This window comes from Neolamprologus multifasciatus, chromosome 23 (assembly GCF_963576455.1).
Source record: "Neolamprologus multifasciatus chromosome 23, fNeoMul1.2, whole genome shotgun sequence".
Lineage (NCBI taxonomy): Eukaryota > Metazoa > Chordata > Actinopteri > Cichliformes > Cichlidae > Neolamprologus > Neolamprologus multifasciatus.
In genome coordinates this window covers 692,463-794,157 of record NC_140460.1, presented here as the reverse complement: position 1 = coordinate 794,157, position 101,695 = coordinate 692,463, and the positions used below count along the sequence as shown (strand labels likewise).

At 44.8% G+C, this 101,695-nt stretch overlaps 1 protein-coding gene and 1 long non-coding RNA gene across 5 annotated transcripts; one reads left to right on the top strand and one right to left on the bottom strand.

Moving 5' to 3' along the window:
- Positions 1–2,433: 2,433 nt before the first annotated feature.
- Positions 2,434–15,849, bottom strand: LOC146490602 (uncharacterized). Its single transcript, XR_014872601.1, has 2 exons — positions 15,765–15,849; positions 2,434–3,564 (listed from the first exon to the last, which is right to left on the bottom strand). It is a non-coding gene; the product is annotated as an uncharacterized LOC146490602 (long non-coding RNA).
- Positions 15,850–19,421: 3,572 nt separating this feature from the next.
- Positions 19,422–96,844, top strand: fbn3 (fibrillin 3). 4 transcript variants are annotated; one of them, XM_085152889.1, is made up of 64 exons: positions 19,422–19,600; positions 33,436–33,518; positions 33,650–33,745; positions 42,500–42,595; positions 42,922–43,017; positions 51,256–51,453; positions 55,210–55,335; positions 60,161–60,286; positions 63,901–64,053; positions 66,310–66,528; positions 66,605–66,748; positions 66,919–67,038; positions 67,138–67,263; positions 67,341–67,463; positions 68,628–68,903; positions 69,011–69,064; positions 69,145–69,270; positions 70,676–70,801; positions 70,910–71,029; positions 72,517–72,654; positions 72,753–72,803; positions 72,892–73,017; positions 73,097–73,324; positions 73,396–73,521; positions 73,604–73,732; positions 73,837–73,962; positions 74,080–74,205; positions 75,153–75,275; positions 75,351–75,476; positions 75,689–75,814; positions 76,627–76,749; positions 76,866–76,988; positions 77,064–77,189; positions 77,266–77,388; positions 77,473–77,595; positions 77,712–77,873; positions 77,957–78,025; positions 78,108–78,233; positions 80,262–80,387; positions 80,477–80,626; positions 80,702–80,773; positions 80,859–80,984; positions 81,294–81,419; positions 81,946–82,071; positions 83,515–83,631; positions 83,966–84,094; positions 85,340–85,459; positions 85,550–85,672; positions 85,746–85,898; positions 85,987–86,052; positions 86,142–86,267; positions 87,516–87,635; positions 87,708–87,830; positions 88,674–88,805; positions 89,140–89,265; positions 89,347–89,553; positions 89,757–89,882; positions 89,954–90,076; positions 90,830–90,946; positions 91,051–91,179; positions 91,294–91,413; positions 93,737–93,968; positions 94,068–94,218; positions 94,308–96,844. In XM_085152889.1, the coding sequence occupies exons 1-64, from the start codon at positions 19,422–19,424 to the stop codon at positions 94,683–94,685; spliced, it is 8,631 nt and encodes a 2,876-aa protein (XP_085009015.1). In that variant the 3' UTR covers positions 94,686–96,844. The 4 variants fall into 4 exon arrangements, with proteins under 4 accessions (XP_085009015.1, XP_085009019.1, XP_085009018.1 ...); XM_085152892.1 differs by lacking the exon at positions 19,422–19,600 and adding an exon at positions 26,785–26,917; XM_085152893.1 differs by lacking the exons at positions 80,859–80,984; positions 81,294–81,419; positions 81,946–82,071; positions 83,515–83,631.
- Positions 96,845–101,695: the final 4,851 nt, after the last annotated feature.

Here is a 101,695-nt window from a genome sequence, read left to right as displayed (position 1 = left end):
TTAAAATGAAACCTAAAATTTACAGGTAACCAGTGAAGGGAGGCTAAAACTGGAGTGATATGTGATCTTCTCTTGGTGCCTGTTAAGAGATGTGCTGCAGCTTTCTGCACAGTCTGAAGACGATTTAAGGCTGATTTGTTAAAACAAGTAAAAAGGCCGTTGCAGTAGTCTAAACGAGAGGAAATAAAAGCATGAATAATCATCTCAAGTTCAAGCTTTGACACCATTAGTCTGAGTTTAGAAATATTCCGTAAATGATAAAAACAGTTTCGGATCAGCTGCTCGAGCGACATCGAGCTGTCAAATACGACACCGAGGTTTCTAAGGCTTGATTTTACAGAAGGGTCTAAGAAGCTGATATGCTGCCTGATTTCTGGGACGATGTGGTCTGGAGCAATAATTAGAGTTTCTGTTTTATCAGAGTTTAGTTGGAGAAAATTGTCATAAAGGTGCAGTTTAGACAAGCAAAAGTGGGTTTTACTCGTCTAAACTGCACCTTGCTGCGAGCTGTTCTGCTTCCAGCTCCTGTCCCTTTAAGGCCACCCCCTGGATGGATAAACAGCACTACAAGCTAACATGTTGATTTGATTTTGGGGTGAACTGTCCCTTTAAGCACATATGGCAAACCTGTCAGCAAGCAGGAAATTAGCATTCAGATGGTCACATAGTGAATGCCACTCCAGTGTTTGATCTCTCTGAGCTCTGTGGGGTTTGTTTGTTTTCACATCTCTGCTCCTGAATAATATTTAGCTGCTTAATGCTCCACTCTGGCACCGCTGTTTGCATGAGCTCTGCCATTTGATATGTCGTTATAATAAAAAAATATGAGCTAAAGTTGCTTAATCTCTCCTTTCCTTTTCTTTGTATGCACTAATTTTAGCTTCTTATCACCTCCCCACGGTCCTATCTTCATGCCTCCACTCTCCTGGGCTCCTGACCCCCGCTGGCTATGAAACTTGACTGATCCCACTCAGGAATTTGCCCTATATCACAAGAGCTGGGGCCCACTGGAGAAGTGAATCACATGAGCATTTTGTAGGTATAATGAAGATGGACGGGCTGCAGAGAGCGCTGACAGTACGAGTCACATTCCTCAGGCTGCTTCTCACTCACACATCCCCACATCACTGTGGTATGCTTTACTGGACTCTAACATTACTGAGCTTAATCCTGATTTATTCAGCGTATTCAAACTTTTCCTCTTCGATATGTAGAAAAAGACACAAACATACTTCAGTTATGCCATCTTTGCGTTATTAGCACGATCGTGCGTGGACCCTGATTGAGAGGCGACACTCTTTCCACACTGTTTGTTCATCTGTGAAGAGAAAACACGACCCTGCTTTTGACAAGTGCGCGCTTATGCTTGCTTTCTGTTAATTAGCTCTCGATGTCTGCCTGCATGTGGAGTTTTATTTGGTGACGCAGAGTAAAGTTTGCTAATCAAGTCGAACACTGTGCTGCTGTGGTGGAGGCTTTCGAAAATGTGCAGAACAATCAAACCACCAGCTTTCAAGCAGGATAATGGCGACCACGTTACAGTATAGTTTCCTCAGACCACACACAGCTTCAGTGTCATGTCTCTGCTTCTTTTCCTTCTGATTAACATTACAGGAAGCTTTGGGAAAATGTGATGCCAAGGTTCGCTGTTTATTCAGGATATATATTAAAAGTGTTTTTCACAGCTTTGAAATTCAAAGAACCACAAAAATGGTGAACTGGCAGCTGAGCAACATCTCTCAAGAGTTCAACAAGTCTATTACTGACATGAGCAGACACACAAAGCACCTAATATTGACTCTTTCTTTAGCGCTGGGCTGGCAGAGCAAACAGCTGGACTGCCACAGCACTGTCTTTCATCCTAACAACCCCTTGTGTCCCACCCCCGGGCCTCTGTCTGCTTGTACACCTACAGCACTGCTTTCTCCATGTGGGGGGCCTGCATCACTTCAAAGCGCCCTGTGTTGGAGCTCCAGTTGGGTGACAAACAGCTATAGCCCAGCTGAGCAGGATCACACTTGTCAGAGCAAAGGAAACACATGTTGGAGAGTGGCTATGGCTAGAGTGGCTACTTGTGGTTTGGACCAAGGGAGTCACTGAATACGATTGTATGTCCTTACACTCAAACATAAAGATAAAAGCAGAACGTCCATTTATGCTTACAGCCTTTGCCTTAAAAGAGAAACCATGTTTGGCAGATGTGCAAAGAAGGATTCTCAGATCTTTGTAAAAAGAAAAAAACTATAAGCAGCAAGCTCATGGAGCCAATAAATAATTTAATAAATATCATATTTTCCGCACTATAAGATGCACTTAAAATCCTTAAAATTTCTCAAAAATCGACAGTGCACCTTATGTATGAATTCTGGTTGTGCTTACTGACCTCGAACCGATTTTATGTGGTACACGGCGCTCAGACATCTGTCAAAAATGTTTTAGCACGACTTTGCTAAGCTACGAAGCCGCACGGCTGGATGGATTATTGGAGCATTACGGCTACCGTAGTCAGGAGCCTCGCGGAGGAATCTGGGTCCTAAACTCCGTCAGTTTCAGGTCACAAAGTCAAACGAACACTGCAGCATCACTGAGAGCTATAAACTGTTTAAATTCTTTCATCTTTAATAAAATAATCAGCGTTGTAACAAGTTTAACATCCAGGCATCCATGAAAACAGAATTTATTAAATTTAACAGTTAGAAGTTAGCAGGAAGTTAGCTCGCTAGCTTCCACCTAAACATGATATAGCATGTTCTGACTGAGAGATTTCTGAGAAAATTAAAACGTACAGCTCTGCTATCACTTCCAACATAAATGAAGACAGAAAACGAAACAGCAGTGACGTTTGTAGGGTTACTGAAGTTGGGCTAGCTGCTATATAATGATGTGCTACGTGATCGCTAGCAAAACAGCTATGTTAGCATAATATAAACAGTGAAGCTGGAGGATGAACGCTAACTTTTTCCCACTCGATAAAAGTTAACGTGAGGGTTCCTGATGGTTAGAGACAAATGCAATCGCATGGCAGGATGCTGTAAACGGACCAAACTTGTACTGCAACAACATGGGAATAGAGCAGCTGGAGAGAATTCAACATTCATAAATCAACGGTACGGAAGTGGAGGAAGCAAGAAAAATGAGTTGAGTAAAGTTTGACTTATCTGACTGTTTTGTTTCACTTAATGTGCCTTATAATCCGGTGCGCCTTATGGTCCGAAAAATACGGTAAGTATATAGGTCTGTCTTTCCTAGCGTCTTCCCAGCACGGGGTCCGCTGCGTGGCTCTTTCTTCTCCATTTGGATCGATCTTGGGTGTACTCTGGGGCAAGATCCACTCGGTGATTGCGTCCATCCATCTTCTGGATCTTAGCTTTGAGGTGTTCAGGCATCCTCTTATCACACAGGATGCTGGTGGATTCGTGCTATTTAGCCATGCTGCGTTGATTCGTGAGCGCACATCTGGAAGCGTCTCGCCATCCACCGAGACCAGGGACCGAGGTATTTGGGTGGTCTTCTTTAACTCCTGCCCGTCGATCTGGATCGATCCCAGAGTCTGAGGAGCACATGCTAAAATAAATAAATAGATAAATTACTTCATTATTAAATCCACGAAATGCCACCACAGAGTTGCAGTTCATTGAATGGCCACTTGAGGGTGTCTCCAAGAGCAACTCAACCTTTACAGCAGACGTATGTCATTATGTTTGTGTGTTAGTGTGGCAAAAGGAAATGATCGTCATAATAAATATTATTAAAAGCTGTTCTGCATAGCTCATTTTTGTTGTAGCTGCTAGGCTTCACCCTTACCTGGTTTAAGACACTAAACTGGACTTTGCACACACATGCAAATATTTATATTTCCAATGTTTTTGTACATAGTTCCTCAACATGAGGTCCAAAGAGATGTTGATGCTGATGTGAAGGTAAAAGACCAAAAATAGAGAGACAGCAATAACATGACAATCTTCAAAAGAAGAAACAAACTGACCAGCTTAGCCTCGGTGAAAGACCACAAAAAACAACTGGTGGATAAACAGAGCTCTTTCTTTGGTTTACTCTGTCACAACATCGAGTCATGAACACTCTTAATGATGTGGGTGTATTATTGTGGATTATGGTCCAAGCCTGCAGCGCTTTAATGTAACGTTTCCCCCCGTTATGTATTCAAAAGTGGGATTTCAAATGTAATGCATACTTGTGAATGTACATTTTAGCGTAACGCACAACATGTCAAACTGTACTTTGAGAACATCGTGGAGCACATACAGCCAGATAAGTGAAACTACTGTTAGAAGCCTCTGAAGTGTTTCTCAACTCGTTTAACTCCACATTTAATCCCTGAGATGTCCTTAGAAGATTAAATGTAATTTCAACAATATGTCTCAGTGTTTCCACATTATAAAGAAATGCTGTGGTGTCTGAAACCTTCAGCTTGGCTCTTTGGGCCTTGACTAAGAAATGGAAAAAAGAAAGTACAGAAAAGCACTGGCAGCTCATTATCTGCACTTTCCTTTGTTAATCTGAAGAAAATGTCCCGTTTTTCTTTTTAAAAAAGACAAAAATGCTAAAGTGCAGCAACTTTCTGGAGTAACCTTTTTAGTAAAACACTGACAGTAAGAACCTTGATCTCGCTCATCCAAAATTTCTCCTTCTTTGCAATTTTAACAACCTTCTCGTGAGCTCGACTGTTTCAGTTTCCACTGGTATCTATTCGGCTCAGCTCAGCTTGACTCTGTTTTTAGGGTTTACGGTAGTAGCTGGTAGCACATCAGCAGACAAAAAGCCATACACTGAGCAGCAGGTATTTGAATAAAGACGACAGTATGTGATCAAACTGACCAAAGAACAAAGTCCCCAAATGAAGGTGTAGAAATTAGAAAGTTAGCTAAGCTAACTAGCTTCCAAAACACTGTGTACATTAGCAAAGCATCGGCAGATGATGGGAAGTACTCTCAGATGTAGTAAACACAGCTGGTCACCTGATGCTTTAAGCCCAAGCTAAGCGACTTTGGGTCGCTCGCATATTCACAACGGGGTCATGACAGTGGGTCGCTCTGCATGTTGGATTTGGCAGATTTTTACGGCGGATGCTCTTCCTGAGGCAACACTGAAGGGATTTGTGCCTCCTCCTGGGATAACCCCCGGATCTTTTCCCTGTTAGGTGAACGTGTAAACCCTTACTAACATTTTGCCCATGTAGTCCTGTGTTCACACAAAGTTTCATGTGTCACAACCATTTGTCTAAATTAGATGTTTTTGAGTGTGAAAATCAACTCATCACCTCTTTAGATCTCACCCCCCCAACCCGACCCCTTTATTTGGTTTGTGCTTGGGTGGTCCATTGATACGCAGCTTTAGAGGGCCTCACATGTCTTACAGTAATGAAAGTTTGACCCTAAACAAATGTTTCGCAGACGGTCACAGGGTACAACAGGATTTGCTTGTGTCAATTTAGGGTCAGGCCTTCAGTTTCCCATAAAGAGGACAAGAGAGGCATTTTCTCGGATTGTTGTATCAGAACGTATACTGTATATGTTTTTCTTTCTCTTATTGTTAACATAGCCCTCGGTGCCCGTACCCACACCCCATCCTTTATTGTTTTTGTTCGTTTCTTTCAGGCGTACAATAAAGATTTGTCCCACTGCTCCTTTGTCTTCAGCTCTGTGACTCCCGTTAAAACATTTTCCAAAAACAAGACACAACCGCGAGATAACAGAAGCTCCCTGCCATGTAGGAGGCTGGTTCTTCCTGGACATCCTGTTCTCCCATTTGTCCAGTACACCTGCTCTCGGGAGTAAAGAGTTCACGGGGGTTTCACACTCATAAAAGGATTTTTGTGGCTTTTCCAACCCATAAATTGACCAGAACACACACTTAGCCTTCTAAGGTATGCATGTATATATGTGAGTGTGTTTGTGCACATATACTACGAGACAAACACATGTGTTTGGGGCGGCTGCAGCTCCGTTTGTCTGCTAATCAGCAGGCTCGGTTCTTCTGCAGGAGTGAAGCTAGCATGCTCGGCAGCCACTAAAACAACACAGGCTTCCTCTATGATCCTGAAGTGTTCAGCGCAGTAATGCATTGGTAGTCTGTAGGTATCTGCATGTTGTAGCTGTCTACTGTCACATGTGGGCTGCTTCTTCTTTGCTTTAGACCTTCAGCTGCCATCAATCTTCCTCCAAAAGCCAATACTTCTGTCTGTTTTGTTAATGCGAACAGTTTGGACGTCACAACAATCCACCACCGCTTTAGAGTAACAGCATGTTACAGCGGGGCATGACTCACTGTTTCGTAAATCTTTGCATAATTTGTTTCATTTTTTATTTTTCCTGCTATAGATTCTTGTCAGGAGCATTTAATGCAATCATGTTGTGTAAAATCGTTTTTGGGGGTGAAGACGTGAAGAAGGATGTAGAGCAAAGTTCACAGCAAAAAACAAAAAAAGCAGAATTACAACATCAGGGTTGGAAGAACCAGCACGTGTAAAACAATGTTGTCATAAAGTCATGTGAATTACAATGAGCACAGCTTTCTCTAAACTTCAACAGCTATTTAAGTCTTTTCTAATGTAAGACTTCAGTACATTTTTATCTGCATGTGCAAATTACTGCTCCGCCAACTGGAGATGACAAGTTTATGACATGCTAAAGTGCAAACATTTTAAGAAGCGGGGAGGATTACATATCAAATCTATTATACTGAGGTTCTACTCAACACATGCTTTCAGAACCCAGACTCCATTTCCTAGCACGCCGCTGCAGCCCTTCCCCCAATCCAACAGCCGGCGAGAGGGGGAGAAGAAGGGCGAACGTTCATTTTTCACCATTTTCCTTTTTAACTCTGTGGCATAAATCATCTGGGAGGACCACACCTCAATATGAAATGCTCTATACTGACCGCAGAGGCTGGGCTGGAGGAAAACTCTTGGAAGCTTTTATTAAAAAACTTTTCACTTTGAATAGTTTTACAGTAAAACTGGTTACATCAAGTCCTGAATCTGAGGCAGTAGATGTAGGAAACTTTCAACAGCAAATGCTCAAACACCAAAAAGAAAAACATGAATCTACACAGTAGTGTGGACAACATGTGGTTTGTATGAGAACACTGAAATGAGTATTTTCACATCTAAATATGAGAATCTCCATCCAGTGACTGGGATCTATGAATGTCTGTCTTACAGTAAGGTTGCGTCTGTTTGATGGAGGTTGAAGTTAGATGAGAGGATCAGTCAAATTCTCATGTATGAGATCAGCAAATGCAACAACCTCAGTCTCTGGGGTATCACATGCTTGCTGACTGCAAGGTGATTGGACGGGTTGCTTGATGAGAGGCAAACTGTCTCCAAACAACTGGGGTCCATCTTTGACAACAGCTGCAACTGGTCTCTTTGCAAATTTAACAAATGTGGACTTTATTAACATTACAGCAGCACAAGAGTCAGATAGAATTAGAATTAGAGATAAATTTAAAAAATAGAAAAAAGAAAAACTGCTAAAAATGGAGAATTAGGAAAGTACTTTACAAGAGTAATTTGTATCCGGTCGTTAAGTGATGACGTGACGAATCCTACTTCCGGGCCTAAAGTAGTCTGCGTTTAATATGCTTTTGTGTTGTTAACATGTTTAATGTTTTGTATTTTCTTCTATTTAATCTCAAAAAGCTCCTAAAACAGTCAGTGATCACTGTTGACCTCCCTCGGCTTTTATTACCGCTAATCATTTATTTAAGCTCAGTTTTTAAGACCTTAGGATGTAACCACAGCCCAGCCCATGCAGCAGTATATGAATGACTAACCTCGTATTGTGGATGGATTATCTCAGTTGTTCTCCTGGCTGAAGTTTGGTCCTTTTACAGCATCCTGCCATGTGATTACATTTGTTCCTGACCACCGAGAACACTCACGTTAACTTTTATCCAGTGGAAAAAAAGTTAGCTTGTTTATATTATGCTAACATAGCTGTGTCGCTAGCGGTCACGTAGCACATCATTATATACCAGCTAGCCAAACTTCAGTAACCCTGCAAACGTCACTGCTGTTTAGTTTTCTGTCTTCATTTATGTTGGAAGTGATAACAGAGCTGTAGGTTTTAATTTGTTTCCAAAACCCCGCAGTCAGGACATGCTATATTGTATTCAGATGGAAGCTAGCGAGCTAACTTCCTGCTAACTTCTAACTCCGTTAAATGTCATAAATTCCGTTTTCATGGATGCCTGGATGTTAAACTCAATTGTTACACCTGGTAGAGCAGAACGCTGATCATTTTATTAAAGATGAAAGTCTTTAGACAGTTTTTCAACTCTCAGTAATGCCATAGTGATCGTTTGATATATGGACCTGCAGCGGAGTTTAGGCCCAGACACGGCTAGTAACGTCAGACTTTACGACCGGATTATGTACAAATAGCACTGTATACAGTAAAATATACTACAAGAAATCTCCCGATCTGATTATACCCTTATATAAAAACAAGGTTGTCTGTGTCATTTTGCAATTAAATTGCCATCCTGCAGCAACTATTTGGCAATTTATGGAGGAATTTATGACTGGACTGTGACTATAAGAAATTTATGTGAAATTCAGTGAATTTCTTTGTATTTAGACGGCAACATTTCTGTGACTTTTATCACAGTTAACTGCTGCATTATTACAAACAGATTGCATTTTGCACAAACCACAGTCACTGAAGACAGTGATCATTGGTCTTTGAAGCAAGTGCAACAAGATCGCATGTTCATTGCAATAATTGCATTTGTCTCCAAACGGGTCATCTAACAAGTCTATGGTTGACTTCTTTTGTAGAGTAAAATTTGGCTTTTGTTTCTCTTTCAAAACTAATTAGCAGATGTATGACACTCCCAATCAGTCTATGGACGCAGCTTGCTAACCAAGCTAGCCAGTGTTAGCTGATAGCATAGCATCCACTGTCTTATTTCCACACGTGGTCAATGAAAGATCCAAAAAACAAAACTGCAGTGGTGCAAACGTCCAAGGCTTCAAAACATGAAGTCAGTGACAAGTTGTTCCCATATTTCCTTTTTTTTAGTTTGTCTTCTAAGCTAAGCTAGCATGTTGCTAACTGTAGCCTCATATTTAACAGCCAGCAGTGTCTAGCTTGTAACGTCTTGATGCATGCTCAATCATCCAGGTAAGTTCATCACTCATCCAAGTGACTTCTTGATGAACAGAATCAACTTTTGGAGATGTAGCTTGTAACTTAACTTGAAAGCAAATGTGCATATTTTCACAAAGTTTCCCAATTTGATTTTAACCTGAGTTAAGCTGCTTATGCTGCTTGTTCTTAGGAAGCTTGGTCTCTTTCATTTTTAAGGCTAAAATGCATATGCATCTCCATGAAGCCATAATGTGCACGAGGCTGGTCAGGGAAACGCTCGGCTGCCTCCCCCTTTTGCAGCCAACTTTACAGTTGGAACAAGAAATGACCTCACCTCATCCAAGTCTCGTTCCCCCAAGGTTTGAACAGGAAATAGGGAGAACGCTACCCACTCCCAGCTCCTCGCACCCATTACAGCGCTCTCAGAGAGAGAGAAACCCAACGTTACCGTACATGGCGAAACTCAAAAATGAAAGATGGTTTTTGAAGAATACAGGCCTGTCTGAGGCCGTGAGGCATATAATGCTTGAAACGTGAGCAAACATGAGATAAACATTTTGTTGTAACGGCTGTTGTGAGTTTTCAGTCAGTGGATTCCAGCCGTTGTTTGGATTCCTCTGAGAGGGAATGTTTTATGCTCCTTTGAAAATACAAAAGGAGTTTGTCACACATCTGAAAGCCATTAGCCCCTCAAACTGTTAGCGAGCAGTCTGAGGATTCTTTCCGCTCTCGTGGACTCTCGCTCCAGTTCTCTCTTTGCTTTGCTTCTCTTTACATTTCTTTCTTTCACGTTTGCAACCTCTGCCTTTTGCAGTTACAGGGATTGTGGAATTTCACTGCTCTTATCCAAAACGTTTTGCTCCGTGGACCCCTTGAAACCGAATTCTTCCTCGCTCCATCTGTCTCATACACAACAGCCTTTCTTCATTTCTAGCCCCGCTGTATTCTTGAAGAGTCATTTTACCACGGCCAAGCAGGCTTTGCAGGCTTGCAGTGCGCTCTGTCACTGGGGAGCAGCATCACGTGTATACCCGCCTCTTTCCGCTCCTGGTTCGCACACAAAGCAGGGTGGGGACATGTGAGGCAGGTCTTCCCTCCTCCTCCTCATCCTCTGTAGCCTAACCTTGTCTAAACGGACCAATGTGTTTCTGTGCTCTTTTATTAGATCACGTATTCGCATCCCCCCACCCAAACACTGACATCTTTTGTCTCTGCCCGTGTAATACTTTGAAGTTCGACATTCCTCTCCCACTGCATCACTGGGGCAACACAGCTGTGCGAGCCGAGGAAAGCAACGCTCCAGGTGAGACGAGGCGAGTGAGGCTCGATGAAGAGGTAAGAGGAAAAAAATGTGAGATGCAGTAAGACTGTGTGTCTGTCAAATTCTGAATGAGTTTGTGTGTCTTTCTGTGTGTGTCGTGCAATAATCATATTTTTACTCAGCCAGAGAAAAAACCACAAGTGGAACCGCAAGTTCCCCTGCTGGGAAACCACAAACCCCAAGATCATGATGACACCAACCTTTTAACCCAGACATCATCCTTAAAAACCCTCAGCCCCACCCTAACACACAGACACACACATCTCCCTGCTCTGCTGTGACCGCTGTGATGTCTCCGTATGAACATAAAGTGTGACAGTCAGCGATGCTCTCAAACAAGTTTGCACTCAAATTTCTGAAATTCTTTCTCTGTGAGGACTTTGACTTTCCGGTAATCGTGATTAAACTGAGCAATCAGAGCAGTCATGATCCTGCATCCTGTCTCGTTATTGAAGACACAGGATGCATAAACACTTATTCCTTCTCATCATGTATGGCACATGTGCAAACACTTTATTAAGGTTAGTATTCACTGTCCTAGTGTCGCCAGTGCTCTGAAAGTGGTCTGCTGGCAGCTTAGCTCTAACTCTCTGAGCTGAACATCGGCCTGAAGCATAACTCAACCGGGTCTCTAGGAGGTCTCTAACGTCCCTCCTCTCTCATTCCTTCTGTGACCCAGAAATCGCTCTCGGCACACAGTAGGCACCACAATAGGCTCAGACAGAGATGAGAACAGGCCTGTTGGTGGACAGGTCTCCTCACCTGTGACGTATATGCCTCAATTAATCTGAATACAAATGAACACCTTAAAGTTTAATTGATAGGAATCATAAAAAACTGCAGCAGCTCTGCCACGAACAACCTTTTAAACTGATGCTTTAAAATTACAGCTCTGTAGCAAGAGCATCTCCAAAACTTAAATACCTGTTGCCTTGAAGTCCCGCACTCATATCCAAGATAAGAGGACGAGGATGAGGTTGTGCCAACCGAGAGGTTAGAAGAGGAGCAAACAGCTCATAAAAGTCTGTTTTTCTTCTTTTCTTCCTATTCTGATGTTTCAAATCATCAGATGTTATTCTGAGCCATGCGTTTGTGTTCTGAAGAGCACTTGGGTTGTACAGGAGGACAGCGATGTGAAATACTAGTCAAAGTGCAGACTTCAGTGGGACCTCTAACAGGACCAGAGAGGCTGAACTAAAACAGCTCTGCAAAACCGAGTGGGGCCAAAATTCCTCCACAGTGATGTGAAAGACTCGCTGCCAGCAAACGCTTGATTGTAGTTCTTGCTGCCAAGAGTGGCACAACCAGTTATTAGGTTTGGGGGGGTCAATTACTTTTCCACACAGAGCCAGGTAGGTTTGGATCGTTTTGTTTCTCTTTAATAAATAAAGTCATAATTTAAAAATGCATTTTTGTATTTAATCGGGTTATTTATGTCAAATATTAATATTAGTTTGATGGTTTGAAACCTAGAAGTGTCACAAACATGCTTGTTCACTGTGTGTGCACTGTGCCTGCAGCAACCTCTGAACTAATGTGTTTTAGATGATAATGGGAATTTAAACTTTGTGAATGTTAACTGTTAGTTATCCAGTCGTAGCTTTGGTAAGATACTCGTCCTGCGTGTGCACCAGGTTACCTCGTTGGGCAGCAGTGCAGCAGGAAAGTGATTTGGCTCGGTAACGGCTCTCCTGGATTAAAGAGGATCTAAAAGCCTCCATCACACACTGGTGGTGTCTTGTGGTTCTTTCTTTTAGCACTGGGAGAGAATTCAGCTAGTACACGAGTGCAGGTGAAACACAGTCATAGAGACACTGCTGAGTCTGTGAGTGACGATCAAAGCCGACATAGACGTGGACTCTGTGAGGTGTGGGAACTGAAGCGTACGCGGCTTTATGTGTGCAGAGGGATGTTCATGTGAGGACAATCCAAACATCATCTGGTTCCTGTACTGGCTTCTCATCTCTCATATCGTGTCAGCTACAAGAGGAACCCCGAGCTCTACACCAGCGGCCGATCTCCCACATTCCTGCTGGTTCGGAGCCAGACGATGATGTAGTCTGGTCCGTGTGAAACAAATGGCTTTCTATTGTCAGCGTGAGCCCATGTAGTCACCACAACGCCGACCACGAGTCTCACAGGGACCATTTTTCAAGGAGTAATAATAAACCTGAAAGCTTCTTTTACCTTCTTATCTTGTAATGTTAGGCTTCAAACTTTCCTTTTTGCTAAAGCATATAGTTAGGGCTGGACCAGGTGACCCTGAATCCTCCCTTAGTTATGCTGCAATAGATGTAGGCTGCCGGGGGATTCCCATGATGCATTGAGTTTTTCCTTTCCAGTCACCTTTCTCCCTCACTATGTATTAACAGACCTCTCTGTATTGAATCATATCTGTTATTAATCTCTGTCTCTCTTCCACAGCATGTCTTTATCCTGTCTTCCTTCTCTCACCCCAACCAATCACAGCAGATGGCCCCGCCCCTCCCTGAGCCTGGTTCTGCTGGAGGTTTCTTCCTGTTAAAAGGGAGTTTTTCCTTCCCACTGTCGCCAAAGTGCTGCTCATAGGGGGTCATATGATTGTTGGGTTTTTCTCTGTATCTATGAAGCGCCTTGAGGCAGGCGCTGTTGTGATTTGGCGCTATATAAATAAAATTGAATTGAATTGAATTAATGTGCAAGTGTTGAGCTGAACATCGACCTCGACTGGAAACATCAGTGCACACCATTCGTTGGTCTTTCCATTCGACTGCTCCTGCAGCCGTGCATTGTTACCTTTGGTCCACACATGGTAGGCCTGTGTGAGGGCGTGTTTACACATGTGTACATATGTACATGTGGAAAGTGACAGAGAGCGAATGCAGAGGGGGGGCAGTAAAAGTATGTCCCTGCTCCAAAAGTACAATGCACTCCAGACAGTGGTGTGTTTTCACTATAGCCAGATCAATGCTGGGCAAAATGTGGTCCTGTTTAGAGGGTGGAGGGAGAGGGTGGAGGCACACACACACACACACACACACACACAATGAGCTTAATGCTCCTTGAGGGTCTTTGTTTCTAGTCGTCCCAGTCTTTCATTGTGTCAGTGTGAGACTGTGAGACTCCCCGAGAGCTCCTGCAGCACACTGCAAATCATCCTGGGTAACTCTGCTGCATGTCAAAAGCTGGTCCCACAGCATGCTGCATGTTCCCAACTAGAACGTCCTGCCATGTCCAACAGCATGAAGCAACTATGTGGAAGTTTGCGTGTCTATTTCAGCCTCCAAGGAGAGAAAACGGCAACGCTGAGATCCGATTTAAGGGAATATGGCTTAATACTTTCATTGCTGTTTGGCGTTTGGTGCCAAGAGCACACAAAGTCTACCAGTGAACACGATGTGGAAATAAGTAACAATAAAACTTAAATACATCCCGTGATAATCACAAGTGGTTTTACATCATCTCTTCTCCGGAAATCCTCACCGCCAGCATTCAGTTTGGCAAATTTAGATCATGCTGTGTCCTGCAGAGACAAAAAAAGGATCGCGCACATGGTCGTAATTATCCAGCTTTGTTAATGTTCTCCTCGAAAACGGGCCGAAGATGTAACCACAAAGCTCCTTTGTCAGGCTTCAAGTGGAGGATGTTTAGGGAAATAAAAAGCATTTCCAGGTACCAGGTGTTGTGTAAAAATACCATTTATGACGCATACCAAACCGATGTGCGAACAACCAGGAGACAAAGTGTCCCCTGTAAATACCCCATCGGCTCGTTCTCCTCCAAAGAGTTTGAGGTCTTTGGAGGGCTTAATGGTGCTGGTCACGTGGCAAAGGAGCATTTATACCAGTATTCAGAAACATTAGTGGTTCCATTAAACCACACGGTGCTTCTTTTAACTCTGATAGCTCTCCAAACAGGGTCAGGGTTGGGATATTCAGATGACTCGGAGGTGCCGTAATGCACCATGAAAGCCGTAACTCTTCGCTGCCGATGTTTTTATCTGCACGTCAAAAGTTTAAAAGTTGGTTAAAAGTTGGTTCTCAGTCTCGTCTCAGCTGCTTAAGAAGAAGGCAGCTGGTTCGTGACCACGTTTCTCATCCAAGACGAGAAACGTTTTCGAGGAACCTAAAGAAGATTTTTTTAAACTCAAGCACACCTCGCTTCCTTTATTATCTTTGCACATGCAGGCAAATTGGTCGGACACTGGCCTGAGCTCACTGACAGTGCAACTGCAACCCCACCTTTCTCCTTAGCAGTGAATTAGTTATGAAAATGCAACTGACTGCTGTGTTTAAGCCAAGCTGAATCTTCATTTTCATGAGACTTTGTTTTAAAAAAGTCTCCTTTGTAGAGCTGCCCTGAACCAGTTCAGCTCTGAGACCTGCTCAGCTGTCCTGACCAATATAACCAACCATGAATGCTAACTTCCTACCAACACTTGTGGCAATAAAGGATGTGTCAGCCACCGGCAGGCAGTAAACAGATAAATCTGTTTGAACAGCAAGTGCACACTTGAAACACTTGCTTTATACTTAGATGTAAATAAAAATTAATTGTCTGTGATCAGAGCCACGTTTTTAAAACTTTATATCTACAACAACCTAATCTCAGTATTTTAAGCTCTGATCACCAACATCATTAGAACCATTTGGCACTTTTGCCTCTGTCTCCACTGCCTGATGTTGTGATTCGTTCGGCATTCAAGAATATTTCCTTTGAGGAGCTCTTATCTCATCACTTTAGCCTGAAGGGGAGTTTTGTGCTCGGTGATGATAGTGGAGCTATGTCAGCCACAGTGTGGAGGTTTAGCTACTTGGCCCCTGTTATAACAACTCTAGGAGTCTTGAGGAATGTGGGTTTGTCCTGCAGTCCGTTACTACCCCCCTCTCGCCCAGTGTCTGCCTCACTCTGTGTCCCCTCCCCTCTCCCAAACAGGGCAATTCCCTAACTTTTCTCTTTTTCTCACAAGGCTATAGTTCAATATTCCATTCGGGGGCACATATCCTGTCTCGAATTCCGACGGGGCTCCTCGACGCCAAGGCACTCCGACTGCTGCAAGGTATTAGTACCTCTTGACAACACTAACGTTTGCTTATCAATGGCTCTGACCATTCTTCCAGCAGCCCGTTGTTATCTCTTTATATGCATGGCTGCCATCTGAAGATGCACAAAGGTAGATGGAAAAATCTAAGAACGCTAACGGCTGAAGCGCGGATGCTGCACTTTTCCCTCTAACCGGCTTTTTGGTGTTAAAATGGGCTCGTCGCGTTTTGCAGATAATGCATCGCTCGCCTTGTTTGAGTTTTAGTGTGGTTTCTTGGAGAGTATAGCGGAATGAAGAGCGCACTCACCTATTTTTCCATCTGTTGTGTTTCAACTAGTCGGAGTTGATGTTGCGTTTTTCTCCATTCATAAAGTCGTGGTGCAGATCTGTTTCCGCGCGTCACTATCGTGGAAACTCTTATGTGCTTTTCTTGGTCAGCTTGCAGCAGATGTCTTGAATGGCTGGTTTGCACTTTTTAAGAGTTGGACTGAACCAGACACACTTGTGCACAGCCTGCTCCAAATTCTCTGCGCTTCTGTGCGGTGGATTATCAGCAGGCTTAAATGTACTTGTAATGTTGCACCTTACGTAATTATTAACCGTTTAGGTGGAAAAGAGTGTAAACTGTGCTTGGTGTGATTTTATCTCTAAGCGAATAGGCTCGTTTTGTGTCGCGTTAAAGGGCATGTTTGGCACCAGCGGTCTGACGATTAAACGATAATCGTGACGGATGCTTTACCTGCTTTATTTTGACAGCACACTCGGAGAAGTGCTCGGCAGAGCTCGCTCTCCGTAATTGATCACGCATTTCTTTTGTTCGGCTCTGATCCCGCCTCCACACTCAGCTGCAGGGAGCGCAACATTCTGGTTTTCGAGGGATTTTTATTTGAATCGGTGTTTAGAACAAAAAGCGACGAGTAAAAAAGGACGTCGCGTAAAAGTTGCGCCAGATTCGTGTTTGGACGCGCTCCGTTTTTTTGCCTTAAAGAAACGGAAAATGTGAATTATAGTATAAAAGTGGAGAATTATATTCACATTTCTTTTTTCCTCAACATCCATCTCTTCCTGCCGGGTTTGCCAGCTTCCTCTCCCCGTGTCTGAGTTCACGGCTCATCCATCTCTCCGCTTCCATTAAGGATGTGGGGCCATATTTCTCCTGTATTCCGTGTCCAGCCCAGATATGTGATGCGGTTGGACACTGGGCTTGCTGAGGTTGTATATCACAGGGGGCCCAGAGTTCCCCGTTAAACCCGTAGTCTGTGAGGAGTAAAGAATGAGCCTCATGGCTGTCTAACGCCCTGAGGACTGAGCTGCACAGTTACAGTTAGAAACCAAGGCTCCATAAATCACTCGATGAACGCTGTATGAGTGAATAAATGGCTGATTGTTCTTTGTTAATGATCAGTTTTCTTTCTGGTTGTGAAATGATCATCTGACACTGTACAGACTATCTAACCCTCAACTCCTGCTTTTCTACCAGCAGCCACTCGTCCTGCTCTCTGGCTCCCTCTGGTCTGAAGGCAGCCATTTGGACCAGTAGGTGTGTGAATGAAATCACAGCAGAAATGTTCAGTAGCTGTTAGATTTATGTTCTCAACAATAAAGTTGAGCTAAAGTTAAAGATAATATGTGTAAACGACACACTATCCTTTAAGGGGCAGCAGTGTAAAAGCTTCTTTGTCCCAAAGGGCAAAAATAACCTCCCCCCTCACTTTGTTTTAATTTTAATAAGTAAAATCTTTATTATCTTTTTTAATGTCAGCAAACAACACTGAACGCTGTATGTTTGACACACAGCGTGTTTCTCTAATCGGTTTATGACCTCTTTCCCAGTTTTTGCAGTTTTCTGTGTCTGTTGAGTGATAAACTTGTTACGAGAAGGCTTTGAAGTGCAGAGTACTGAAAACAGATCAGAGTCAGAATTTAAGTCTCTCTTCTCTTTCCTTGCATGTCCTCAAATCACATGTTTTCTATTGTCTTACTGTAACCGCCCAGCATCTCAAAGGAAAGAAGAAAATCAAATGCAAAGTGTTTTGCATCGGAGTTTATCGTGCTCTCTCCACAGAGGTCAGAAATCTATGATGGCATCATTTATTTCATCTGCTCGTTACACAGGGTAGACGTGGAGTTTAACGACACATAAACTCAATTAATTAACTAGCAAAGTTATCATCATCAATAAGATACCATAAATAGTTTATTGTAACAACATTACAGAGTGTATGAAATTCAGATATCAAGCAGAGAAGTTGACGTGGTGTTAAACTCTCCTCATCCAAAGCTTTGCGAGGTGTAAATGTGAGGCTGTTAATACACCATCTACACCATCGCCACGCCCACCAGCACCTAACCTGACATGCACCTCCCCCCGAACTACACATGACGCACAGGTGTCAGTGCCACTGTTCAACCTGTCAGTTTATCCTCGAGGCATAAATCTACTGTCTTCCTTGAACCTCTTGGGATGTAACTTGGTGCTCTCAGAAGATCCAGACAGGGAAGCTTGTACCAGCAGCACTGTAAGATCAAGATGTCACCTGAAAGTTCAAACGAGGAACAGATAAAACAGCTTAAATGTAAAATAATTAAAACTGCTGCCTTCTTGAAACATTGAAGTAGTTTAACGAGCTAACACTGTAAAGAAACAGATATAATAGCCAAAATAATTGATAAAGGTTTGAAAAATGTAACATCTGCCACTTGAAGAATCAATGCTTAACCAAAACAACCCCCCCCCCCCCCCCCACCGGCTGCAGAAGATGGCTTCCTGTTTAAAGGGAGGTTTTCCTTCCCACTGCTGTCAGGTTGTAGCTCACAGGGGTGCGACTGTTCGTGGGGGTCTTTACCTTACAATATAAAGCACCTTGAGGCGACTGTTATCGTGATTTGGTGCTTTGAAAATAACATTGAATTGAACTAATTGAACTCCGGGTCGGGGATGACTTCCTGCCCCAAGTGGAGGAGTTCAAGTATCTCGGGGTCTTGTTCGCGAGTGATGGGAGAAGGGAGCCGGAGATCGACAGACGGATTGGTGCGGCGGCTGCAGTGGTGCGGCGGCTGCAGTGATGCGGACGCTGCACCGGTCCGTCGTGGTGAAGAGGGAGCTGAGTGTAAAAGCGAAGCTCTCAATTTACCGGTCGATCTACGTCCCTACCCTCACCTATGGCCACGAGCTGTGGGTAGTGACCGAAAGAACGAGATCGTGGATACAAGCGGCAGAAATGAGCTTCCTCCGAAGGGTGGCTGGCCTCTCCCTTAGAGATAGGGTGAGAAGTTCAGCCATCCGGGAGGGGCTCAGAGTAGAGCCGCTGCTGCTCCACATCGAAAGGAGCCAGCTGAGGTGGTTTGGGCATCTGACGAGGATGCCTCCTGGGCGCCTCCTGGGTGAGGTGTTCCAGGCATGTCCCACCGGGAGGAGGCCCCGGGGCAGACCCAGGACACGCTGGAGAGATTATATCTCTCGGCTGGCCTGGGAACGCCTTGGTGTTCCCCCGGATAAGCTGGAGGAGGTGGCTGGGGAGAGAGAGGTCTGGGCCTCTCTGCTTAGGCTGCTGCCCCCGCGACCCGGCCCCGGATAAAGCGGATGAAGATGGATGGATGAACTAAAACACTGATGATGTGATAGTCACAGAGCTGATGTGAAACATAGTTAAGATGAACTTTTCTGTAATTAGCTGTGTTAAAAACATCTAGTTTATTCAAATGAACTCAGGTCATGCTGTGAAACGAGCCTGCAGAGTAAATCTGATGGAAAGCTGCTTCCTGTTAGACCAACGTCTGTGTTTGACTTGTCTCCTAACTTTAATATCCTTTCTTCCTCTGTCTAGCTCTTACTGTGGAGTGCACGCCGTGATTTGGTCTGGATCCAGGTCCAGGTCCTGCTGCTCCGTCTGGGTCCGTGAAGTGAAGAGTCACGGAGTGAGCATCAGCACAGGAGGGACTCAGGTGGAGGTATAGCCGACCGATGGGATCTGGGAAGCTGACTCAGGCTCTGCTGGGATGGGTGGTGATGTGCCTCGGGGCGGTTCAGGTGGCTTGCAGTCAAACTGGGAATGGCCCGTACCAAGCTAGCCGCTTCACCGGCACCGTGGACCAGAGGGAGGCGCAGCGGGTTCGACGCCGCGGCCAAGAGACATTGAGAGGGTGAGAATCTGTGTTTTACTGTCAATGGCCAATCACAAACATAATACAGAGTCACATGGCACTGCAGGCTGAACCCAAAGTTCATGTAGAAACATTTGTCTCTGTATCTGAACAAGGATTGAAACCATGAATGTTTTCTCTGCTGAGCTGCTGAGCTTTCTGGGCTCAGGCCGAGCTCGCCTTACACCAGATCATGCTGCTGAATACTGCAGCGTTTCGTCAAAAACAGGACATTTGACATTAATAGACAGAATAAAATCTCCTGTGTTTTGTGGAACATATGTGAAAGCACAGCTTTCTATAAGTCATGACCCAAATACCCCGAAGTGTACTGGTTACGCTATACAAAGGTATTCAGGAATGTGAGGAGATTATAGGCCTCAGTGTTTAAAGTATTTAACAGAGAAATTCAGTGAGCTGCAGTGCTGTGCAATAACATCAACCACATTTTCCTTCCCAGGAGTCAAAGTTTTGAGCAGTAGTTCGTCTTTGTTGAAGGTCTTTCACAGTTTTTCTTTGGGCTTTGGCTGCTTTAGAGAGTTTTCTGAGGACTGTCGTTTTCACTGTTAAACTACTTCATGCTGACCTTTAAATCCTTCATGCATAAAAAGGCATCTAACATACGCGACGAGCCTGTGTCGTGCACCCAGACAAACATCTGCACCTATGAATGTTTTTAAAGTGCTGTTTATTTGTCTGTGTGTGGGGAACATCCAGAAACATCATCTCAGCAGCTGCAGCCGCTCACCTCCCTCCTGTTTCACGTCTCTTTCACTTTGTTACCTCAACATCATGAATCAGGAACATCAGAGTTTTCGTTGTATATTTCACCTCTTCTTGACAAACAAAGAGTGTTTTGTTGGAGCTTCAGTGTCTGCATCAGTTATTCCAATCAGTCTCCCATCTGTCCCAGCTTACGGTTCCCCCGGTGCCAAGTCACAGGAAATGAGGTATTTGTATCACCCACGGGGGGCATGAAAGGGCGTTTGTTTCACCGTTGCAGGTGACGGAGCAGCTGAAGGAGTAACGCGGGGCTGGAATGAAAGACAGCCGAGTACCAGAGAGGAAAACTATGAGCGCATAGCTGCAGGTTTTGAGTTGAGGCTTATTAGAAGTGCGGGCGGCGTCACCGAGCCGGTGTTTTCTCTCACAACATGTCCAGCGCTGCACCACAAATAGGCCGCTCAGGCTGACTCACATGCTTTTCCTTGACATGTTTAAAGGAGACCAAAGTGCACGACCCCTTTACCAACCCTACGACTTATCCTGCCTGACACAAATATAAGCACGAGCATGTGATCAGCAATACTTCACATTCACAGTTCGTGTGACAGGCAGGAGAGAGAGGAGACCGTTGCACAATAGCGCACTATTACCATCAATAGAGTGCGGTTTCATGAGAACAAGTAACAAAAGCCTGCAGACGTTTTCCATTACATTGCTGAGCTTTTGAAACCCCACAGCGTCAGGAATCAAATGCTCATGCAGCGATAGTTGCGCTGAAGTGAACTCACAGCATCTTTGCTTTGAAACTCGGGCGTGTTTATGCTAAAAAAGGTCCGCTCGCACGCTGGGGCCACGGCGAGGACCACAAACCAGAGTCGTTTAACAAAACGCTGGTTTCTGATTGTTTTGATTGGATTACTGCGTGTGCCTCGGTGTGCCTGGTAACCAGTGTTGGGGAGTAACGGAATACATGTACCGCCGTTACGTATTTAAAATACAAAATATGAGTAACTGTATTCCGTTACAGTTACAGTTTAAAAAGGTGGTATTTAGAATACAGTTACTTTGTTGAAATAAATGGATTACACGGCGGTACTTCCCTGTTTCATATTGTGGCGGGTCAGGACTGTTTGGGTTTTGTTTGACAGCTACGTTCTGTTGTTCCAGGCAGCGTTACGGTTGCCATGGTTACAGGGTGACCTCTCTCTCTGCGTGTTTCCTGGGTGAGAGAGGCCTTTTTGTTGCTGTTGTGCTAAGCTAACAGGCAGAATGCTACAGGTATAGCTCTAAAGAATGTAGCATCATGGGCAGTGTAGTCCGTGCTGCAGGGAGAATGGACTGCCATACACGTTATGTGTCTGTGAGCGAGGGAGGGAGAAAAAGGAAAAGTACGAGCTGTCATCGAGCAGAAACGGGAGCTGGAAGCATGTAAATATAATAATAACCACTGCAGCCAAGAAGAGAGCCTGACGAGCCCAGCTGTAAGTAAGCTATTAAGACTCGACTGTACACCGTGTTCGTGTTTTCCTCTGAAACAATAAGTTCTGTTGGAGCAGCCTTTCAACGCCTCTCTCTGTCTCTGCTAGCAAAGTTGACCCAGACAACAAAGTAAAGCTAGTTTTCAGCTACAAGCCGATACAGAACCCACCGTATTAGCCAGAGGTCCCTTTACTACGGTTCGGAGCCGCGGACCTTCAGTAACAGTAATAAATCACAGCAATAGTACATTCATGTAGTTGTAAACAGCATGATAATATATTAAGTAATCCAAAGTATTCAGAATACATTACTCTCATTGAGTAACGTAACGGAATACGTTACAGAATACATTTTGGGGCATGTAATCTGTAATCTGTAATGGAATACATGTTAAAAGTAACCTTCCCAACACTGCTGGTAGCTGTCACTGAAAGGATTCTTTTAAGGTGGCCAAAGCTCACGAGCCCAAGTATCGAATCGAGTTTCAGCTACACTCTGGGGGTCGTTGGCCCAAAGCGACGGCGGTTCATCTGACATCGGGTAAAATTAGTCATCTGCACATGAGCAGCTCTGGACGGAAGCCTCGAAAATGAAGAAATCTCATTTGTGACGAGTTTGGGCTGTTGGAGCGAGCTCAGTGTTTGTTGAGTTTCATGGCAATTCATTCACACTGGTATTCATGTGAGTGGTGCTAATCACAGCAGGCTGTCAGTAACTCGTGAGGCGTTCACAGATTCTCCGTGTGGGAGATGCAGGGACGATGGTCATTACGTTGGCCTTGGGCTGAGGTGCAGTGTTTATTTGCTGGCTACAGCTCCAGATCCCCTGGTCTGTCTCCGGCAGTGCTGGGTTTGACGTTGACTGACTGATTTATGGGCTCCCGCAGCGCACCGCACCCTGGCACCGCCTCATGTGAAGGCGGGATCGAATCCGAGCCGGCTGGCTCCGCGTCCCACGGCAAACCGCTGTCTGACCTGCTTTACTTAAATCTGTGATTGACTACCTGAAGAAGGAAAGTGTGAGACCAGCCAACTCAAACGAGGGTATCATTTCTCTATCATTTAGTAAGATCGTATGTTCGGGCTGAGAAGTCTTGCTTCATGCCCTGCTTGGCAGCTCCTCACCCGGCTGAGATGAGGCGCCTTCGATGCTGCCAAACTGGCAGCCAGTCGGCCTCAAACCAGAGGATTACATTTAGTTACTTTCCAGGATAATGTCAATACCACCCTGATGGCCTGGATGGGGTCCTCTATTCACAGACTGCCTTGGCTTGTGCCTGATTTGAAACAGAATAAAGAACGATTTTGGATATCAAAGCGGTTTCAGCTCAGACCTGCAGGAGAGCTTTCAGAGCACAGGAAAGAAAGTCCCTCTTAAAAATAAAGCCACAGAGTTTCTCTTTTCTGCACATTCGGATCCATTTTGGGATTTTATGCTGCTGTGAGTGAGCTGACAGGATTATCTGGGACAGCTGATTGGCGTGTGGCTCCTGCTTAATGTCAGACTGCGTGAAAAGACTTAGCCACAAGTTTCCTTCCTTCTTCTGATATGTACAAGAAAACACATTTGTGTAGCTGTGTTTGTTTTACAATTACCTTTGTTCAATTAGTCCATGTTTCTTCACAAGAAGCACTTTTCATGGCATGAATGATCTCTGCCCACAGAAAATAATCACTTCTTTTTATATCAAAGCAATAAGAACAAACACTCGCGCTACAAAACCACAAAACACAGACAGTTACTGTAAAACTTTATCTCCTCAGTCTTCTGACTGACGCCTGATAAAACAGATTTATTGTGGTTCCTGTTCTGGCTCCGCTTTGATCAGCGTTTAGCATCTTCACAGTTCCTCCTTTTTTATCCCAGTCTGTTCTTCAGTTTTTAATTTTCTCGCTTTAAACTTTTTTCTTCAGCTGCTTTGAAAGCATCAAACATTGAATCATTTTGCACATTTAAGGGCTTAAACGTGTCATTCGAGCTGGGCCAGAGTTTTCCTCATTCCTCAGAGCTCATTTTCTCTTTATCGTCACACTCATTGACTCGTTTGTAGAGAAACGGGCTGTTTGAGGCTTCAGGCGTTTGAACCTGTGACCAGTGCAATCACAAGCGTACGTGGGCAAAGACACCGTGAACTTTCAGTCTGTGTTTTTATGAGTCCGGCTACTCTGCACTGGCCAACGCAGGGTGACTCATTTTCTCAGCACACCAGGTTTCTGGGCCACTTCTGTAACTTTGCCTTCATTCTTCACTTTCCTTTGGATGAGCTGGCAGCTATTTCCCTTTTGTTATTATTAATGGCAGTTAATGAGCGATCCACGGGACGGGGGTTAGCTTCAAAGGCAGCAACATGGCCACAGAAGAGTTCATCTGTTGTAGCTTTAGCTGTGAGAACAGTAGGACTTTTCAATATTGGGGGGAACCCCCCGGGGCTTAAACTCCTTTTTATGGCAGTTTTTCATTTTGCTCTTGGTTCGCCCTGCAAAGCCTCCTCTGTGCAACGGGAGACAAGGCGCTGACCCAGAGGAAAGAGGTGAAAGAAAGAGGAAAGAAAACAAACCAGAGCTTCTGACCTCGGGGTCGCGCCCTCGTAATTCGTTGTATATTGACATCAGGTCAGCGGAAAAGCGTCAGTGCTGCGTGGAGGAATGGATCAGGAAATAATTTTGCTCGTTAGGCGTTGGCATTTAGATTCTTGCTGTATCCATTTCTGAACTTCGGTTTGTGTGTTTGCAGAAATGCAGCCCCCACTCAGGGTCCGGCCTCGTGCAGCTCACGCTGCTCTTTGCTTCGTTTTCATATCTCTGTTTTCCTTCTCCTGCTTCTTCTCAACACAAACTTGTTTGCTTTCTCTCCCACTGATCTCCTGTTCCTTTCCCACCAACCAGTCTTTCCTCTTCCTAATCACCGTTCCTTTCTCTCCAAAGGTCACAATTTGGTTTCTGCAAACACCTTTAAAGAAATTTTCCCTGTTGTTCTTTTACGTGTTTGTCTTTTTTCTTTGTCTGACCGTTTATTCTACCTTCATTAATACCTCTCGTCTGCCTGCCCACCTGTTTTTCTGTGCTGTTGTCCCCCAGTGCCATCTGGGAATGTGGTTGGAGGTGTGCTCTCCATATATCAGAGACTCAAACTCCAGCTGTCATCTTCCTGGTAAAAAACGAGGATTATTGCAGATGCTGCCCAGTGAGGCGGGGTAAGCACACAGGAGCAACTTAAGTTCATCAGCGTCAACGCCTTAAATTCCAGTTTTATTTGGGATTAATCAAGGAAAAGCTGCACTGTGTTGTTAGTGGGTTGGAACTACAAATACATCAACCTGACTGTTACTGGGTTGTCTTTTTTTTTTATTCACTAAAATCAACTAGTGTCCCCATAAAGTGTTTTAAAATCTATCTAAAATCTTTTCAGCTGTTCCGATTAAAAAACAAAAAGTCGGTCACATCGACTCCTTGCAAAGTGGAAAATTGTAATTTTTAAACATTTGGGCAACAATTTCTGCATAGTTAGCAAAAAGAAAAAAAATGTATTTAATTATTGAACTTTAAAGACACTAATGAGCCGTGAACCAAGAAAAACTAGCTGCTTTATTCATTTTGAGTCTTAATGCTAAGCTACGCTAGCAGGCCTCTGTTCCCACTGCATTAGTGATGGGTCGTTCGCGAACGAAATGGCTCTTAGAGCCGCCTCTTTGAAGTGAACGACGCGAGCCGGCTCCTTATTGGGAGCCGTGAGGTTTTTTTTTTTTTTTTTTTTCTTTCTCTCACCCTCTCTCTCGCCCTTTTTTCCGCTAAACTCCGCATGCGCGGCCTGTACTTTGCGCTGGGCAGAGGGGGGAGGGGCGTTAGTTGCACTCGCAGCAGCACAGGAACAGAGCCAGAAAGAAAGAGAGCGAGGGACAACAACATCACATTAGAAAGGTATAGTAATCATCCGCTATTTTCAGTTGCAGATGATAAAGGATTCAGAAATCATGCAGGCCCATATGACAGAGAATGTGCATCTTCTTTTTGTTTTAATATTTAAATTTATATTTAATTGTGTTGTGGTTTGCAGTGTTTTGTGTTGTTTCACGTTAAATTTGTTTAAAAGGAAAAAGCTGAAAATTTAAATAGTCAAAAGTTTAAAATGTAAATAGTTGTTTTTTGTATTATATGATTTATTTATTACATTTTATGTGGAGTGAATAAATAAAGTATATTTATGGTGGACCTTAGAGACAAAGCACGTACAAACTCCAAAACACGTACAAACTCCTAAGCATGTACAAACTCCAAAACGCGTAACAACTCCAAAACACGTAAAAACTCAGAAGCACGTACAAACTCCAAAGCACGTAAAAACTCAGAAGCACGTACAAACTCCAAAACACGTAAAAACTCAGAAGCACGTACAAACTCAGAATCACGTACAAAAGACAACAGAAGTGCTCCAGGTTTCTAGGACGAAGTGTTGAGCTTTTGTTACCTAGTGGCTACACAAGCCAGGAAGTATCAACAACTGGATTTGGTGTGTGGTAGTAACAGGTAAATGAACTTTTTTTTAAAATTATTTGAATAAATATGAGTGCTTGTCTATAAATACACAAACAATACACACATGCTTTCAATTGTGTAATTTAAGTGATCTGGGTAGCTCTGTTTTGGAAGTTCAGTAAAAGCTAGAAATGTGTTTTGGAGTTTGTATATGCTTTAGAGTTTGTACGTGCTTTGTTTCTAGGGGCCATATATAAACATATATAAATAAAACCACTTTTTTTTACATTAGTAATTCCTTTTCTGCATAATTTTATATTATTGTTAATGATTAAATAATTAAAGCAACAAAACAACCTGAAGAGCCGGGTCGGAGCCGAAAGAGCCGGCTCTTTTTAGTGAGCCGAGCCGAAAGAGCCGGATCTCTAAAAAGAGCCGGAAATCCCATCACTACACTGCATACGAGGGTGTTAGCATGTCTCATGAACTGTGTTGCCAACGCCTCAGTAAGGAAAATCGCTATTGGCTGTCCTAAAAGTCGCTAAATGACGTCATCGCCTAATTTGCATAATTGGTCAAGCTAATATAATTGTAACCTACGTTGTTGGAGAGAGAAATAACATCGTGGAAGACACATAAAGTGAGTAAAAAACATCCTAAATGCATTTAGAATTTATTTAGAACTACAAATTAAATTTCTTTTAGCAATTATTGTTTTTTTAATGTCACAATTCCAACCCTGCTCCTTTACCCGGGCCTGGACCGGTAAAAGTGACCCGGAGTGGCACTCTGGTGGAGTTACTTTGTGTGTGTGTTTATAAGTAGTTTTAAACCTGATCCACAAAACAGCATAAGAGTAAAAGAAGAACTGACTGCGTTACAGTCGGTGCGGGAGCAGCAGCTTCGCTCATGCGCGATTCATTTGCAGTTTGGACGCACAGGGGTGAACATCTCCTGCCCTGATAGCAGCTGGGGGAGGACTATCCTCCGTCTGGGAGCGCTTTGGCACGGGCGAGGTGCTCACGGCAGTACCGCTGCTTGTTGAGAGTAAAAGCGATACGCGCTTCACGTCAAAAAGTCGTATAACACCAGAAAACGTCGCCAGATTTGTCGCTAGTCGCTTTTTAGAAAAAAAGTCGCTAAGGGGGTCTGAAAACTCGCTAAATATAGCGACAAAGTCGCTAAGTTAGCAACACTGGTCATGAAGCCGAACTGGTCTGAAACCCGGACACGCACCCAGCTTTAACCCTCCTGTCATCCTTTAAAAAACTTACGTCCATCACCCTAGAGGCCGTTTTCTGCCACGCCCCATAAAGTGCTATAAAAATATTATATATTCATATTTTTTTCCACTTTAAATTAGCCAATCTTTTAAAACTACTTCTCCCTGAAATATTCATATAAAGTTTTAATTATATTTCGGGGGTTTTAACCCTTTAAATCGCAGTTTAATTACATGAGCGCACTGTTTTTATAGCCCCAAAAAACGAAAAAACTAAATATTTTCCATAAAAAACATTTGAAGTAATATTTGACTTTTATTATAATTAGGCCTTTGGATGGTCCAAAGATTCGCACCAACATTTGTTTTGATCCAGCATTATTTTTTTTACAGGGGCAAATTAAAAGAAAAACTTACGTCCATCACCCTAGAGGCCGTTTTCTGCCACGCCCCAAAAAGTGCTATAAAAATATTATATATTCATATTTTTTTCCACTTTAAATTAGCCAATCTTTTAAAACTACTTCTCCCTGAAATATTCATATAAAGTTTTAATTATATTTCGGGGGTTTTAACCCTTTAAATCGCAGTTTAATTACATGAGCGCACTGTTTTTATAGCCCCAAAAAACAAAAAAACTAAATATTTTCCATAAAAAACATTTGAAGTAATATTTGACTTTTATTATAATTAGGCCTTTGGATGGTCCAAAGATTCGCACCAACATTTGTTTTGATCCAGCATTATTTTTAATGCAGGGGCAAATTAAAAGAAAAACTTACGTCCATCGCCCTAGTGGCCGTTTTCTGCCACGCCCCAAAAAGTGCTATAAAAAGATTATATATTCATATTTTCTTCCACTTTAAATTAGCCAATCTTTTAAAACTACTTCTCCCTGAAATATTCATGTAAAGTTTTAATTATATTTCGGGGGTTTTAACCCTTTAAATCGCAGTTTAATTACATGAGCGCACCATTTTTATAGCCCCAAAAAACAAAAAAACTAAATATTTTCCATAAAAAACATTTGAAGTAATATTTGACTTTTATTATAATTAGGCCTTTGGATGGTCCAAAGATTCGCACCAACATTTGTTTTGATCCAGCATTATTTTTAATGCAGGGGCAAATTAAAAGAAAAACTTACGTCCATCGCCCTAGTGGCCGTTTTCTGCCACGCCCCAAAAAGTGCTATAAAAAGATTATATATTCATATTTTCTTCCACTTTAAATTAGCCAATCTTTTACAACTACTTCTCCCTGAAATATTCATGTAAAGTTTTAATTATATTTCGGGGGTTTTAACCCTTTAAATCGCAGTTTAATTACATGAGCGCACCATTTTTATAGCCCCAAAAAACAAAAAAACTAAATATTTTCCATAAAAAACATTTGAAGTAATATTTGACTTTTATTATAATTAGGCCTTTGGATGGTCCAAAGATTCGCACCAACATTTGTTTTGATCCAGCATTATTTTTTTTGCAGGGGCACAGGAAATTCAATATAATGGTATATTATGGTTTTTCACTTTTTCCCCACTAAATGCTTTTTTCCTTGTTGTGTTCTAAAATAAAATGAAAAAAAATATGTAAATGAAAATACAAGATCAGTTTGAACCAGAAAAAAACTTTTATTTTGAACAATGAACATGAACATTTATGTTTTTGGGAACGAGAAAGATATAAGTAAGAAAGAGCGAGGGAGAGGGGAAGAGCATATGTGGAGGTGTGTGGAGGTGTGGTGTGTATGTGGAGGTGTCAGAGTCCTCAGTTGACGCAGAGGCTGCAAATGACCAGAAGGTGGTCCTTACATGTGGACTTCCCGCATTTGCAGCAGGTGGTGACGACACGTTTCTTTTTCTCATGGCAGAAGTCGCACTGTCTCCTGCCCTTGGAATTGGGGATCAGGGCGGGGTCTGCAGCAGCACTCTGCACTCTCGTCACGATGTCTGCAGCACCTGATGAGCGGGGAAGGCGTGTTCGCTTCAGTATGTGTGGGTTTACTAAAGCTTCACCCACTTCTTCAGCATACAGCCTCCGTTTGTAATTTTTCTGCTGTTTCCAGGATGGGTCGATAGCTGTCCACAGCACGTAGGAGTTGTAGAGTGACACGTCCAGCAGGTTGTGGAAGAGTGCCACTGGCCAGCGATTAGTTATCCTCCTACAGGAATAGGTGCCGACAACCTAAAAAAAAAAAAAAAAAACCCCACACAAAAAACAGAAAATCAAACCTATGTATATTTTACAAAAGAATATATGAGCAAGAATGAATAAATCTGTGCGTAACTGATGCGTAATGACACCTACCTTGTCAAGGTTGTCGACACCACCTTTGCACCGATTGTAATCTTGTATGATTACTGGCTTTCGCTTCCCTTCCTCGCTCACATCCGGAGAGCGGTGTTTTGTGCTCATCAAGAGCACATTTTTGCCACGTCGGGGGATATAAGAGACAAGAGTGTGGGTGAGCGTGAAGGCGAAGGCGGACGACAAGACCGCTCTCCCTCTTGTCTGGAGCAATCGAGGTGGAAGCTCCGGCTTATTTCTCCTAATCGTGCCGACTAGGGCCAGTTTCCTCCTCAGCAGCTCTTCTGCCAGGGCAAAGGACGTGAAAAAATTGTCACATGTCACCACGTTTCCCTGGAGCCCCTCTGTTAGCTCCAGAGCAACCCGCATCCCCTGGTTCACCTCCGCGCGATCGCCAGTTTTGCCGGTGTATACCTGGAGTCTCCAGGCGTAGGAGGTTTCCACGTCGCATACAGCCCATATTTTTAGACCGTACCTTGCTGGCTTCGTTGGTATATATTGCTTGAACTTGCACCTTCCTCGGAACGGGACGAGCTGTTCATCAACACAAATGTCTCTCCCTGGGTTGAAGAGCAGCTCCAGGCGATTCGTCCACAAATCCCACACCTTGCGGAAGGCAGCCAGCTTGTCCTGACGGCGTCGGGGTCGGGAAAGCTTATCATCAAAACGAAGCGCCCCGCCGATTTGATGGAAACGCTTGTGGGACATGGTGGCTCGAAAAATATCCCGTCCGCATTTATCATCCCAGAGGCTGAGAGACGATTCGTGTCTTGACCGGTAAACACCGGCCAAGATGAGCAGCCCAACATAAGCACGCAATTCATCACAGTCCATGTCTCGCCAGCCGGCGACTGCGCGTCTCCCGTGCAGATTTGTCATGGCCACCGTGTGCTGCACAATTTCGTCTGTGAAGAGGAGTGCAAAGCTGGATGCCGGGTCCCTGATTCGGGCGGCGGCGTAGTGTGTCGGTCCTGGGGTGACATTTGTAGCTGCAGGAACATAGCGGAGGGTCTCCGTATGTGTGGGGGACCACACGATTTTGCCATTTTTTGCAGTCCATTCCGGAGCTGCTTCCTCCGTCTCCATCTCCCCTTCGCTCTCAGCGTCAGATATTTCTTCATGGGAACTGGACTCCAGCTGCTCTAGCTCCACAGAATTATCCGTTTCCTCTCCATCATCCTCGGAGGAGGATGAGCAGCTATCCTGGCACTCAGAGTCCAGGACCATTTCCAACACTTCATCTGTGCTATAATATCTTGCCATCCTGAAAATGACTACTCCCGCTCTACTGCTCATTCTTATAACCTCTGCTGCATTGCACCTGCATAAACAATTTGAGCCCGCAGACAAAATAAAGTCTAATTTGGTTTTGGCCCCTGCTTTTATGTTTATTTTGTTTATATCGCAGGGTGGCCTTCAAAGAGAGGAAAGACTTTTGAAGTTAGACACAGACACACTTATTTTTCTCTTTCTTTTTTAATTTTTTTAGGCATAAAGACCTTTATTTTACATTTTTTAAACTTACACACCATTGTCTAAGACTGTTAGTGACACAGAATTATCATTTATTTGAGCAGAAAGTCTATGGAATAAATACAGGATTTACTCCATTGCCGTCACTTGCCCAAAAGTGGGAAAATGGCGCCACCCAGTGGACAAATATAAAAATTACAATTTCAAGGCCCTGAGTCCTCATTGACATCCAAAGCAAAAAAAAAAAAAAAAATCATATAATAATAATTTTGGGATGAAAAATAGCGTTTATAATGGTTGTCAATGGGACACAAAACGGCACAAGGAAGTTGGGTGTGGGGATTTTTGCTGCTCAGCCATTTTAGGCTGATTTAATAAATTCACACCGAAATTAAAAAAAAAAATTAAAAAAAAAATCCTTTGGCAAGTTTGGTTATATTCCACTGAACACAGTGGAAATGGCTTGAATTTAAAACCAGAAAGGAGCACAAAAAGGTGCCAGGATGACAGGAGGGTTAACATCGCTCTGTGTTTTTGGCTAGCTTGGTGTTAGCATGCTGTCTGTGCAGATACTTACAAAGAGCTTAAGCTGTGTTTGCAGCATAATGCGGATGTTTCTGTCCCTGTTGCAGTTTCCACTCTACCATTGCGCCGTTGTCAGTTTTTGCAATAAAAATAACGTCCATATTTCCACCCTCGAGACCTGTATCGATGGACCTTCTCTCACAGAAACCGAAATAAGCCGACTGTAACAAACACACGTAAACAAAAACGCACTTTTGTTTGATTTTTTTCTTTCTATCCACCTGGTACGCAGGTAACTGCAGCGCCTCCCCAGCACAAGTAACGACATACAGTAACTGTAAAGTAAGCAGTGAGTTTAGTGCAATGATGCGTCACATTATTAAGTTATTGAGACAGGTAATGTGATTACAGTATCTCGTTACTTTGTAATGCATCACAGCCAACACTGCTGGTGTGTGAGTGTTATAGTTATGAATATGAACGTGTGTTATGGAAAGTGAGAGTAGTGTAGAGTGCTGGGTGACCGGAGTCCATTCAGCATTTCTGCCTTTGAGCTGATGTTCTTAGAAAGAAACGGGGCAAAGATATTTCTGTAAGCTCTGGTGTTGAGCTGCATCATGGGAAATGTAGTATCCAGCAGTCACTTAGGGAGCAGAACTCAGAACATCTCAGCTCGGCCAACTTATTTTATGAGTCTGGTTTGTACTGCTTCATGTTCGGTGTTAAAAAAACTTTGAGTTTCTGTTTTCACAACACGATAAATTAAATCCTGGGGGTAGAAAATTGTCCCTGTGGCAAATTATTTTACTATGAGCATCTGGATCAGGCTTCATCCAAACTCACCACACTGCGGTCCGTCGCTACTTAGTCATGCAATCGCCAAATGACCAACTGGGATGACTGCAAACGCTCGTCATTATATGCTCTGGACGGTCACTGAGGATAACAGTAGTTTAGTCACACAGCTGGCCTGAGTGTCTCGTGCTTGCACGAGTCTTTGACGACCGTTTGGCTCCTCCTCTAAATATACAAAGAGGTGTTTTTATTCACCGATGACTGAGATTGTAGAGCTCCTCTCATTAGCTTGTAAAACAGACCTCAGTCCTGACGGCATGTTTATGTGTGTGCTTGAGTGTGTGAGCAGACCCAGTCGGTTCTAGATGTGGTTTAGCCATTTCCTCTGAGGAAAACTCTGTGGCTAACCTTTAAGGCCAGACAAGCAGCCGTGAGCTGTGATGAGTGTTACATCTGTCAGACAGGGTCAAAGTTTGCTCTCTACCGCTAAGGATCAGAGCCGACTACCAGCAGGTCTGTGCCAGAAATCAGGGCGGCCGGGCATATCTTTGAGAGAGAGGAGGACTCTACACATCCTGTCTCTCCAAGCTTAGAAATGAGCATTGAAGGAAAACAAAACACTGAGCCGAAGGCCTCTTGCATTTCCCTCCTACCAAGCCTGAGAATACCTCAATCCATCACTTTACAGTGCTTTCATATCAAAGTTTGTTTTTTCTGAAAGCAGAGACCGAGCAGGTTCTGGGCTCCTCAGAAATGATGTGTGTGTGTTTAATGATGTACTGAAGTGTGCTGGCAGCAGTAAGTAGTGTGTTTCTTTGTTCTTTTCTCTATCAGACCCAACGTGTGCGGCTCTCGCTTCCATTCATATTGCTGTCCAGGCTGGAAGACTCTGCCGGGAGGAAACCAGTGCATTGTTCGTAAGTTCCCCACATCGCAAAACTCAGCGGAGAAGAAGCAAATAGGCATAGCACGATTTGGTTTGTGTGATTATGTATGGTCACTAGAAGATCTACTCTCCTTTCCGCTCTGTCTTGGTCTTTGTCTCCAGCGATCTGCAGGAATTCTTGTGGTGATGGCTTCTGTTCCAGACCCAACATGTGTACCTGCTCGAATGGCCAGCTTTCCCCGAGCTGTGGAGCAGGAGGTCAGTATCTACACACACACACACATTTGATATGTATCAAACAGTATCGCCGTCACTGTTACACCACAACCAAAGCAGGATCCTTTCATGCTGCTTAAACCAAACTCTGCCACCTTGATGCCAAAGCAGAGACTGAGACCAGGAAACCTTTGCTTAATCTTCTGTTGTCCAGCTTTGGTGAGCCTCAGTGTTGTTAGCTGACAGGAGTGACGTCCTGTCCAGCGTTACCTTCCTATCAGCTCCAAACAGGCTGGTCATTCTTCTCTGTCCTCTGGCATCAACACAGCATTTCCCAGAGTTCTGCGTCTCACATGACGTTCCTTGTTTTTCAGACCATTCCTGGTAAACCGTGACTGTGTGGAAAATCCCAGCAGTTTCTGAAATACTCAGTGTGGCACCAACAAACATGACACATTCAAAGTCACCTTTCCTCCCCATTCGGAAGCTCAGTCTGAACTTCAGCAGATCATCACCACGTCTGCATACTTAAATAAACTGCTGCCATGTGATTGGCTGATTTGGCATTTGTATTAGGCAGCAGTAGATTAAGTAAATCAAACAAAGTCGTTTTCTCTCTTTGCCCAAAGATTAAAACCTCTGAAAACTCAATACACAGAATATCTAAGCAGGACGTAGAAAGCAGCGTCTTAGCATAAATATGAGAAAACCTGTCGAGTTATCAGAAGCAGAAAACCTTTAGCTGCTTCTGCAAATAGTCGAGTACCAGATTCATGTAAAATGACATCATGTAAGAGTCATTACTAGGGATGGGTATCGTTTAGGTTTTATCCGATACTGGTGCCAAACCGGTACTTTTGAAACGGTGCCGGTGCTTAAAGAATGGAGAACACAAAATTGGTCCAAAAACCTCTCATGTTCAGCTGTTTTTTTGTAAAAAGATAACAATGTTAGCCTTTTCTGCAGCTATGGGGCATATATGGTATCACTCTTGGCTGGAAGCAGCTTAAACAATGGAAAAAACACAAACTTTGTCCAAAAACCTCTCATGTTTAACTGTTTCCCACTTTTTCTTTGGTCATTTTAGCCTTTTTGTCCAGGGTGAAGGGAGTATCTGCCATCAAACAAGAAGACAGCCGCATGTAGCTATGATGGTGTTTGCTAGTTCACCTTACATGCATTAATGTAATAACGTGGTTAGCCTACTCAACGTAAATTACACACGAACAACATTAAGCTACTCACGCAGAGAAGAACGGCTGCTGCTGCATCATCATCCTCATCATTTCTGCTACACTGGCAGGGCTAGGGGCCAGGACTCTCCTCTTCGGGTTTTTGGGGGATGTTGCTAACTCCGGGTCGATAACAGGCACCACACCCGCAGTAGATGTGCTCGGTGTGAGGTCTCGCAGCAAGCTATCAAATACGGCGCATTTCTCGGCTTTTAAAAAAAACACTGTGCGTCGCCAGGTGTTTCATCAGATTTGAGGTGTTACCTCCTTTGACAGTATCACAGTATCAGCTTAAAGCACTTGTTGCAGCTGCTGAGTTTGCATCTTTTGCTGTGAAGTACAGCCAGACTTTGACCGCTTCGCCTTGGGCATTTTTAATCTGTAGCTCTGCTCTAAAAGAACGTACGTACCTGGACCCGCCTACTATTCTCGGAAACATAAAATGATTGGCTAGAATCTAAAGTGTGTCACAGCTCAGGAAAAAAAAGCACCGAAATGTGGCTGCTTTTCGGTCTGGTTACTACCGTTTATGTCAGAACATACCGGTACCATCATGGCACCGGATACCGGTACCCATCCCTAGTCATATGTATCTTGTATCAAGTCCTAAACATGAGGTGGTTTCTTTTTCTTCAAATTCAAGCCTTTTGCCTGAGAGCGTGACGTCCACTTGCATGTTTTCTTACTAGCACAAGCAAAACAATCAGCTGTCACTGTTATAATGGAAAGTGCAGAGATGGTGTATTTCCTCTGAATGGTTTCAGGCCTCACTTCACTCTTCTGTTCAAAGCTGTGAAGTGTTTCTTTTCCTTTGCCACACGTCTCTATCCCACCTTACTCTCACAGTCACACTCAGGCCCGTGTAATAGCAGCGTGTGGAGCCTGAGACTGCTCAGGTCACGGGGTTTGTCAGGATTACAGTGGAGAGTCTGGCTGCCCGGCTCAGTCGGCTGGATTAGTTACAGACCACTCAGGATGTGTGTTTGGAGCAAAGTGTTGTACTTCGCATACAGAGTGTGTGAAATCATGTTTGTCTTTATGAGATTACTGCACAGTGTGCGGCTTTTCAGTATAAAGTTAATACGTGCAAGACACACTGCAAACATTGTTGTTAAGCACCACTGTGGGAGCAAAAAAGTTGTGTCAGTGCGTGTTAAGTAGCACGCGGTGCGTTCAGCCTCATTGCTTTAGTGGGCCAAAGTCAGCTCATCAGTCACGCCCGGCCCTGCCAAAGTCTTTGCACATACTCACATTCCTGCAAGCCCACGAACACACGCTTAACGGTGCACACAGCGAGGCAGAGACACAAGAAGCTAATAGACAGAAAAATTAGTCTCACACACACAGTGGTCATCATTTGGCTCAGAGCTGTAAAACAGGATCTCTTCCCGCCATAAGTAACGATTAGGAGAAGGCTGGAGGGCGGGGCGAGGAAAACGTGCCTTTGACCCGTCTGGCAGAAGCACAGATGTGCAGTAAAATCTGTGCGTTGGCTATGAAGTCATGCTCCTCAGGGGCGTGGAAGTGAAGTGACTTCCTGTCACACTTCCCGAGCCGGGGTTACCCACGGCAACGGCCACAGGACCAGTTTACTGACAACTTTACAGCTCAGTGATTGGTTGATGGAAAAGGTGCTAAAACGGCGGAGCGTGTGACCGTGCAAGAACGTCCGCTGGCCTCTGTGGCTGCAGTAATCAGGGTCAAAGGTCAAACAACTTTATGGGCAGAGATGAGTCAGTTTGCCAAAGCGATCGAGGGTCATGTTGTAACTTGAGATCAAACATGAAGTTATAATCCTGCCAAAGCTTTCCTGACAGCTTCTCCTCCAGAAAGAAATGAACGAGTGATGAAGAAGAGCGTGCACAGAGGTCTGAATCAACTGGTAGGAGTTTGCATGTTCTTGTTGCTCCTCTTTGGAGAATCCAGCTTTGCCCCACAGTCATGAATCATTTGTGAACCAGCTGTAGGTGTAAGCGTGTCTCTGTCCACAGTGGATCCTGCTTTCACAGTCAGTGGTTGAACTGCTGCTTTCTGAGCGAGCAGACGAGAAAGCAGAGCCTGTGTGATTCCAAAATAAAGGCTGCTGCAGGAATCAGGCCTGCGTGGAATGAAAGCAGGAATTATTTTAAGTCAGCAGATAAGAAACGTTCTTAATCTTCAAAAAAGCTCTCAGCTGGAAGAAACTGGCTTTGTTTAGAAAATGTCACCTGAGCTGTAAAAAGGCTGTAACTTTGTTGACGTGTGATTTAAAAGAAACCGTCTTCATATGAGCTGTGGGGTCGCTGTTCCTCTGACAAGCTTCCAGCTGGTGACCCAATCAAAGAGAGGTCTGGTGTTGTATCTCTGTCCATAGTCGGTTATTAGGTTTGACTTGTTGAGCAAATTCTGCAGTTTAAAACGCTTTTTAACCCCAGCAGTCTCACAGGGCTCATCTACTCTGTGTGGCTGTCGTCCCAAATATGCAAACTCCCAAATTCAGCTTTGGCCAGAGTCCATCAGTTAACAGGATAATTCAGTGCAGTTGGAAACAAATTGCAGCTCTATGGAATTCCATTTTTAAATGCCAATTTCTCCGCCTTAATTATACGGCCCACTTCTAGCACCCCGGTCTCCAGAGTTATAGATAGTGTTTTTATGTTTCACGTCTTGCCTGTGGAACGCAGAGGTTTACACGAATTAGCAGCACAGTTGTGACTTCCTTCACGTGACGTGTCTGTGATGACTGTCCACACAGATGGCCGTGATATTTTTTAAATTCCTGGAATCTTGTGTTTGCCAGGAAACGAGGCCAGGCAGGATTTGGGAAACGTACACATGTCCAGAAGAAGGAATGTTGAATGTGTGTGAAAGCAGGCTGATCGAATAAATGAGTCACATTTATCGATAACCAGAAAGTACGTGTCACTTCCAGACAAGTCGCCCTTGTTAGCAGCCGAGCTCTGGCAGAGCAGCTGTGCTGGGTGTCTTTAATTAACCGTAATTACAGAATCGTTACCAGAGCTGATGCTGAGAAACAGCTGTCTCTGAGCTCTGGGGCTGGAGAGACGCAGATTTGATCAAGTCTCAGTCAGACATGGGTCATGTTTACATGATTATGTTTACATGGCTTAAAGAGCCACTATAGTCACATCTTTGTCTGACCTTTAAACTGCTCTCAGGTGACTGCCATGCTTTAACCAGCATTACAGTTTTTCTGGCTCATTTCTTTCAGCTTTGTTGAAGTTCACAGCTCCTGCATACAAAACATGCAAACCATGAAATCATTTGTTAAAATTACGGGTGGGCGATATAAACGATATACGATAGAAACGATATAAATTTGGCCAACGACAGATTTTGACTATATCGCTCTATCGCGATAGCGCATGTTGATGATGTCATCAAGCTGCGCCTGTTTTGGTCGAAAGCATCGCAGCGGCTAAAATCATTATCATCTGCAGATTATGGCGGGCGACAGTCACAGCAAAGAGATGAAGCACTTTTGAAATACGGAGAAAGCCAAAAACTGCGCTTTATCGAGTGGAAAAAAAGTTAGCGTTCATCCTCCAGCTTCACTGTGCTAATGCTATGCTAACATAGCTGTGTCGCTAGCAATCACGTGGCACAACATTATATACCAGGTAGTCCAACTTCAGTAACCCTGCAAACGTCACTGCTGTTTAGTTTTCTGTCTTCATTTATGTTGGAAGTGACAGCAGAGCTGTACGTTTGAATTAGTTTCAAAAATCTCTCAGAACATGGTATGAAATGTGTAGGTGTAAACTAGCGAGCTAACTTCCTGTTAACTAACTCCGTTAAATTTAATAAATTCTGTTTTCATGGATGTTAAACTTAATTGTTACACCTGGTAAAGCAGCAACGCTGATGATTTTATTAAAGATGAAAGAATTTAGACCGTTTTTAGCTCTCAGTGTTCGTTTGACTTTGGGACCTGAATCTGACGGAGTTTTGGACCCAGATTACTCCGTGAAGCTCCTCACTACGGCAGCCGTAATGCTCTGACAATCCATCAAGCAGTGCAGCTTACCAAAGTTAGACTAAAACATTTTTTAACAGATTTCTGCAGCCAAAATCGGTTCGAGGTCAGTAAGCACAACCAGAATTCATACATAAGGCACTCTCTCGATTTTTGAGAAAATTTAAGGATTTTAAGTCCTTATAGTGTGGAAAATACGTTATACAGAAGAAAAGAATATATCACGATATATATCGTTACCGCACGTGCTTCAAATTATATCGTGATATGAATTTTAGGCCATATTGCCCAGCCCTAGTTAAAATGACGTTTTTGCTTCAATGAATAAGTCAGTGCCACTAAAATGACAAATTCCTTTGACACTGTGCAAACGTAGGTAACCCAAATATTTAGATATTTTCTCTGAATGATCGAAGCTTTTACAGGATTTCCTGCATAATTACTTTTTTGATGATTTTTATGAGGAGAAATGACGACTATATATTAGCAAAAGTGACTCACTTTTCGATGCTGATGTCAAGAGTGCAGGTTTTCTTAGAGAACGAGCAGCCTATACCAGCTGCCCCAGGGCAACAGGTGGGGTACACCTGCCTGTTTCAGGGATAACACAGAGAGACAGACAACGAGTTAACCAAACCCCACTAACTGCATGTCCTTGGACTTTGGGAGGAACCCGGAAAGCATGAGGGGAGAAGATGGAAACGTCCCACAGAAAGATCCTCCCAAAGGTGGTTGCAACAAGCGCTAACCACCACGTGTCCGCGCTAACCACCACGTGTCCACGCTGCCCCGAAACTATCAACAGGAACAATGAAAAATTTACACGCTTATGTTTATTTTATTTATATAGCACATTTCATTACAACAGTAGCATTGGCCAGAGTGCTGCACACAGATACAAATTACACAGTAAAAGGACTTAAAACATTGATACAAAGTAACAACAAGAGTTGTTACTGATTCGAAGGATTTCAAACAGCTCAACTGCGTCTCAGGAGTTTTGTGCCAAAGCAACTGAGAAAAACTGTAACAGCTCCAGATTGTGGCACTGGTGTTGCAACCAGTGTGTGCTGTCTTTAATAAGAAGCAAAGCTGGAACCCACACAGGCAGATTTAGAGACTTATTGAGTAAATGATCCTGTAGTTATTCTGTCATGGAGGATATGTCTGAGTGTGTTTCATGGGAAACTGAGGTTGACTCGGCAGTAAAAACAGAAAAAGCATCCAAAGACAGTGATTTACGATACAGCTTGTCCCTGGTCAGTCACGTCTGTGCTAAAGAACCAGCACGATCATTCAGGCTTGAAACCAACATCATCCATGAAAGGAAAGAGTGCAGGCTTTGAAACCAGCCGCTCCTCTGCAGTTTCATCTTGCACAGAAGTGAGTCTCTGTGCTGTTTGGTGTAAAGTTTAAAAGTGCAAATAAAACAAAAGAGCTGTTCTTATTAACCCAACAACTGATTGATGACTCGAGGTACAGAACTAAACAAAAGTTGAGGAGGGTTATTTCCTGGAGCTCAAAGACTCCTTTGTGGTCGGAGCTGCTTTGAGAGCATCTTGTGCAACCTTTGTTTTCACTGCATCACGGGGACTTGTCACAGGTCTCTGGGGTGTTTGTAAATCAGGACACAACATAGCTATAAAGCACCTCAGTTTTCCATCACACTCCCGCTCAGCTCCAACACACACTCACACGCGAGCCTCGACTTCCTGTGTTTCTCAGATTCTCGTAAAAAACACCCAGATGTGCGCAGCTTACCGACGATACAACCAGAACACAGAAGCGCATTGTGCTGCCACAACCCTGCACCCCTGCTTCTTTGACACACACAGCCTCCCAATCATGTTGCTCTGCACGTGCAGCTTCCCATGCACGGGTCATTGGAGCAGACCATCTCTTTCCACCTGCAGGAGATGGAGTGTCATGAGGAGAAGCTATCCAATGAGATCATCTTCTGTGTCCAAATGTGGTCGTTCCTCTCCTCCTGCTCCTTCAGATGAGCTCCTGCAACAGAGAAAGCTCGTGACATGAAAGCGTACCTCCAGTGTCTCTCTGTTATCCTCCTGAGGATGATGAGCAGACAGAGAGCCTCACACTCCTGTTAGCCAAAGTCTTCCTGCTCTTCTTGGACCTATTTAAAAACATGTTTTTGTGAGGACCCTGAGTTCAGGGGGTTTTCTTCACGGTTTGTTTCATGGTGGGGAAAATTGTAATCACTGACTGCAGTCATTATTTATGATTCACATGACTGCTTGTATTGCTGGCCTTGCAGACAGTTGCTGTAATCTTCCATCTTGAAGGAAGGCGAGGTTGAAAGCTGGGAGCAAAGCCGTACCCGACTCCCTAAAGGATGAACAAGAAGAACGTTGATAGACAGAGGCAGCCCACTAGTACACTGACCTGTAAACGCAGGCTCCTCCAGAGTCCAAACTATTTGCTTTAATTTATCACCGTGTGTTGCTACGAGGAGCCGTCCAGACAGAACGAGCTTCTGCCAGGTCTGTGCACGGAGCCTGCCAGGAGCTGCACGTGAGAAAGCGAACTGGGACTTCTAGATGCATTCAATCTATGGAACAAATGAGAGCTTTGTGAACCATTCCCGTGAAAAATACCTCGCCTTTTTCCAAAACGGCACAGGATCCAAGGATTCGTGCCGTTGTGCTTTGACTCATGTACACTAAACTTGTTGCTGCGCGAGTTTCCAGTAAGGCAGAAATCTCAAAATGAAAAGCCACCTCACAGCGTATTCCTTCATTATGATTCACACAAGGCATAGTTAGTGTGTTTGGGTACAGTCAGAGTAAGTGGGTGGATTATAGTGGCTGAAATACCTCCTGTTGGCAAGTGTGCAAACTCAGAAAGTCTCATTAGACAAAGTCAGCTCTGGGGAAGCTCAGTCATTTCCCCTCTGCTGCAGAGCGCTGCATGCCAGAAATGTTAAAGAGAGACAGACGCGCACAGACAGATGGAGGGAAGAGAGAGGAAATTAATGTTGAACTTAAGGTTTAGATAAAAACAGAAGAGCATGAAAGGCTCAGAGTTTATAGGGGAAGGAGGACTAGAGGACAATAAAATCAACTTTCGAGGCCCAATGAAGACGGTCAGGCTCTCTGCACGTCGGTGTCTCTGCTTTGCTACGTTCAGGCAGAAGCTGCCAGGAACGCCAATTAGCTGCTCTTAAGGAAGTGAGATTGTCACATTGAGCCTCTCAACCAAAGCAGTCTGACAGCCTGGAAGCTTTTTACAGAGACGCCACTTATGGCTCTTTTTTCGCACTCTTCTTCACACCCGGTTGGCTTTTGTTCTTCTTCTTTGCTTCCTGTGCGCTCTTCTCTTTGCTCCCTTCCCTCAGTTTTCTTTTCAGTAAATTCCTGACTGGCTGTAGCCTTCAGCTGGCCTGACATATCGCCTAACCCCAGCCCGTATGATTAGCTCCGGATTTGTAGCTTGGGGTGTTTTTGAACAGTGCATGTTAATCTGAACCCTCCACACATGTGTAAACTACCGACACGTGTAAAATCCATATTTAATTAAAATGCAGATGTTGAGACGGAGCTGCTGACGGGCCTTTCCTCTCTCTTACAGTTCAGTCCTGTAATGTCAGGTGTATGAACGGAGGCAGCTGCACCGAGGACTCCTGCTCGTGCACGAAAGGATACACCGGCAACCACTGTGGACAACGTGAGTGCAAAACTGCTGAGTCGGCGCGCCTGGGCGCGGGGCGGGGCGCTGTGCATGCACATATGTGTAACTTGCATTAGTGTCTTGTGTGTTTAGAAGAATGTTTGATATTCTTCAAGTCTGCAGAACTTTGGTTTTACACTCGAACCTCATAAGAACAGAAGCGAGGACGTTTGACGTTCACGCCAACAGGCCTGTTGCTGCTGAGCGTACAAGCAGAAGCATTCATTACAAACACAATATGTGGTCGTGACATTTCTATAAGAAACAAAGAATTAAAGCGAGTCTGTATTTCTCACTGGATCCATTTTTCCTGTCTCGGGCAGCTGTGTGTGAGAACGGCTGCCAGAACGGTGGGCGCTGCATCGGGCCCAACAGATGTGCCTGCGTCTACGGTTTCACTGGCCCGCAGTGCGAGAGAGGTGAGCACTCATTCTTACTGCTGTGTTTATGCTGTGTGAACTGATTCTCTTCCTTTGAGGAGGCCTTCAGATATGAATCCCTGCTCGGACTTTGGTGGGAAAACCACGAGGAACAAAGACAGTACCTCCTCTCGTCATGCTTGCTGTGGTTGAACGTGTTGTATGATATGATAATCTGTGTGCCTGCTTTTTGTTTCACGCCCAAAGACGCTGTTGAGATGATATGGGTAAATTAAGGTATTGTTTGTACACCTGCATTGATTCTCAGCAGCTACTTTAACACTGTAACAGAGTAAAATGGCTAAAAACTGAAAACAAGAGCTTTGTGTGTATTTGGCGTTTTATAATTCGAGCGGACCTCTTGGATTGGAGGAGCGATCTGTGTTTCGTCAATGCCCTTCATACCCACGCACATGCACTAATGTTAGGGAAGATATCAAACCAGGAAAGCTTTGATGTTGTGACTGAGTGTTGCTATCAGCAGAGCTGGTGAGACCTCAGGCTCTTCTGAGGTGACTTCATAGCTCAGACAGACAGCGGGTGTTTGTCCTGTGAACCGTATCCTGTGGTATGTGTGCTGTGGGGAGTGATGGCAGGGAAGTAAGTCCCACGGGCCACAGAAAGCTCGCCGTGGTCGATTTCTTAATTCCCAGTCGTGTCGTTACAGATGCTTTCTGTCACGTTACCTTTTGTTGACCTTCATCATCCACTTTTGTCTTTCTTCCTCCCATCTGCTGTTGGCCAGGATAACTTCTCATCCTTCTTGTGTGTGTGTGTGTGTGTGTGTGTGTGTGTGGGTATTAACATCTTCATGGGGACCAAAAATTGGTAGTTTACTATACTTGTGGGGACAAACTGCCAAAATCCTGGGTCCCCACAAGTTTGAAGCATTTTTGAGACTCAAAACGTGGTTTTGGTGTCAGGGTTACAATTAGGTTATGGTTAGGTTTAGGGCAGGGGTCAGGGTTAGGCATTCATTTTTGATGGTTGGGGTAAGCGGCTAGGGAAAGCATTATGTCAATGAGATGTCCCTACAAGGATATAAATACAAACGTGTGTGTGTGTGTGGCTTCTTTTGGACGACCCGTCAACTTGATCAGATCCTTTAAACACTTTTCCGACCGTGTTGAAAGTCTTGGTTCCTGTTTTCTTAGAGACTACAACACCGTCAGTGCTGAGTTTGTCAGCACAACATCTGGTCATAAAGACCCCCCCACACCAAAACAACCCCACAGCACTAAGAAAGGAAAGTTTCCTTATGGACTCGTCATGTTTCCTGATGAGAAGTGGGACACGGTAGGAAATCAGAGCAGGAGAAAGAGGGGCGATGGAGGAGAAGAGGATGGGTGGGCCGGGGTGAGAAGATGGACTCCCCAGCTGTGTACACACAGGCTGTTGGGGGTGGGGGGTAAATGTTTTCCTTGTTAAAGGAGTCGGGGGACCGACGCACTTTAAGGAAATCACAAGAGAAAAGCTTACAAGTGTTTTGGTGCCTTGTAGCTGCTTCAGATTGAAAGTAATAGTAATAGTAAAAGTAATAGAGTAACAGGGAATCTTATTAGTACGAGACATGAAGAGTGAAGCTGGGATGAAGGTTGAAGTTCAGGTATTAGAGTTTACATTAATTTTTAACTTCCTTTGTAAACCCTTAAAGCAAAATGACTTCATATATATATATATGTGTGTATTTGTGTGTATTTGTGTGAGTCCATGCATCCATGAGCTGTCGAGTGGCGATGGCAGCAGGATAAACATCTCATGTTGTTGACCCCAGCAACACGTTCCAGCACCTCCTGGGGGGAGCCTGAGGCGTTCCCACGCCAGACGAATAAATAATCGCTCCACAGGGTTGTGGATCTACCCCAGGGTCTCCTCCCAGTTGGGCGTGTCCGGAAAACTTCCAAAGGGATGCGCCTAAGATGCATCCTAACTACTAAAACTAAAACTACCTCCTTTGATACTGAGCAGCAGCGGTTGTCCTCCATGACACCAGGTTGATGATGGATGGGGCAGTGTTGTCACACTGACCGTAACAATAATTTAAAGTCCGAAAACTTTCCTGCAAGTCTGAGCAGTAATTTTTTAATTGAGTTTGGCCTGAAAAGGCCACAGTGTCCCTGGTGTGCGCTCGCCATGAGGCTGCATGCGGTTTTAGAGTTTGTGTAACTGAGGCCATGAGTCAGTAGATTTACTGTGTGATGCAGTGAGACTGCTGATGAGCTGTGATTATGAAGGGAGTGAAAGTCAACCAGTATGGGTGAACGCCGTGTGTGACGGGCTCATGGGAAGCCCCGGCGGGCGTGGGAGCGTGAGCTCGTGCAGCTATGTGCGAACAGCCTACGCTCGAGGTCTGGGGATCATCTGCACAGTCGCCTGTGTACCCATATATCTGTCCGAGCAGGGAAACCTGCAGCGTCATGTGAGTTAATGTTTGGCTATAACGTCGATGAGCTTGACATGAACACACAACGTTAACCGTGTGGTCATCCTTTGTGTTCACACATGATGCACAGTAAGAACGAGCTGAGTCTGAAACTTTGTGCCTCCTCTGTTCCAGGTCTGGTCCAGTCTGTCGGTCTCTGCAGACCTATAAAGGCTCAAACGCCAGTTTGTCTCCAGCCCAAATATAATAAGAATCACAGAGGAGCAATTTTGTACATCAGCGAGTGTTGACGTCATTTGAGGTGCTGGAATTGTAGGAAGTTGTGCTATTTCTGTTCTATTGATTCTGGATAAGAGCGGACAGAACATGGCTGGACAGGATGGCTGCACCGCTGGGCGTGTGGGGGCGCTGGAGCAGGCACGGGGGGAAAATATCCCCCGGTGACAGTTTAGCGAGAGTCAGCCACTTTGGAGCCCGGCTAAGTTTGACCTGCAGAAAGCCTTTTAATGGTGCATTTTTACTTCTGCAGTAAAAGATAAAATAAATCGAACCACTAAGGAGCAAATATCAGCCAAGAGGCCAGAAAACTGCTAAAAATGTGCAAACTCTGTGAACTCTGGCGTAACCAATCCTGTCCTTCATCCAGATACTTTTTATGGTTACATGTTCTGAGTGAACTCATCCTGTATTTATTAAACATAATTAGGACTGTCACGTTTCACTAGCTGTTTTAGTGTCTGCTTTCATGGGGGCGCTAGATGTAACGATCCATCTCATTCATATCAGCATTTAAGTATCGCTGCTCCGTAGTGGTGGGCGGGGGCCGCCTCTGATTGGCTAGTTGAAAAATGGACCGATTTAGTTTTGCTCCAGACTCTACAAAGACTCTTCCACTGCTGAGGAAGGAGAGCGGCTCATGAATGGCAGCTGTTGATGCAGATTAGAGCCCACTTGACTGACTCTGGCAGCAGCTCTGTTTGCATTCATGAGACTGAGGATTATTGTTCCACTGTTAGACAAGTTTCCTAAAGCAGACTCAAATACTGTAGCTGCAGAAGTCCAAACACATTGTACAGTACAATGGGCGCGATATAGAAACAATAACAGGAAGTGCAGCATCCACAGCCTCTCCTGGATACTGGCTGTGTGAGCTGTGCCTTTACACACTTGAGGCAAAAGGCTATCAGATCTTGAACGCTGAGGGCTTATCTCTCCCTCTGCCATTCTCCCACAGTTGTTGGCCTTTCTTGTGTGTGTTCAACATTTAGTCACGTTTGAGCGGCTGCTTCTTCAGTGTGGAAGAAATGAAAGGAGCAGGCTCCTTAAAGAATCATTACGGCTAAAGGAAAAGAGCGATTTCAGGCCTGTTGATAATGGCACTGATAAGACTAACAGAGACTGCTATGGTTGGCCGGGAGACACGGACAGACATGCTCACAATCACACGCATGCAAACAAACAAGCCCACACATTTGAATCATTTATTTACATCCACATCAGCAGAAGGACACACAAACAAAACGCTGCAATCAGAAATTCCACAAGACCCGCCAGACGTGTGCTCCACACACACACACACACACACACACACACACACACACACACACACACACACACACACACACACACACACACACAGCTGGTTTTCATATCTCTGTGGGGACATCTAATTGGCATAAGGCTTTCCCTAGCCGCTTACCCTAACCATCAAAAATGAACGCCTAACCATAACCATAACCTAATTGTAACCCTGACACTACAACCTCATTTTGAGTCCCAAAAATGTCTTCAGACTCGTGGGGACGGGCACTTTGGTCCCTACCAGTATCCGGTCGTTCACTCTGACGTCACTAGCCGTGTCTGGGCCTAAACTCCGCTGCAGGTCCATATATCAAACGATCACTATGGCATTACTGAGAGTTAAAAACTGTCCAAAGTCTTTCATCTTTAATAAAATGATCAGCGTTCTGCTCTACCAGGTGTAACAATTGAGTTTAACATCCGGGCATCCGTGAAAACGGAAGTTATGACATTTAACGGAGTTAGAAGTTAGCAGGAAGTTAGCTCGCTAGCTTAAATACAATATAGCATGTCCTGACTGCGGGGTTTTGGAAACAAATTCAAACGTACAGCTCTGTTATCACTTCCAACATAAATGAAGACAGAAAACTAAACAGCAGTGACGTTTGCAGGGTTACTTAGGTTTGGCTAGCTGGTATATAATGATGTGCTACGTGACCGCTAGCGACACAGCTATGTTAGCATAGCATAAACAAGCTAACTTTTTTTCACTCGATAAAAGTTAACGTGAGTGTTCTCGGTGGTCAGGAACAAATGTAATCGCATGGCAGGATGCTGTAAAAGGACCAAACTTCAGCCAGGAGAACAACTGAGATAATCCATCCACAATACGAGGTTAGTCATTCATATACTGCTGCATGGGCTGGGCTGTAGTTACATCATAAGGTTTTAAAAACTGAGCTTAAATATATGATTAGCGGTAATAAAAGCCGAGGGAGGTCAACAGTGATCACTGACTGTTTTAGGAGCTTTTTGAGATTAAATAGAAGAAAATACAAAACATTAAACATGTTAACAACACAAAAGCATATTAAACGCAGACTACTTTAGGAAGTAGGATTCGTCACGTCATCACTTAACGACTGGATAGTAAACATCCAAAGTTTGGTCCCCACAAAGATATGTAAACACGCGCACATACACATTCAAAGGCTTTTGTATACACGCTTTATTCATTTGACTTGTTGAACTCCTGTCATAGGCAAGTATGTATAAATAATAATAGCCTGATTTCCATGAAAAAAAACCTACTGGGTTTCTTATTTTCCCAGACTTTGCCTCCTGGGAGTTTTATAAATACTTCAGCGATTATTAATGAGTCTGAAATGAGATTTTTTTTCTTCCCTTGTGCCATTTCTCTTCCCCTCTCTTTCCCCCCAGTGCTCAGGCCTGTGCCCTCTTCATCTCTGTGATCCTATAGTTGGAGACAGTTGGTGGGAAAATGTTTGCCTAGAGTGCTTTAAGTCCCAGACAGGATTTACTAATAAAACAAGATCATATGTGAAAGCTTGCACTCTGTTAACAGTGTTTGATGGCTGACTGTATAAGCCAACAGAGGTGGAAGTGCAACAGTCACATTAAGCAGACTCTGAGCTAATAGACGGACACACTGCTGGTGACAAACTGAAGCAAGTTCACGAGCCGTCCTAACAGGAGAGTAAAGTAAAGTGAGTGAACGTAGCATCCGTAGCATGTGTGGATGAAACAGGAGATTTCAGAGTCCCTTGGTACTGGATTTAGGAGTAAGGAGTGAGGACAGCAGGATGTTTTTATCTGTTCATCTTTCTGAGCTTTAATTAGATGAAATTGCTTCCAAATGTTGTCAGCCAGACATGTTCAGGATTTTCTCTCCCGTCCAAACCAGTGCTCATGCTTTCATGTGTCTACTAAACGTACATGTATACACCGATGACATCACGCTCTGACACACATGTTGGACTCTCGGCTGAATGCTTGAGGCTATTTTTTTGTTTCCAAATTCGACAAACAAAACCCTGAACACATGGCTCGCACACACACACACACACACACACACACACACACACACACACACACACACACACAGGAGAGCTCTATTCACCGGTACTCTTTCCAGCTAAGCTGTGATTGCTGCTCCAGTCTTGGCTAAACGCTGCAGCTCGTGCAGATGTTGTGTTTTCCATCATGTACACAGACAAGCAGACACATTCTTGTGCGTTAATGTGTGTCAGAGACAGACAACAGTGGGGCATTGCTTGAGAAAGAATGTGCATGCATAGATATTTAATTTAGCACACACGAATACGCTGATGAACTTGGCCACTGCGTTTGGCTATGCAGTGTTGTTCGATGATTCGAGCGTGAGAGAGTCGATTTAGTTTTGATGCAGGGACAAAATTAAACACAGGAGGCTGGAAGACTTTTATTTTTTATTTGGATTTTCTTCCTTTTGTTTCTTTTTTAATGTCAATTTAAACAGTTTGGTTTTAACGGGTAAAGCAGTCGGAATATGTTTGCTTTTCTTATCTGTCTTTCAACTCGCTGTGTGTGTGTGTGTGTGTGTGTGAAGCTATTCTTCTATGTCACAGTTGTTCAGAAACCAGTATTTTTGACAAAGTGTTATTAGTTAGACCTTTATCATTGATTGCACTGGATTTATTGACAAAAATGTAAATGATAAATTCCCAGCAGCTTTATTCTTTTTCTGTTTTATTCATTTTTAATCTGGAATTAAATGTGCATTTTCTGTTGTGCACAGAGGCGTTTGCACGCATCGTGTTGCTTTAGAGCTAACCATGAGAAAAATGCATCACATACAGTCGGCCATGTGACACCAGGTCACGTGAAGATGAAAGCTCAAAGAGCAGATGAGGGAGGCGAGCAGGAAGCCGACTAGAGTGAAAGACAAACAGAGCTAAAGTAGACAAAGAGAAACGAAGACAGATGGGTGAGAGTTGCAAACTGCTGCGTGCTCAGTTTGACCTACTTTCTGCTCTTTTTTTTTTGCCTCTCCTACTTTTTGGCCCATTCTCTGTCATCCCCTTTCATACGGCACAAGGAACGAATAAGGGCAATAAGACTGGAGAATGACAGCCACCACTTCTCCAATCCTCCAATCTTTCATCTCGTTTTGTCCTTCAGAGCTGAGCGGGCAGCTCTCTGTCTCAACCATACAGTTAGCCTTTCATTTCATAGTTAGTCAATCTAACAATCTGCTTCTTTTTCTCTCGTACTTTTCTTTTAATGAAGGCTATATTAAGTTTGGCGCCACTGCAGAGAACTTAATAGGCTTTCTCCCACAAGAGAAGCAATCATTAGGCTGTGACTGAGGGGACGAACATCGTGTTGCTGAAATGGTTTCAGCGTGAGCTCACCGAGTCTGCGAAGTGCAGTTAACAAGATTATGCATTTAGACTGGCAGGCAGCAGTGCAGCACGAGAGTAATCATTGCTTTTCTGGTGCAATTATTTTTGCCGGTGTTACCATGTGTGTGTAGTCTAGAAAAATACATGCATGTCCAAAAACAAAGGCAAAAAGCTGCACGAGTCAGCCTGACGTCTGCGATGCTCGTGTTCATTTCAAACACAACATTAGTGTCGGTCATTAGCAGCAATGTGTTTTTGCACAGCCAAAATAAAAGGCATTGTCCCCACGATAGATTACAGAAGTGTTCAAAGGCCCTTTCATTTCTTCTGTGGTGGTTATTTAGCTGGTTGAGTCATAGCTGTGACGGAAATTATAAGCTGCACTGTTTAGCCTGCTGTCAGCTCCTGGTTAAAGAGCTGAAACGTGCTTCAGTTTGTCCGCTGAATGTGGTTCTAATAGAAGCAGAAGTTGTTCTTATCAGATTGCCAAATTCCTGCTGAGTGAAACCGCTTTTACAGCCTGATGTAAGCAAATTTAATAAGCTAATGTTTGAAATCTTGAAATCTGAACCTGTTTTAGTGGAACCAAGCCTCCTGTTGTTTATCGAAAGTCTTGGACTCCTAAACTTGTCTCCTCTTGTTTTTAAGCCAGTGCTCGATACGTTTAAAGAAACTAAACTGCAGGCGTGTGTTTGAAAGGCAAGTCATCAAAATGTTGCACCAAAATGTAGTAAACAAAGAGAAGCAGGAAGAAGTGAAAAGACTTGCAGGAAACATACCTCCTCCATTTAGAAATGTCTCATTAGTGTACTGTGTGGTTTCATTTAATCCTGCACCAGATGTGCTGCAGGAAATGAATCACTGCTTAATCAATGAAGTATTAGGTCAGCCACCAATTAACCAAGGATTGATCTCACTGTTGAACTGCAGACTACAGGACGGGGCCATGCTTCACCCAGGTGAACAACCAGATGTGTCAGGGCCAGCTCAGTGGAATCGTCTGCACCAAAACTCTGTGCTGCGCTACCATTGGCCGAGCGTGGGGCCACCCCTGCGAGCAGTGTCCTGCCCAGCCCCACCCCTGCAGACGAGGCTTCATACCCAACATCCGCACTGGAGCCTGCCAAGGTCAGCCCTCGCTCTCTCTCTTCTTGTATACACACCTGGCAGAACGTCTTCACCGCTTCATGTTAACAGAGATGAAAAAGGACGCACGTAATAACACACGCACGCACGCAGACGCACACACAGCACGATAAACATCCAAACCATCACTTTATCCATCATCGTCTCAGCTGTACAACATCCTCAGACTAGTGATAACAGCACACAGCGTGTTTACATGTACACAGGAGTCCGGATACGAGCTTAATTTAGCTGAAGCTGTCCGTGCGGTGACGCCGCACGTGTAACGGGCCACGAACGGTAAAGGACAGGAGTCGACCGACACGTCGTTTGGTTGTTTTGAACTATTTGCTCCAAATGTGTGACATGCTGAGGAAATAAAGCCTCAGCCTGTCAGTTTATTAGTTGCACAGTCCTAATGGGAAAAACTTTGAGGAAAGTTCAAACACCGTTTTGTTTTTTTCCAAATGAAAGCGATTTGTCCTGATAGTGAACCAGATTTGGTGCATCCACAACCTAATAAGCTACGACGGCTTCAGTGAAACAGGAAGTTTCATTTTATTAGAATATATGAAGGATCATTAACCACTTAGAGGCAGCTCCATTATGTAAAAGGAGGATCTTTTAAACATGATGGCTCAACAACACGTGAAGGTTTGTTTTCTAGTGAGGTACTAAATGCATGTAGTGAGAACAAAATGAATGAAATGAGGCTTTTATTTTGGCTAATGCACGAGCTGTATACAAGGAGGGACGCACAAAAGGGAACACAACCAAACAATTCAATTCAATTCAATTCAATTCAATTCAATTCAATTCAATTCAATTCAATTCAATTCAATTCAATTCAATTCAATTCAATTTTATTTATATAGCGCCAAATCACAACAAAAGTCGCCTCAAGGCGCTTCATAGATACAGAGAAAAACCCAACAATCATATGACCCCCTATGAGCAGCACTTTGGCGACAGTGGGAAGGAAAAACTCCCTTTTAACAGGAAGAAACCTCCAGCAGAACCAGGCTCAGGGAGGGGCGGGGCCATCTGCTGTGATTGGTTGGGGTGAGAGAAGGAAGACAGGATAAAGACATGCTGTGGAAGAGAGACAGAGGTTAATAACAGATATGATTCAATGCAGAGAGGTCTGTTAACACATAGTGAGTGAGAAAGGTGACTGGAAAGGAAAAACTCAATGCATCATGGGAATCCCCCGGCAGCCTACATCTATTGCAGCATAACTAAGGGAGGATTCAGGGTCACCTGGTCCAGCCCTAACTATATGCTTTAGCAAAAAGGAAAGTTTGAAGCCTAATCTTGAAAGTAGAGATAGTGTCTGTCTCCTGAATCCAAACTGGAAGCTGGTTCCACAGAAGAGGGGCCTGAAAACTGAAGGCTCTCCCTCCCATTCTACTTTTAAATACTCTAGGAACAACAAGTAGGCCTGCAGAGCGAGAGCGAAGTGCTCTAATAGGGTGACAGGGTGACAACCTGACAGCGACACACACGAGGGAGCAGAATACACGTGAAAACCATCAATGCAAGGTGACGCAGTTACAAACACAGAGGAACAACAGCAAACGAAGCTTCAAACAGGAAGTAGACCAGAAGTGAATACCAAACACAGAGATTCATGCTAAACATCATATAAAGACAGGAAAACACTGGAGAAGCTGGAATAACAAACAGAATCAAAACACAGACAGAAACAAACTCTGAGACATTTCAAACTAAAAGTCCAATTCACCAATCCCAGGGTTAGGATCCGCTCACAGCCACAGCGAGACAAAGAGCAAAGAATCTGCACAGAGGATGGAGCCTTATTTAGGGAACGGGAATGTCTTCAGCTTTCAATGAAAGCAAACTGCTTCCACCGAGAGCTGCACCCTCACAAAGCATCCACATGTATCCCTTTGACATTACTGCTCTTTAACACATGCAGTGTAGACACAACACAGAGATAAAATCAGGCGAGCAGAGCGACAGTAACATGAACGGAGAGTCCCCCTCTTTGATCGACACCCCCTCAGATAAAACCAGACTCCCTCTGCGTGCATGTCTTATAACCTGAGGCCTTCTCCATGTATGCCTCATGTGGAGGTCACTGCACAATGATCACAGTCAGGCCCTTTGTTGCTTCATCCTGCTGGGACAGTGTAGACTAGAATTTAAATATATATTTAAATTTAATATAATTTAGTGCTAAACTCAGCTAAAGCCTTAAACCTAATAACTGACAGGATGCATGTAGATGCTTGTTGTTTAGCTGCAGCTTTATTTCTTTACAGCTTCAACCAGCTGTGTGCAGATGCAGTTTTTGCTAGTTTCGCCTCTGTCAGGTGACGTAGTGCAGCGGTCTCCAACCTTTTTTATGCCACGGACCGGTTTATGCCCGACAATATTTTCATGGACCGGCCTTTAAGGTGTTGCGGATAAATACAACAGAATAAAACTAGTACCGGTACCGAAAAAAAGAAGATTTATTCATAACACACGTGAAAAGACCCAGGAAAACCGAGTAAATGATAAAAACGATAACAAAATAACACTGAAAACCGATAAAAAGCCTGAAAACTATACATTTCACACCTGAGCCTCAACTCTCACGGCCCGGTACCAAACGACTCACGGACCGGTACCGGTCCGAGGCCCGGGGGTTGGGGACCGCTGACATAGTGCATCGCTTGTAGAGCAGAGCAAGGCCCAGAAAGTCCAGAAGTGTCAGAGTGCAGGTAGATGCTTACGGTAAGTATTCAGCTTTATTTTAGATTTATAGGCCTAGTGTGTCTGATGAGATGGTAATTCCACAGTTCACTCATCTACACGTATAATTGTCTTATTTATGGGGTAACTGGCAAATGTAAAGGATGTGGAACCAGTCATTGATTTCCATCGAGCTCCTCAGCCTCCTTTCTTTTGTTGCCAGGTTGCTCATGTGTCACTGACTCCTCTCCAGGAGTCTGTCTGTGCTTCCATCTCTCTCAGAATATCTGTTTCTGTCTTTTTCTTGTCTTTGACTCACTCACACACTAAAGATACCTCATGGCCAGAGCGCCAGGAGCAGCGTCTGTCTGGCAGCAGCACAAAGCACACATGACTCTGAATCCAAATGTAAGGACTGAGCTCCAGGCTCCGCGTCAGGATGTTGGCCAGTAGCTTTCTTTCTCAGCCTGAGCCACGGAGAGCTCATTAACAGTAGATCTGAAACTGTTTCCCATTAAAGCAGCACTGTATGCAGATTTATTCATGTTGCTCAGTGTTTTTGAGGGGTTAGCCACTCACGGTGCTCTGACTCTACTTAGCGTCGGCCCCAGACAACATCAGAGGTATTCCCATTTGTATGTTTTTATGTTGAAAGGAGTACGCCCACTGACATGTTCCCAATACTGGTAAAAGTGACTCACATTGAATGCTGGGAAAATGTACATTTAAAAAGCCATTTCCTGTTCAGGCAGGAGCTGAAGCGGGTCTTTCTGGATGTGGTCTCAGACTCTGCAGCCGCTGCCAAGTCAGTGCCTGTTTTAACTCATTCGCTTAGCAGAAAGAAAAACCAGAGGAGAGTTACAGCGAGAGAGTATTTGAGACACAAAAAGATCCTTTGAGCCGTCATTCACTGATACCATGAACGCTGCATCTTGCAGATTTCATCTTTATAAGACGCTGTGCCTCCCAAACTTTGGGGACTCCAGTAATCACTACAACCTTTGTTCTCGTGTGCGTTTGCTTGTCGTTCATTTCAGTGTCTTTGCTTCCTTTTTGTAGATGTGGACGAGTGCCAGGCAGTGCCAGGGCTGTGCTCTGGGGGCAACTGCATCAATACCGTCGGCTCTTATGAATGTAAATGCCCTGCTGGCCACCGCCAGAGCGAAACCACCCACAAATGTGAAGGTAAGTAAGTAAGAGTTAAGAATATTTTAGAACGACTGTATGAAAAAATCTGCATAAATAAAGTGAGCAGCGAGTAAGTCGGATGAGTTCCCGTCTATCTTTCTTAAGCGTTCTTGAGCAAGGCATTGTTTTCCTCCTGAGTTCATGGTGCTAATCTGCATCTACTGGCTACAGATAATATAATACATTACAGATAATTTTACAGTGAGGCAGTCGAGACTTTACGATAACTCCGGGTTTGCTGGGACAAACCTCCACAGGCGCTTTAAAAGTGTGTCCAAAGTTAAAGTAGTCCTGACATGTGCACATAAAAACACACTGAAGCACGTGCACGCACACAAGCTCACATTACAGCGTGTTGATTGGAATTTAAACGATGCCCAGGCTAAACAGTCGGATCGTTAGCGAGGCGGGGGTTGTGTCTGTTGGACCGAAGCCGATTCGTAGTCGTCTGAGAGGATTACAGAAACAGTTTGAGCCAGATGATTTTACTCTGCTGAACAAGACCGCGGGTCAGCGTGTGAATCATTGTCCTGCTTTATGAGCAGCAGCAGATACCAGAAGAACACAACTGCTTATATTTGCCCACCTTCACATTCATGAGAGGCAGTTACCGTCACGCACAAAAAGTAATTTATGTCTCCGTGAACGGAGCGGGAAATGGGGCGGATGAGTCACAGACGTGATTTTAGCGAAGCGCCAGCTCAGCTCAGGATTTACAGTGAGAAGAGAAGGAGCTTGAATTTATTGAAGCAGGATGTATGAAACACCTGAGGCAGGGGTGGGAACTCCAGGCCTCGAGGGCCGGTGTCCTGCAGGGTTTAGATCTCACCCTGGATCAACACACCTGAATCACATGATCAGTTCATTCCCAGGCCTCTGGAGAACGTCAGGACATGTTGAGGAGGTTGTTTAAATCAGCTGTGTTGGATCAAGGACGCATCAAAAACCTGCAGGACACCGGCCCTCAAGGCCTGGAGTTGGACACCCCTGTTCAGGTTTATGAAGGTGGACACAAAAAACCCCATAATCTTAGATTTAGCAACTCTTTGTAACCTTTTTGTCACCAACTGTTGACAGTTATCATATCTCCCCATGGCCTGTTAGACTGGGATTTGGCCCGTGGGGAATATGTGGTGTAGCAGTGCAGCCTGGGTAAAATAATCACACAACTGAAAATGTGTCTAATGAACTCCAGTAGTTGTGACTTGTGACCTATAAGCAGATGATCATCTTAAATTTGAATTAACATCTACTACCCTTGATTTAGCCTGATACTGACCATGAACACCACAGCCTGCTCTGCACCCGTCCCAACAGGATGCATCACTGCAACCTTTCACCTCATTTTAGGGTTTATTCTACGGTTGTAGGGTTGGGTAACCCTAACCCCACGTATTTTATCTTTATTTATCTTATTCTTATTTCCTTTTGTTGCTCCCTGTCCGTCCGTGTCACACACTTACATTCTTGCTAGCTTCTGTACCTCTAGCTTGTGGACGTGTTGTGGGTCCAGCTGCACAGAAACTGTTTGTATGTTTTGTGATATTTGTTGAGCTGTTTGAAAAATGTGAAACTACCTGCTGGTTAGAAATACGCGCTTATCCTCTGTACTTCTGGCTGGAGCCTTGAACCAGATGCTAAAGTTTCACGACCACAACTTTATTGACATCTGCAGCATGAACGCAGCGATGAGAAGAGAAAAGGAGCCGAGTGTAAACTGTGGTACTGGTCAAAGCACCACAAGAGTTCCCACCAAATATTTCCCATTTTAAAATCAGATCATAGAAAGCATAGATGACCACCAAGACACAATGTAATCTGATTACTCAGACCTCTCATTGATGTGGCCTGGGAGACATTTGATCAGATATTTATTGTGAAAGCAGCCTGCTGCTTGTCTGGCAACAGCCTGCCTGAGACTTTGGGACTGAAGCAGTAACAGAATATGAGTAAGATCATAATAAAAGCAGGTGACAGAAATTAAATCGGTTTTATCCTCAGAAAAAAGCTGAAATAAGGCGTGTCGTGTGAAACAAACGACTACTTTTGGTCTTATTATGAAATTATTTTGAAATTTGGTTGAAAAACGAGCCCTCGTGTTGTTTTGTTGTTTTCATTATTTATATTGCCGTTCGTTTGTTTGACTCATGCAGAGTGAAGGAGTAAGAGTTTAGTGTTTGCAAAGCTTGTAAAAAACAAAAGGACAATTGTGGCGTAGAGCTGGGCGATATATCGAGTTTTTAAAAAATATCGATATATTTTTATACGAGATATAAGATGTGACAATATCCTTTATATCGATATAGTCTATGTTACGTTATAATTATACTTGTGGAGCCGCAAATTTGCCTCTCTTTCGTCCACTTTTCTCTTTACACAACGTTACTCGGCCTCGCCTCTCCTTCACTGAACACAACTCCCCCTCCTCCCCCATCGCTTCACCTGCAGGCAGAGACAAGATGGACACGGCAAATCTCCGTTAACGAGTTACTGCGCATCGCCCCGTGTGTGGGGCTGGACGCCATCAATGTGTTAGCTAGCTAACCACGCTAACGAGCTAACCACGCTAACGCCATGCAGCCCAGAGGCGCTGCACAGCCTAAAATCCTTTCATTTTCTCAAAAGCTGACAGCGCGCCTTATGTATGAATTCTGGTTGTGCTTGATGGCCGCGAACCGATTTTATGTGGTACACAGCGCTCAGCAATCTGTCAAAAAATGTTTTAGTACGACTTTGGTAAGCTACGGTGCTGCACCGGTTGATGGATTGTCAGAGCATTACGGCTACCGAGGAGCCTCGCGGAGTGATACGTACTGTGCTTCAACGTAATATTACCCTACTGTGTATAAGGACCATAAATGGCACCTGTTAAGAGACGTGGTTACGACGAGGATTTCAAACTCAAGGCTGTCAGTCACGCAGTAGAACTTGGGAACAGAGCAGCTGTGAAATCTGTCTTTGTTATTATGCTCATCGTCTGTTAGTTTACATTTTGACTGCACAATTGTGAGCTTTTTGTTATGCACAAAAACAACATTGTTTTCTTTTATTTATGGAGCATTATTATTTAATAAATGCTGATAATTTATTTTTGAGTAAATTTTTGTACATCTACGCTCTATGTTAATAAAAGTGCCTGTGTGACATCTGGGACACAGCTTTGACTAAGAACTCTCTTTTTGTTCTTACTTTATGGCTTTAAAAAAATATATCGAGATATATATCTTATATCGCCGTCCAGGTAAAAAATATCGAGATATGAATTTTGGGTCATATCGCCCAGCCCTATTGTGGCGTGTACGTCGCGGATTCGCAGGAAACCCGTGTTTAGTGAAATCTCCCTCACAATCAGACCAGATCCTGTGGGAGCGGCTTTTATCGAACAAGCGGCCACAATGAGAGCTTTCATTGTTAGAGGAGTCGTGTTTGGAGCGGTTAAGATGTCGTGGGTGCCACACAGTACCTGAACCCACCGGGACACCTGTTGTTGAGCTCGGTCGGCTCTTTACCCTCCGTACCCTGTTTCTGCCTCGCCTTTCATTTTTCTTCCATAAATACGGTGGAAAGGCTTTGGCTCAAAACCAGCTGTTAGTGCTGAACAAAGAAACGCTGAACAGTTGGGAGACATAATCACTGCACAGAGACTCACTGTTGCCCTCAGATTCACATGCATTTACTCTGGTTTTCACATATAAAAGTCGCGATTAGATTAAAAAATGAATATCACTCTCCAGCTTATCTACATGTCTGTGGGAGTTTTTCTCACGGACACACAGTCGTGCACACAGTCGTGCACACACAGTCGTGCACACAGTCGTGCACATGTCTCGATGGCTGTTCGCAGACATTTATTCAGGTGACACACGTTTCCTGTCACACACACAGGCAGTCCCTGAAGCGCTGTTTCTGCGTGGAGTCATGTCTGGCTTGCTGTTGCTGACGTAAGCTTTATTTGCCAGGGCTTTTACAGCCTCACCTCGGCCTCCTGCCTCTGCTGTCAGCGGGGGGAGGACGGCCTGTAGCTGCACACTGAGACGCAGGCACAGAGAGACAAAGGGGATTTAAGTTACACGCTTCACACCTGCAAAGACAAACACTTTTCTAGCTGATCGCATTCAGCACACTCACTTGTGCATTACTGCACGAGCTGATGCTGTAATTATAGCGAGCGTTGGCGCAGTGATTACATATATGGATAAATAAGCGTAACACACCATAAAACTTTGGGCTCCCTCATCATGGAGCAACAAGGACTCTCTCACAGAATAATACATGAATTTATTCTCTTTGCTTATTTCACACACTTACTGGCAGCCAGGCTGGAGGCTCGGGTGGCAGTGCAGGCTGTCCACCAACAGCTCTTTCTGCTTAACCATGGCCACGACACTGAATGTAAGAGCGAAGGAGACGTGCATGAAAAGGTTCTGTGTTCCCAGCCTGTGATTGTTGTTCTTAGTTTCTTCTGTTTGTTTGATATTTTGTAATCTGATTGGTTGTTTTGATGTTACCTTGACGCATTGGTCCTTCTCCGAGCCGTGTGGTTTACTGTGCGATTGCTCCTGCTATTTACACGTTTGGCTGATGAGCTCGAGTTTTAGCCAGAACAGAACAAACCAGAAGTGAAGTCATTCCACTTTGTCAGGCTGCAGATCCATTTGGTTTGCTTCAGTTTCCCCCGAGGGAGAAACTCTCGCTCCAGTGTAATAAACTTTTACTGCAGCGTGCTACTGCATCCTAACAAAGAACCGAACATGTGAACATCAGCAGATGTGCTGCACGATCAGATGAACCGAGGTATTTATGATGTAACGGCCTCTTTCAGACGTCGACGAATGCAGCACGGTTCCCGGCGTGTGTGACGGAGGAGAATGCACCAACACCGCCGGCAGCTACGTCTGCACCTGCCCGCGAGGCTACATCTCCAGCACAGATGGCTCCAGATGTGTGGGTGAGTCACACATAAACAGTTTCGACGTTTCTTTCTCTGACAGTTGTGCACTTCCTCGCCCCCTGGCTCGCTAAGAGCTCCACATCTGGCTGGTAACCTCCCTCCCTCCTTCGCCGCTTCCTGTGAGTGGAGTTCTGGTGAATCGAGCGGCCTGTGGTCGCCATGTGCGGGAAAACAAACTTACACACATTATTTGTCCTTGACAGCATTAGTCTGCTCTAATGTTAGCATCCCTGTGACTCACACACACAGTAACAAACTGACATGTCGAGTCAGACTCTGGAGTGTTAACGGAGACCGTCTGGACGAGGATGAGCAAAAATGCAAACAGTTGATATTTTATTCTCATAAGACTTATGAGCCTCGTAATATGATTTACCTGTGAAAGTGGCCTCTCTATGCAACATCATGTTAAGAATCAGTGTGTGATGATCAGAGTTGGGCAGTAACGCATAACTAATTAACGAGTAAAGTAAGGGATTACTATTGCAAAAACAGTAATTAGATTACCGTTACTTTCCCGTAGGAACGCTGCGTTACTGCGTTACTAAAACCGTGATTTTTTTGCGAGAATGTCTCATGACAGTGACGTAAGCGAGTGCGACGTTCGTGACAACAGCTGTGTGCAGATCAACAATGGATCATATATCGAGTGCAGAGAGAGTATGAGCGTGCAGCGTTTAAAGCGTGGAAGTACTGACCTTACTTTGAGTTTGATTCCATAAAAAGTGACAAAAACATTAGTGTCCGTTGTGCGTGGGAAGAAAACTTCTTTTTACAGCGAAAAAACCCCTAAACTTCCAAACAAGCACCGAGTAGCTACGACGTAATGGGAAACTCACAGAGAAACTCGCGGATTCTTCCACTGACCGCTGCACACCTGCACCAGGGTAACCCTCCGCCTACCCCACTCCTGCTTTACAGGTGAAAATAGAGCAACAGGACCGCTAGTCTTTGACTTTATTTATTTTCTGCTGTGTTTTACTTGCATCTATTTGAAAGACTGAGTGTAAACACAAAAAATATTTTATTTTATGTGCTGGAATGTGCAGAAAATAGGTTTAAATGTTAAACTAATTTCTTCCAGTCAGAGAATGTTGCAGATAATTAAATGTTTGCTTGATGCATAAAGTTAAAAGATTAAAACGAATAAAACAAGTTTTAAAAAGAGACTTTTCCATTTGATTACATTTTGTATGATGATTATGCAGAAAAAGTAGAATTGGGCTGAAAGATCTATCACTTTATCACCTATTCAGGCTGTAAATCGTGTTTTTAAAAAGTAACTAAGTAATTAATTACTTTTGAAAATAAGTAATCAGTAAAGTAATGGGATTACTTTTTTGGGGAAGTAATCAGTAATTAGTTACTGATTACTTTTTTCAAGTAACTTGACCAACACTGGTGATGATGTGACAAAACTGCAAACTGGGGCACTTTCATGATTAAATATGAGCGAGTACAAAGTTAATATAGTCACGTTTTCTGCTGCTTTCCCATATGCACTCCCCTACAACCCCCCCCCCCCCCCCCCCCATATGGAGCTACAGTGAAACGCAGCAGGCATTAATATGTCCTGTTGCTCCAAAGCGGACGACTCACCGTCAGCCTGTCTGACAATTTCAAACATCAGAGGGAAAAGCAGCCTCTTTGCTTCCATCGAGCTTTCTTAAATGTAACATTCCTATATTTAAGTTATTTCCTAGTTTCACATATGTCATCCATCATCCGTGGAAGGTATTTGGCTCGCTGACTTTGTTTTGGAAAAAGTGGAGCTTTGTGTGAAAATGTCAAGAAGAGCCTCGTGCAGATGTGTGCAGATGTGCAGATGTGTGCAGATGTGTGCAGATGTGTGCATCAGCGCATACACAGAGCGCGGGCTGATGTCACAGGTAGAGAGCTCGCAGTCATGTAGGGGATTGTTGAGCATCAAAGCTGTGGCCTCTAAAGTCAGGACTGAGAAGTGAAATGTGCGTCCTGCACGTTTCCAAAGCTAATCGATACGTGTGCTTCGGCCTCCATCACTCAGAGAGAAATGTGGTTTCTTTAGCTCGGTCAGCGTGTTCGTCGCTCCGGCAGGAGTGTGAGAGTACATGAAAAAGGGGTCGTGCACGTGTCTGTGGTATGTTTGCATTACACTGACTCAGTGCTCCAGTCACCCAATTCAGTCGTTCTCCATCTGTTTGTCTTCATACGAGGCCATTTCTCTCTCTTTCTCACTTTGAGCCCCGTTATTCTCCTTTCCCCTAAAGTAAGACATTACTCTCTCACCGTCCTTCTTCTGCCTGAAGCATGGCTCGCACCACAGCTCGCACCACAGCTCGCTCCCTCAGCTCCGTGATTTACTCTGGAGCGGTGCTCCTTTTATCTATAAGTGGAACAGTTACAGTGGAATATCCTCACACTCCCATCCTCCTCCCTCCATCCCTCTGACATCCACATCCTGAGCCTTACTTCTGTGGGTTGCGGTTTGATGTTGGTCTTGCTCCTGTGCATCCTTGGAAAGGCTCGATTGAGAGGAAACCAAGAGGAGATCAGTAAACTTCAACCAATCAAAACTGGGCTTAAAAACAAAAGACAAGCTTGTTGTGACTGCTGGACTCTCGGCTCCACACATGATCTCTTTGGTTTTTGTGGTTAGAGTAAACTCACAGGAGTGAATCCTTTTACAGAGCCTCCTGCTCGCTCGCGCTCGTGTTTTAGAAGCAGCACGTTTGTTCTCGTCTCTGTTGGATGCTCTGTGCTGTGATGCACCGCTGGGACCTGTTGGGGCCGCTGACAGTAATCAGAGCCTAATGCGCCGTCACACGGTGAGAGTTTGGACGAGAAAAGAAGACCTGTCCAGTCAGTCAGTCTGTAAAAACACCTCCCAAATGAAAGCACATGCTCGTGCACTGGAGCAACACTAGTGAGCAAACCAACATCTGGATCCAATCGAAGTCATCACCATCCTCATCAGCACCTCCCCGCTCCCTTTCTCCTCCACCGTGCCTGAAGCTCCGCCTTCTGGATCTTATAGTTTGTGGAGCTGGTTGCGTGCACTGTGTGGAAAAGCATATATAAGGTAAACGTCAGTGCTGCTGTAACCATGAGCCTGCGTGCTGTATGTGTGCTCGCAGACGCAGCACCGCATGTTCTTTCTAATTGGCAAGAACGGCGCCACATGGAACCGATTAATTGCAGACTGCTGGCTCATTAGTGAGTTAATCGACCTGCATCCTCCCTCACCCCCTGACCCCCACCCTGCTCCCTTTCCTTTTCTTAAACATCTCCTTAAAAATGACACTTTGCCCTGATTTTTTCCCGACCTTTGGTTTTTGTTTCCCCCTCAGTCACCTCCTTACATACGCTCATTGAAGCCCCGCCCCCATCCTGCCCCATTGACCTTGACCTGGCCGACTGTAACAAATAAGACCTCTTTTTTGGAGGCCCTTCAGATGCCTGCTGTTAGTTGAAAGCCCAGGCAACCTTTCCCACTGCTAACCTATAAAGAAACTTCCTCCCAGGCACCACACAGAGGGCAGCACAATCGTAACTCAGCGGCCAAAGCTTTGTTTTGCTGTCCTGTTTGCATGAAGTCTTTAAGTTGTTGCTGTTGTTGTCTCTTTCTGCAGATCAGCGAGCGGGAACTTGTTTCTCTGCTCTGGCAAACGGTCGCTGCGCTGCAGATCTGACCGGTCAGTACACCAAGATGCAGTGCTGCTGTGAGACGGGACGATGCTGGGCTCTAGGGCAGATCCCTGAGATGTGTCCCGTCAGAGGCTCTGGTGAGTATATGTGACAGCAAAGAGGACACGTCTCTCATGTTTTAGTTCAGCTCATTTGTATTCATATAGACACAACACAGTCACCTCGAGGTGCTTCGTGTTGTGAGGAAAAGGTTTTACAAGAATGGAGAGAATCACAATCAAATGACTACAAACAAGCACTTGTCAAGGGTGGGAAGGAAAACCTCCCTTTAAACAGGAAGAGACCCAGGCTCAGGGAGGGGCGGGGCCTGAGCTCCTTCCTGAGCCTGGTTCTACCAGAGGTTTCTTCCTCCCCACTGTCGCCAAAGCGCTTGCTCATATGGTTGTTGGGTTTTTCTCTGTATGTGTTGTTGTAGGGTCTACTTTACAATAGAAAGCGCCTTGAGGCGACTGTTGATGTGATTTGGTGCTGTATCAATAAAGTTGAATTGAAACAGAATCGCTGTGACTGGTTGGGTGTGAGGAGACAGGACAAAGGACACGCTGTGGATCCAGACAATAATAATAACTACTGATTAAATGCAGAGAGCTGCGTAAACACAAAGACTGATAAAGAAACACCCAGTGCATCATGGGAATCCCCCAGCAGCCGCCTGTTGCAGCATGACGGCTCCAGCTCTGACTAAGCTTTAAAAAAGCCTCATCTTAAAGGTAGAGATGGCGTCCTTCTCCCAAACTGGGAGCTGTGGTCTGGAAGCTGGAGGCTCTGGAAGCTGGAGGCTCTGTTAGCAACGCTTCTTAGAGAGTTTTTAGGAGAAGCTGATAATAACAAATACATGTTGGCTCATTCTGTGAGATACATGTGAGATTAAAATAAGGAGAAACCATCCAGCACCTGCAGCACAGTCACACTAAACAAGCGTGAGGCTGTTTTGAGTTTGTGTTGCAGCTCTGACACAAAGGTGAGGGCATCATCCACTGATGAGCATGATGTCATGAACAAAGAAGCATGGAAAGTACTTATGTGGAGATAATTACCCATCATCCCCTGCTCCAGCTGCATGAGATGAGACCCAGACTCTTTACAGAGTGCTCGCTCTCTTCCCCCGAAAACTTCGGCTCGTGTGTTTTGATTTATCGGGACTTCCCAAACTAAGAGGTTAACATTTGTCCACGTTAACTGCTAAAAAGCACGTGTGCATACACAGCTGCATGTCTATTATGTGCGTGTCGTTTTCATCATATTACTCGGTCAGGTTTTACTCGCTGGCCTCACTGCAGCTGAAGGAAGCGGATATTTCAGGTGGATCCACTCAGCAGCTTTAACCCTTTAAAGCCGGTCAGAGCAGCACGCTCTGTTTTGCGTAACTATTTTTAAATCCCGGTAGCTCTGCAACCACGTGAGCTAGCACAATAATTTTTTTGCATATGAAACCGGAGGAGTTGTACTTACATCTTATGCCATCAGCTTGTCCTCGGTCACAGTTTCCTTCCACATATAGTTGTGCAAAAACTGCATAAAAAGCACTTGAAGCAACAAAAACATAATATTCCAGAAACACGCTTTGCCGATCCGATCAGCTGTTCGTAACACTTCCTACGTCCATCAGCACGAACTTTTGCATGTCCGCCATGACCTGCCCGAAACCGGAAGTGACGTCATTTTGCGGAAATGTAGTTTTTTACCATCAGGACCTCATGAGCCTATACTGGTGTTTTTAAAAGTTATGTTTGACTTTCTGACTTTCTGTGTGGTTTCTGGGATGCTTAGGACTCATATTGCTGCTGGAAATAGTTTATTTTGATGCAGATGCTGCTTTTTTGCAGATTTGCATCATAATATTTATTTTCGTTTTTCCTGCAGTGTATAAAAATTGGTGTATTTCAAAAATAAAACTATGAAGGCACTCAAAATAAATTTCCTGTGGTGGGAAACTATTTTGTGCAACTTTTTTGTATTTACAGTTTTGAGGGATAAGCCTCTTAAATTTCTCTAACTAGAAATATATGTTAAAAAAACAAAAACCATTTTCAATTTTTTTGTAGTTTATTGCACTTTTTTGCAATTTATGTAATTACTATGCACTTAATGCAGACATATTATTAAAATTTAGGCTATAATGTTTGTATTGATGTATAGCAACTTGAAATGCTCCCAAAAATGGCTCCACAGCAGGTAAACATATAATATCAGCTCTGGCGGACTTGGTTCTATGGTCTTAAAGGGTTAAGCAGTCGAGGCCTTTCAGTCCACATCGCTGTAATAATCCACGTAAATGGTTTTTCTTGGCTCTCTGAATCAAACAGCTGATCTGTGCTCTGCTTCTCTGGTAGATGAGTTCAGGCGTCTGTGTATTGTGGGCGTCCCTCAAGTACACGGTTTCTCTCAACACCACAATGGACACTACCCCTATGGATTCAAGTTCCCCAACGGCAACGGTAACGGAGGGATCGGCAACGGAGGAGGAACGTTTGGGAACAACGGGGGAGGAACATTTGGGAACAACGGAGGAGGAACGTTTGGGAACAACGGAGGAAGCGTGCAGCACATAAGTCTGTCCCTCTGTGCATCTGATTCTTCTAACTGAGATGTAGATGATGTCTGCTTCACGGCTTTTTGTCTTCTCAGGCACCGTTACTGTGAATGAAACGGTGGACGTGTGCAAACACTTCACCAACCTGTGTCTGAACGGACGCTGCATCCCAACGCCGACCAGCTACCGCTGCGAGTGCAACATGGGCTATAAACAGGATGTTCGCGGGGAGTGCATTGGTAAGAAACACGCTGCATGCTGTGGAGGGTCCATGCAGCGCCGCAGTTAACTGCGTGCACTGCACTGCCATCTTCTGCCAGTCTAAGGAACTCGATTCAAACGTGGGTCTGAAATGTGAAGCGTGGTGTTCGTGTATTCTGACCTTTCTTATCTTATTTTCCCGCTCCAGATGTGGATGAATGTGTGAGTAATCCATGTGTCAATGGAGACTGTGTCAACACAGATGGATCGTACCACTGCAAGTGCCACGAGGGGTATCAGGGAACCCCCACCAAACAGGCCTGCATTGGTATGTCTGTGAAAACAGAGTCATATCAGAAAATCTGTGTTTTCCTTTCAGGTTTTTTACTTTCAGAGAGCATTGAAGGAGCCGTCTTTCTTTTTTAAGATATCGATGAGTGTATTGTGAACGGAGTGATGTGTCGCAATGGGCGCTGCGTCAACACTGAAGGAAGCTTTCAGTGCATCTGTAATGCTGGCTTTGAGCTCACGCCTGATGGAAAGAACTGCATTGGTAAGGAGCAAAAGCAGAGAAGGCTGAAGCTCACATAAGCCAGCAGCTCCATGAACGTTTCCTCTCGTCCGCTCTAGATCACGACGAATGCGCCACCACCAACATGTGTCTGAACGGCATGTGCATCAACGAGGACGGCAGCTTCAAGTGCATCTGCAAGCCAGGCTTTGCACTTGCACCCAGCGGGCGCTACTGCACCGGTATGTCGGTTTATTAAGTACAAACGCAGACTAACAGTCTGCCAAAGACGTTCTGCTTCGAAACGGCGATGACAGATTTGGTGTTGTTTGAAATTCTGCAGATTCTCCGTTGACCTTTTGAAGTTTTGCTTCAGTAGTCAGAGTATTTGAGGCTTCCCCCAAAATGCTTTCATGCAGAGCCCAGAAAAAGAAAGATTGATGAATTTCTGAATATCTGTCGAGAGATTTTGTCTTCAGCATTCAAGAGGAGCCGCCATTCCCGTGACGATTGTACCCAGTGTTGCCAACATTTAGCGAGTTTTCAGACCCCCTAGCGACTTTTTTACTAAAGTCGCTAAAAAAAGACGTGAAAGCGCATATCGCTTTTACTCCCAACAAGCAGCGGGTGCTGTAACGCAGTCAGTTCTTCTTTTACTCTTATGCTGTTTTTGTGGATCACAAGGTTTAAAACTACTTATAAACACACACACACAAAGTAACTCCACCAGAGTGCCTATTTCGGGTCACTTTTGCCGGTCCAAGCCCGGGTAAAGGAGCAGGGTTGGAATTGTGACATTAAAAAAACAATAATTGCTAAAAGAAATTTAATTTGTAGTTCTAAATAAATTCTAAATGCATTTAAGACGTTTTTTACTCACTTTATGTCTCGTCCACGATGTTATTTCTCTCTCCAGCAGCGTAGGTTACAATTACATTAGCATAACCAATTATGCAAATTAGGTGATGACGTCATTTAGCGACTTCTAGCGACTTTTAGGACAGCCAATAGCGATTTTCCTTACTGAGGAGTTGGCAACACTGATCGTACCGTAGCACAGCGAGCGCTCGCACGGCCAAAACACGGCTAAACCAGATCATCTAAACTCGTGTGGCCTCGTTCTGTCTTCATGTACCTGCAGACTCTGAGAGTTTATTACAAATTTATCACCAACAACAAGATTTTCATCTTCAGTCCCAAACATCAAACTAAACCAACACTTTTTATTCTTTTTTCATCGCCGTATACAGCAGGACAAAATAACTCTGCATGCACGAAAAGAACATTTGAAGTAGCTGTGAGAGAGTGATGCAAACAAATCATTCTGCAGGAAACCGGTTGTAATTCTGGTTGTTGTAGTCTTGTATGACAAACTGAGCCGATGTGATGCACCGTCTCTCTGCCAGATATCGATGAGTGTCAGACACCCGGCATTTGCATGAACGGCCGCTGCATCAACTCTGAGGGCTCCTTCCGCTGCGAGTGCCCGCCGGGCCTGGCTGTCGACGTGGATGGTCGAGTGTGCGTGGACACACACATGCGGACCACCTGCTACGGCGCCATCAAGATGGGCACGTGCTCGCGCCCGTTCCCAGGCGCAGTGACCAAGTCGGAGTGCTGCTGTGCCAATCCGGAACATGGCTTTGGGGAGCCTTGCCAGCCTTGCCCTGCCAGAAACTCAGGTTTGGTTCATCTTACGCTTGATTAGCAGTTATGGTCTAAATGATAACGTTGCTCGCAGCCGAACATTCAGCTCAAATCTAATTTTCATCACATCCTTTCTGCCCAGCTGAGTTCCAGGCCGTGTGCAGCAGTGGCATCGGCATCACAGCTGATGGCAGGGGTGAGCAGGACGTTTGAAAGTAACCACAGTGTTGTTAAAAAATCTTCAGCATCATCTGAATAAAATATGATGTTTCCCAGATATCAATGAGTGCGCCTTGGACCCGGACATCTGCCAGAACGGCATCTGTGAGAACCTGAGGGGAAGCTACCGTTGCATCTGCAACGCCGGCTACGAGTCTGACACCAGTGGCAAGAACTGTGTTGGTGAGTCGGTCTGTGCTGTGCTTTTCAAAGTTAGCTGTGCTTTCGGTGAGCCGAGAGGAGCAGCAGCGTATAGAAACTCATTTTTGAACACAACGTTTCTACTTTCGCAGTTTCAGCTGTTAGATACATGAAAATGTCAAAAAAGAAATAACTGAACAGCTTAAATCTCTGCACAAACATGAATGTGTCGGATATAAGCTGTTGTTCTCTACGACACTGACAGGCCAGAGCGAGAGCAGCTCACGTTAGCTCAGCTGGTACATGTCAGAGAGTAGGGATGGGTATCGTTTAGGTTTATCCGATACCGGTGCCAAACCGGTACTTTTGAAACGGTGCCGGTGCTTAAACGGTGCTCAAACCGGTGCTTAAAGAATGGAGAACACAAACTTTATCCAAAAACCTCTCATGTTCAGCTGTTTTTTTGTAAAAAGATAACAATGTTAGCCTTTTCTGCAGCTATGGGGCATATATGGTATCACTCTTGGCTGGAAGCAGCTTAAACAATGGAAAAAACACAAACTTTGTCCAAAAACCTCTCATGTTTAGCTGTTTTCCACTTTTTCTTTGGTCATTTTAGCCTTTTTGTCCAGGGTGAAGGGAGTATCTGCCATCAAACAAGAAGACAGCTGCATGTAGCTATGATGGTGTTTGCTAGTTCACCTTACATGCATTAATGTAATAACGTGGTTAGCCTACTCAACGTAAATTACACACGAACAACATTAAGCTACTCACGCAGAGAAGAACGGCTGCTGCTGCATCATCATCCTCATCATTTCTGCTACACTGGCAGGGCTAGGGGCCAGGACTCTCCTCTTCGGGTTTTTGGGGGATGTTGCTAACTCCGGGTCGATAACAGGCACCACACCCGCAGTAGATGTGCTCGGTGTGAGGTCTCGCAGCAAGCTATCAAATACGGCGCATTTCTCGTCTTTTAAAAAACGCTATGCGTCGCCAGGTGTTTCATCAGATTTGAGGTGTTACCTCCTTTGACAGTATCACAGTATCAGCTTAAAGCACTTGTTGCAGCTGCTGAGTTTGCATCTTTTGCTGTGAAGTACAGCCAGACTTTGACCGCTTCACCTTGGGCATTTTTAATCTGTAGCTCTGCTCTAAAAGAACGTACGTACCTGGACCCGCCTACTATCCTCGGAAACTTAAAATGATTGGCTAGAATCTAAAGTGTATCACAGCTCAGGAAAAAAAAAAGCACCGAAATGTGGCTGCTTTTCGGTCTGGTTACTACCGTTTATGTCAGAACTGGTGCCATCATTGCACCAGATACCGGTACCCATCCCTATCAGAGAGTAAACATTACAGGTTCTGATGGTTTGCATGTTTGTTTCTTTGCATTATTCCTGTTTTGACGCAGTGACCAAACAGCTCTGTTTCCTCTTTCTGGCAGACATCAACGAGTGTCTGGTGAACCGTCTGCTCTGTGACAACGGCCAGTGCAGAAACACTCCGGGCTCCTACACGTGCTTCTGTCCTAAAGGGTTTGTTTTCAAGCCGGAGTCAGAGACCTGTGAAGGTGAGCGCACACACACACACACACACACACGATAACAAAAGGTTGTGTGTGTCAAACAACGATGGTGAATCAGCTCTGACCTCAGCTGTGTGCTCGCCTGTGTTTCAGACATCAACGAGTGTGAGTCCAGCCCGTGCATCAACGGCGTGTGTCGTAACGTGGCCGGCTCTTTCCACTGCGAGTGCACCCACGGCAGCAAGCTGGACTCCACCAACACCATCTGCGTGGGTAAGATGCTGCTCCTCCTCAATGGTCAGTGCAAATTAAGGAAGCACTGCGGGGTCCAAGACACAGCTTGTGTGAGACAATTACACCAATAACATCTTTTCCTTCGAGTGATTTTAGTCCACGCCCGCTCTCCGCTTTTGTAAACAAACGCTGAGGTTTTCAGGAGCGATCCAGGAGGATTATCATCCTCAGATGGCCTCACAGACACAGCAACACACAAAAAGACTTTTCAGATAAATGCTTGCATGCTTGATTCTCTGCTTTACCTCAGAGAAACCTGCCACAGATTTAAAATGACGATTTTTAAGAGGTTTTATTTGTTTTGGAAATCTGTCTGAAGAAGCTACATCACTACAGCTGGGAGGGTGAATGAGTCATTGAATGAATACTCATGCATAGTACATGAGCCGGTTAGCTCGTCTCTGGTTCCTCTGGCTGAGGTCAACTTGCTATGTTGGGAGCCCGTCCCGTGGAGGATGAAAAGGTTTTATTATTCAGCCCAAACGGCTCAACAGACTCAGAGTAAAACTCCGAGCTGCAGACGCCTCACAACAAAACAACACAACACATGTAACTGGAAATCCAAACGAAAGAACTTTAGAGGCAAACACAACGACTCACACAGAGACGCAGACATGTGCACACAGAGGAAAATGAGGGAACACAGCTGTGACCTGTTCCCTCGTTTTGAGACAAGGAAAGCGAAACAAAACATAAAGCACACGAAGCAGGAGACTATCAAAATAAAACAGGAAACAACCGAGACACGAGCAGACAATAAAAATACTGGGACGAGACACAAAAACAGAGCGTGCAGGGAGGGGAGGGCGTGGTGACGGGAGGGACACACAAAGTGATGCAGGAACGAATAACAAGTTCATCTTCCGTCCCGTGGAGGATGAAAAGGTTTTATTATTCAGCTGTGAGGCAGGAAGGAAAAGGCCCAAACGGCTCGACAGACTCAGCTTTGCTGCAGACGCCTCACAACAAAACAACACAACACATGTAACTGGAAATCCAAACGAAAGAACTTTAGAGGCAAACACAACGACTCACACAGAGACGCAGACATGTGCACACAGAGGAAAACGAGGGAACACAGCTGTGACCTGTTCCCGAAACAAAACATAAAGCACACGAGGCAGGAGACTATCAAAATAAAACAGGAAACAACCGAGACACGAGCAGACAATAAAAATACTGGGACGAGACACAAAAACAGAGAGTGCAGGGAAGTTCATCTTTCAACTCATCGCAGGGCGTCTCACATTTATTAAAACGATTCCCAACATGGGAGCAGGCTGGACACCAAAGGGAACAGGAAGCAGGAAGTGGGAATAACAAAATCAGATGTACAAAATACTAAAAGTCTGAAACTAGAATATGAATCTGTCTCCTAAATCTGAAGTAATGAACTCAAAGCGTCACCGTGTGCTGTTAGAGCAAAGCTGTCACTTCACTCACGCTGTTGCTCTTTGGCTCTGCAGACAGCATGAAGAGCACCTGCTGGCTCACGATTCAGGACAACCGCTGCGAAGTCAACATCAACGGAGCCACGCTGAAGTCCGAGTGCTGCTCCACGCTGGGAGCTGCGTGGGGCAGCCCGTGTGAACCCTGCGAGATCGGTCCGTAGACTCATAGATGTGTTCATCACACACGTGTGGCAGTTTATTAAATCAAATATAAACCAAACTATTGCATCTTGATTTCTCGTGGTTCTCAGACACTGCTTGTTCCCGAGGATTTGCTCGTATGAAGGGCCTCGTCTGTGAAGGTGAGAACATCTGAGAACTTTGTGGAATAATCACTTCCTGTGTACCTGCAGATTGCTTCAAAATATTTCTCTGATTCTCCAAATGCAGACATTAACGAGTGCGAGGTGTTCCCCGGAGTATGCAAAAATGGCCGCTGCGTGAACACCCAGGGCTCGTTCCGCTGCGAGTGCGCCGAAGGCCTGACCTTGGACAGCTCCGGGCGCACCTGCGTGGGTAAGAGGCTGCAGTGAAAGCAGACGCCATCCTTTCTTCCAACGTTCGGGGACAAATGACTTTCATTTAAAATTTCTAGACATGCGCAGTGAGCAGTGCTACCTGAAGTGGCACGAGGATGAGTGTGGCGAGCCGGTGCCAGGGAGATACCGCCTGGACATGTGCTGCTGTTCGGTGGGGGCTGCCTGGGGTGTCGACTGCGAGGAGTGTCCCAAACAGGGCTCACCTGAGTACAGAGCCGTCTGTCCCCGAGGACACGGCTTTGCCAACAGAGGAGACATCCTGACGGGCAGACCCTTCTACAAAGGTCCTTCTCCACTTCCTGACCTTCACAGCTTCCATACGTTCTGTTGCTTCACGTCATCTGTTTGTTTTCAGATGTGAACGAGTGTAAGGTTTTCCGTGGTCTCTGCACCTACGGCACCTGCAGAAACACCATCGGCAGCTTCCGGTGTCGGTGCAACAACGGATTCGCTCTCACGTCCGACGAGAGGAACTGCACAGGTGTGAACGATGGGCGCAGCTAAGCGCGACGTCCTCCTGTAACGAGCACACAGCGAGCACTCGTTCTGTGTTTGTGTTTCAGATATCGACGAGTGCCGAATCTCTCCCGACCTGTGCGGTCACGGCGCATGTGTCAACACGCCCGGCAGCTTCGAGTGCGAATGCTTTGAGGGCTACGAGAGTGGCTTCATGATGATGAAGAACTGCATGGGTACGGATGAACCGCGCTCAGAGTTTTGAGACGCCGCACTGAAAGCGACGTCGATATTTAGCTTTTACATTTCTCTGTGTCCTGCTGTCTTTATCGCCTCACAGACGTCGATGAGTGTGAGAGAAACCCTCTGCTTTGTCAAGGAGGAACCTGCCTGAACACAGAAGGGAGCTACGAGTGTGAATGTCCCCCCGGACACACGCTCAGCGTGGATGGATCGGCCTGTGAAGGTGCACACGTCACGCCGCCAGTGCCGTGCATTCATGCATCCTCCTGAGACTCGTTAATAATTAACCAAAAACAGTTTTGTGTCATTTTAAAGTCTCTGCACTTTGTTGTTGGTTCAGATGTGAACGAGTGCCAGCTGAGCGACAACTTGTGCAAGAACGGCCAGTGCGTCAACATGATGGGAACGTACCAGTGCTCCTGTGACACCGGTTACCAGGCCACACCGGACCGACAGGGCTGCGTTGGTGAGTAGAGCTAAAGTCAGACTGGAGGGTGTGAAAGCAAAGCAGCAACGATGATGGGAGCTCAGGAGGTTGAGCAGGGCATCTACTGATCAGGAGGGTGGAGTTCGTTCCCCGGCTGATCCTCCCGTCTGTACACCAGAGAAGAAGAAGAAGTGCTGCGAGTCTTCAGCTAGAGTAGAGAAGTTCACATAAGAACCAGACTGTTTAAGGCTGTGCGATCATTTGGGTGCAGTTATCTGTGGCGCGGATGCAGCAGAGAAATAACCGAGACAAGCTTTAGTGATTATCCTGCAGGACAGAAACATGAGTAACATGAGTAATGAGGCAACAGGTGGGAACAGCTGCAGACAACAAACCAAACGACAGGAAGCGACACTCAGCTCACAACACACTTACCAAAATAAAACAGGAAGCTGAACAGGAGGACTTGCACAAAGATGGGACTGCTGGAAGAGAATGGGAATGCTAAAGCAGCAGCCCCCAACCCCCGGGCCTCGGACCGGTACCGGTCCGTGAGTCGTTTGGTCCCGGGCCGCGAGAGTTGAGGCTCAGGTGTGAAATGTATAGTTTTCAGGGTTTTTATCGGTTTTCAGCGTTATTTTGTTATCGTTTTTATCGTTTACTCAGTTTTCCTGGGTCTTTTCACGTGTGTTAGGAATAAATCTTCTTTTTTTCGGTACCGGTACTAGTTTTATTTTGTTGTATTTATCCGCGACACCTTAAAGGCCGGTCCGTGAAAATATTGTTGTCCGTGGCACAAAAAAGGTTGGAGACCGCTGTGCTAAAGGGAACGAAGAGAACTAGAGGAAGCAAAGCTCCACATCAGAAGATAACAGAACTGAAAACATAAAATAAAACTATGACAGAACATGAACTTTAATCACTTAGAAACGCCCGAATAACACAGACGATGTGTTTTCATTCATCGCTGCGACCTCTCATTGCAGATATCGACGAGTGCACCATCATGAACGGAGGCTGCGAGACCCACTGTACCAACTCAGAGGGCAGCTACGAGTGCAGCTGCAGCGAGGGGTATGCACTGATGCCTGACCTCAGGACCTGTGCAGGTAAGAAGACAGCATGAAGGAGAAATGTTACTGCGTCGCTGCGTGTGACGACTGAACGTCTGCCTGTGCTGTCAGATATCGACGAGTGTGAGGAGACTCCGGACATCTGCGACGGAGGCCAGTGCAGCAACATTCCCGGAGACTATCGCTGCTTGTGTTTCGATGGATTCATGGCCTCCATGGATATGAGGACCTGTATCGGTGAGTGCGAAGCCAACGCTGGCGTCTTCATCTCTTTTGTGATTTTGTCTTTTTCGTCTGCCGCCTTCATTTATTCATTCAGCCTCTGACGTGTTTATAAATATAGATGAGCTGCCCAGCGTCTGTGGGACTTCCACTGTCACTCTCGTTCTGTGTCACTCTAATCTCCACGGTGAGAACATTCATGTATAATCTTCATCTGTCCATCGCAGACGTGAACGAGTGCGATCTGAACCCAAACATCTGTCTCCATGGTGACTGTGAGAACACCAAAGGCTCCTTCATCTGTCACTGTCAGATGGGATACTTTGTCAAGAAGGGATCGACGGGCTGCACAGGTACACCAGAGGCCGAGCTGAGCGCTTCTGTCGGGACTCTCTGAGTCAGCTCGTTCATGCATACGAGAGTCCAGAGTTTAGAAATTATTCATTCAAAGTGAAGACCTGGTCAGAGCGGTCCTTTCCTTCAATAAAGGAGAATTTCACCCGAAGAAACCAACATTATTAGTAGGGATGCACCGATACTGGTATTGGGTATCGATACTGTAAAATGTGTGTGTACTCATACTCGTAAAAGTTAACCGATACCAACTTATTTCATTAATCAGAGGGTGGCTTGTCATTTCTGTTGTAGTTTTTTAGATTGGCCACTAGGGGGCCAATTATTATTTTATTTATTATTTATTTTATAATAATTATTTTGTTTGTTTGTTTACAATATGGACACTCTGCAACAATTTAAAAGTTTATTTTATTCCAAACAGAAGTGTTTATTTATTATTCTGAAAGCTCGAGACAGTGCCAATAGTTCAGTGATATTTTGTTAAATTACAATGTGGAGACTCTGCAATAATTTAACAGAAGTGCTTATTTTTCACTTGAAATTTTTTTGTGGTCATTTTTATTAAGATTTTATTTTTTATCGACAGGGAATAAAATAAAACCTGTCTTCCAATTCATTGCATTTGTGTGTGTGTGTGTGTGTGTGTGGTAGAAGTATCGTTTTTTGTACTCTGTATCGGCAAGTACTCAGATCCAAGTATCGGTATCGTATCGGTTTGAAAAAATTGGTATCGTTGCATCCCTAATTATTAGTGCTGCCTGCTTCTTCTTTCCTGTTCTTTGCTCAACTGAACTCTGAATGTTTCCAGATGTTGACGAGTGTGAAATCGGATCCCATAACTGTGACATGCACGCCGCCTGCGTCAACCTTCCCGGAAGCTTCAAATGCCGCTGCCGAGACGGCTGGGTGGGCGATGGCATCAAATGCGTGGGTGAGTGGGTATTGCTCGGCTGGGATGCGCTCGGGGAAGTTCATGTGGAGGCATCGGGTTCGAAAGAGCATAAAAGGAACACAATTACCTCGTTAAATCACTTCTGTCTCCTGCAGATGAAGACGAATGTGCTGCAGAAGACCACAACTGCAACCCCAACGCAGACTGCGTCAACACGCCGGGATCCTACAGGTGCGCCTGCAAAGAGGGCTTCAACGGAGATGGCTTTTCATGCTCCGGTAAGGCTGTCGGCGCCGTCCCGATTAAAGCGACCGCGTGTCCAGCACAGTAAGCTTTTAACATATCTCTCGCAGACATGGACGAGTGCGCAGACAACGTGAACCTGTGTGAGAACGGCCAGTGTCTGAACGCCCCGGGAGGCTACCGCTGCGAGTGCGAGATGGGCTTCACTCCTACAGAAGATAGCAAGGCCTGCCAAGGTGCTGCCTCGCTTTACTCGTTTCCCAACAGGTGTCGTCAAAAAGACAAAAACCCAAACTTCTCTCCTCCCCACAGACATCGACGAGTGCAACTTCCAGAACATCTGCGTGTTTGGAACGTGCCAGAACCTTCCCGGGATGTTCCGCTGCGTGTGTGATGATGGCTACGAGCTGGACCGCAGTGGAGGAAACTGCACTGGTTTGTGTCCCAGCTCTTTAATGGTTTCTTTCATCTGCTTTTTCCATTTATATGAACACGTTTTCTGATTGCATGTCGACGCAGACATCAACGAGTGTGCGGACCCTGTTAACTGCATCAATGGACTGTGCGTGAACACACCAGGAAGCTACCTGTGCAACTGTCCACCTGACTTTGAGCTGAACCCCACAGGAGTGGGCTGCGTGGGTGAGTCACGCTCATGCAGTTTGTTCTGTGGATGGGTCACACAGCATCATGAAGTTTAAGCCGCACAAAATGTTGCTCATTTCATTCTTGGACTCGCCGCCGCTCTGCCGTTTCAGACACCCGTGTTGGGAACTGCTTCCTGGATGTCCTCGCCCGCGGCGATGGAGGAATCTCCTGCAGCGCAGAGATCGGAGTGGGTGTGACCCGAGCTTCCTGCTGCTGCTCAGAGGGGGTCGCGTGGGGAAACCCCTGTGAACTTTGCCCCCTGCTCAACTCCAGTATGCACAGACCCACTCGCTTCATTTATTTACAGTCTTTATCTCCAAATGCAAACCTGCACGTGTCTCTGTCTCGTCTGCAGCCGACTATAAGACGCTGTGTCCGGGAGGAGAAGGTTTCCGACCCAACCCCATCACTGTCATCCTGGAGGGTAAAACGTTGTTTTCTGTCCCGTGTTTAAAGACGACGCGTTGGTGTCACTGACGGACGTAACAAAGCGAATTCCTCTCCAGATATTGACGAGTGCCAGGAGCTTCCAGGCCTCTGCCAGGGTGGAAACTGTGTCAACACATTTGGCAGTTTCCAGTGTGAGTGTCCACCAGGGTACTACCTCAACGAAGAGACTCGCATCTGTGAAGGTGAGAGCTGAACATCCTGTTTCGCTGCTCGTTACAGACACTTCCTGTCAGAGCTACACCAGGGTGTGCGTCTGCTGTAACCAAGGAAACATGCACAGATAACCTCAGCTGCTCTGAAAACAAACCAATGAGAAACTGCAGTTTAAGAATGGAAATAAGGCTACGTCCACACGTACCCGGGTATTTTTGAAAACGCAGATTTTTCTATGCGTTTGCACCTTTCGTCCACACGTAAACGGCGTTTTTGGTCACTGAAAACGGAGATTTCTAAAAACTCCGGCCAGGATGGATATTTTCTAAAACTCTGTTTTTGCGTTTACGTGTGGACGAGAAAAACGGAGAAAACGCAGAAAACGCAGCGTCAAAGGTGTGCGCCTTTTTTGACGTCACACTGTGCGCCACGTTATTGTTTCGGTGAAATGAATTTCTACAATACTGTTACTGTTAATTGTCTCTACAGCGTTTAAATGCTTACATATACACACACATTTACTGTCCCTCCACACAGACGACTCGGTTCTGCTTCTATGCCCCAGCTTTGTTTACTTTTTCCCACCGAGGCTTCTAGACTTCTGATTGGCCAACATTTCTGCACGGTTAGGAATATAGCGCCACCTGCTGCTTTGGCATGTTCCTAGCAGCGTTTTCCTTCATTTCTGTCTTTACGTGTTCAATTCAATTCAATTTTATTGAATTGAATCCCGTGTGGACGGGATTATTTTTTAAAACGAAAACGGAAAATCTCCGTTTTCAAAAATACCCGTGTACGTGTGGACGTAGCCTTAGTGAACAAGTGTGAGGAGAAACAGCAGTTATTTTTAAATATTAGTATTAATCACATGTGATATAAACATATGAGGTAAACATGCAGTCGTCCCCTGAGCCCGGGTCATGTGATGATGGAGCGTGTCCCGGTCCCTCCTGTCCTTCTTCGTCGCCTGCTGAGGTCTGACAACCGTCCTCCTCTCATTAGAGTTCTTTAGTTGTACGACTGCATTGTTTTTATTTATTGAGTCGCTTCCTTTGTTCACCAGATAAACAGTAACGTCAAGATGTTTTTAATGCATTTATTTTGTATTCATTCATCAAGTTACAGAGTAACTAACCAGTAATCCTGAACACAGCCACACATCAGTGTTGTTTCTCTTCACGTCCTTAATATGATTCTCACCACTGTGCCTGCACAATATATGTTAATTACAGAGGCCGGTAGTAACTAATTACATTTACTCAGTTACATTTACTGAGTAACTTTAGGATTAGTTTTACTACATTACACTTTTTAATTTTACTCGAGTAATATTATGATGAAGTATCGCTACTCTTACTCGAGTGAATAATAAACATGTTTGAACCAAAAATGCAGGAAACACAAACCTGCAGTTAGTTAATGTTACTCCGTCTGCTCCGCCTGTTGGAGAGGAAGTTACACCATCACTCTGTTCTAACATGTATTTATGTAATTACATCTATATTACCGTCTCTAAATATGAGTTTAATAATGATTTGGAAACGTTTCTCTGCTGCTTAGATTTATTCTTTTCAGTCTTTAAAATACCAACATTTGCACTAAACATTGAATCAGATGTTAGGATCAGTTACTCAGTACTCAAGTAGCTTTTTTTACTAAATACTAGAGTAATTTCTTGGAGGCTACTTTGTAGTTTTACTCGAGTAAAAGTACAATGTTGAGGTGCTACTGTCACTGTTTGGCTACTCTGCCCACCTCTGGTTACATTGTTTTCACTTTTACCTCCATTACATGAAATATGTCATTAATACATAATTTGTTATTAATATTACAAGTAGTGGTGAGAAATGTGGACACATTCTGAAGTATAAAAGTCCGTGAAATAGAACATTTTATTATCTAATGCTGTTGCTAGTAGCTGATATTAATTGTGGATTAAATTCTGGATAAAAAGTAACAAAGTAAAATTGTAACAAATGTCAGATCCAGTCTGAAGCGTGACTCCAGAGCTGATCACCCAGCAGGTCTTTAACACGCTGCTCGTGCTTCATTTGCAGATATCGATGAGTGCACGACTCACACTGGCATCTGCGGGCCCGGCACCTGCTACAACACTCTGGGCAACTACACTTGTGTGTGTCCACCTGAGTACATGCAGGTCAATGGAGGAAACAACTGCATGGGTGGGTGGAGCAGATTCGTCCTCGCTGTTGCTTATTTGTCCAACAGCGTCAAACCTTTCCTGATGACTCCTTTCCTTCTCGTATGGCAGACATGAGAAAGAGCGTGTGCTACCGCAACTTCAACGACACGTGTGAGAACGAGCTGTCCTTCAACATGACCAAGAAGATGTGCTGCTGCGCCTACAACGTGGGGAAAGCTTGGAACAAGCCGTGTGAAGCCTGTCCAACTCCTGCCACCAGTGAGTTCCCACAAAGTCCTCGAGACACGAGCTAACGCCTGTTTTCCGTCGCTCACTGGATTTCTTTTTCTCCAGCTGAATACCAGCTGCTGTGTGGTAACCAGGCTCCTGGCTTCATTATTGACATCCATACCGGCAAACCAGTTGGTAAGTGTTACGACATCAACCACCTGCTATCGTGCATGTTCACTGCTGTGCCTCGTAAACAGACCACGGTGGTGATTTTCTGCAGATATCGACGAGTGCAGGGAGATTCCTGGCATCTGCGCCCATGGAGTGTGCATCAACCAGATCGGGAGCTTCCGATGTGAATGTCCGATGGGCTTCAGCTACAACAACATACTGCTGATCTGTGAAGGTAGCACTCAGGCTTTCATTTGGTCTGAAATGTTCTTTGTAATCCTCACAGCATCGTCACTACGACAGGGGAAGACTCGAATTAATACTTTTACAGTCACTTCTACCAATATAGTCATTGCTGCCTTTACCAACAAGCACAGTGGCTCTAAGTGGAAGTACCTGCCAGAGCCATCAGCTGTCTGTACTGTATCAGAGCTAAAATGGCGCTGTTGTGTTTCCTGCTGTCCGCGAGCTGACGGCGTGCTCTGACCAGTTGCAGAGCCTGTGATTGATGCCCACTGTTTCTCTCCTCCTTCCTCTGGCGTAGATATCGATGAGTGTAACAGCGGGGACAACCTGTGCCAGCGCAACGCCAACTGCATCAACATTCCCGGCAGCTACCGCTGCGAGTGCTCGCAAGGCTTCAAGCTGTCTCCCAGCGGGGCCTGTTTGGGTGAGTCCACACTGTGTGACAGGCTCACAGAGCGATCGTGTAAGGCGTCCAGGGAGACACGAAACGGGTTCATTCAGCTTCTCTATATGTAAGAAAATGTATTTAACCTGCTAGGACCTGCGTCCACATATGTGGACGTCACATTTTGGGTTATTTAGACCAAAATACTCAATTTTGCTCTACAAGGGCCTGATATCCATTTACGAGGACATTATGCTGCTACTATTCTTTCAAAATTTTAATAATATCCTCATATGTGGCTCTTATTTTTCTTAAAAACAAAAATAAGGTAAAAAAAAATCTGGTAATTCTTTGTTTTTACATTCATCGGGCGCCAATCAGCCCAAATATCAAAGAGACATTTAAAATGCTGCTGTGGAAGAGTTCAGGTCTTAGGAGGTTAAAGATGTCTGTTTAGACTTTGGGAATCTGTCTTTGAGTCTTTAAGACTCGCCATGATGATCATAACTAAACTTGTTATTGGCGTGCTACGTTTAGCTGATTTTCTGTTGGCCCGTCTCCACAGATCGCAACGAGTGCCAGGAGATCCCCAACGTGTGCAGCCACGGCGAGTGCATCGACACGCAGGGCAGTTACCGCTGCATCTGCCACAACGGCTTCAAGGCCACTGCTGACCAAACCATGTGCATGGGTGAGCAAACCACAGAGCGCACATTTATATCCCACCTGTCCACCGTAAAGCAAATAAGAAGAACTAAAGAGGAGGAAACAACAACTATTGTGCAAAAACATTTAATTTAGACTTTCAGTTGCTACTTTCAGTCTTTTTCATCAGTGTTGTGCAGAGGCCCAGTGTCAGAGGGAAGATTAAATCAGTGCAGTGTGCATTTGGGCTTAACGTGTCAACAAGCTACTGGGTCTGAACCAGGGTTTTAATAGTTTTGCAATTTTCATTAGTTTTTATTTTTATTTAGTTTTGACTTCAGATTTTCAATTTTATATCAGTTTTAATTAGTTTTTACCAATTGTTTGCTAGTTTAGTTTAGTTTTTATTTTTTTGAAAATCCTCAGTTTCAGTTTAGTTTTGATTAGTTTCAGTTATAGTTTTAGTTGTGTTTGCAATAATTAAGTGTAACAAAATCCCAGTTTCATCATATCAGTCATTCTGCTCATCCTTGGGTATGTTGCTATTCCAGCTACCATACTGCACCCTGGACAGGTCGCCTGTCTGTCGCAGGGCTAACACGCAGAGACAGACAACTCACATTCCCACCTATGGGTTCTTTAAATAAATAAATAAAGGCAGATGAACAACCATTGATACCAGGCAACTATAAAATGTATATCTTGGCCCCAATGAGACTATTAACTCTCGCAGCACCGGGTGTTCGTAATTTTGGTTCAAGTGAATTGATAAACTTTTTGAAGGTAATTGACTCACACAGTTGTGTAGATATCCCCGTCCTGTTGTCTCGGGATGCATCACGCTGCCTTGCCTGGGGTTAGCTTCTGTTTCTGGGGATGAGGGTTGAGTGTGCTCCCTTACCTTCTCAAGCTAAGCTAGGTTAGCCTTCTTGTGTGAGCTTTTCAAGTGCACTTTAAGGTTTGTGGGATTTTTTCCCTTTAGAAATGTCCCTCATAATTCGTCTGTTTCCACTACAAGACACTTGCTTTATCCAAAACACAGTCATATTCAAAGTAATCCCAAATTGGACTCTGGCTCCCGACTTTTCCTGACATGATTCTGCGCGTGGACGGAGCAGCGACACAGACGACTCGACTAACGTGCTGCCACCTGCTGGCATAATGAGACACAGCAAGAAAAAAATCTGGAAACTAAACTTCATTTTCACCCTTGACTCTTGTATGACACGCACACATCAATGAAAACTAAACACATTTTTGCTATAAATTCAGTTAATTTTAGTTAGTTTTGTGAACACTCATTATAGTTTTAGTTAGTTTTCCTTTTTTTGTTTTTGTTTTTATTTTTATTTCCGTTAACGAAAATGTTTTTTCACTTCTAGTTTTCGTTAACGATAATAACCTTGGTCTGAACACCAAAGTCTAAGTTCATCAGCAGAGTGCTTCACCGTAATATAAATGCACGTTGATGTTGTTCTGTGTGTTTCAGACATCGATGAGTGTGAACGGCAGCCGTGCGGTAACGGCACCTGTAAAAACACCGTGGGATCCTACAACTGTCTCTGCTTCCCCGGCTTCGAGCTCACTCACAACAACGACTGCATGGGTACGAGTCACTGCTGTTCTCCTCCACAAAGGTCACCGGCAGGTTGAGCTTTGTGTGAAAGGTCAACGTCTTCTTGACAAAGCTGTAGTTGTCATATTCTTAAAAGCTACGCCCTGACGATTCAATAAAAACAAGCTGCCCTTTGCTGCGCTGTGACATTTAGATTTAGATGTTGGCTCTGTGTTCTTACTGCTCTTTGGTTTCATGGGGAAATTTGTCAAACTGTATTAAACTTTATGTCTTTGAACTTTTTCCTGAAGGCAGCTTTGTCACAGAGTCGCATGTTAGGAAGAGAAAATTCAGACGAATCCTAATCTTTCCACCGTTCCCACAGATATTGACGAGTGCAGCGCTCTGCAGGGCCAAGTTTGCAGGAACGGACAGTGCATCAACGGACTGGGCTCCTTCCAGTGTCTGTGCCACGAAGGTTATGAGAACACGCCTGATGGGAAGAACTGTGTTGGTGAGTCATCGGTCAAATCCTCAAGAGTAGGAAACCAGGTCGAGGTACGATCAGGACACAAATGCTGAGCTGTCAGAGAAAGCATCGTGCTGTAAGAAATCAGTTTAGACTTGTTGATGCATCTAAAAAGTTCTCACAGGGTTTCCAAGTGTCAAGAAAAGTATCGTCAAGACATCCAAAGAGAGCCAGGATGAGGCTGGAAGATAAGGAAGCAAAAGATTTTAAAGAAAACTAGTGAGAGACGTGTCTAAAGACCCCACAGCAACTACGAGACGATAACTACCACGAAGAAAAGTCGACTTTTGCTGAAGCGACACCTTCAACCTGTCGGTCTCTCAGGTCAGCTGACCAGCTGCTCCTGGAGGTACCGAGATCCAGGAGGAAGCTCAGAGGGGGCGGGGCCTTCTCTACTGTGGCTCCAAAATTATGGAATAATTTGCCCGTGCACGTTAGAGAGGCGCCTTCACTGTCCACTTTTAAATCACGTCTTAAAACCCACTTTTATTCCTTGGCTTTTAACCTCAGCAAGACTTTGTTTCTCTTTTAATTGAAGTAGTTATTTAATGATTTCACTCTTCTTTTATTTGGTCTTTACTTATATCTCATGTAATTTTATTTTACAGTTCCAATGTACAGCACTTTGTGTCAGCTGTGGTTGTTTTAAAGTGCTTTATAAATAAAGTTGATGATGATGATGAAGTGTGCTGAGGACAACCTGAGGAAAGATCAGGTCCTTTGGTGCGTTGAGACAAACGTTCCTTAACCACAGAGACGATGTTTGAGTTGGGGTGGGGGTGCTCTGCTGCAGGGAAGCCTCAGCCTGCCTGGAAATGGAAACTTTAGGCCGTCAGTCAGGTTTCGTCTTACAACCAGACGAGGATCCGTCGCTCCTGGTGAAGATCTGCTTCCAGAAGACCAAAGTGAAGAATAACGAGTGGTCTGAACAAAGGTGCGACGTAGCTGAAAGTCTGTGGGATGAACTGAAACCCGAGGTCCACGTCTGAGGACCATCAAACGAGGAAGAGCTCGAGAGATTCTCCAAAGAAGAGCGGCTCTGATCGCTCGGGAGACGAGTGAGCTGTTATCCAGCTAAAAGGCCTGTCGGCATCGGAGGAGGCTGATCATTCTGACTCTGTCATTGTTGTAAAATAACATCTGAAATACTAAATCTGCTACTGTATGTTTGGAAAAGCTGAGGTGAAGCTGTGGCAGCATGTTTGACACACCTGTGTGCGGTTTTCACAGATATCAATGAGTGTGTGAGTCTGCCGGGCACCTGCTCCCCGGGAACCTGTCAGAACCTGGACGGATCCTTCAGATGCATCTGTCCTCCCGGCTACGAGGTGCAAAATGACCAGTGCATAGGTAAGACACAGTCCTGATGAACGCCTCCGCTTAAACATCAGGGAGTCACAGACAGTCATGCACACACGCTCTTTTATGCTCGCCTCCAAGATATCGATGAGTGTGTGGATCTCAGCCTCTGCCAGTTCGGGACCTGCACCAACACCCCGGGCAGCTTCCAGTGCTCGTGCCAGCCGGGCTTCGTGCTCTCTGACAACAAGCGACGCTGCTACGGTGAGAGACGCTGCGAGCACAGTCGAGGCACGTCTTTGAAAACAAAGCTGACTCTTTATTTCTGCTTCGCCAGATACCAGAGAGAGCTTCTGTTTCACCAAATTCGAGGCAGGCAAGTGCTCGGTCCCCAAAGCCTTCAACACCACCAAGGCCAAGTGCTGCTGCAGCAAGATGCCCGGAGAGGGCTGGGGACTGCCCTGCGAGCTGTGCCCGCGAGAAACCGACGGTTTGTGCAGCAGAGTCATTATTAAGCTGTTCGAACACACGCAGTAGCATGCTGCAAATATTAAACGTCTTTTATGATGTGTCTCCAGCTGCCTTTAACACCCTGTGTCCCTACGGCCACGGAGCCCTGCCTGGACTGGGCGACGCTCGTGAAGGTGAGCGCCGCAACACCGAGCGAAGCGCTTTGATTTGAAGAAGCGTGGCGAGAGGCTTCGATGGGTTAACGCTCTGTCCTTCTCTGCAGATTTGAACGAGTGTCTGGATAACCCGGGCATCTGCCAGAACGGCATCTGCATCAACACAGACGGCTCTTTCCGCTGCGAATGCCCCTTTGGATACAACCTGGATTACACGGGCGTTAACTGCATCGGTGAGACGCGCAGAGTTTGCATTTAATTCACATTTGTTTGTAAAAATGTGTAATATAATGTACTGACTTTTAACCCTTTAAAGCCGGTCAGAGCAGCACGCTCTGTTTTGCGTAACTATTTTTAAATCCCGGTAGCTCTGCAACCACGTGAGCTAGCGCAATAATGTTTTTTGCATATGAAACCGGAGGAGTTGTACTTACATCTTATGCCATCAGCTTGTCCTCGGTCACAGTTTCCTTCCACATATAGCTTTGCAAAAACTGCATAAAAAGCACTTGCAGCAACAAAACATAATATTCCAGAAACACGCTTTGCCGATCCGATCAGCTGTTTGTAACACTTCCTACGTTGGAATAGACGTCAGCGTGAACTATCGCATGTCCGCCATGTCCTGCCCGAAACTGGAAGTGACGTCATTTTCGCAGAAATGTAGTTTTTTACCATCAGGGCCTCATGAGCCTATACTGGTGTTTTTAAAAGTTATCTTTGACTTTATGACTTTCTGTGTGGTTTCTGGGATGCTTAGGACTCATATTGCTGCTGGAAATAGTTTATTTTGATGCATATGCTGCTTTTTTGCAAATTTGCATTATAATATTTATTTTTGTTTTTCCTGCAGTGTATAAAAATTGGTGTATTTCAAAAATAAAACTATGAAGACACTCAAAATAAATTTCCTGTGGTGGGAAACTATTTTGTGCAACTTTTTTGTATTTACAGTTTTGAGGGATAAGCCTCTTAAATTTCTCTAACTAGAAATATATGTTAAAAAAACAAAAACGATTTTACATTTTTTTGTAGTTTATTGCACTTTTTTGCAATTTATGTAATTACTATGCACTTAATGCAGACATATTATTAAAATTTAGGCTGTAATGGTTGTATTGATGTATATCAACTTGAAATGCTCCCAAAAATGGCTCCACAGCATGTAAACATATAATATAAGCTCTGGCAGACTTGGTTCTATGGCAGGTCTTAAAGGGTTAAGCATTTAGCAGTTTATCCTCAGGAAGATCTCCAGTTTTGTAGGCAAACACTGGTCGTAGTTAATAAAAAGCACTTCTCTTTAGGAACTGTCGGCTGCATCACCGTTATTAACCACCAAAATCAACGCCGTGTCCGGGTCGTCTTCCGGCCTTGATTTATTCTGGGGTTTAACCTGCTAATGAATGCTTTGAAATCTACGGTGCAGCATCAGTTTTTGCTCAGTTTGAGTTCATCTGCCTGCTCTGTGGCCTCTGCAGACACTGACGAGTGCTCGATAGGAAACCCCTGTGGAAACGGAACCTGCACCAATGTGGTGGGAGGGTTCGAGTGTTCGTGCGAGGAGGGTTTTGAACCAGGACCCATGATGACCTGTGAAGGTCAGTCATTCAGCGGCACGAGTCAACCTGACTCATCAGAGGGCAGTTAATAAACTCTCTCCTTCACTGCAGACATCAACGAGTGCTCCCAGAACCCCCTGCTCTGCGCCTTCCGCTGCGTGAACACGTTTGGCTCGTACGAGTGCATGTGCCCCGCTGGCTACGTGCTGCGAGACGACCAGCGCATGTGCAGAGGTGAGCCCGCCACCGCCGATTCCTTATTAAAAGTGCTGCTTTTACTTTGCAGACAGCTCGCCTTCCTGTGTCTCCGTGTTCATGTGACGAACAATCTTGTTTCGTGTGTTTTCTAAACAGTGTAACAGGTTTTTTATTAGGGGTGCAACGATACTCGTATCGATATTGAACCGTTCATGCAGTGCTTTCGGTTCCGTACGCATATGTATGAACAATACTAAATTTTTTATTTATTTCATCAACTTTCTTTCCGACGATGCTGTCTGTGTTGAGCGCTCAGTGAATCTGCGCTTGACTACTCCGCCTAGGCTGCACTGTCGAGCGCAGATTCACTGAGCGCAGCGCAAGCTAGCAGACAGAAGCTAAGCTCGTTGCAACATGGCAAATTGAACCTCCCCCACCCTCATTCAGATCTGGCGTTTGGAACTATTTTAGTTTTTATGTGACGTATGACCCTGATGGTAAGCGCGTCATGGACTAAAGTAAAACAGTATGTTGGATGTGCCACAATGCTCAGTTACATGGGTGGGAACTAGTGCGTTAGCACAGTTAGCTCGTTAGCGCAGTTAGCTCGTTAACGGGCGATCCGCGGTAGCTCGTTAACGGAGATTTGCCGTGTTGTGGCGTTAACGTCATTTCAGATTAACGCTGACAGCACTAGTGGGAACACAACGAATATGACTGCACATTTACTCCGACATCATCCTCGTGCAAAGACAAGTGGAAGCAGACAAAAACAAAGTATCGAACCGAACCGTGAATTTTGTGTATCGTTGCACCCCTATATTTTAGTGCTTTAGCTTTAACCTTGGATGTTAAACCATCTCTCATTCCTCTGAGCAGACCAGGACGAGTGCTCGGAGGGACTGGACGACTGTGACTCCAAAGGCATGACCTGCAAGAACCTCATCGGCACCTTCATGTGCATCTGCCCGCCCGGCATGCAGCGCCGACCGGACGGAGAGGGATGTATGGGTGAGTGACTGTGTCTCGGTCGTTGTGTCCTTGGGCAAGACACTTCACCTACCTCCTACTGGTGTTGGGGTGTTGGTGTCGTCTGATGGTGCGATATGGCAGCCTCGCTTCTGTCAGTCTGCCCCAGGGCAGCTGTGGCTACAACTGTAGCTGCCTCCACCAGTGTGTGAATGTGAGAGTGAATGAATAGTGGCATTGTAAAGCGCTTTGAGGGATCCCGAAAAGCGATATATTAATGCAATCCATTATTATTATTATTATTATTAACACGGGGAGAGTTGGAGTTCTCGCACATGCAGCATTGTCCTCTTCACTCGTCTCTGTACCCCCGCAGACCTGAACGAGTGCCGCACCAAGCCCGGCATCTGCAAGAACGGCCGCTGCATCAACACAGTGGGAAGCTACCGCTGCGAGTGCAACGACGGCTTTGAGCCGAGCTCCACCGGGACCGAGTGTATCGGTGAGAGGCTGCAGTATAAGAGGCTGCTAAGCACGCGGCGCTGGGGTGAACGTAACTAAAGCACTGCTTCTTTCCCTCCAGACAACAGGAAGGGCTTCTGCTTCACAGAGGTCCTGCAGACCATGTGCCAGCAGTCATCGACCAACAGGAACAGCGTCACCAAGTCTGAGTGCTGCTGCAACGCAGGTCGGGGCTGGGGGTCGCAGTGCGAGCTCTGCCCGCTGCCCGGCACCATACAGTACAAGAAGATGTGCCCACTCGGTCCTGGCTACACCACCGATGGCCGAGGTGAGACGCTCAGTGATGAGAAAGATTTTACTTCTGTTTTTCTGCATTTAATAATATTTATTTATTATTATCTACAATTCTAACCTGTAAGACTGGAAGAGTTAATGTTGGGAACCAAAGCGCGCTGACACAGCAGAGCACGAGGCTGATGTTGTGTTTCTCGGTGTGCTTGTCCGTCTTCTGTAATCGCTCCTCTCTTCCAGACATCAACGAGTGCCAGGTGATGCCGGATCTGTGCCGTAACGGTGGGTGCATCAACACCATCGGATCCTTCCGCTGTCACTGTAACGTGGGATACAAAGCCGACTTCACAGCAACCTCCTGCGTCGGTACGTCTCTGCTTCTCCTGCACATCGATGAAGAACGTCTCCGTGTTCTCACTGTGGTCTTACTTTGTCAGATATGGACGAGTGCGCCCTGTCCCCGAAGCCCTGTAACTTCCTGTGTAAAAACACAGAAGGCAGCTACCTGTGCTCCTGCCCCAGAGGATACAGCCTGCAGCCTGATGGGAAGACCTGCAAAGGTGCAGATCTCTGTGTAGCTGTTTCTGTTGGTCCTGTTTGTAGCTGCTGTCGTCGCTAAGTTCTGTTTATTGAACTAAAGTCGAAGGTTATTGTAGTGGCAATTCCTTTTGTTTGACAAACCAAACATCCCACAATTAAAAGTCCACGAGCCACTGCTGCACTGAGAGACTATTTCGTACGCAGGCAAAAGAAGTCCACTGTCCAATCTTGAAAGTTGCGTTTTTATGGTTTATTTTATCCAGTTTGGCAATAACAAGATCCAAGTTTTTGTTACTTCCTGCTGCTTCTCCTGCTCTGGTAAAAAACCATAGGCCCACCCCAGTGCATGCTGGTCCGATACCAGTCTCTTTATTTATAGAAAACAAAATGGCCCTACAGCTCTTACTGACTAATTTAACAAAGTAACATCAAACAAACTTTGAAACAAAATATTAACCAACAAATAAACTTGTAAATAAACCCCAAAATATAAGTAAACTAACAACAAACTTTAACTAATTTCAAAATAATAAAAAATAAGAACAAATGGCTCCAACAGTTATAATTCAACGTAACAAACATATTATAAGTATTAGTTTTATGGTTTTATTCAAACCTAAACAAACACATCAATAATAATGAAATGTATGAAACTCTGGTTTAGCACAGTTGTAATGTTTCACTGGGCTCCAAATGTTTCCTGCGTTGGGCTGCAGATTCTTAAATCATGGAAAAAGCTTTTCCAACCGCTGTGATTTGTTTCCTCTCTGAAGATCTGGACGAGTGCGCGACCAAGCAGCACAACTGCCAGTTCCTCTGTGTGAACACGATTGGGGGCTTCACCTGTAAGTGCCCCGCTGGCTTCTCTCAGCACCAGACCGCCTGCATCGGTGAGTGCAAAAGGAAACCAGATCCACCTGAAACTGGTTAAATATGACAAACGCGCGTTTTTACACAAAGAAACACTTTTTCAATGTTTCTTAAATGTTGGCAGACAACAACGAGTGCACCGCTCAGAGCAGCGTGTGCGGTTCCCGGGCCTCTTGCATCAACACGCCCGGTAGCTTCAACTGTGAATGCTCCAAAGGTTTCTCCTTGGACACAACGGGCTTTGAGTGTGAAGGTAAGTAGTAGTTGGAGACCAACGAGTGTTTCTGCTGATCAGGCTGCAGAGCGCGATCCAGAGTTGTTCTTCCACTGATTCGTGTCACTAAGTGAGAAGTTTTCATGTTTTCAGATGTGGATGAATGTAGCAGCAACCACCGCTGTCAGCACGGCTGCCAGAACATGCTGGGAGGTTACCGCTGCGGCTGTCCTCAGGGCTACGTCCAGCACTACCAGTGGAACCAGTGTGTGGGTGAGTAGCCTGAGTCTGTCAGCAGCACAGAGACCAGAATAGAGGAGCGAGTGGTTTCAGTTTTTAATGAAACTATAGATTCATATTTAGACAAGCTGGAGCAAAAAATGAGATAATACAGAAATATCTGGGTGTTTGAGACTCTGTGTGCTATAAAGTATCTTTATTTTGTAATAAGTGTTGTCATCATCAAAATATTCAATTCAGCTTTATTTACACAGCACCAAATCACAACAGTCGCCTCAAAGTGCTTTAAACTGTCAGGTCGACAATAACACAGAGACACCTCACAATCATATGACCCCCATGAACCAGCACTTGGCGACAGTGGGAAGGAAAAACTCCCTTTTAACAGGAAGAAACCTCCGACTGAACCAGGCTCAGGGAGGGGCGGGGCCATCTGACTCTGCCTGCATCATTATTCAAAGATGTCTTCCAGTCTATTGGTCCATGTGTGCTCACTTTAATCCACTCTTCACTGGCGTCTGGTTTAGTTCTGGTTTATTTTAAAAACGCTGCTATTCTCCCACTTTTTAAACAACCTCAGCTTGACCGTCTCTTTGGAGCAGCTACTGACCTATCTCTAAATTAATCGCTAAGCTTCTAGGAAAGGTTGTGGCTCAGCAGCTTATGGCAGCTCCTGATAAACATGGCATTTACGATAAGTTTCAGTCCAGTTTTCGTAGATTTCAGCTCTTCTTAGGGTCTCTAGTGATATTTTGATGAATGATGATGCAGGAAAATGCTCTGTTCTACTCATGTTGGACCTCACATCAGCTGTGACACAGCTGACCATCACATCTTCATTGAAAGGCTGAAAAATTGGTGTATCTGGAACTGCATTAGAGTGGTTCTCCTCTCATCTCCATCACCGATCCTTTTCTGTGGCGGTCTCTGATTTTAGGTCATCCTCTACCTCCCTTACTTATGGTGTCCCTCAAGGGTCAGTTTTGGAGCCTTTATTGTTTTTAATATATCTTCTCCCCCTCCAGCATATAACGGGCTCTTCTGAGGACATTTCTTATCATTGTTGTGCTGATGATATTCAGTTGTACGTTTCTTTTATGCCCGAGGATTTATCTAAGCTTCAGCGTCTGAATGATTGCTTAGATTCGATCAAACGTTGGATGGCTGCAAATTTCCTCCAACTCAACGAGGGGAGAACCGAAGTCCTCGTATGCGCCGCTGATAGGTTTCAGGCCCTCGGTCCTCTCTCACTTTATGTTAAATCCTCTATCAGGGATTCAGGTGTCACCTTTGACTCGACTCTCACGTTCAATGTGAAATCTCTGGTTCGGTCTTGTTTTTATCATTTCAGAAATGTGGCTAAGCTAAGCCCGGTGTTATCTCGCTGTGAACTGGAGATTGCTATACACGCATTTATTTCCTCACGCTTGGATTATTGTAACTCGCTGTTTATGTGTCTAAGCAAAGGTTCTCTGGATCGTCTGCAGGTTGTGCAAAACGCTGCAGCGAGACTTTTGACAAAATCCTGCAAGTCCTCACATGTGACACCGTTGTTATCTCAGCTACACTGACTTCCTGTTGAATTTAGAGTCAAGATCCTGGTCTTGACCTACAGAGCTGTGCACGGACTGGCACCAGCCTACATCTGTGATCTGCTACAGCCCGATGTCCCAGCAGGTCCCTCAGGTCATCTGATCAGGGCTTACTTGCTATAAAAATACTAAGAGGAGAACTAAGGCCCCCCCCCCCCCAAACATTAAGAACTGTGGACTCAGCAGCTGTTTTTTAAAAAAAAAACAACTCAAAACTCACCTGTTTAAACTGCTTTTGGTTCATTTTTTGCCGGTTTTATTTTGTCTTTTTAAGACTTGTAATCTTATGTGCAGCACTTTGTGATTCTGTCCTGAAAGGATGAATAAAAATTTATTTATTTTATTTATTCATCTGCTGCCACAAATAAACACATTTCCTCTTTTCTATTAGCGCGTCTGTTCGGGCTTTTAGTGCAACACAGATGTAACATTTCAGTGTTTCTGCTGTTCATTCATTGATAAACAATAGAAATGTTTTCATACACTTTATCAGGCACATCTTATACCCGCCTGGACCTGCTTTGAGTCTTCACGACAGCTCTCTGTAAACTCTAGAAGTCCTGGTAGTTTCTGAAGCACCAGCCTCTCTGCCTCCAACAGACAGACACCCTTCCCCCCCCAGATTGAACCTTTGTACATGTTTTCATGCCTAAATGCTTCAGGTCACTAACATGTAACTAGCTGGTGAGATATGTGTTAACTAGCAGCTCAGCTGGTTAACACAGGTGGTCAGCGAGTGCATAAGAACTTCCTGTCTTCTGCAGATGAGAACGAGTGTCAGGGAGCGTCGGTGTGCGGCTCCGCCTCCTGCTACAACACGCTGGGCAGCTACAAGTGCGTGTGTCCCTCTGGCTTTGACTTTGATCAGGGTGTCGGTGGCTGCCAGGATGTGAACGAGTGCACCACGTCCACTAACCCCTGCATCTATGGCTGCTCCAACACTGATGGAGGCTACCTGTGTGGCTGTCCTGGAGGTTTCTACAGAGCAGGGCAGGGGTGAGGGGCGCACGCTTCACCAAAACATTTTTCCTGACGCTGATGAAACGAATCTTCTCTGCGCACACGCTGAACTTGCTGATGTGCTTGTCTCCACAGTCACTGCATCACCGGCTCCGGTTTCCCGGGCCAGTACGTCGAGGGTGAGGATGAAGACGGCCTGTCTCCTGAGGCCTGCTACGAATGTAAGATCAACGGAGGAAAGAACGGACGCCAGAAGCGCGACGCTGATGAGAACGAGCTCAGTCAGGTATATTTGTTAGCTCCTTCAGGTTTCAGGTTGACCTTTCTTAGATTATGAGAGCTGATGGATCCTCTGCATCCTCGCCCCCCCTGCAGGAAGCAGCAGTCAGCATGGCCAGCGTGGACACGCAGGCCTCCATCCCTGTTAACGTCTCTCTGGCCTCCTTGCTCAACAAGGAGCCTCTGCTCGAGCTTCTGCCCGCCCTGCAGCCCCTGGAGCACCACGTCCGTTATGTCATAACCCACGGCAACGCCGACGAACATTTCCGCCTGCTGGAACGCCGCGACGGAAAGAGCGTGCTCCGACTCGGCAAGAAGCCGCCTCCGCCTGGATCTTACCGGCTGGAGATCGCCAGCCTTCGGCTGTTCGGGCCCCGAAAACTGCACCAACTAGAAAAGCAGCATGACATTGACTACCTACAAGGGGAAATAGGTGACGCGCTGCGCATCAAGCTGCACATCCACCTGCACTGAGCTCAGAGTGCCATCCTGCTCTGGACTCATCTCTGAAGCGTTTAACCTTTTATCCAGTAACTCCTACACAGAGCCCCCTACAGGACCCGACGGGGAAGTCGAGGGCTACGAAAGACTGAGTCAGCTCTACCACCACCTAGTTAATGTTCAAATTATTCTGTGTTCTTGTTTTGTGTTTTTGTTCTTTTCTCCTCCTACCGACCCAGCGCTCCTTCTCCACCCGGCGGAGGAGACGCAGAGAGGTGTCTTTGTGCTTGGACCAGACAAACGCAGGCTCACGAGTCCATGAAGCACTTTTGTAGATGAGACACAAACAACAAAGCTTTAATTATTAGTGAAGTGCTGAGAACTGTCGTTAGACGAGTCTTTAAATCACAGGCAGCGTCTACAGACGTCGTTGTGTTTGGTGGCGTCAAGAAAGGTTGCAGATAAGCGTGCCACGATGGTCTAAGAACAAGCGCACTTCTCTGTGATCTCGGGCCCCTCACGTATCCTAGTAAGTCGTTTATTGTATTTGTGCTGTTCAGAAACACAAAGGATGCAGCGTTCGCTCGGTTTGATCTCCAACGAGTCTTTTTAGAAAACAGCAACTCCTCCTCTCGTGTGCCTGATGTTTGCACGTGTGTGTTGTCACGTTCGGTTACCTCAGTACTTCTCAACACCGCGCTGTGATGCTAACTTTAAAACAAAAGAGGGTGCTAACGTCCCTCAGCGTCCACCGTGAGCAGGGAAGCAGCAGCTCGGAGACTTTAAAGAAGACAGATCAGGTCAGATCAGGTATTTAAGCTTTCACTGATTCAGGACCTGCGAGCCTTCATGTAACCAACAGTCTTCCTGCCAGTGTCGGCTGTCGCAGCTTCTTTACTACAGTCACACATTTAATGACATTAAGCTGACTTTATCTGCCTCGTTTGGCTTTACCGTGAGCTCGTGTCTGAGCCGTATTTACATGCACTGCAGCCCTGAGGTCACTTGAACTCGAGAGCATCTGTTGAATTCACCAAACGGGCGTCGCTCTCGCCTTCGTGCACGCTCTGCACAGACGGCACCGTCCAAAGCAAACGGAGCATCTCCAGAAGCCAGAACATCTCCTGCCGCGTGGGACGTCGTACCAACCCCGTCCTCCCGACGCTTCCCAGAATTCATGTGTGCAAACAGCTGAAGGGACACGTGGATGCAGCAGCCTCAAAGGTACACGACATGTGAAGCTGTAACTAACAGCAGTGCTTTACGGAGTCAGGGCTCGCACATTAGAACGCAAAACCTCACAAAAACAAGAATATGCTTCAGGTCATTCATCCTTCGTCATGATTTTTTTCCTCCTGAGGGGAAAAAGGTGCTACATGATACCAAACGCTGTTTGTTTTACCAGGTTTTATTGTCTCCGTCTTTTGTCTCAGTGCTGATAAACCAATATTATTATTATTAAACTTGCTTCTTGAAGATTTAATTGTATATTTTTAAGTGAAATGTAGATTTTTTTAAATGTCACAGCTGCCAGACCAAATACTCAGATTGACCAGAAGCGAGCGTGCGCTTGGTCGTCACTGACTGACGCGTTAAGGCTACTGCAGTCAGATCAGGAGCTCTTATCACAACAAGTAGGGAAGCTTACACTGTGTGTACAACGATCGAGGCCAACACGCCACCGTGCTCGGACCTGTGGTGCTAAACGCTAATCCTGCTCTTTGAACACTTGAGGCATTTCATCGAAGACGACGTTTATAACACATAACCACGTGCTAACCTGGGAACCTTTGTATACTTTGTATCTTTATTCTCATTTTGTATTTTGTTGTTTTTTAAACTTGCCACTATGTTTGTGAAAGGGCACCGTGTTGCCTGTGCTTACTGTATCTCAGCGTCAGACTTGAATACCGTCATCATCGTCGAGGTATCCTGTGCTTAACCGAAGCAGCCTTTGTCACACCTGTTGATCCCAGAGTTTAACTGAAAGCTGATATGACAATCATCCAGTCACGCAGCATCTACAAGATGAGGATCACGTAATAAAGCGGCCATCGCGGGACATCCTGTGACATCATCTCTGAAAACCAAAGATTTATGACGCCAAACGGCAGGCTGTAAAACTTAGTCCTTCCTATTATATTGTAAACCTTTGTCCACTGACATAAATGGCAATAAAGTATTGTGGGTTATATTTTTAAGTTGTGTATTCTTGGTGCTGTGTCTTTGTGGAGAACGCGTACGATAGAGCGCTAAAAGAGGAACTGAGGCATGAGGAGGTGAGACAGGTGGCTGAACTAACATCAGTGACCTGCTCTGACCCCCGTGGTGGTTATGATGGCGACGGACAGGCTGACAGATGAAGTCAGGGAGGAGTCTCTGTGGACTGGGATCTGTGGTGAGATCAGGTGGAGCCTGGAGAGGTGGGGGTGTGAAAGCATGTGTGTGTAACAATGGAGATGGAAGCAGGAGGAGTTCAAATACCTGGAGGTCAACTATCCGACACTGCACGAGAGAGGTGGAGGCAGGGTGGAGCGGCTGGAGAGGAGCGTGTGGGGTTTGGAGACAAGGTTAGAGAAGCTGAGAGGGTTCGGACATGTGCAGAGGGACAGAAGAGGGTCATGATGTAGTGAGAGCATGCAGATCATTAGCTGGGGCAAGAAAAAGACACTATATTTATTATCTGCACTTCACAATAATACATTTTTAAAAGGTCCAGCGGGCCTGGTGCACGAAACAGCTGCTTATCTCGTCTCCTTTCCTTTAAGACAATTCAATTCAATTCAATTTTATTTATATAGCGCCAAATCACAACAAATGTCGCCTCAAGGCGCTTCATAGATACAGAGAAAAGCCCAACAATCATATGACCCCCTATGAGCAAGCACTTTGGCGACAGTGGGAAGGAAAAACTCCCTTTTAACAGGAAGAAACCTCCGGCAGAACCAGGCTCAGGGAGGGGCGGCCATCTGCTGCGACCGGTTGGGGTGAGAGAAGGAAGACAGGATAAAGACATGCTGTGGAAGAGAGACAGAGATTAATAACAGATACGATTCAATACAGAGAGGTCTGTTAATACATAGTGAGTGAGAAAGGTGACTGGAAAGGAAAAACTCAATGCATCATGGGAATCCCCCGGCAGCCTACATCTATTGCAGCATAACTAAGGGAGGATTCAGGGTCACCTGGTCCAGCCCTAACTATATGCTTTAGCAAAAAGGAAAGTTTTAAGCCTAATCTTAAAAGTAGAGATAGTGTCTGTCTCCTGAATCCAAACTGGAAGCTGGTTCCACAGAAGAGGGGCCTGAAAACTGAAGGCTCTCCCTCCCATTCTACTTTTAAATACTCTAGGAACAACAAGTAGGCCTGCAGAGCGAGAGCGAAGTGCTCTAATAGGGTGATATGGTACTACAAGGTCATTAAGATAAGATGGGGCCTGATTATTTAAGACCTTGTATGTGAGGAGCAGGATTTTGAATTCAATTCTGGATTTAACAGGAAGCCAATGAAGGGAAGCCAAAACAGGAGAAATATGCTCTCTCTTTCTAGTCCCTGTCAGTACTCTTGCTGCAGCATTTTGGATTAACTGAAGGCTTTTCAGTGAGTTTTTTGGACATCCTGATAATAATGAATTGCAGTAGTCTAGCCTGGAAGTAATAAATGCATGAACTAGTTTTTCAGCGTCACTCTGAGACAGGATATTTCTAATTTTAGAGATGTTGCGCAAATGGAAGAAAGCAGTCTTACATATTTGTTTAATATGTGCGTTGAAGGACATATCCTGGTCAAAAATGACTCCAAGGTTCCTCACAGTGTTACTGGAGGCCAAGGTAATGCCATCCAGAGTAAGAATCTGGTTAGATACCATATTTCTAAGCTTTTCAGCGCCGAGTACAATGACCTCAGTTTTATCTGAGTTAAGAAGCAGAAAGTTAGTGGCCATCCAAGTCTTTATGTCTTTAAGACATTCCTGCAGTTTAACTAATTGGTGTGTGTTATCTGGCTTCATGGACAGATAGAGCTGGGTGTCATCTGCATAGCAGTGAAAATGTATGCTATGTCTTCTAATGATGCTGCCTAGGGGAAGCATGTATAATGTAAACAGAATTGGTCCTAGCACCGAACCCTGTGGAACTCCATAATTAACCTCAGTGTGTGAAGAGGACTCTCCATTTACATGCACAAATTGGAGTCTATTAGATAGATATGATACAAACCACTGCAGTGCAATACCTGTAATACCTACAGCATGTTCTAATCGCTCTAATAGGATATTATGGTCGACAGTATCGAATGCTGCACTAAGGTCAAGAAGGACAAGCACAGAGATGAGTCCACTGTCAGAGGCCATAAGAAGATCATTTGTAACCTTCAATAAAGCTGTTTCTGTGCTGTGATGAACTCTGAAACCTGACTGAAACTCTTCAAATAAACCATTCCTCTGCAGATGATCTGTTAGCTGTTTGACAACTACTCTTTCAAGGATTTTTGATATGAAAGGAAGGTTGGAGATTGGCCTATAATTAGCTAAGACTGCTGGGTCTAGAGATGGCTTTTTGAGTAAAGGTTTAACTGCAGCCACCTTGAAGGCCTGTGGTACATAGCCGATTATTAGAGATAGTTGATCATATATAAGATCGAAGAATTAATCAATGGCAGGACTTCTTTGAGCAGTTTTGTAGGAATGGGGTCTAAAAGACACGTTGATGGTTTGGAGGAAGTAATTATTGAAGTTAACTCAGAAAGATCGATTGGAAAAAAAAGAGTCTAACTTAACATCAATGGAACTAAGAGTAGCTGTAGATAATATTACATCTGTGGGATGATTATTGGTAATTTTTTCTCTAATGATAAAAATTTTATTTGTGAAGAAGTTCATGAAGTCATCACTAGTTAACGTTAAAGGGATGGTTGGCTCAAAAGAGCTCTGACTTTTTGTCAGCCTGGCTACAGTGCTGAAGAGAAACCTGGGGTTGTTCTTATTTTCTTCAATCAGTGATGAGTAGTAAGCTGTTCTGGCTTTGCGGAGGGCTTTCTTATAAAGCAACAAACTATTTCTCCAGGCTAAATGATGATCCTCTAAATTTGTGACACGCCATTTCCTCTCCAGATTACGAGTCATCTGCTTTAGGGTACGTGTTTGAGAATTATACCACGGAGTCAGGTACTTCTGATTAGAGACCTTAGTTTTCACTGGAGCTACAGTATCCAGAGTCGTACGTAGTGAGGAGGTGAAATTATTAACAAGATAATCGACCTCTGTTGGGGTAGCGTTCAGATAGCTGCTCTGCTCTGTGTTGGTACAGGGCATTGACGATGATAACAGTGGCTGGATTATATTCTTAAACTTAGTTACAGCGCTTTCAGAAAGACATCTACTTTGATAAAGTCCACTCTCCACTGCTGCGTAATCAATTATTGTAAATGTAAATGTTATCAAGAAATGATCAGACAGGAGAGGGTTTTCAGGAAACACTGTTAAATGTTCAGTTTCTATGCCATATGTTAAAACAAGATCTAGAGTGTGATTAAAGTGGTGGGTGGGTTCTTTTACATTTTGAGAGAAACCAATTGAATCTAACAACAGATTAAATGCCATGTTGAGGCTGTCATTTTTAGCATCTACATGGATGTTAAAATCACCCACAATAATTATTTTATCTGAGCTCAGAACTAAATTAGATATAAAGTCTGAGAAATCAGACAGAAACTCTGTGTAAGGCCCAGGTGGACGATAGATGATAACAAGTAAGACTGGTTTCTGAGTTTCACAGCTGGGGTGGACAATGCTAAGCGTCAGGCTTTCAAATGAATTAAAAGTCTGTCTTGGTCTTTCATTAATTAATAGACTGGTGTGAAAAATTGCTGCCACACCGCCCCCTCGACCTGTGCTTCGAGATTTCTGGTAGTTAGAATGACTCGGGGGTGTTGATTCATTTAAACTAACATAATCATCCTGCTGCAACCAGGTTTCTGTAAGGCAGAGTAAATCAATTTGTTGATCAATTATTAAGTCATGTACTAACAGAGACTTGGAGGAGAGAGACCTAATATTTAATAATCCACATTTCACTGTTTTACTCTTTGGTTCAGATGTGGATACTGTATTGTTCTTTCTTTGTGATTGTTTAAGTTGTTTGTTGCTGGTTTTTAGTTTGTTTTTTGTCTTTTTGGAAGCAGACACAGTCTCTATGGAGATGGGTTTTTGGGGGGGTAGCAGGAGGAGAGAAGCTGCAGAGAGGCGTGTAAGACTGCAACTCTGCTTCCTGGTCCCAACTCTGGATAGTCATGTTTTGAGGGGTTTAATAAATTTGTCGATATTTCTAGAAATGAGAGCTGCTCCATCCAAAGTGGGATGGATGCCATCTCTCCTAACAAGACCAGGTTTCCTCCAGAAGGTTTGCCAATTATCTATGAAGCCCACATCGTTTCTGGGACACCACTCAGACAGCCAGCAATTTAAGGAGAACATGCGGCTAAACATGTCACTCCTGGTCTGATTGGGGAGGGGACCAGAGAAAACTACAGAGTCCGACATTGTTTTGGCAAAGTTACACACCGATTCAATATTGATTTTAGTGACCTCCGATTGGCGTAACCGGGTGTCATTACTGCCGACATGAATTATGATTTTACTGAATTTACGTTTACCCTTAGCCAGCAGTTTTAAATTTCCTTCAATGTCGCCTGCTCTGGCCCCTGGAAGACAATTGACTATGGTTGCCGGTGTCTCTAGCTTCACATGTCTGAGAACAGAATCACCAATTACCAGAGTTTGACCCCCGGCGGGTGTGTCACCGAGTGGGGAAAAACGATTAGACACATGAACGGGTTGGTGGTGTACCTGGGGCTTCTGTTTAGGACTACGCTTCCTTCTCACCGTTACCCAGCCTTTCCCCAGCTGCTTGGGGTCTGCCGGGGAACAGCTAGCGGGGCCTACGCTATCTTCGGCTGCACCAGCTACAGGGGCCTGGCTAGCTAAGGGTGAGAGCAGGGTGCAAAGCCGAGTCTCCAATTCAGTAATCCTGGCCTCCAGAGCTGCA

Coding starts and splice junctions, on each gene's coding strand:
- fbn3 (XM_085152889.1), top strand. CDS start 19,422: ATGGGATCTGGGAAGCTGACTCAGGCTCTGCTGGGATGGGTGGTGATG. Junction 77,190..77,265: donor AGATAGCAAGGCCTGCCAAG/GTGCTGCCTCGC, acceptor TCCTCCCCACAG/ACATCGACGAGTGCAACTTC. Junction 88,806..89,139: donor GGACGGAGAGGGATGTATGG/GTGAGTGACTGT, acceptor GTACCCCCGCAG/ACCTGAACGAGTGCCGCACC.